The 142,705-nt window shown below is 48.8% G+C and overlaps 5 protein-coding genes across 8 annotated transcripts; 1 reads left to right on the top strand and 4 right to left on the bottom strand.

Annotated features, from left to right (window-relative positions):
* Positions 1-9,186: 9,186 nt before the first annotated feature.
* On the bottom strand, positions 9,187-12,538 carry LOC142245680 (apoptosis-associated speck-like protein containing a CARD). Its single transcript, XM_075318605.1, has 4 exons — positions 12,110-12,538; positions 11,423-11,470; positions 9,657-9,695; positions 9,187-9,530 (listed from the first exon to the last, which is right to left on the bottom strand). The coding sequence occupies exons 1-4, from the start codon at positions 12,384-12,386 to the stop codon at positions 9,205-9,207; spliced, it is 690 nt and encodes a 229-aa protein (XP_075174720.1). The 5' UTR covers positions 12,387-12,538; the 3' UTR covers positions 9,187-9,204.
* A 16,268-nt stretch (positions 12,539-28,806) lies between these two features.
* On the bottom strand, positions 28,807-88,577 carry LOC142246786 (apoptosis-associated speck-like protein containing a CARD). Its single transcript, XM_075319836.1, has 4 exons — positions 88,301-88,577; positions 83,470-83,517; positions 29,268-29,333; positions 28,807-29,163 (listed from the first exon to the last, which is right to left on the bottom strand). The coding sequence occupies exons 1-4, from the start codon at positions 88,575-88,577 to the stop codon at positions 28,841-28,843; spliced, it is 714 nt and encodes a 237-aa protein (XP_075175951.1). The 3' UTR covers positions 28,807-28,840.
* An 8,438-nt stretch (positions 88,578-97,015) lies between these two features.
* LOC142246547 (apoptosis-associated speck-like protein containing a CARD) lies at positions 97,016-99,260 on the bottom strand. 2 transcript variants are annotated; one of them, XM_075319615.1, is made up of 5 exons: positions 99,203-99,260; positions 98,770-99,123; positions 98,079-98,126; positions 97,489-97,527; positions 97,016-97,362 (listed from the first exon to the last, which is right to left on the bottom strand). In XM_075319615.1, exons 2-5 carry the CDS (start codon positions 99,044-99,046, stop codon positions 97,037-97,039), a joined length of 690 nt encoding a protein of 229 aa, XP_075175730.1. In that variant the 5' UTR covers positions 99,047-99,123; positions 99,203-99,260; the 3' UTR covers positions 97,016-97,036. The 2 variants fall into 2 exon arrangements, with proteins under 2 accessions (XP_075175730.1, XP_075175729.1); XM_075319614.1 differs by having other exon boundaries at positions 98,770-99,250.
* Positions 99,261-103,379: 4,119 nt separating this feature from the next.
* LOC142245679 (apoptosis-associated speck-like protein containing a CARD) lies at positions 103,380-119,269 on the bottom strand. 2 transcript variants are annotated; one of them, XM_075318604.1, is made up of 5 exons: positions 119,175-119,269; positions 108,921-109,394; positions 104,633-104,680; positions 103,864-103,902; positions 103,380-103,737 (listed from the first exon to the last, which is right to left on the bottom strand). In XM_075318604.1, exons 2-5 carry the CDS (start codon positions 109,195-109,197, stop codon positions 103,481-103,483), a joined length of 621 nt encoding a protein of 206 aa, XP_075174719.1. In that variant the 5' UTR covers positions 109,198-109,394; positions 119,175-119,269; the 3' UTR covers positions 103,380-103,480. The 2 variants fall into 2 exon arrangements, with proteins under 2 accessions (XP_075174719.1, XP_075174718.1); XM_075318603.1 differs by lacking the exon at positions 119,175-119,269 and having other exon boundaries at positions 108,921-109,432.
* A 95-nt stretch (positions 119,270-119,364) lies between these two features.
* TRIM72 (tripartite motif containing 72) lies at positions 119,365-139,276 on the top strand. Of its 2 annotated transcripts, none has more exons than XM_075318601.1 (8): positions 119,365-119,494; positions 120,470-120,503; positions 131,766-132,162; positions 133,026-133,121; positions 133,300-133,530; positions 134,135-134,157; positions 134,238-134,356; positions 138,214-139,276. In XM_075318601.1, the coding sequence occupies exons 3-8, from the start codon at positions 131,767-131,769 to the stop codon at positions 138,777-138,779; spliced, it is 1,431 nt and encodes a 476-aa protein (XP_075174716.1). In that variant the 5' UTR covers positions 119,365-119,494; positions 120,470-120,503; position 131,766; the 3' UTR covers positions 138,780-139,276. The 2 variants fall into 2 exon arrangements, with proteins under 2 accessions (XP_075174716.1, XP_075174717.1); XM_075318602.1 differs by lacking the exon at positions 119,365-119,494 and adding an exon at positions 119,615-119,696.
* The last annotated feature ends 3,429 nt before the right edge of the window (positions 139,277-142,705 follow it).

The raw sequence follows: 142,705 nt of genomic DNA, 5'->3' as shown, positions 1-142,705 counted from the left end.
GGCATTTTTGTGGGACGAGTTGTAGTTCTGAATGTCGCCATTTCTTTTACCGCGGAATGAAATTGTGAAAACAAAAACTGATTTCTGCCGTTGTGTGGTTTGGTTTTTCCATTCATTTTGTGGTATAATTAATTTGGCAACATCATTTCCCAGGGACCCATGATGACGGCGATAACAAACTTGTTACATTTTCATTATTATTTAAATCTTGAAAAAAATTCTGAAATTTATAAACAAAAAAACTTTTATTTTCTTTTTTGTAAATCAAATTTTATTAATTTGAAAAGGCATCTCCAAATCGTGAAACCCTTATAGATTTCTATGAACAATTAACAAGTAGGGAAACAAAACTCCCCTTCTATAAAAATTTCAACAGATTACTCGCACAGAATAATCATATCCAAATATTAGACGACTTCCACATAAACAGTTTTGTGCTAAATTTGCAGAGCTTTATACAAATCCACATTATTAGACAAATAGTATAAGCAAAAACAAATAAAAGGGAAGGGAAAGAAAAGAAAAATGGAAGGGGAAGTATAGATAGGGAGGTAAAGGGAAAGAAGTAGAGTCTCGTCTGGATGACCACCCCAATTAAAGACAAGACAAGACCTTCAGAAAAGGAGTTCTACTAACAAGAGGAGAGTCAAGCTTTCCGACCGCTATAGAGTTCATCCATTCAGCCATGTCCGGGGAGTCCCAAAACATAATCCAGGGCGACCACGTATCAAACGCCTTGTCAGACCTAGCAGAGGTCTGGCCTATCAAATCTTCCATCCTGAATATGTTGTTGATTTCCAACACCAGTTAAGCACGTGACAGAGACTTCTGTCTCCAGTACCTCGGGATCAGCCTCTGAGCCGCGGACAATATATGTCTAAGTAAGACGTTCTTGTACCTGGAGACAGAGAACTCCCCTAGGGATAGCATTGCCAGCTCCGGTGTCGGCACCATAGGAAACACAGATAGTTTGTTGGCTAGATTAATGGCGCCATTTCAAAAAAACTATCATTTTCTGAGACCTGTAACTTTCTTATTTTTATGTAAGATTTTTATTTTGTGCCATGAGTTGATTTTTTTTTTTTTTGGTACCATTTTTGGGTGCATGTGACGTTTTTGACCATTTTTTATTGTATTTTTATTTGGGGGGGGGAGTGCAGCTACTGAAAAATGGCAATTCTGGCATCTCAACTTTTTATTTCTTTCTTCTCAATGTTCTACATATGGATTAAATAATTTAATATTTTGATTGGACTTTTATAGACAAATTAATAACGTTTTTTGTTTTATTTGATTTTTTTTTTTTTTAAATGGGGAAAATGTGGGTGATTTAGAATATTATATATACATATTTAAAACGTTTTTCTTTTTATTAGAAGTCTTGAACCTGCGATTGTTCTATTTCTTGTACTATATACCGCAGTATCACAATATGGCAGTATATAGAAACATCACACTTCTATGAAGCCCAGCTTGTGGATTGTGTGGTTTGCCATAATACTGTAACTAGATGACACGCCTCGTTTACTTATTGACCTATATATCCAGACATAGGAGTGTGCAGCTTATTTAGTTTAGATTGTGCAATATGTATAATGATCAGGCTGAAAATGGGATATTGACAACTATTAAATTGGATGAATGGCCGTTATAGCGTGTGCTTTGCCTTCCAGTTCCGTTCACTTACTGCACCACCAGGTAACAGGTTGGGGACTGTTAGGTGTCATAACTCAAGATGGGAGAATTGATTCACATAACTGCTCAATCGCTCAGGTTAGTATTCTGACCACTAGACAGGAGACCCACAAATCCCCGCTTATCTCCCAGCATTCCCAGCTCCTCTTTTGATTAGCTGGGCTAGTGCAAGTTCATCATTGCGATGTGACACACACGTGACATTGCACGAGCCCGGCTAATCAACAGAAAAAATGGGAATAGCTGGGAGGTAAGAGGATATTCACTAACATGGTCACTGGACCATAATCTGGCAAATTGATTCTCCCATCTCTACTCATAACCTCAGCAATCTGATATGCATGATCTATCCTAAGGCTAGGCCATCTGTATCTCAGTTGCAGACAACCCTTTAATGCGCGTGTAGTAGTAGTAGTAGTATTATTATTTATTATTATAGCAGCATTTATTCCATGGCGCTTTACATGTGAAAGGGGTATACATAGTAGGGACAAGTACAATAATCATAAACAATACAAGGCACAGACAGGTACAGGAGGAGAGTGGTCCCTGCCCGTGAGGGCTCACAGTCTACAAGGGAGAGGTGAGGATACAGTAGGTGAGGGTAGAGCTGATTGTGCGACGCTGTATCAGACTGAGGGTTACGGCAGGTTGTAGGATTGTCGGATGAGGTGGGTCTTCAGGTTTCTTTTGAAGCTTGTTAAGGTAGGCGAGAGTCTGATGTGTTGTGGCAGAGCGTTCCAGAGTATGGGGAAGGCACGGGAGAAATCTTGGATGCGATGGTGGGAAGAGGAGATGAGGGGGGAGTAGAGAAGGAGATCTTGTGAGGATCTGAGGTTGTGTGCAGGTAAGTACCGGGAGACTAGGTCACAGATGTAGGGAGGAGACAGGTTGTGGATGGCTTTATATGTCATGGTTAATGTTTTGAACTGGAGTCGTTGGGCAATGGGAAGCCAGTGAAGGGATTGGCAGAGAGGAGAGGTCGGGAAGTAGCAGGGGGACAAGTGGATTAGCCGGGCAGCGTAGTTTAGAATAGATTGTAAGGGTGCGAGACTGTTAGAAGGGAGGCCACAGAGCAGGAGGTTGCAATAATCCAGGCAGGAGATAATAAGGGCATGTACTAGGGTTTTTGCAGATTCTTGGCAAAGGAATGTACGGATCCGGGAAATATTTTTGAGTTGGAGGCGGCAGGAGGTGAAGAGGGCTTGGATGTGTGGCTTGAAAGAGAGATCAGAGTCTAGAGTTACTCCCAGGCAGCGAGCACGTGGCACTGGGGAAAGTGAGCAGCCATTGACATTGATGGATATGTCAGGTGGGGGGGTTGAATGAGGAGGAGGAAAGATGATGAATTCTGTTTTGTCCATGTTCAGTTTTTAGGAATCGAGCAGAGAAAAAGGATGAAATAGCAGACAGACATTGTAGGATTCTGGTTAGCAGGGAGGTGATGTCAGGTCCAGAAAGGTAGATCTGCGTATCATCAGCGTAGAGATGATACTGAAAGCCATGGGACTCTATGAGCTGTCCCATTGTATAAGGTTCATCAATTGTCATCAATTTATTACAGCACTAAGACTAAGCTCCTAACCTAAATATGGCACTAACACCGAGAGCATAACATAAATACAGCCCCAGAACCAAGCTCAGCACAAGGACCAAGCTAAGAACCTAAATATAGCACTAACGCCAAGAGCATAACATAAATATAGCCCCAGAAGCAAGCTCAAGATAAAGACCAAGCTCATAACCTAAATATGGCACTAACATCAAGAGCATAACATAAATACAGCCCCACAACCAAGCTCAGCATGAGGACCAAGCTCATAACCTAAATATGGCACTAACACAGCATTATATAAATACAGCCTCAGAACCAAGCTTAGGTCGAAGTCCATGCTCATAATCTAAATATGGTTCCAACACCAAGATCAAAACAAATACAGCCCCAGAACCAAGCTCAGCATGAGGGCCAAGCTCATAATCTAAATATAGGTCCAACACCAAGATCATAACATAAATACATTTGCACAACCATGCCCATAATTTAGATATAGCATGGGGACCAAGTTCATATCATAATTACAGTACCAGAACTAAGCTCGTAACAATAATACAGCACCAGAACCAAGCTCAAAACATAAATACAGCACCAAAACCAGGTTCATAGCATAGATACAGCTCCAGAAACCACACTAATTTAAATACAGCACGGAGACCAAGCTCATATCATAAATACAGCACCAGAACTGAGCTCGTAATGGTATTAGTAGAGCACCAGAACCAAGCTCATGGTATAAATACTGCAATAGAGCCAAGCTAAAAACAAAGCATTAAAGCTAAACTGAAGGTTTTTTTGCTACCATTTTTTTGAGGTGTGCAGTGACTGAACATTGGTAATTCTGATGATTCAATTATTATTTTTTTCTTTTTAACTTTAGTCTTTATTTTGAAAGGACAATTTTGAACTTTACAATACTAAATATGTTCATTCTTTTAGTTTTTTTTAATTTTGAAGGAGGAAAACTTAACTTAAAATTATATATAAAATAATTTTTTTTTTACATTACTTTTTAGTCCCCTTAGGGGATTTGAACCTATCATCTTGTTAACACTGTCTTAAACAATATACTGCATTGCCATATTCAGAGATTGACAGCTGCATTTAAAGGGCATCTGTCAGTAGGATCAACCCTCCTGAGGTGTCTATATGGGCATGTAGGTCACAGGAAGCTGAAGAGAAATCAATATTTTTCTTATATGCAAATGAGCCAAAAAGATCTGATTCATAGTCACACCCCAGCCTGTAAATTGTTTCCCTCTCCTAATGTGGCTATAATGTGTGTGCTCCTAGTAGGGTGCATGGTAGAATGAGCTTTAAATCACTCACTACATAACATTTCTAAGAAATTATCTATAGAAAAAGCCATTTTGTGGACTACCAGTGATTGTTTTTAATAATTGCTACTTGATTAAATTTCCGAGTGATTGTAAGTTGTCATCTTCCCAGAATAATAAGAATATACAGTGCCTACAAGTAGTATTCAACCCCCTGCAGATTTAGCAGGTTTGATAAGATGCAAATAAGTTAGAGCAAACTTCAAACAAGAGCAGGATTTATTAACAGATGCATAAATCTTACAAACCAACAAGTTATGTTGCTCAGTTAAATTTTAATAAATTTTCAACATAAAAGTGTGGGTCAATTATTATTCAACCCCTAGGTTTAATATTTTGTGGAATAACCCTTGTTTGCAATTACAGCTAATAATCGTCTTTTATAAGACCTGATCAGGCCGGCACAGGTCTCTGGAGTTATCTTGGCCCACTCCTCCATGCAGATCTTCTCCAAGTTATCTAGGTTCTTTGGGTGTCTCATGTGGACTTTAATCTTGAGCTCCTTCCACAAGTTTTCAATTGGGTTAAGGTCAGGAGACTGACTAGGCCACTGCAACACCTTGATTTTTTCCCTCTTAAACCAGGCCTTGGTTTTCTTGGCTGTGTGCTATGGGTCGTTGTCTTGTTGGAAGATGAAATGACGACCCATCTTAAGATCCTTGATGGAGGAGCGGAGGTTCTTGGCCAAAATCTCCAGGTAGGCCGTGCTATCCATCTTCCCATGGATGCGGACCAGATGGCCAGGCCCCTTGGCTGAGAAACAGCCCCACAGCTTGATGCTGCCACCACCATGCTTGACTGTAGGGATGGTATTCTTGGGGTCGTATGCAGTGCCATCCAGTCTCCAAACGTCACGTGTGTGGTTGGCACCAAAGATCTCGATCTTGGTCTCATCAGACCAGAGAACCTTGACCCAGTCTGTCTCAGAGTCCTCCAAGTGATCATGAGCAAACTAGACGAGCCTTGACATGACGCTTTGAAAGTAAAGGTACCTTATGGGCTCGTCTGGAACGGAGACCATTGCGGTGGAGTACGTTACTTATGGTATTGACTGAAACCAATGTCCCCACTGCCATGAGATCTTCCCGGAGCTCCTTCCCTGTTGTCCTTGGGTTAGCCTTGACTCTTCGGACAAGCCTGGCCTCGGCACGGGTGGAAACTTTCAAAGGCTGTCCAGGCTGTGGAAGGCTAACAGTAGTTCCATAAGCCTTCCACTTCCGGATGATGCTCCCAACAGTGGAGACAGGTAGGCCCAACTCCTTGGAAAGGGTTTTGTACCCCTTGCCAGCCTTGTGACCCTCCACGATCTTGTCTCTGATGGCCTTGGAATGCTCCTTTGTCTTTCCCATGTTGACCAAGTTTGAATGCTGTTCACAAGTTTGGGGAGGGTCTTAATTAGTCAGAAAAGGCTGGAAAAATAGATAATTAATCCAAACATGTGAATCTCATTGTTCTTTGTGCCTGAAATACTTCTTAATACTTTAGGGGAACCAAACAGAATTCTGGTGGATTGAGGGGTTGAATAATAAATGACCCTCTGAATAAACTTTTCACAATTAAAAAAAAAAAAAAAAAGAAATAACATTCTTTTTTGCTGCAGTGCATTTCACACTTCCAGGCTGATCTACAGTCCAAATGTCACAATGCCAAGTTCATTCCGAATGTGTAAACCTGCTAAATCTGCAGGGGGTTGAATACTACTTGTAGGCACTGTATCATTACACTGACGAGCAAAAGGGTAACAATGTTTTGCACTTTTGACTTTCAGGCTCCATATCTCACCATCCATTGCACCTTGCAGCGTGAGACGACCTTCATTTTATAGACCATCATCTTTGCTATCTCATTCATATGCATATTCTTCTCATGTCTCTGCATTATTACTGTTTTGGTCCTAAAAATCTATTTATTTATTTTTATTTTGATAGTTTTTGGAAATCTACTTTTTGGCTATCAGCACTGCCTGAATCCTTCTGGGCTCTCCATCAGATTCCAGCATGTCTCCACCGAAATCTGATCCCAGGTTTCTTCTCCACGTTCCCAGTGTTGGTGTATACTGGTCAGATCTCTTCTCCACGTTCCCAGTGTTGGTGTATACTGGTCAGGACTCTTCTCCACGTTCCCAGTGTTGGTGTATACTGGTCAGGACTCTTCTCCACGTTCCCAGTGTTGGTGTATACTGGTCGGGTCTCTTCTCCACGTTCCCAGTGTTGGTGTATACTGGTCAGGTCTCTTCTCCACGTTCCCAGTGTTGGTGTATACTGGTCAGGTCTCTTCTCCATGTTCCCAGTGTTGGTGTATACTGGTCAGGTCTGTTCACCACGTTCCCAGTGTTGGTGTATACTGGTCAGGTCTCTTCTCCATGTTCCCAGTGTTGGTGTATACTGGTCAGGTTTCTTCTCCACGTTCCCAGTGTTGGTGTATACTGGTCAGTTCTCTTCTCCATGTTCCCAGTGTTGGTGTATACTGGTCAGGTCTCTTCTCCATGATCCCAGTGTTGGTGTATACTGGTCAGGTCTCTTCTCCACGTTTCCAGTGTTGGTGTATACTGGTCAGGTCTCTTCTCCACGTTCCTAGTGTTGGTGTATACTGGTCAGGTCTCTTCTACATGTTTCCACTGTAGGTGTATACTGTTCGCTCACTTGGGGATGTATACAACTTTTGTTTCACCCAGAAGTGTTGGATTGGTTTGAGGTCTGTGGACTTTGAGGTCAATCCAGTTCCCCTACTTCACTGTCATTGACCCATGTCTTCCCCAATCTCGCCGTATTCTTTGGGTCATTCTCCTGCTGGAGACTATGTCGTTCTTTTCATACATGTAGTACTTGAGTGTATGAAGTAACTCGTCTTGAAGGATCCTCACATATAGCTCCGCATTGAGACCACCATCCATCCCGGTCAAGTATCCAATGATGTCATGCAATGTTCGGCTCTGTACGCAGTTTGTGGCACAGTGGCGTGTATAGAGTCTGACAAGCAACCTAGGGCTTCAGAATTGTTCAGCCAGAGCTGGGCATTGGTTGCTTCAGGTCCACTGGTCTTCAGCTCTGCAGGAGTTCATTCCTGCAGACTGGAGAGCAGGAACTACGAGCTCAGGTTGCTATTTGCCACGTGTAGCTGCCTCCTTCCTATTTAAGGCACGGTTTTCATCCAGTATGTACCGATTTTCGCTTCAGCATAGGCTCCAGCAATCCCCGTCCTGTTGGTGAACTTGTTTATGGTGATCTGTAAAGTGATCTTTGAGTAATTGTTCTACTGTTGTGTGGTTATTTCCTTACATTTTCTTCCCCTGTACACATATTGTCTCTCCTTTGTGTTTGAGTGTAGGGTATACGAGTTTTTGTTCTGCCCTGTCCATGTTGTTTCTGTGGGGTTTCGTTATTGTATTTACCAGTGCGCCCAAGGGTGGAGGATGGGGGATAGGGGGAGTAAGATCAGGGCTTGGTCAGGAGTCAGGTTAATGCGTGGGGCTCAGACCTGGCTACCATAAAGCCTACCTCTGAGATAAGTGACAGAGCATGGTCTCGAGTCTGAGGGCCAGCTTAGGGGCCCCTGTCCTGTCATTACATACCCCGTGACAAATGCCTTTGACTGTGAAACAACCCCATATCTTCAGGCTTCTTCCATTGAAATTGATTGTTCCTTCAATTTTAGTTAACCCCTTTTTTCCCTTGTTTCTTCCAGACCCATTTGCCCCCATCAGTGCCGTCTATTAAATTTTATCTCTTAGCTCCCAATCACCTGTTTCCAATCTTCCACCTTTCATACTTTTTTGTAAACTCGAGCTGACGCTTCTTATGATGATATTGAAGTTGAGGCTTCTCCACCTTTTTTCGGGCCACTATTCCAGACTTGTGTAACGTGCGTCGCTTGGTGCTTCATGGACGTCTGTGATGTCACTATTATGGCATATGAGCCGCCTCCACTGCCGGGTGTCACCAGAACTGATAGACCTTGTGATGAGCGACTTGATGACTCCGGTATTTTGTCTGGACGTCACCTCTTGGCTTTTGAATGGTTGGATGGACTTCATTGCTTTTTCTTCCACCTGTCATGGCCTCACATGATACAGTTTGGCAATTTTCTTGGTTGGTAGACCGCTATCGATGAGCTGGATGATGCTGGTTCTCTTTTCTTGGGAAATCTTCTTCATGGAGGCTCCTCGATTCGAACCAATGGCCAGTCACTTGGGAATCAACCTAATAACACACTGAGCTATTACGGAATGTGTGAACAGGTTGTAATTTGTATTATACAAGAAGAAAAAGGAGCAAAACGGTAACGATGCAGAGACTGACGAGAATCTGCAGAACTGATCATATGCTAAATATCTGCAAGTCACATTTATGTATGAGAAGCCAAGATGATTGTCTATAAGATGAAGGCCGTCTCACGCTCAAAGCTGTAGAGGATGGTCACATATGAAGCCTGAAAATGAGAATTGCAAAACATTGTTACCCTTTTGCTCATCATGTATTTCTCATAGCCTCGGACTATTTTCCCATAGTCTCTATTTTTTCGTAGCCTCATACTATTTTATGCTTTACTGTTTCTATTTCCATAAAGTGAGACAACACCAACAATAAATTTGATGCAGTAATTTTTATTTCTTTGCTTTTATATATGAAAGAATGAGCGGTGCAGGACTGATCCCCGGAGCTGATGTTCGGCACGGATCCATTCTGCCTCCTCCAGATGCTTGATGATCAGCCCGTTGTGCCTTTTCAGAGATTGCAGGAACTTATCCTTGTCTTCATTCCTGAAGGATTGCACATATTGGTAGAGCTCCTGCATCCGATCTGAGGAGGTCGTCTTGCTGAGCACCCTGACATATTGTTCCCTCAATATCAGCTTCTTCTGAAGGAGATCATCCAGGATTGAGGTCATACCAAACGCCCATTGTATCAGCTGTGCGCGTTGTCTGTCCACAAAATGCTCCTGATCTGTAATGAGAACAGAAGATATCAGATTTCCGATCATCCTCCATCCCTCGCAGTAACTTATACGAGTGACTTCACTATTACATGAGATTGGTAAGATTTATAAGGAGCCCCTCGTCTTCCTCTCACCTCCTGGTGTCGTTCCCAGAGATCTTTCTTGAGTCGGTGCTGACAAAAGATAAAAAAAAAGAAAAGTGGTAAGTTCGGACGTCGACTGTGATGAGTGCAGTATCTAAAGTTATGTTCGTTTTGAGTGAAGATTTAGTGAAATATAGTGAAATTCTATCTATTTTGTATTTTTTGAGTTTATGGGTTGTCTGAGCAGTCCTCATCATCGGAGGCGCAGCTCCCAGGTCACCACCCCAGTCAGAGGACTCTCACCCCACGAAATCAGATCTCCTGCTTTGCACTGAGGAGGAGTGTGCCGCCCTGGCGAGGTCAGGTAGTCACTAAATTGGCCCCCACACTACACTGTTCCCTCACAGGCAACAGCAGCTAACCTAAAACCTTAGTCACCTCCCCCGGGCTAGACAGACACACCAGGGGGCGGAACCAGGCGGTTGGAAGATGCCCACCGAGGAGTCTAGACAGCCCAGGGCGGGAAAAGTTCAGTTCAAGTCTAGCTGTGTCAAGTTCAAGTTGGAGAGAGGTGTGGGCTGGAGCTGTGTGCAGCTCCAGCAGAGGCGAGAACCCCAATTTGAGCGGCGCCAGGGTAGGAGCCCTGGTGCCTTTGGCTAAGTGGCAGACGGTGGTCTCCGTCTGCAGGAGCCGGGAAGATGGCTCGGTGGAACCGAGGTGGACCGGGACAGGGTAGTGGCCCGCCGGCACCGACCCGGGGAACCGAATCGGAAACTGGAGCACAAGAGGGGGTACTCGGACCCTGAAACTGGGACTAGAAACAACTGTCATCAGTTAATTCACCGATTAAGGCCAGGACTAGAGGTCCTGTCCCACCCAAAGTCCCGATAGAAGACAACAGCCCAACGAGGGGGATAAAAGGCCACCGCCAGGGCTCAGAGATCCCACGGGCCAGCGTCTGCGGCCAAGGGCTCCTTAGGCCACATCCAGCCAGGAGCGGACTCCTGGAGTTTCAGACACAGGTAGTCCACAATCACAGAGTGCAGGATAAAGGCAGAGACCACCAGCTGGGTGGGGAACCAGAACGCAGCCGGCTGCGGGCACCGACCACCATCACCTTGGTTTACCAGAGACTCGTGTCCTTTCTTCTCAGCAGTGAGTACACGAGCACCCTGCGGCCGCCCATCTCACTGCACCAAAAACACCCCAACGGGTCCCGGGGCCACCATCCCTGCCCACGGAGGGGATAATAACTTGCTGCCTAACATCTCCCCCGGGTGCCCCAAAACTGCAGCGGTGGTGTCCAGCCTCACCACGCACCGTGGGTGGCGTCACGAACGCTCTACGGCTTAGCCCGTACAAATACGTCCTACATCCACCATCATAACCCCCTTTTCAGTTGAAGTGACCGCGAGACCCCCGGGTCCGGAGAACCTCGAGCAACCCACAGAAGGACCGGATCCGAGCAGCTCGGCTGCTGAGAGCGGGGCGGTGCAGGAGCAATACGCTGAAACATGTGTCTGTACATGGAGTGTCTAGTTTGAAGTCATGTCGTGAGTTTCGTTAAATGGTTGATATTGACTTGTAGGATGCTATCCCCATCCAGAGATGGAGTCGTCATCCTTCTGAAGAGACTATTTCCACAATAGTCGGGTGTCATTTATAGAACCGCTGTCCTATAATGTCACCACAGATGGGAAAGTCATCGTCCTCTGCACACATTATTACTCCAGTTCTCTGCTCCGTGACTTCAGAGCCTTAGTGGGTTATACTGAGGGATCGGACATATTATGCGGACACTCCAGTCCTCTGCTCACCTCTTGATGTTGCTCCTTGATCTGCCCCTGTGGTTATACGATCAGTCACTGAAAAACACAAAGAACAGAAGCCTAAGATCAGTCCAGGGCCGGTCACTGCTCACTACTATGGAGGAAGCCATCCTCATACACCAGCACTATGATCTCTGTTGGGAATACATTTCCCCTATCCTAGGACTGCAGATATTGGGGGAATCTAGCTTTTCTTAAAGAGATAAAACTATGCAAATCAGCTCTCTTCCAGAAGGAAGAAACCTGTTGTGCAGTGCCACCTATATAGGCAGCTTCCCTGTAAGTCCATGTTTAACCCATTAAGAGTTTTCACACTTTTCCCCACTAATTTTGTACAAATATAACCCATCTCTATGAGCGCACCGACTAGCCAAGGGAGCTAACGCCCTTGTGACAAGTCCCTGGCCTCATTAGCATATCATAAAGGATTTTTAGAGATACTTTTTCTAAAGATCCCTTTTATCTATGCTACTATAGGCTGGGACTTTTAGGCAGGGATTAGAAATATGCTCCCAGAGCTGCTCTTGGTTCTGGGTGTATAATACAGGACCAGACAGGTTTCCTTTAAATTCTGTCTCCTGCCATATCCGCAGCCATCCCTCCCTCCCTCCGAGGATCCTCCTGATTACTATTCCTCTCTTATTGTATCGTCTTACCAGATTTCCCAACTCTTACCCGCCTGTAAGGCTTTCTGGAGCTCCTCCGCCTCCTGGTTCTCATTGATGGCTTCTAGCACAGCCACGGTCACTTTAATGCCATAGGAATCCTTGTAATGCCTTCTGATCAGATCAGCCACGTCTTCGGGGTCTGCATCCTCCAGCTTTCCTCTCGGGATCTTGTTGTATTCCTCCTCGATATCCCAGTCATTTAACTTGTTCTTAAACTTTTTAAAGGATTTTTTTTCTAAGTTCTCCAGCGCTTGGAGGAGGACGTCCCTCACCGTCTTCCCCATTCCCTCCTAATTATTAGTGCACAAATTACTTTTAGTTTCTCTGCGGTACTTCCTGTTCTTTTCCTCCTTCTGGTCAATTTCTAGGATCGAGAGGAAGATGAGCTGTAAGGGTTAATATACAGGAGGTTGTTCTGAACCCGGTGAGGCTGTTGTACTGACCGACCCGGTCTTCAGACTTCAGTAAGTGAATTTTTGGTCTGGAGCCAGTAATGCAACACTTACTTCCGCCTTTATGCACCTTTCTCTAGAGAAGACTCATATCCAGATGTTGCAACATATAGTGCTTTGAAAAAGTAATACTCCATGAATTTTCCCACATTTTTATCATGTTGTACCCACAAACTTACATCTACTTTATTGGGATTTTATGAGATACCAACACTGTTAGAAAGTATTTGTGAAGTATAAAAGAAATGACACCTGGTTTTCTAAATGTTTTCAAATTATAAATCTAAAAATTGTGACATGCATATGTATTCAGCCCCTTGTAGCTTATACCCAGAAATAAAATGCTGAGTGACCAATTGTCTCCAGAAATCCCCTAATTCTAATTAGTAAATTTAATTCATTTGTGTGTAATTTCCCCTCAGTAGAACTACAGCTGTTCCGTGAAACCTCAGAGGTTTGTGTGAGAATATTAGAGATCAAACAGCATCAAGAAAACCAAGGAGCCCACCAGACAGGTCAAAGATAAAACAGCATAAAAAAAAACAAGGAGTACACCAGACAGGTCAAAGATAAAATAGCATCATGAAAACCAAGGAACACACCGCACATGTCAGGGATAGAGAGAAGAGTAAAGCAGGGTAAGGTTATAAAATACAGCCCAAGCTCTGAACATCTCATGGAGCACTGATCAATCCATCATCCAAAAATGTAAGGAGTAAGACACAACTGCAAACCCACCAAGCCATGGCTTCCACTGAAATTGACATCCCAAGAAGAAGAGCATTAATGAAAGAAGCAGCAGACATGTCCATGGTCACTAGAGGAGCCGCAGAGATCACCACTCCGGAGGAGAATCTGTTCACAGGACGACTATTAGACATAGACTCCACAAATCTGCCCTGTATGGAAGAGTGGCAAGAAGAAAGACAGTTTTGAAAGCCATAAGGTCTGTTTGTAGTTTGCAAAAAGCTGTGTAGAGGCCACTGATCATGTGGAAGAAGGGTCTCTGATCGGATGAGACCAAAGTAAAACTTTTTGGGCTAAATGGAAAATGTTATGTGTGGCAGTAAACTAACTAAACATCACCCTGAAAACGCCTTCCTCACCGTCACACATGGTGGAGGCTGCATCCTGCTGTGGAGAGGCTTTTCTTCAGCAGAGGCAGGGAAGCCGGTCAAAGGTGATGGGAAGATGGATAATGCTAAATACAAAGTATCCTGGAGAAAACCTGGTAAAAGTTGCATAAGACGTGAGACCAGGGCGTAGGTTCACCTTTCAGTGGGACAACGACCCTCAATATACTGCGGAGCTACAATGGATGGTTCAGATCAGAGCATATTCCTGTGTGTGAGCGGCCGAGTCACAGTCCAGAAACAAATACACTGAGAATCCATGACAAGACGGCAAAATCACCGATGACAAACGTCTCCATCCAATCTCACCGAGCAAGAGAAGAGGAAAATGTCTCCTCTAGAAGAGCAAAGCTGGAGAGACCCCAAAAAAACAGAGAGGCTAGACTAGAGTGTGGGTAGCAAAAGATGGTATAAAGCTAACCAGAGGCGAAAGCAAGGAAACAACAGTGTTTTGTAATATCTTGTATATTTTTATAAACACTGCCTACACGTTTGGATTACATATATAAAATTTTATAGCTTTGTTCCTCTTGCTCTATAAATTGTAACCCCGAAATCAGACGATGTCTGATAAACAATTGGTGGTGGCAGCAATTAATTTTTCTTGTAGATCTCCGAAGTGACTGTACTGGGGTGTATATATATTCCATGCGTTGAAGTTGGTTGTATTTGTATCATGCGCTCACTCTCAGGTTCCCAATAATCAAAAGTGGAAACAGCCGCGGCCTCCTTCATTAACTGTTAGTCAATTGTGTAACTGTCCTGATGATAGAGGGCTGTTTGTTATAAATTGGTGGCAGAGGTTGGATATCTCTGTGACCCGTTCCAACTGTTTGTGACAGTTCTCTTTCATGATCTCTCCCAATCCACAGGTTTAGAGGTGAACAAAAATATTCAGAGGACTTTAGTCCAGCGGCAACACAAGTTATCCGTAAGTGCCAGACCAGATTTTTGCAAACCTTCCACTCGCCAGCATGTCCGCACCTATTCTGATTAGTACGCCCAGTGCAACGTCCTACTTACTGCACTGTAAGACCCCAGAATGGGTGATAACATTAATTTTTGTGTTTATATATAGTTGAATAAATGCACTGTTTTCAAATGAGTTATGTAGCATACATACAAAGAGTTCATCACTTAGCTGCTAGATGTTAAAGGGGTACTGCAGAGAGTAATAGAGGAAGGCTCTTAATTTTGCGCCAAAGACTCAATGAATCCAGGAAGAGATTTATGCTTCTTTTAATATCATGCACAGGTCAACGCGTTTCAGGAGTCACAGCTCCCTTCATCAGGACAACAGGCAAGAGAACATCAAATCTGTTACAAGGGAGAGATTGTGCAGTTTAAATACATGCATACATTGACGTCATGGAACCACCCATTACAAAAAAAAAAACACTAAATTGGCGGGCGGGATCAGGATCATTCTAAAGACCTGTATATTTCAACAATCACTGGAACATCAAAATATCAAAAAACATGAACTTCGATTCAGATTATATGTAACAGACATGGGTTATTGTCACAGAAAAAAAGAGAATATACAAAAAATAAAAAAGGAAGAGAAAAATCTAAAATTATCTAAAATTACATCCCTTGGATTAGAACCTGATAAAAAAAGCACACCAGCACGATGCCATAGAAGAGAGGAGAAATCAACCACAAGGCTACCGCCCCGTGTCATAATTTACAATGGTACTTGAGTTGCTCACTATAGAAGCAGATAGCCTGTGGTTTCAATGATAGGACTCACAGTGCTGTCGAGGAATCACTAAAAGATCAAAAACTGTATATTCAATTGAGGAACCATTTACTCAAGTGGAAAATGGTCACAAAATCAACTCCACAATAAAAAAAAATATTAAATAAAGCGGGTTTTTTAATATGTATGTGGACGAGAAAAAAGTGTGTCCAATGTACTAATCTGTAAGGGGCTCCTGCATATATCTAGATCTTGTAACTATTTTATCATACGTTAGGGAAAAGAAACAACATGGCAGGGGACAGAAACCGCATCCAAGCGGCATCCAAGCAAAGTCACTGAAATCTAATCAGGAGCTGGTGCAAAGAGGGTAAAAAAGTTCAATAGCGTGGGAAAAAAAACCCTGCACCTGCGCAGTTCACAATTTCAGGAAAAAAGGGGTTGACTATGTGTAATTCCCAAGGATTCTGAAAAAAGGGGTATTGAGGTGCTAATACCATCGCTAAAATGATAATAATAATAATAATAATAATAATGTTGAACCTGGCAGGGGAAGTGTCTATATGAAATAGGAAAAAGGGGGGGTGCTAAAATATTCCTCAATTGAATATACAGTTTTTGATCTTTTCACATGAATTGCATACTTCTGATATTTGCCTAGAATCAAACACCGTGGTGGTGTAGGCGTACCGATTTTTTCCCACGCCTATGAACTTTGTTCACCTCCCTGGCACTAGCTCCGCACTGAACCTTATTGAACTTTCTTGATCGCAGTTTGGCACTAGCCCTCTGCCACCCGCTTCTCTCTAGTGATTCCTCGACAGCACTGTGAGTCCTATCATTGAAACCACAGGCTATCTGCTTCTATAGTGAGCAACTCAAGTACCATTGTAAATTATGACACGGGGCGGTAGCCTTGTGATTGATTTCTCCTCTCTTCTATGGCATCGTGCTGGTGTGCTTTTTTTATCAGGTTCTAATCCAAGGGATGTAATTTTAGATAATTTTAGATTTTTCTCTTCCTTTTTTATTTTTTGTATATTCCCTTTTTTTCTGTGACAATAACCCATGTCTGTTACATATAATCTGAATCAAAGTTCATGTTTTTTTATGATATTTTGATGTTCCAGTGATTGTTGAAATATACAGGTCTTTAGAATGATCCTGATCCCGCCCGCCAATTTAGTGGGGTTTTTTTGTGATGGGTGGTTCTATGACGTCAATGTATGCATGTATTTAAATTGCACAATCTCCCCCTTGTAACAGATTTGATGTTCTCTTGCCTGTTGTTCTGATGAAGGGAGCTGTGACTCCTGAAACGCGTTGACCTGTGCATGATATTAAAAGAAGCATAAATCTATTCCTGGATTCATTGAGTCCTTGGCGCGGAATTAAGACCCTTCCTCTATTACTCTCTGTTTTCAGCCATCGCTTGGAGCTGCTGCCTGGACTTGGATTCTCTAATGCCTGCATAGTGGTTGTGACTGGCACAACCATCAAAGGTTAGTGTGATTCACCACTCCATTACATTACCCCTTCTCTATTGGGGTAAGACCCTATTGCGTTTCTTTTTCCACAGTTTTCTAATCAAAGGGGTACTCCAAGCAGATAAAAAATAATTGTAATGGCCATTCACTCGTAAATTAACTATAAAGAGAAAATATATTGTGCTGTTCCCCACCCTCACAATACCTGCAATTCGGAGTAACGCTGGATCTGCAGAACCAAGGCAGATATTATCAGGAGGCAGGCTGTTACTACCCAACAGGAGCAGGCCACACCCGCTCTTCTTGGGCTGCAGGGAAGCAGATATCAGAGAGTTGGAACTTACTAGACACCAGGAGCAGGCCACACCCCCTGATGTGTGATGTAACGTCCCAGAAGGGAGGGGAAGCACCAAGGAGCAGCTCCAGCATTACCCTGAATTAAATGTACTGTGTGGATGTGTGATGTCTGCCCAATACCATAGACTCAGGATGGCTGTCATGGACAGACTAGAGGCTAGCCGTCCACTCAGCAGGATCTTGAGAACCCCAAAACCCTTTAACCCCCGTACAGGCATGTGGAATTACTACAGGATCCAGTAGATCGCTGCCTATGGAAGGATGCAATCGTCATCACGCAGGGTAAAAAAATCAGGAGGTACAACAAAGGGACAAAATTGACAGGCAAGAGAGTAGTCAGGAAATCAGGCTGAGGTCAAACCAGAGATGGCAGCAAAGTGCAAAATGGCGGGCAGGAGAGTCATCAGAGAGCAGACAGAGGTCAAACTATGGGGACAATAGTATAAGAGGAGGGTGCAAACCAGGGCCGCGGCAGAAGAACTACAAGACTATATCTGGCGGCGACCAGCAGACTGGAGAGTAAGAAGGGTGTGGTGCATTCCCATTGGCTGTGACTAAAAGATGGTAACCTCAGCTGGTAGGCACACACCACCACAGTCATCCAGTGATACTGCACATCCTAGGAAACCCAGCCTAGTGGATGGGCAGAGCCTGCACCCACCAGAGGCACTGGTACTGACTCCTCCCCTATCACCAGCACTGTCCACAGTGGGAATATGGTGGCGACTGGTCATCGAAGCAGAAGTTGCAGGCGTGGACTCCAGTGTGACAGGATGGAAATCAGGACAATGGATCTCATCTTTATAGTTTGAGGGCATGGCCATTAGAATTTTTTTTATCTCTCTGGAGTACCCCTTTAAGTGGCTGGAGTGTTGTTCAGAGACAAGATGTGAGTAGATTTATTATCTCCCTCTGTTCCAGCAGGCCGGCACAGCAGCTCCGTCCGAAAACATGTAGTTCATCATGAAAAAGTTTTAAAGAAGAGGAGGATTAAGGGCCAAACCTCCTGCTGCACCCGGCTGTAGTGGATGTCCGCCCCTGATGGAAAGTTGCCCCAGTCACCTAGACCTAGGAAGTAAGTTGCTCATGCGCAGTATGAAGCCGGGTGTAAACGTACTGGCTTCAAACTTATATAGTGCGTATGACCAAAAGTCTGGGATCATGCGCACTGAACCAAAATCCAGGAGTCGGACGCGATGGCAGCAGAGAGGTGAGCGCGACCATCCTCTGACGCTGCGCATTCATTAACATGTTAGTATGCACACAGAGGCATGCTTACATGCTAAGGGGGCCGACTAGGCAAGGGACCTAACGCCCTTGCGACTAGTCCCTGTACTCATTACCATATCATATGGGATCTTTAGTAATACTATTTCTAAAGATCTCTTTATCTATGCTAGTGTATACAGGGACGGTTAGGCAGGGGTTATAGATAAGCACCCAGAACTGCTCATGGTTCTGGCTGCATATTGCGCCTGACTGGTTCCCTTCAAGGCTGTCACGCTCCCGGTGTCCCAGCAGCCCTCCTTACCCACTGAGCCGGTTCCTGCATCGCACCACCGCTCCATACCCACTGATCCAGTCGTAGCTGCATTGCACCACCGCTCTGTACCCACTGATCCAGTCGCACCTGCATCGCACCACCGCTCCGTACCCACTGATCCGGCCTCACCGTCATTGCACTGCTCCTTACCCACTGATCCACTCCACGTGTCCACCGGTCATGGCTGTCGCTCCCGCTCGTGCTCTCCTGTGTTCTGCTCCTGGTCTCATGAGTCTGACTCTGAGTATTAGCCTCATGCCTCTGTATAGGACCAGGCCGCGCCCACTCTCCTGGTTTTATGGACCCAGCACACCTGAAGCAGGATGTGACATACGGCTGTGCTGGATATATAAGACTGGCCTTTCCATAGGGGCGTTGCCTGATCAACGTGTCTAGAAGCTTTGTCTTTTGTGCTAGGTGCTCAGGCCCCCTGGTGCCGTGTCCTGTAGACTTCTTGTCTTTGCTCCCTGGTACCTGTGCCTGTTTTCCTTACCGTCCTGAAGAACTTTGTGACTCTGCTGACCTGGTTATACCTGTCCCGGCCACGCCAGTGCTCCGGCTGCCGTGTACCCTGCCCCCCGGTGGGATACTCGGTCCAGTGGATCCACCTCCTGGGCCCATCAGTCCTCCCGGTCCTGACAGTTTGATCAGGCCATGGATCCCGCTGGAGCACAAACATCTGAGCTGGCCGAACTACGCCAGGAACTGGTGCAACAGCGTGACACCTTACACCGGATGCTGAAATTCCTGGCGTCCATGGACCACCGGTTATATACGCTGCAGACCGCTGCCTCGTCTGAGTCCACGCAGCAACCAGTCTCCGGCTCCGAACCAGTTTCCGCCACGGCCTCGCAACTTCGCCTCGCTGCTCCGCCTCGCTATGCAGGGGATCCCAAGTCCTGCCGCGGCTTCTTGAACCAGTGCTCCCTGCATTTCAAGTTGCTTCCTCATTTGTTTGTCTCAGACCAGGCTAAAGTGGCGTTCCTGATGTCGCACTTGGAAGGCGAAGCTCTAGCCTGGATTAACCCCCTGTGGGAGAATGAGGATCCAATGACCACTAACATCCGGGAATTCCTGCACGCTTTCCGAAGTACATTCGATGAACCCGGACGTACCACCACAGTGACCTCTTCGCTCCTCCGGCTACGCCAAGGGACCCTGACCGTCGGCCAATACGCCATCCAGTTCCGCACGCTCGCCTCTGAGCTGGGCTGGAACAATGAGGCCTTGACGGCGGCCTTTTGGGAAGGACTCTCTGGCCGCGTCAAAGACGAGCTTGCTGGCCGTGACGTTCCACGCACCTTGGACGCTTTAATATCCTTAGCCACCCGGATCGACCTCCGTTTCCAGGAGCGAACCAAAGAGGTATTCCGGGAGAAGCTACCACCCCGTCACGCCTTGTCCCCGCAGAGGCCTACCGCTCCTTTGCCCCTGCCTTCCTGTGACATGTTTCCGGAACCCATGCAAATTGACCGACTGAACCAAGCCAAGCAACGCCGTGCAGAACGGCTCGCCCTGGGCCTGTGCTTCTATTGTGGAGACGGGTCACACATGCTTCGGACATGCCCTGAGAAACCTGGTAGACCCCAGGCCCAAGGGATGGTGGGAACCGCTACCCTTGGCACCGGAATCCCCTCCGTTCCACTTACACAGACTGTCCAGGTGACGACGAAGAAGACCAGGTTCACAGCAGAGGCCCACATCGATTCTGGGGCGGCGGGTAATTTCATACGCCAGTCTGCAGTGGACCGATACCAAGTACCTGTGATCCCGCTTGCCAAGCCCCTCTGGTTCGCCTCCGTGGACGGCAAACTGCTATACGAACCTGTCCGATATACCACTGAACCAGTAAGACTCCAGGTTGGCACTTTGCATACTGAGACCATCACCTTCTTTGTGATCCCGAAGATGGCTCCTGAGCTCCTGTTGGGCCTGCCCTGGCTTCAACTTCATGACCCTGCCATTAGTTGGCACTCTGGCGCTATTAACCGCTGGGGGTCCTCGTGTCATGACCACTGCCTACAGCCCGTTCCTCGGCCCCTGTCACCCGAGCCTGCTATGCCGCAGGAAGAAGAGGCGATGACTCAGTCCAGCGGTGTACCACAGCTCCTGGCACTTGTGCCTGTGGTGCCACCGGACCCAGAAGCAGAGTCGACGCAGTCCAGCGTCGTTCCACCATCCCTGGCACTTGAGACTTTGATGCCCCCTGCTACTGAGGATGACACACTTTCCTGTACCCGGTCCGAGACGCCCGAACCGGTCGCCCACGACTCCAGTCCTGCTTCTGACAGTCTTCCCTTATCCGTTGCCTCCGTTGCCGCTGACTTGGGTTCTCCGATACGGGACATAGTGGCCATGAAAACGGTCCGGGGTAGGCAGTCCTTCCTGGTCGATTGGGTGGATTGCGGCCCCGAGGCTCGGTCCTGGTTGTCCCGGAAGTACGTTGCTTCCCCTCTTCGGCGCGCCTACATGTCCCGGCCGCGGGGAGGGAGGCTTCAAGGGGGGGGTACTGTCACGCTCCCGGTGTCCCAGCAGCCCTCCTTACCCACTGAGCCGGTTCCTGCATCGCACCACCGCTCCATACCCACTGATCCAGTCGTACCTGCATTGCACCACCGCTCTGTACCCACTGATCCAGTCGCACCTGCATCGCACCACCGCTCCGTACCCACTGATCCGGCCTCACCGTCATTGCACTGCTCCTTACCCACTGATCCACTCCACGTGTCCACCGGTCATGGCTGTCGCTCCCGCTCGTGCTCTCCTGTGTCCTGCTCCTGGTCTCATGAGTCTGACTCTGAGTATTAGCCTCATGCCTCTGTATAGGACCAGGCCGCGCCCACTCTCCTGGTTTTATGGACCCAGCACACCTGAAGCAGGATGTGACATACGGCTGTGCTGGATATATAAGACTGGCCTTTCCATAGGGGCGTTGCCTGATCAACGTGTCTAGAAGCTTTGTCTTTTGTGCTAGGTGCTCAGGCCCCCTGGTGCCGTGTCCTGTAGACTTCTTGTCTTTGCTCCCTGGTACCTGTGCCTGTTTTCCTTACCGTCCTGAAGAACTTTGTGACTCTGCTGACCTGGTTATACCTGTCCCGGCCACGCCAGTGCTCCGGCTGCCGTGTACCCTGCCCCCCGGTGGGATACTCGGTCCAGTGGATCCACCTCCTGGGCCCATCAGTCCTCCCGGTCCTGACAAAGGCATTTAGGATTACAGTTTATGACATTTCCTAAAATGCTGTGGTAGCGTTTTTAATGTTGTAATGTCAGCCACGGTCTTGGCCGCCCAATGTCCCTCACATGTTCCTTAATTCTAAAGGCCCCGTTACACGCAACGACATCGCTAACGAGATATCGCTGGGGTCACGGAAATCGTGACACACATCCGGTGTCGTTAGCGACGTTGTTGCGTGTGACACTTACAAACGACCACTAACGATCTCACTTACCTCAAATATCGTTGATCATTGACACATCATTCCTTTCCCAAATGTCGTTGAACTTCTGGGACGCAGGTTGTTCGTCGTTCCTGAGGCAGCACACATCGCTACGTGTGACACCCGGGGAACGACGAACAACAGCTTTCCTGCATCCTCCGGCAACAAGGTGGGCGTGTTGATAATGCGGCTACTCTCCGCCCCTCCGCTTCTATTGGTGGGCCGCTGTGTGACGTTGCTGTGACTCTGCATGAACCTCCCCCTTAGAAAAGAGTTTGTTCGCTGCCCACAGCGATGTTGCTAGTAAGGTAAGTATAGTGTGACGTGCACTACCGATATTGTCCGCCACGGGCAGCGATCGCTAGCGATGTTGCAGCGTGGAAAGCGGCCTTTACTCTCATCTCCTTCGTGCTTCAACCAATGTAAACCATTGTAATAACATTAGACGTACCACATGAAATGTATTTTTATCTCAAAAGTGCAGCTGTTATCAACGGATGAGAAGTAGAAGTTCTTAGTGCGAGTGACATTGGGGCAGGCAAGACAGTGGCCGAAAGAATAACAACCCCGTAACAGAGTGGTAGGGCTGAAAGGGTTGGGCATTGAGGGCACCAAGTGGATGAGAAGATCATGAAGATTTTTACATATGCGAGGAGTCATAAGGGGATAATCAGAAAATAAAGGGCCCAATGTTGTATCCGTTTTAAGCACTGACCGATATTTTTTAAGGATCTCCTTCATAGTATGCCAGTCCTGATTATGACTAGCAATAAAACGAGTTTGACCATCCTCCCCTTCCTCTCAGTAAGACCAGACCACTGCAATAGTGCATTTCTATCATTTTTTTTATTGGCTCAATTGAGGCCATATTTAATAGATTTATGGCTATGGCCACGCTGGAGAAGGTGCGACGCCAAGTCCTCTGCCTGCCGGTTATAATTCTCAGGAGTGGAGCAGATCCGCCTCATCCTAAGAAACTGACCAACTGGCATGGCTTTAACAGTACTATGATGATGCGCCGATGAGGCCTGAAGTAATGCATTGACGGACATTGATTTCTTGAAAACATCCGTCTGGAGGCAACCAGTATGGTCAACCTCCATCAGATGTCCACAAATTCCTTTTTCTATAGCTCAATTTTTTTTTTTTTTATTGTTGCTGTTTAATTGATCCATGACCAATTTTTGAGCTGCTCCGCCATGCCCTGCCAACAAATTAACAAATCATCTATGTACCTGAGCCAGCACTGCACATGGGCAATGGCCTGGGCACCCTCGTCTCGACAATGAAGTAGAGGAGCTGGATTGTCTCCAGAGTCCTCAGAAATTAACCGAATCAGCACTTGTAGGTGAAGAAAAAGCTGTATACATTCCCACATGAGCCAACCAGTATACACCAACACTGGGAACGTGGAGAATTGACCTGACCAGTATACACGAACACTAGGAACTTGGAGAAGAGACCTGACCAGTATACACCAACATTGGGAACATGGAGAAGAGACAAGAAAAGTATACACCAACACTGGGAACGTGGAGAAGAGACCTGACCAGTATACACCAACACTGGGAACGTGGAGAAGAGACCTGACCAGTATACACCAACACTGGGAACGTGGAGAAGAGACCTGACCAGTATACACCAACACTGGGAACGTGGAGAAGAGACCTGACCAGTATACACCAACACTGGGAACATGGAGAAGAGACCTGACCAGTATACACCAACACTGGGAACATGGAGAAGAGACCTGACCAGTATACACCAACACTGGGAACGTGGAGAAGAGACCTGACCAGTATACACCAACACTGGGAACGTGGAGAAGAGACCTGACCAGTATACACCAACACTGGGAACGTGGAGAAGAGACCTGACCAGTATACACCAACACTGGGACATGGAGAAGAGACCTGACCAGTATACACCAACATTGGGAACATGGAGAAGAGACAAGAAAAGTATACACCAACACTGGGAACGTGGAGAAGAGACCTGACCAGTATACACCAACACTGGGAACGTGGAGAAGAGACCTGACCAGTATACACCAACACTGGGAACGTGGAGAAGAGACCTGACCAGTATACACCAACACTGGGAACGTGGAGAAGAGACCTGACCAGTATACACCAACACTGGGAACGTGGAGAAGAGACCTGACCAGTATACACCAACACTGGGACATGGAGAAGAGACCTGACCAGTATACACCAACACTGGGAACGTGGAGAAGAGACCTGACCAGTATACACCAACACTGGGAACGTGGAGAAGAGACCTGACCAGTATACACCAACACTGGGAACGTGGAGAAGAGACCTGACCAGTATACACCAGCACTGGGAACGTGGAGAAGAGACCTGACCAGTATACACCAACACTGGGACATGGAGAAGAGCCCTGACCAGTATACACCAACACTGGGAACGTGGAGAAGAGACCTGACCAGTGTACACCAACACTGGGAACATGGAGAAGAGACCTGACCAGTATACACCAACACTGGGAACGTGGAGAAGAGACCTGACCAGTATACACCAACACTGGGAACGTGGAGAAGAGACCTGACCAGTATACACCAACACTGGGACATGGAGAAGAGCCCTGACCAGTATACACCAACACTGGGAACGTGGAGAAATGACCTGACCAGTGTACACCAACACTGGGAACAGGGAGAAGAGACCTGACCAGTATACACCAACACTGGGAACGTGGAGAAGAGACCTGACCAGTAAACACCAACACTGGGAACGTGGAGAAGAGACCTGACCAGTATACACCAACACTGGGACATGGAGAAGAGACCTGACCAGTATACACCAACACTGGGAACGTGGAGAAGAGACCTGACCAGTATACACCAACACTAGGAATGTGGAGAAGAGACCTGACCAGTATACACCAACACTGGGAACATGGAGAAGAGACCTGACCAGTATACACCAACACTAGGAATGTGGAGAAGAGACCTGACCAGTATACACCAACATTGGGAACGTGGAGAAGAGACCTGACCAGTATACACCAACACTGGGAACGTGGAGAAGAGACCTGACCAGTATACACCAGCACTGGGAACGTGGAGAAGAGACCTGACCAGTATACACCAACACTGGGACATGGAGAAGAGCCCTGACCAGTATACACCAACACTGGGAACGTGGAGAAGAGACCTGACCAGTGTACACCAACACTGGGAACATGGAGAAGAGACCTGACCAGTATACACCAACACTGGGAACGTGGAGAAGAGACCTGACCAGTATACACCAACACTGGGAACAGGGAGAAGAGACCTGACCAGTATACACCAACACTGGGAACATATAGAAGAGACCTGACCAGTATACACCAACACTGGGAACATGGAGAAGAGACCTGACCAGTATACACAAACACTGGGAACGTGGAGAAGAGACCTGACCAGTATACACCAACACTGGGAACAGGGAGAAGAGATCTGACCAGTATACACCAACACTGGGAACGTGGAGAAGAGACCTGACCAGTATACACCAACACTGGGAACGTGGAGAAGAGACCTGACCAGTATACACCAACATTGGGAACATGGAGAAGAGACAAGAAAAGTATACACTAACACTGGGAACGTGGAGAAGAGATCTGGGATCAGATTTTGGTGGAAACATGCTTGCATCTGATGGAGAGTCCAGAAGAAGTCAGACAGTGCTGAGAGCCAAAGGTGGATCTACAAAATACTAACAAAATAACACAAATTTAAATTTGGATTTTTAGGAGCAAAACAGTGACAATGCAGTGACATAAGAATTTGAAGAACTAATCATATGGTAAATATCTGCAGTCACATTTATGTATGAGAAGCCAAGATGATTCTCTATAAAATGAAGGTCGTCTCACACTCAAAGCTGTAGAGGACGGTGAGCTATGGAACCTGGAAGTCACAAGTGCAAACATTATTACCCTTTTGCTCGTCAGTGTATTTCTCATTGGCGGGAAACACACTTATGCGTGTTAAATCGGTCCGAGTCTCATGCTAGAAAGTAGCATGAGCTCTGTTCACGTTATGATCAGTGTGCAATGCAACAGCAATGCGAATCTGTGATTTTTCATTTGATTGTAGTCCGTGTGTGATCCGTATGGGATCCGTTTTTATTCTCAGCAGCTTTGTCATCTGCCATTTAGCTCTGCTACATGGCCGCTGACAGCAGACAGACAAAGCCATGTAGCAGAGCTGAATGGCTGCTAACAGCAGACACAGACAGAGCCGCGGCATCAGAATGAAGTCGGATGAACTTCACCCGACTTCATTGTCATCCTGCGGCTCTGTCTGTGTGTCATGGCCAGATTTTCGATCACCGGTGAAGGTCTCACCGGTGACCGCAAATCCCCTGAGTGACTTAAGTGATCTGCGCTATCAGAGGTGCCTTCACTGAGGTTACCCGCGGCCACAGCTGAAATCCTCCCGCTGAGATCTGTGGCCGCGGGTAACCTGAGTGACGTCATCGCTGATAGTGCGACTCACTTCAGTCGCTGCGGGGAGCTCACAGAGAGCGGTCATGGTCTGTGACCGCTCTCTGTCAGCTTCCGATGTAACAGAGCTGAAAGCGTCGTGGGATCTCTGTGGATTACGTCAGACCTGGAGGGGTATTTGGGGGCTTAAAAAAAATGGTGAAAGAGGTTGTTGTTTTTGTCATTTATTACAAATAAAGGATTTTTTTTGGATGTGTGTGTTTATTTTCTTTAACTAAAAGGTTAATCATGGAAGGTTCTTGCAAAGACATCTGCCATGATTAACCTAGAACTTAGTGGCAGCTATGGGCTGCTGCCATTAACTCCTTATTACCTCGATTGCCACCGCACCAGGGCAATTAGGGATGAGCCGGGTACAGTCCCGGGACTGTCGCATCTAATGGATGCGGCAATTCCGGGCATGCTGCAGGCTGATATTTTTAGGGTGGGGGGGCTCCCCATAACGTTGAGCTCCCCATCCTAATACCAGCCTTCAGCCGTGTGGCTTTACCCTGGCTGGTATCAAAATTGAGGGGACCGCACACCGTGTTTTTTTTTTTTTTAAATTATTTATTTATTTAATTTACTTCCTGATATAGACCCACCCACCGGCAGCTGTGATTGGTTGCAGTGAGACAGCTGTCACTCATCGTGTGGGCATGTCTGACTGCAACCAATTATAGGCGCCGGTGGGTGGGGAAAGCAGGGAATACGAGATTGAATATTGAGCGGACGGCTTTTTCAAAAGAAAAGTCGCCGGAGCAGTGTGACAGCCGTGCAGAGCCGCGCTGATGATCGGGGATCAGTGAGTATGAGAGAGGGGGGGGAAGAGGGATAGACCAACATGGACAGAGAGAGAGACCGACAGAGAAAGAGACCGACTGAAAGAGAAAAAGATTGACCGACATTGTGAGACCTCACTCATTTCCAGTGTTTTCTGAAACATGCTATAAATGTATTTAGAAAAACGGATGTCACTAGGATGGTGTGAGTGCCGTCCGTGTGACATCCGTTTATTTACCCGCTCCCATAGAGTTGCATTAGCGAGACTCGTGCGAGAAACTCACCAAAACGCAGCATGCTGCAATTTGTTTCTCAGTCCGATTTGGACTGAGAAAAAAATAGCAGATGGGAGCTGCCTCATTGATTAACATGTGTCCGAGTGCAATGCGAGAATTTCTCGCATTGCACTCGTGCGAGTAAATCGCAAGTGTGAAGCCGGCCATAGCCTCAGATTGTTTTCTCCTAACCTTGAGCTTTTTTCTTGTGGCCTCCAACTATTTTCTTGTAGCCATTATTTTCTAGTAACCTTGGACTATTTTCTCATAGCCTTGGATTGTTTTCTCATAACCTTGAGCTTTTTTTCTTGTGGCCTCCAACTATTTTCTTGTAGCCTTTATTTTCTAGTAACCTTGGACTATTTTCTCATAACCTTAGACTATTTTCTCGTAGCCTCTCACTTTTTTTTCTTGTCTCAGACTATTTTCTCGCAGCATCTATTTTCTAGTAGAGTCAGACTTTTAGGGCTAAGCCACACGGCGAGAAAATCGGTGCGAGTGGAGTGCGATTAAACATCGCATTCCCCTCGGACCAATTCTAGCCTGTGTGTCAGCACACATGGGCGATTATTTTCTCAGCCCTAATCGGACTGAGAAAACAATCGCAGCATGCTACGATTGTAAGCTGAGTCTCTTTCTCTCGCACCCATTCAAGTGAATGGGGCGAGAGAAAAATCGCACTGCACTCGCGGTACACCGGTGTACTGCTAGTGCAGTGCGAGAATGGCAATACCCGGCTACACAGGAGAGAGGGAGAGAAATCCCTCCCTCCTCTCCTGAGTGCCGGCCCGCCCCCCGCAGCTGAGGTCTGCTCGCACGAACGGACCTCAGTTGCAAGGACACAGGCATGACACTCGGCTCTGCTGTACTGCCAGCACGAGCCGAGTCTCATGCAAGTGGATCGCAGTAGTGCCCGTGTGGCCCCAGCCTTACTCTCATAGCGTCTCACTTTTTTCTTGAAGCCTCTATTTTCTCGTAGCCTCGGACTATGTTATGCTTTAGTGTTTCTATTTGGATAAAGTGAGACAACACGGGCAATAAATTTGATGCAGGAACTTTTATTTCATTAGTTTTACATATGAAAGAATGAGCAGTGCAGGACTGATCCCCGGAGCTGACGTCTGGCGCTATTTTCGGTCTCCTCCAGGTTCTTGATGAGCGGCCCATTATGTTTTTTCAGAGATTGCAGGAGCTTATTCTTGTCTTCATTCCCGAAGGATCGCACATATTGGTAGAGCTCTCGCATCTGTTCCTGGTGGGTCGTCTTGCTGCGCACCGTGTCGTATTGTTCCTGCGATATGAGCTTCTTCTGAAGGAGATCATCCAGGACTGGGGCCACAGGAGACATCCGTTGTATCAGCTGAGTGCGATGTCTGTCCACAAAATGCTCCAGATCTGTAATGAGAACAGAAGATATCAGATTTCCGATCATCCTCCGTCCCTCGCAGTAACGTAGACGTGTTACTTCACTATTACATGAGATGAGAGTGATGAGATTTATAAGGAGCCCCTCGTCTTCCTCTCACCGCCTGGTGTCGCTTCCGGAGAGGTTTCCTGAATCGGTGCTGAAAAAAGATAAAAAAGTTAAAAAAAAAAGGTCAGTCCAGACGTCAATTGTGATGAATATAGTATCTAATGTTATGTTCGTTTTCAGTGAAATTTTTATGAAATTCTATCTATATATAATAAATAATATACAGTTAGGTCCAGAAATATTTGGACAGTGACACAAGTTTTGTTATTTTAGCTGTTTACAAAAACATGTTCAGAAATACAATTCTATATATAATATGGGCTGAAAGTGCACACTCCCAGCTGCAATATGAGAGTTTTCACATCCAAATCGGAGAAAGGGTTTAGGAATCATAGCTCTGTAATGCATAGCCTCCTCTTTTTCAAGGGACCAAAAGTAATTGGACAAGGGACTCTAAGGGCTGCAATTAACTCTGAAGGCGTCTCCCTTGTTAACCTGTAATCAATGAAGTAGTTAAAAGGTCTGGGGTTGATTACAGGTGTGTGGTTTTGCATTTGGAAGCTGTTGCTGTGACCAGACAACATGCCGTCTAAGGAACTCTCAATTGAGGTGAAGCAGAACATCCTGAGGCTGAAAAAAAAGAAAAAATCCATCAGAGAGATAGCAGACATGCTTGGAGTAGCAAAATCAACAGTCGGGTGCATTCTGAGGAAAAAGGAATTGACTGGTGAGCTTGGGAACTCAAAAAGGCCTGGTCGTCCACGGATGACAACAGTGGTGGATGATCGCCGCATACTTTCTTTGGTGAAGAAGAACCCGTTCACAACATCAACTGAAGTCCAGAACACTCTCAGTGAAGTAGGTGTATCTGTCTCTAAGTCAACAGTAAAGAGAAGACTCCATGAAAGTAAATACAAAGGGTTCACATCTAGATGCAAACCATTCATCAATTCCAAAAATAGACAGGCCAGAGTTAAATTTGCTGAAAAACACCTCATGAAGCCAGCTCAGTTCTGGAAAAGTATTCTATGGACAGATGAGACCAAGATCAACCTGTACCAGAATGATGGGAAGAAAAAAGTTTGGAGAAGAAAGGGAACGGCACATGATCCAAGGCACACCACATCCTCTGTAAAACATGGTGGAGGCAACGTGATGGCATGGGCATGTGTCGCGGGCGGGGAGGAGGGTGTCGGCACACCGCGCTCACCCCTTCTGCTCGGGTCCGGCTGCTCAGTGGTGGCTCGAGCCGTAGGCCGGATCCCGGGGGTTTCTTCGAGCGGCGCTCCTCGCCCGTGAGTGAAAGGGGGTTTTTGGGATGTTGGGATAATGTCCGTGACGCCACCCACGGTTGTGGTGATGTGTAGCACCACCGCTGCTCTATGCGGGGATCCCGGGGATGGTGATGGGGAGCAGCCAGGTGTTGTGTTGCCCCTCCGTGGGTAGGGGTTGGTGATCCCGGGACCCGGTGATGGCTTGTGAGGTGCAGGGCCTGGTGGGCGCAGGGACGCGGGGGCAGCGCTGTGCCTTGCGGCACGGTGGTACTCACTCAGCCTGAGACACGGACACAGTTTGTACGGTAAACCAACGGCTGGTAGGACGGTCCCACAGACGGCTGCTTTGCTTTCCCGGTAGGTGACGGTGATGTCCCTCTTCCTTGCACCTGTATGTACGGTTGGTTGCGATGGGTCCCCACCGGTAACCCGCTCCCCGGCTTCAAGCTGGGCCGGAGGAGCACTACACTTTGCCCGCAGGCGCTGGCCCTCAGAGACTGGTGCCCTGGCGGTGGCGGTGCCTCTGCTGTACAGGTTGGACTGTTTGCTTCAATCGGGACTTGGTTGTTGGGGGAATCTACGTCCCCTTCACTGACGGATTCGGCAAATTTGGCGACTCCTAGCCTTGCCAGGGTCCGAGAGGCCCCTGCCCTGGTGCTGACTGTCCTTCGGAACACTGCTCCAGACCACCGGGCACACAGCCAACGGGGTCCTTCCAGGAACTTCCAAACGGTCCCCCTCCGGACAGTCACCGCCGTCGCTGACCTTGCTGTACTGGCCCTACACAAAGCTGGGCTCTAAGGCTTTCCTTTCTTCTTGTCACCTCACTTGCTTTCCTCCTTTACCACCTCTCTCTCTTTACTCTCACTTGGTTGTTTACACTTGCCCTCCCTGGGCTAATCTCGATGTTTACTCAAGCCCTGCCTGGGCTAATCTGCCTGACACTTCCTGCCTCCAGAGCTGTGAGCTCCTTGATGGGCGGAGCCAACCGCCTGGCCCACCCCCTGGTGTGCATCATCAGACTCCTGGAGGAAGGCAACAAGGATTTTTGGTTCAGCTTAGGTGTGCCTACCTGGGATGTGGGGTGTGGTGGTGTTGTGACCTGTGTCCCCTGGCTTGCCCAGGGCGACACATTCCCCCCTTAGCAAAACGCAGACCGTCCACGGGCTGCCGTCCTACACCGGTTTTATTTTCTGTAAAAAGGGGATAACAGGGTTAAACAAACATGCATAACATTTTTAATTAACTCTTCCCAAACGGGAGGCACATTTACTTTTAACGTTTCAACGGTATACGGTCACGGTTTCCGCTCTCTCCCACCCAAGTAACCTGGCCCTGATGCTGCCCCTAAAACCCAGGCAGCACCCCTTGACCCACAGTCCAGTACACGGTACCCGAGCGGGATCTGTCCTTCCCTCCAGAGGGTAGCCACCGGTTCCTTTGGTGGCTGGGCCCTGGCCTGCTCTGCTCAGGGCCCTCCCTCCAACCTGCCTCTCCGGAGGCGGCCTGCGGAAACGGTAACGGTACCCAACATATTTACAAGCCACTAACGTTTGTGGTTGCCCTGCAAAGTTCACGGGCTTGTCCATGGATAGTTCCCATGCATTTTTAAACGGTCCCCACGGGGACAACGGTGCCGGCTCCAGCCGGTTGCTAATCACAAAAACAAATCTGGTTACTGTTCGGTAATCATTTTTCTTCTTATCATTTAACTTTTAAACTTTTCAACAAACAACCACTCCTTCACATTTGCGGACCCCTTTTACTCATAGAACGGTCTCCCTGTACCTAAGTGGGGGTCTACCTAGGTTGGAACGGGTGGACCTTCGGGGCCCGGTGTCAGTGTTGATAGACAGTGGGGTAGAGGGAACAATCGGTTCCTCCTCCCTGCTATAGTGTGGAGCAGGCGGAGGTGTAGGGGGGCTGGGTACAGGTTCATCCCTGGGCACTGGCACTGGTTCTGGCTCACGGTTAACCGCTTCCACTACTTCTTCATCCACGGGTTGTGGGAACAGTATCACTGGAAGTATCACCGCGCCGTTCTGTGTAGGCCAGTTTGCTGGGAAGTCACTCATTACAGTGTGGATTACCTCTGCTGCCTTCTCCACGGGTGGAGGAACCGGTACTTCAGCCTCTGCCTTCAACGCTGGGGGGCATTTTTTTAGATGGTCCCGGGAAACTGTGGCCAGGGTGCCCCCTTGGTCACGACTGATCTGGTAGGTCTTCCCATCTCCCCATTCTGTGGGTTGTATGACGTAAGGGACTTGCTCCCACTGATCATCCAGCTTGTGGGCTTTTCTCTTCCGTTTCAGCACCACATCTCCTGGCTGGAAAGGACCTGCGGGCGCCTTCTGATTGAACCGGTGCTCTTGCTGTTCTCGACTTCGACTGAGGTTTTTCTCCACATACTCCTGGATTTGCCGGTACTGTGACCTCCTCCGACTTTCCCACTCTGCCGTTGAAGGGAGTGCTTCCGGGGCCTCCAACCCCATCTCCAGATCCACCGGCAGGCGGCCAGGCCGAGCCCTCATCAGATACGCTGGGGTGCACTTTGTCGAGCTGGACGGGATATTATTGTACATGTCGACCAAGTCGGGCAACTTTTCCGGCCACATGTTCCGTTCTTCCAGCGGCAGCGTCTTGAGGAGCCCCAGGACCAAGTGATTCATTTTCTCGCACATGCCGTTGGTTTGGGCGTGGTATGGAGTGGTCCGGATCTTCTTGCAGCCGTACAACTGACAGAATTCGTGAAACACTTCTGCTTCAAAAGCCGGGCCTTGGTCAGTCAGCACCTTCGCGGGGTACCCATGGGGTCGGCAAAAATAAGCCTGGAACGCTCGAGCAGCGGTTCGACCAGTCAGGTCCTTAACAGGGACTACCACCATAAATCTTGAGTAGTGGTCTACCATGGTCAATGCGTAGGTGTACCCACTTCGGCTAGGGGTGAGCTTGACATGGTCTAGGGCGACCAGCTCCAGCGGCTGATGGGTGACTATGGGATGTAACGGTGCCCTCTGGCTAGTCTCGTCCTTTCTCCTCAGCGTACAAGGACCGCACTCTCGGCACCAGGCTTCCACCGATTCACGCATCCCACTCCAATAGAACCGCTCCCTCAACAGCATCTCCAGCTTCTTCCACCCGAAGTGGCCAGCACCATCATGGTATGCCCGCAGTACAGTAGCGACATCAGCTTGAGGAACGATTAACTGGCATATTTTCTCATGGGTCTTCGGGTTGATCAGCTCACGGTACAGCCTCCCTTGGTGTAGGTAAAGCCGTTTCCGTTCCTTCCACAAGCGTTGGGCTTCGGCTGGAGCGGCAGGGTCTATTCCCATAGCACTTTGTTCCACCAGAGTCTTGACAAGGCGGACAGCCGGTGCTTGGTCCTGGGCGTCCTGCCACTCTTGACTGGGCCGCGGGTCCAGATCCACCCTTTGCTGACATACTTGTACCCTCTCAGTAGGCGGCTGGTGAAACGCAGGCAACTCGATCTCCTCGAGGTCGTCATCCTCGCACCCCTCTTCTGACAAATGGGGCATCCGGGAGAGTGCATCAGCATTTATGTTGACACGACCAGCTCGGTACTTTATGGTGAAATCATAGTTGGCTAGCCGGGCTACCCACCGCTGCTCCAGCGCGCCCAACTTGGCCGTGTTCAGGTGAGTCAGCGGATTGTTGCCCGTAAACGCGGTGAATTTTGCCGCCGCCAAGTAGTGGCGGAACCGCTCCGTGATAGCCCACACCAACGCCAATAGCTCGAGCTTGAAGGAGCTATAGTTCTCAGGGTTCCGTTCAGTCGGCCGGAGTTTTCGGCTGGCGTAGGCAATCACCTTCTCCTTTCCATCCTGGACCTGGGATAGGACCGCTCCTAACCCCACGTTACTGGCGTCCGTGTGGAGGATGAACGGGCGCCCATAGTCAGGGTACGCCAGGACCTCTTCTCCGGTCAAGGCCGCCTTCAACTGGCAAAAGGACTCCTCATGCTTGTCCTCCCACGACAGTGGGGCTCCGATGGATCTACCACCTTTGGTCTGTCCCACGAGGAGATCTTGCATGGGGGCAGCCATCTTCGTGTACCCCTTTATAAAGCGCCGATAGTACCCCACCAGACCCAGAAACTGCCTTACTTCCCTCACTGTAGTTGGTCTCGGCCAGCTCTGGATGGCAGTGATCTTCTCAGGGTCGGGGGCGACACCATCCGCACTCACCACATGCCCTAGATACTGCACCCTGGGTTTCAGCAGGTGGCATTTTGAGGGCTTCAACTTCATCCCGTACTTGGCAAGGGATGCGAACACCTCGGCCAGGTGCTCCAGATGGGCTTCATACGTCTGGGAATAAACAATCACATCATCCAAATACAGCAGGACGGTCTCGAAGTGTAAATGTCCCAGACAGCACTCCATCAACCGTTGAAAGGTCCCGGGGGCATTGCACAGCCCAAACGGCATGCTATTGAATTCGCAAAGCCCCATCGGGGTGGTGAAGGCGGTCTTCTCCCGGTCCTCTGGGGCCACGGCTACTTGCCAGTATCCGCTGGTGAGGTCAAGGGTCGAGAAGTAGTTTGCAGTTCTCAGTGCAGCCAAAGACTCTTCAATACGAGGTAATGGATAGGCATCTTTATGGGTTATCTGGTTGATCTTCCGGTAGTCCACACACATCCGCATGGTACCATCCTTCTTCTTAACCAGTACCAACGGAGCGGCCCAGGGACTACAGCTGTCCCGAATAACCCCTGCCTCCTTCATATTCCTCAACATATCTTTGGCACACTGGTAATGTGCAGGGGGGATAGGTCTATACCTCTCTTTGATAGGGGGATGTTCACCTGTGGGAATGTGGTGTTGGACCCCCTTGATCTGCCCAAAGTCTAGGGGGTGCTTACTGAAAACCTGTTCGTACTCCTGCACCACCCTGTGTACCCCTGCCCTGTGATGTGTAGGGGTATCATCAGTGCCTACATGTAGCTGTTGATGCCACTCCTTTGTCTCCCCCTGGGGTGGGGAAGTGCTGGTGGTAGGTGGAAGTGTGGATGGACTGGCTTCATGGATAGTGTGAGGGTCCAGGGTGAGCAGCTTGGCAATGGTGGCATACCGGGGAAGCCTGACTTCTTCCTCTCCACAGTTCAGCACTCTCACAGGCACTCTCCCTTTCTTCACATCCACCACCCCTCGGGCGGCCATCACAGTGGGCCAGTGCTCAGAAGGTATGGGCTCCATCATGGCAGGGTAGTCACGCCCCTGAGGCCCTACCGCTGCCCTACACCAGATCATCATCTCACTCCTAGGGGGCACAGTCAATGGAGCAACATCCATCACTCTCACTCCACCAATCTCCCCTCCTGTTGAGCTTACATGCTGGCGGTACATCAGGGCACGGATTTCACGCTGCACAGCCCTCTGCCGGCTCCCTGCCGCTATGGCGGCCAGCTGTTGCAATAGGGTCAACACATCAGCCATGCAGTGTTCCATCACATTGGTTCCCAGCACTATCTTCGGGTTATGATCACTGGGTTCATTCATGATCACAATCATACCCTGGTGTTGCAGTTCAGCTTGCCCCACTGTCATAGCCACTTGTTTATACCCCACCTGGGTCAATGGAAGTCCATTAGCGGCTATCAACGTTATGCTATTGTCTGGGGGCGCCAGCTCGTCTACGGCCCAATACCGCTGGTACAACGTGTACGGTATGGTAGTTACCTGTGATCCAGTGTCCAAGAGAGCCATCACTGGTATGCCGTCCACAGCCACGGGGATGATAGGGCGGGCCCCGATATATCGGTCTCGCCAGTCCGGGGGGGGCCACGATGTTCTACTCCTGAGGATTGGCCCGGGGCCCCAGGGGTTGCTCGTTTAACGGGCACTGTCGGTAGTAATGGCCCGGCTTACGGCACTTGTAGCAGATTGGAGGTCTGCTCCGCGGGTTGTTAGCACTTCTCCGCTGCATCCAGGGAACATCCTCGGGACTGTCAGCAAGCTGTATCTGCGCTGGAGGCTGAGATCTGGTCAAAGGTTGCAGTGCAGCAAGGATTTTGGCAAGGTCTCCGTCCATGCGACGGACCTGGGCTGCCAACTCTTCGACTGTGCTGCTTGGGGCTGCAGGCATTACAGAGGTTGGTTTGGCTGAGGCCGCCACAACAGGAGCCGTCTCGACGGGCCACGGGACGGGTTCCAGAACTTCAGCAGCTGGGGGCTGGAGTGCTTTGATAGCCCGCTCTTTTAACACAGCAAAGTCCACATCAGGGTGTTCCAGAGCCCACAGCCGGAGTTGTTTACGATCCTCAGGGGACCTCATCCCCTGCGCGAATTGCTCCACCAGCATCTTGTTGCTATCCGCCTCATTAATAGAGCTCACCCGCTTCAGCGTGCGGAGGGCGGTCTGCAGACGTAGAGCATAGTCCCGAATGCTATCCCCGGCTCGTTGCCGGCACTGGTAAAACTGCATCCTCAGCTCAGCTTCAGTCCGGGTCTCGAAGGCAGTCTGTAGCTTCTCAAAGATGGTGGCTACAGAGAGCCGGTCCCCCTCGGCCCAGGTCTCCGCTTCCTGCTCCGCCGCACCGGTTAGCTGGCCTAGCACTATCGCTGCACGTTGCTTATCAGTCAGGGGGTACAGCTCTAGCAACGGGTTAAGCTTTTTCCGGAAGGCCTGTAGGGCATCCGGTTTCCCATCATACTGCGGTAGCCAGGCAGCTCCGGGCGCATAGGGCAAGGAAAACGGCATGACCTGAGCGAGCGCGGGGGCCGCGGCACCTCCCGCTGGTACAACCGGGGCTTGGGCAGGCCCATTCCCATCCGCGGGTGCCGCTGCGGCTGCGACCACCGCTCCTCCAGCGGCTCCGTCGGGCGCAGACATCTTGTTTTCGTCCCCCTTAGCTCTTTCCGGCCCCTCCTCTCTCGGGGCGGGGTTTTGGCCTTCGCGCCTCTACTGCTCGAGAAGACGCTCGAGCGGGAACTTTTCGCGCCAAAGATGGCGGCTTCTGAAATTTTTCTGCCGGATACCTCCGGCGGTAACAAGGCGCACCTCTACCAGACGGCAGAGCGGTAAGATCCTGTTCGTGACGCCAAGTTGTCGCGGGCGGGGAGGAGGGTGTCGGCACACCGCGCTCACCCCTTCTGCTCGGGTCCGGCTGCTCAGTGGTGGCTCGAGCCGTAGGCCGGATCCCGGGGGTTTCTTCGAGCGGCGCTCCTCGCCCGTGAGTGAAAGGGGGTTTTTGGGATGTTGGGATAATGTCCGTGACGCCACCCACGGTTGTGGTGATGTGTAGCACCACCGCTGCTCTATGCGGGGATCCCGGGGATGGTGATGGGGAGCAGCCAGGTGTTGTGTTGCCCCTCCGTGGGTAGGGGTTGGTGATCCCGGGACCCGGTGATGGCTTGTGAGGTGCAGGGCCTGGTGGGCGCAGGGACGCGGGGGCAGCGCTGTGCCTTGCGGCACGGTGGTACTCACTCAGCCTGAGACACGGACACAGTTTGTACGGTAAACCAACGGCTGGTAGGACGGTCCCACAGACGGCTGCTTTGCTTTCCCGGTAGGTGACGGTGATGTCCCTCTTCCTTGCACCTGTATGTACGGTTGGTTGTGATGGGTCCCCACCGGTAACCCGCTCCCCGGCTTCAAGCTGGGCCGGAGGAGCACTACACTTTGCCCGCAGGCGCTGGCCCTCAGAGACTGGTGCCCTGGCGGTGGCGGTGCCTCTGCTGTACAGGTTGGACTGTTGCCTTCAATCGGGACTTGGTTGTTGGGGGAATCTACGTCCCCTTCACTGACGGATTCGGCAAATTTGGCGACTCCTAGCCTTGCCGGGGTCCGAGAGGCCCCTGCCCTGGTGCTGACTGTCCTTCGGAACACTGCTCCAGACCACCGGGCACACAGCCAACGGGGTCCTTCCAGGAACTTCCAAACGGTCCCCCTCCGGACAGTCACCGCCGTCGCTGACCTTGCTGTACTGGCCCTACACAAAGCTGGGCTCTCAGGCTTTCCTTTCTTCTTGTCACCTCACTTGCTTTCCTCCTTTACCACCTCTCTCTCTTTACTCTCACTTGGTTGTTTACACTTGCCCTCCCTGGGCTAATCTCGATGTTTACTCAAGCCCTGCCTGGGCTAATCTGCCTGACACTTCCTGCCTCCAGAGCTGTGAGCTCCTTGGTGGGCGGAGCCAACCGCCTGGCCCACCCCCTGGTGTGCATCATCAGACTCCTGGAGGAAGGCAACAAGGATTTTTGGTTCAGCTTAGGTGTGCGGTGCTACCTGGGATGTGGGGTGTGGTGGTGTTGTGACCTGTGTCCCCTGGCTTGCCCAGGGCGACACACATGCATGGCTTTCAATGGCACTGGGTCACTTGTGTTTATTGATGACATAACAGCAGACAAGAGTAGCCGGATGAATTCTGAAGTGTACCGGGATATACTTTCAGCCCAGATTCAGCCAAATGCCGCAAAGTTGATCGGACGGCGCTTCATAGTACAGATGGACAATGACCCCAAGCATACAGCCAAAGCTACCCAGGAGTTCATGAGTGCAAAAAAGTGGAACATTCTGCAATGGCCAAGTCAATCACCAGATCTTAACCCAATTGAGCATGCATTTCACTTGCTCAAATCCAGACTTAAGACGGAAAGACCCACAAACAAGCAAGACCTGAAGGCTGCGGCTGTAAAGGCCTGGCAAAGCATTAAGAAGGAGGAAACCCAGCGTTTGGTGATGTCCATGGGTTCCAGACTTAAGGCAGTGATTGCCTCCAAAGGATTCGCAACAAAATATTGAAAATAAAATATTTTTTTTGGGTTTGGTTTATTTGTCCAATTACTTTTGACCTCCTAAAATGTGGAGTGTTTGTAAAGAAATGTGAACAATTCCTACAATTTCTATCAGATATTTTTGTTCAAACCTTCAAATTAAACGTTACAATCTGCACTTGAATTCTGTTGTAGAGGTTTCATTTCAAATCCAATGTGGTGGCATGCAGAGCCCAACTCGCCAAAATTGTGTCACTGTCCAAATATTTCTGGACCTAACTGTATATATGTATATATCTATATCAGGAGGAGGTGTTGGTCTGCTCCTCTCATCCCAGTGTGCCTTCCAGGTCATCCCCTCAGTTCCCTCACTCATGTTTCCTTCTTTTGAAGTCCACACCATTAGACTCTTCAAACCATTCTCCCTGCGAGTGGCAGTTGTGTATCGCCCTCCAGGCTCCTCCCATCAGTTCAGGCGCAGTTGTGTATCACCCTCCAGGCTCCTCCTATCAATTCAGGGGCAGTTGGGGATTGCCCTCCAGGCTCCTCCCATCAGTTCAGGGGCAGTTGTGTATCACCCTCCAGGCTCCTCCCATCAGTTCCTTGATCATTTTGCCACTTGGCTTCCACACTTTTTATCCTGTGACCTTCCCACTCTCATTCAACATCCCTATTGCATACCTCCCAACATTTAAAGATGAAAAAGAGGGACAAAGTATGTGGCAATTTTAAACCACGCCCCCTTACCACACCCATTTTGCAATCTGTCACGCCCACATCCAATCCTTTTCAGCACTGCTGATCACATTGTTTAAGGCTGCGTGCCCACGATCAGTAGCTGCAGCATTTTGGATGTAGCGTGTTTTTGCTGTGTCTAAAACGCTGCATTGCACTGTACAAGCACAGTGGAGGGATTTCTAGAAATCCCGTGCCCACTGTGCTTGTTTTTTCTGCAGCAAACACTGACCTGCGGAGCGTCTTTCCAGACTGCAGCATATCAATTGTTTGCTGCAGTTGCATGCGTCCTCCGTAGGGAGAACACAGCAGGAGACCGCAGTTCACTGAACCCTGATCGTGGCCCAGGCAGCTGCGTTCTCCTGTGGAGGAGACGTGCAGCCCCGCAGGTCAGGACCCGCTGCCTCCAGGACACAGCGAGTCCTGATCATGGGCACAGGCAGCTGTGGTCTCCTGCAGAGAAGACGTGCTGCCCCGCAGGTCAGGACGCGCTGCCTCCAGGACACAGTGAGTCCTGATCGTGGGCACAGGCAGCTGTGGTCTCCTGCGTTCTCCTGCGGAGGAGACGTCTAGCACCGCAGGTCAGGACCCGCTGCCTCCAGGACACAGCGAGTCCTGATCATGGGCACAGGCAGCTGTGGTCTCCTGCAGAGGAGACGTGCAGCCCCACAGGTCAGGACCCGCTGCCTCCAGGACACAGCGAGTCCTGATCATGGGCACAGGCAGCTGTGGTCTCCTGCAGAGGAGATGTGCTGCCCCGCAGGTCAGGACGCGCTGCCTCCAGGACACAGTGAGTCCTGATCGTGGGCACAGGCAGCTGCAATCTCCTGTGTTCTCCTGCAGAGGAGACGTGCAGCCCCACAGGTCAGGACCCGCTGCCTCCAGGATACAGCGAGTCCTGATCATGGGCACAGGCAGCTGTGGTCTCCTGCAGAGGAGACGTGCTGCCCCGCAGGTCAGGACGCGCTGCCTCCAGGACACAGTGAGCCCTGATCGTGGGCACAGGCAGCTGTGGTCTCTTGCGGAGGAGACGTGTAGCCCCGCAGGTCAGGACGCGCTGCCTCCAGGACACAGTGAGTCCTGATCATGGGCACAGGCATACGCATATATACGGTACATATTTGAAGACAAATTCCCTAAAATACATATAAACAGACAAATCTATACAGTCATCTGCACTGACATACATAGATATATACTGTACATCATACATATACACACATTGGAGGTAATAATATTGGGAAGCCGGCAGCAGCCGCACTCACCTACCCCTCTTGTCTCTATCCAGCTCCTCCTCGGCATGTGATCACTTGGCAACACCTTAACAGACCTAGCCACGCACAGTGCACACTGACACCACTGTGTATGTATCACAAGGGAGGATGGGGGTTTTATATACTATATATATATATATGTATTGTGAGATAGTGGGGACATTCATATGTGTCGGATGGTACGTATCTCCCAGAATGCGTACAGAAACATATTAGAGCCCTACATAGTGGTCAGTCCACTAACCTCCAGGCCGGGTTATGCAGGTGGCTCATGGCCACAGTTCTCATTTAAAAGCTCCTTGTAAAGGCCTGGGTGGGGCAGAGTTTGCTTTGTAATCTGCAGAGCAAGAAGCTGAGAGGAGTTCAGACCTGTGTGGTGTGATAACACAGGTCTGTGGGCCCCCTGAAAAGCAGTACGGGGTACAGTAAGACCGTCTTCTACGGCAGCGGGTACCTGTGTGACGTGGTAACCTATGGACTGTATATAGCCTGGCTGTATCCCGGAGGACGTATATCCTGTGCAGCAGCGGTAAATAAACTTATGTTGATTGGACTTTTTGGGTCACTGCCTCTTTGTCGTCCTGGGGGACCCCCACCCCGCTACATTATGGTGGAGAATGCGGGCATACCCCACCGCTGCATGTCAATAATCAAGCCTGCTACGCTACGGTATAAACCCGCTGACAACATGGAGGAGCTTCTGCGGCAGCTGGTACTCACTCAGCAGAAACAGGAGCAACTGGGTCTGTTCCAGCAGCAACACCAGGAATCCCAGCGGCAGCACCAGGAATTCCAGCGGCAGCACCACAAGGAATCCCAGCGGCAGCATCAGGAGACACAGCAGCAGCACCAGGAATTCCAGCGGCAGCATCAGGAAACCCAACGACAACAACAAGAGGCGAACACATTGCTACGGCAGCAGATTGCGGCCCTGCGTGAGACACCGCCAGCAACTGCCTCCGACCGACGGGTACCCCGGGACAGGGTTTGCTCTGCCCTGCGGAAGCTAAGCCCGGAGGATGACGTGGAGGTCTTCCTTATGGTATTCGAGCGCACAGCGGAGCGGGAAAAACTGCCGGCAGACCAGTGGGCGGAAGTGGTGACTCCGTTCCTGATAGGGGACGCCCAGAAAGCCTGCTTTGATCTCAGCCGGGAGGATGCCCTGGACTACGAGAAACTGAAAGGTGAGATCCTTGCCCGTCTGGGGGTCAATACCTACGTGAGGGCTCAGCGGGTATTTTACTGGACCTATGTGGAGACCTGTCCTGCCAAGTCTCAGGCATATGACCTACTTCAATTGGTGAAAAAGTGGTTACAGCCGGAGATGTTGTCTCCAGCCCAGATGGTGGAAAGTGTGGTGGTCGACCGGTTGGTGCGGACTCTGCCAGTCGCTATACAACGCTGGGTGGGGCAAGGGGACCCGGGTAACCTGGATCAGGTGGTGAGTCTAGTTGAGCGATATACCGCCACCCAGGACTTTATACGAGACTCTGCCCCAGGGCGTCAGGCCCAGCGGCCACAGGACCCTGGCCGAGAGACACGTACGGCGCAGGTGAACAACAAAAACCAAGCCCATACTGAGGGGGTAACCCGCACTGAGAGTGGCAAAAGACTAGTCCCGCCAAGAATGGTAACAAAAACTGGTGGGGCCACCGCTATGAAGTGCTGGAGATGTCAAGGGCCCGGCCATATCGCCGCTTATTGCCCTTTGATTACGGAGTCCATGGATTGTGGATACACACGCCGAATGTCTATGTATGCTAATACGGTGTATGCTGCACGCCCTATTCTTGAACCTCCTCTCTGTCATGTGTATATAAATGGACATCGGGCAGAGGCCCTGTTGGACTCGGGCAGTATAGTGACCCTCGTACATGGGTCACTGGTATCGGGGTTGGAGTCCACGAAGAGGGAGGTTGGGATTGTATGTATACATGGTGAGCTCCGCAAATATCCAACAGCAGAGGTATGCCTCTCAACTCCGTGCGGAGACGTGACGCATGTGGTATGAGTGGTGAAAACTCTACCATACGGGGTAGTGCTGGGAAGGGATTTTCCGTTGTTCTGGTGCTTGTGGGAGAGAAATGGCACGTCTTCCCAAGCAAGAATGGGTTCGGGTGCAGAGCCCGATGATCCCGAGGCGGGAATACCTGCTGTAGGGATCACCGACCTGGGGACAAGGGGAGAACCTGACAGGGGTCCCCTAGAAGTATTGGCGGGAGACAGCGAAGAGACCTTAGCGATCCCGGAGCTGGACACGTCCCGGGAGGTCTTCGGGACGGCACAGCTGAGGGATCCTACCCTTTCCCAGGCGTGGGGTAACGTAAAAGAGGTGAATGGGGTGGCCCAACAACCAGAGGTAGAAGTTGTCTTTCCCCGTATGGCGGTTTATAATGATTTACTCTACCAAATAGACAAAATCAGGGAAGAGATAGAACAACTGGTAGTGCCCCAATCCCACCGTCGGGCAGTGCTTAACATGGCTCACTCACACCCCCTGGGGGGCACTTAGGGGTTACCAAGACACAAGAGCGCATTTTACAGAGGTTCTTTTGGCCGGGAGTGTACGCAGATGTACGGAAATTCTGTGAATCCTGCCCGGACTGCCAGCTGACCTCGCCCATTGCAAGTTTCCGGAGTCCATTGGTGCCTCTCCCTATTATAGAGGAACCTTTTGAACGAATTGCAATGGATCTGGTAGGACCCCTGGTAAAATCCGCGCGCGGTCACCAACACATTTTGGTGGTTGTAGATTACGCCACACGCTATCCAGAGGCCATTCCGCTGCGCCATACCTCTGCTAAGCTTATTGCCCGGGAGTTGTTTTCCATGTTTTGTCATCTTGGGCTACCAAAGGAGATCCTTACTGACCAGGGGACCCCGTTTATGTCCAAGGTGACAAAGGAATTATGTAAATTGTTGAAAATAAAGCACCTGCGCACATCGGTGTATCATCCGCAAACCGATGGGCTGGTCGAGCAGTGCAACAAAACCCTTAAGTCCATGCTTAAAAAAGTGGTTGCCACGGACGGGAGGGATTGGGACATGCTGTTGCCCTATCTTATGTTTGCGCTCCGAGAGGTGCTGCAGGCGTCCACGGGGTTTTCACCATTCGAGTTGCTTTATGGTAGACACCCTAGGGACTTGCTGGACGTAGCCAAGGAGACATGGGAACAGGAGTCCACCCCATATAAAAGTGTGATTGAACATGTGGCTCAAATGCAGGACCGCATCACAGCGGTTTTGCCTATCGTAAAAGAACATTTAACAAGGGCACAAGGGGCACAAAGGCGCACTTATAACACACGGGCCACCATCAGATCCTTTAATGTAGGGGATCGGGTCTTGGTTTTGGTGCCCACGGCCGAGAGTAAATTGTTGGCCAATTGGCAGGGGCCGTATGAGGTTCGGGAAAAGGTGAGAGAGGTGAACTACTGAGTACACCAGCCGGGAAGGAGGAAGCCGGAACAATTGTATCATGTTAACTTGCTTAAAGCCTGGAAAGACCGGGACTGTATGGTTACGGGAATAACGCCGGTGGGGCCCTGTGGGGATCCGGTAGTGCCGCCCATCCTGGGAACCGAAGGGGGGGTACACCTAGGCGACACGCTCACTAAACCGCAGCGTCGTGAAGTTGGGAAGTTAGTACAGCAGAACTCGGATGTGTTTTCCGAGTTACCTGGCCGTACTTCGGTTATCCAACATGATATCGTCACCGAGCCTCGGGTAAAGGTGCGTATGAAACCATACCGGGTGCCCAAGGCCCGGAGACAAGCCATTGCAGCAGAGGTGAAACAGATGCTTACCCTAGGGGTAATCGAGGAATCAAAGAGTGACTGGGCTAGTCCCATTGTGCTAATTCCAAAACCCGATGGGTTGCTACGTTTCTGCAATGATTTTAGGCGATTGAATGAGGTTTCCAAGTTTGACCTGTACCCTATGCCCCGGGTGGACGAACTTATTGAACGGTTGGGAAAGGCTCAATATTTCACGACGCTGGACCTTACTAAAGGCTATTGGCAGGTGCCACTGACAGAGTCAGCCAAGGAAAAAACAGCCTTTATCACACCAGATGGGCTCTACCACTATGTTGCCTTGCCTTTTGGTTTACATGGAGCCCCGGCTACGTTCCAAAGACTGATGGACATAGTGTTGGAACCCCATCAGAGGTACGCATCCGCCTATTTAGATGACCTCATCATATTCAGTACCAATTGGCAGACCCACTTGTCCCAGGTCCAGGCCGTCGTTAACTCCCTGCGGGCGGCAGGATTGACCGCCAACCCAAAAAAATGTGCAATCGGTCAGGAGGAAGCCCGCTATTTGGGGTACGTGATTGGCCGCGGGGTGATCAAACCTCAAGTAAATAAAATAGAGGCCATCCAAAAGTGGCCCAGACCAGTGTCCATTAAACAGGTGAGAGCGTTCCTCGGCATTGTCGGGTATTACCGGCGGTTTATACCGGACTTTGCTGGAAGAACGGCGGCTTTGACCGATCTGTTGAAGGGTAAAAAGGCGGCCATGGTACGCTGGACCCCTCAGGCTGAGGAAGTGTTTCAGTCCATGAAGACTGCCTTGTGTGGACAACCGGTCCTCATTAGCTCCGATTTCGGTAACACCTTCCTTGTGCAAACGGATGCCTCCAAGGTGGGTCTGGGTGCCGTACTCTCGCAAGAGGTGAACGGAACTGAGCATCCAGTTACCTACTTGAGCCGGAAAAATTATAGCGTAGTGGAGTGCTTGGCTATTAAATGGGCCTTGGAGTCCCTGCGCTATTATTTTGCTCGGGCGACAGTTTTGGTTGGTGACGGACCACGCGCCCCTCGTCTGGATGAGAAATGCGAAGGAACGGAATGTCCGGGTCACCCGCTGGTTCCTGTCCCTTCAGAATTTTAGTTTTACGGTGGAACATCGGGCCGGTTCGTCCCAGGGCAATGCCAATGCCCTGTCTCGGGCGGCCTGTTTGGGAGCGTCCGTTCATCCCCCCGGGTATGTGAGATAGTGGGGACATTCATATGTGATGGACGGTACGTATCTCCCAGAATGCGTACAGAAACATATTAGAGCCCTACATAGTGGTCAGTCCACTAACCTCCAGGCCGGGTTATGCAGGTGGCTCATGGCCACAGTTCTCAAGCTCTCAAGTTCTCAAGCTCCTTGTAAAGGCCTGGGTGGGGCAGAGTTTGCTTTGTAATCTGCAGAGCAAGAAGCTGAGAGGAGTTCAGACCTGTGTGGTGTGATAACACAGGTCTGTGGGCCCCCTGAAAAGCAGTACGGGGTACAGTAAGACCGTCTTCTACGGCAGCGGGTACCTGTGTGACGTGGTAACCTATGGACTGTATATAGCCTGGCTGTATCCCGGAGGACGTATATCCTGTGCAGCAGCGGTAAATAAACTTATGTTGATTGGACTTTTTGGGTCACTGCCTCTTTGTCGTCCTGGGGGACCCCCACCCCGCTACAATATATATATATATATATATATATATATATACTGTGTGTGTGTATATACAGCACAGGAGGGGCTGGGGGCTACAGTATATACAGCACAGGAGGGGCTGGGGGCTACAGTATATACAGCACAGGAGGGGCTGGGGGCTACAGTATATACAGCACAGGAGGGGCTGGGGGCTACAGTATATACAGCACAGGAGGGGCTGGGGGCTACAGTATATACAGCACAGGAGGGTCTTGGGGCATAGACAGTTCTTGAGGGGCATACATATTAGGCCTGTTTCAGATGTCAGTGATTCTGGTATGTTTGTGCTAGTTTTTATACGTACCAGAATCACTGACCTATCCAGACCCATCTCAATCAATGGGTCTGCACACACATCAGTGATTTTTCACTGACCGTTTCTCGGTTCGGCGTGCATGCGTATCCGTGATTGCCGCACAGAAACATGTCTGTTTTTTTTCTGGCATCACTGATGTCCCACAGACCACACTATGGTGTGATCCGTGAAACACGTACCAGAAAACATTTAAAATAAAAAGCTTTGTTAACTCCCCTTCTCCAGCGATGCTGAATTCGGCAGCTGCTCTGTGCTTCTACCTGCCTGGTTCATTATGGCATGCATATTCATTTATGCAGCCAGAGCCGACCCGGAAGTAGCTGCAGAGGTGAGAGAGCGGTGGCTGGATGCTGAATCGCGGGACTCTTCAGCACCACGGATAGCAGGAGCGGGGGCAGGTGAGTATATGTCCATGTGCAATCACGGAGTACGGATCACGTATCATGGATTGCACATGGACAACCACTGTGTGCCGTGAATCACGGAGTATGAAGGGACATATGCGTGTTTAACACATCAGTGAAGAACGTCTGTGTTTTTCACTGAGGGGCATACACGTTACTAAGGGGTATACAGATTACTGGGGGAAATACACTTTACTGTGGGGCATACAAATTACTGGTAGCATAGATATTACTAAGGGGCATATAGCTCTGGTGTTGGGGCTTATACAGCTCTGGGGGCACATACAGCTCCATTGGGGGGGATGGGGGCATACAAATCTGGTGTGGGGGCTGGGGGGTACACAGATCTGGTGGAGGGGGTGGCTGGAGGCATATAGCTCTAGTGAGGAGAGGGCTGCTGGGGCATACAAATCTGGTGAGGGGGGCTGGGATACATATCTGGTGGGAGCGGGCTGGAGGCATACAGAGCTGGAGGGTGCTGGGGGGCATATAGATCTGGTGGGGGGCTTGGGGGCCTACAAATCTGGTGTGGGGGCTGGGGGGTATACAAATCTGGTGTGGGGGTTGGAGGGCCTACAAATCTGGTGAGGGGGTTGGCTGGAGGCATATAGCTCTGGTGAGGGGGGTGGCTGTGTGGAGGTGGCACTGAGCTATAGCTTGTCTGTTCAAATGTAATAGGAATATCTGTGTGTGAGGTAAATCCGGAGATATGACGATAAATCATGATATTCAAGTCACGTCAGGAAGCCCTCTCCTGGTGTCCCCCCCCCTTTTCCTTCACACAACTCCTTCAATCAGAAAATTTACCACAGGGATAAACGGTTTGTTTAGCAGATAGGTGTCAAAGGAACTGGTCTGTGTTCCACTTACACCTCCAACAGCCATCTCCTCTGATATGGAGATTAGTGTTCTCTCAGGCCTCTAAAACAAAGAGAGAGAGGAAGAGCCCCTGGGAGCTGTGTCCGCTCATCAAAGAAAGTGGACAGTGACCTGGCAAAACCAAAAGGGAGCTAGTCACCACAGGAGAGCATACTGCTGGCTCCGTAATATCATACCCAGTTATGATATTACCGTGCGTCTCAGCCATACACCCCCTACATCGTTAGAATCGGGACTTCGAGCCGAATCTGTGCATATCCTCGGAGTGTATATGGCACCCTGGGGCGGCGAGATATAGAGAACTGCTAGTAGGAGTCCGGTAAATGAGTCGTGCTTGGACTCAAAATGCAGAGGGGACCCGGGCGGATCTGATGGCACCAGAACCGTCCCGATCGGACCTCCCAGTCCGGAGTTGCAGGTAATAGCCCCTTCTGGGATATTACTCTGACTCCATGCAGGGGGAGTGGCAGTGCTTCCCTGTGAGGTCACTAAGGTAGGAGGGGACCTGGATTTGCCCAGGTTGATAACCCTACTTCGGCCATTTTCCAGTGTTCTTTTGCTCGGGGGCCTGGTTGGGAAAGACCTGTGAGGGAGATCCTGGAAACCTGGTCCACGGCGCCCCCCTGTGGCCAGACGCACAAGGTAACTGCTGGAACTGTGTATGCCTGTTTGTAAACCATGCTTTATCTGTAACTGTACTCTGACATAACTGTATATTCTGTAGATTCCCTATTGTATATATTGTAGTTTCTAGTGTGGCTTCGGCCGATTAAATTATATAATTAATCTTGGGCTGTTCTGTTATCTCGATCTTGAATCCCACGTCTGTGTGTTCGGCTAATAGTTACCGTAAATCGGTTGGTGGCAGCGAGTTGTGCCAAGGATTATTGTGGGGAGGCCAGTGAGATTCGGGAAGATTTTATATATTCCGCCCGCGGAGGTCGGGGGAATATATACCCTACTCTCACCGGGGACCCTTCAATAATCGGCATAAGTAGTATAGCGGCCTCCTTGCTTATTGTCAGGCAATTCCATAATTGGCCTGACTATAAGAGGGGCGCTAGAGAGCGCGTCACGTGCTCTTTCTGTCGGTCGGGAGGTATAAAGGAGGGGTGACCCCCACTTGTTACCCCCCGATCGTGACATTGGTGGCCAGCACGGGGGATTTCTGAGTGACCCCCCCGGTGGTTCGTGACATATTGGTGGCATAGCGGTGGGATCGAGATAATAGTGTGTGTGAGTGTGAGACCCATACTCCCAGACACTAAAGACTGCCTGCAGCAGCTGTGGCTGCCGGGGTCTTCAGACCAGACCAACACTAGAGTGTCAGAGTGCAGATACTGTAAGGTGTGTGGGTGCATCAGGTGGCAGTTCTGTGTCAGTGACCAAAGTCTGCAAGAATGGCTGATGGCACCAGGAGCAAAGCCAAAGGAATGGCCGATGCTCAGGCCAGAGACGATGAGGAGGTTGTCCACGAGCCCTCCAAGAGCCCGACGCCAGAGAACAGCTCTGCAGAGGACATTGCACAACCTGGCAATTATGGACAAGATGAGGAGCAGCTCACCCAAGGGTCCTCAACGAGCCAGATGCCAGTCCTCCGCTCTGAAATGGACAGTGAATCGCCTGGCTCTGCAGTGTGCCGCAAATCACCACGTGCCATTCCACCGAGCCTGGGAGGCTCGGATAGCCTTCTTCAAATGGCTGTGGCCCTACTCCAGGCTGGAGACCGGGAGGGCTACAAGGAACTCATGGCAGAGCGCAGGGCAGAACGTGAAGCTGCGGAGCGCAGGGCAGCGTGTGAGGCAGAGGCTGCGGAGCGGCAGGCAGCGCGTAAAGAGCGAGAGCGCCAGGCAGAGCGTGAGGCTGCGGAGCGACAGCAACAGGCAGAGCGTGACTACCAGCTGCAGCTAGCTCAGCTCCGGCCCTCATCAGCCACATGTGACCTTCAAGACACCAAACTTCCAAAGGTCCGTGTTGAGGACTTCCCAGTGCTGGAGAAGGATGGAGACTTGGACTCTTTCTTGACTGCTTTTGAACGGACTTGCCTGCAGCACCATCTGGACAAGGACCAGTGGGCCAAATACCTGACCCCCCGTTTAAGGGGTAAGGCCCTGGAAATCCTTGGGGACTTGCCTACTGAGGCAGATCAGGGCTACGACACCATCAAGCGGGCCCTGATCCAACAGTACAACCTCACTCCAGAGTCCTACCGCAAGAAGTTCCGGACCCTGCAGAAGGGACCAAAGGACTCCTGGGCTGACCACCGGCGGGCACTTGCCCGAGCTGCCGACCACTGGACCCAAGGCCTGCAGCTTACCACCGGACCAGAGATCCTAGACTTGGTCATCACAGAGCAACTCTTGTGGAACTGCCCTGAGGATCTCCGCCAGTTCATCCGAGACCAGAAGCCAAAGGGGTCCACGGCTACAGCTGCCCTGGCCGATGACTACACCAACAATCGGGCTCCTGAGGCCAGGAGAGCAGTCACCAGCAGCACCTGGAGAGGGGGTAAGATGAATTCTGCGACTGCCCCACCTGCCCCTAGACTGCAGGGGGTGTTCTCCTCAACTCCCCTCTCCAGGCCCGTGGCAGAACCAAGACGGTGCCACCAGTGCAACCTACCTGGACACTTCAAGGCCATGTGCCCTCAGCGTCCCAAGGCCCCGGCTCCGTCCCCGTCCCAAGGGCTTCCCAAGGTGTATTGTGTGGGTGGGGGTGGTGGTAGGTCCCTGGACAGCTTCCAACCTGTCACCGTCGGCCGGTCTGTGACCATAGGACTGCGAGACAGCGCCTCGGAGGTGACTCTGGTGCGGCCTGAGATGGTGTCCCCCCAAGACTTGATACCTGGAAAAACCCTCGCTGTCTCCGGGATTGGAGGCATTGACCCGGCGCTGCCTGTTGCTGGCATTTATGTGGACTGGGGCGCAAGGCGAGGGGTGAGAGAGGTGGGGGTAACTGATCGGATCCCCGCAAACGTGCTACTTGGGACAGATTTGGGGCAGATAACCTCCCAGTTTGGGCCCCCCCCAAGGGCTGAACCTTCAGCCAGTACTGACGTGCCTCCGGACAATGTTAATGTGTTATCTATGAATGATGTGAGGGAGGGGGGAGTGAACTCTGATATTTCTGCTTGCATAGACACCATAGACACACACTCAGCTGCAGCTGTGACAGGGGAGGGGCTTGGAGGAAGGTGTGACCATGCCTCTACAAGTGATCAGCCAGTGAGCTGGGATCTGTTGCCCTCTGCAGGGATAAGCAGAGAGCAGGGTGCTGCAGGGGGAGGACCAGTGTGTGGGGTGGGGGCTACCACAGCAAATGTGGGGTCCCCAGAGATTTCACAGCGGGGTTCTGTTGCTGCAGGAGGGGAACAGGCAGGTGAGATTGGGGCCGGTCCAGGAGCGGAAGTGCTCCCAGGTAAGATCTCGGTACATGGTTCCCCCACAACCGGGGTGTCAGGAAGCCAGGTAGGTCTGCCTGAACCGGCGACTTGGTCAGAAACGGAGGAGGAGCAGGCACGACCCACGGTCGCAGCAGCTGTGGCCGCTGTCACCCGCAGTGGGAGTGCTGGAAGCCAAGGGGCCTCCCGGAGGTCCGATAGCTCTTCCCCTTCTGACCAAGTGGCAGCCGAGTCAGGTGGAGGCCAAGACACAGGTCCCGGGGTACTGACTGAAGATGTGACAGTCTCGTCGATTCTGGCCACATCTAGTCAGGGGTTTCAGGCAGCGTTAGAAGCTCACGACAGCCTGAAAGCTCTTAAGGAGCAGGCGGCACAGCCTCCCTCGGACTCGGACCCGGAGCGAGTGGTCTGGGACCAAGGACGGCTGTACCGGGTCACGGTCCAGCAGGGTTCACCGGAGGCGTGGCCCAGGGACCGACAGTTGGTGGTACCCTATCCGTTCCGGACGGAGTTGTTGCGGATCGCACATGAGATTCCGATGGCCGGACACCTAGGGATCGCTAAGACCAAGGCCAGGTTAAACCAGCATTTCTACTGGCCAAAAATGGGGGCCGATGTGGCTGCCTACTGCCGTTCGTGTGAAACCTGTCAGAGAGTGGGGAAGGCGGGGCCACTCCCCAAAGCCCCACTGGTATCTCTGCCCATCATCGATGAGCCTTTCAGGAGGGTGGCTGTGGATCTGGTCGACCCGCTGGCCATCCCCAGTAGCTCCGGGAAACGCTTCATACTGACGGTAGTGGACTATGCCACCCGGTACCCAGAAGCAGTGGCCTTGTCGTCCATTCGGGCTGACAAGGTGGCCACCGCATTGCTGGAGATTTTCTCCCGAGTGGGTTTTCCCCAGGAAATGCTCACTGACCGGGGGACCCAATTCATGTCCCAGCTGATGGAGGCCCTCTGTAAGCAAGTCCAGGTGCGACATCTGGTGGCCAGCCCGTACCATCCACAGACTAATGGCCTGTGCGAGCGGTTCAATGGCACCTTAAAGCAGATGCTTAAGATGTTGGTCGACTCCCACGGGCGTGACTGGGAGCGGTATCTCCCACACCTGTTATTTGCTTACCGGGAGGTTCCACAGGCCTCAACGGGATTCTCACCGTTTGAGCTCCTGTACGGGCGACGTGTGCGGGGCCCCCTGGCTCTGGTGAAAGAGGCTTGGGAAGGGGATTTGGCCACCCCTGGAGTGTCGGTTATCGAGTATGTCATGCGCTTCCGGGACAAAATGCAGGCCTTGACGCAACTGGTACACGACAATATGGCTCAAGCCCAGGCCGATCAGAAGCATTGGTACGACCAGAACGCTTGTGAGAGGACCTACCAAGTGGGTCAAAAGGTGTGGGTACTGGTCCCCGTACCACAGGACAAGCTTCAGGCAGCCTGGGAAGGCCCATACCTCGTGTACCAGCAGCTCAACCCTGTAACGTACCTGGTCACCCTGGACCCTGCTCGTGGAAGGCGGAAGCCCTTCCATGTGAACATGATGAAGGCACATCATGAGCGGGAGGCATGTGCGCTCCCCGTGTGCAACCTGCCCGAGGAGGGAGAAGCGGAAACCCTCTTGGATATGCTAGCCCAGGTTAGGGCAGGCGGATCCATTGAGGATGTGGAGGTTGGCCACCAGCTCTTGGAGGACCAACGGTCCCAGCTGTGGGCCACCCTACACCCCTTCCGGGGGTTGTTTACCAACCAGCCCGGAAGGACTGACTTGGCTGTCCATCACGTGGACACTGGGGATCATCCCCCGATCCGGCGTTCAGCATATCGGGTCTCCCTGGAGGTGCAGCAACACATGCGCCAGGAGATTGACGAGATGCTGAAGCTGGGGGTGATCCAGGCATCCAACAGCGCTTGGGCCTCGCCTGTAGTCCTCGTCCCTAAGAAGGACCGAACCACTCGGTTCTGCGTGGACTACAGGGGGCTCAATGCTGTCACGGTCGCCGATGCGTACCCAATGCCACGCATCGATGACCTGCTCGATCAGTTGGCCGGGGCTCAGTACCTGACCATCATGGATCTGAGCCGTGGATATTGGCAGATCCCCCTGACTCGCAAGGCCAGGGAACGCTCTGCCTTTATTACCCCATTTGGACTGTACGAGTCCACGGTGATGCCATTCGGGATGAGGAATGCCCCTGCCACTTTCCAGCGGATGGTCAACACCCTGTTCAAGGGACTTGAAGGGTACGCGGCCGCGTACCTGGATGACATTGCCGTCTTCAGTCCCACCTGGGAAGATCACCTAGAGCATCTAGCACAGGTGCTCAGGCGGATCCACCAGGCAGGTTTGACCATCAAGCCGGGAAAGTGTCAGCTGGCCATGAGCGAGGTCCAGTACCTCGGTCACCGGGTAGGCGGGAGAACACTGAAGCCCGAGCCTGAGAAAGTGGAAGCCATCGCATCCTGGCCCACCCCCAGGACCAAGAAGCAGGTGATGTCCTTCTTGGGGACCGCTGGGTACTATAGGAGGTTTGTTCCATGCTATAGTAGCCTGGCAAAGCCCTTGACGGACCTCACCAAGAAGAAGCTGCCCTCTGCAGTCGATTGGACAATGGACTGCGAGACAGCCTTCCGGGCCCTAAAGGACGCCCTGTCCAGCCCGCCCGTGCTACAGGCAGCCGACTTCACGCGGCCGTTTGTAGTACAGACCGACGCCAGTGACTTCGGCCTCGGTGCGGTGCTCAGCCAGGTGGACTCTGCGAGCCAAGAGCACCCAGTCTTGTACCTGAGCAGGAAGCTGTTACCAAGGGAAGTGGCCTACTCCACAATGGAGAAGGAATGCCTAGCCATAGTGTGGGCTCTGCAGCGTCTGCAACCCTATCTATACGGGCGCCACTTCATCGTGGAGACGGACCACAATCCCCTCAGCTGGTTACACACTGTCTCCGGGACGAATGGCAGGTTGTTGCGATGGAGCCTGGCGCTCCAGCAATACAACTTCACCATTCGACACAAAAAGGGCCGTGACCACGGTAACGCAGACGGGCTGTCCCGACAAGGAGAGGTCGCGGACGGGCGCACGGGGGAACACCGGAGTGTGCTGCCCCCTAGCGCCCTCAAAAGGGGGGAGGTGTGAGGTAAATCCGGAGATATGACGATAAATCATGATATTCAAGTCACGTCAGGAAGCCCTCTCCTGGTGTCCCCCCCCCCCTTTTCCTTCACACAACTCCTTCAATCAGAAAATTTACCACAGGGATAAACGGTTTGTTTAGCAGATAGGTGTCAAAGGAACTGGTCTGTGTTCCACTTACACCTCCAACAGCCATCTCCTCTGATATGGAGATTAGTGTTCTCTCAGGCCTCTAAAACAAAGAGAGAGAGGAAGAGCCCCTGGGAGCTGTGTCCGCTCATCAAAGAAAGTGGACAGTGACCTGGCAAAACCAAAAGGGAGCTAGTCACCACAGGAGAGCATACTGCTGGCTCCGTAATATCATACCCAGTTATGATATTACCGTGCGTCTCAGCCATACACCCCCTACATCGTTAGAATCGGGACTTCGAGCCGAATCTGTGCATATCCTCGGAGTGTATATGGCACCCTGGGGCGGCGAGATATAGAGAACTGCTAGTAGGAGTCCGGTAAATGAGTCGTGCTTGGACTCAAAATGCAGAGGGGACCCGGGCGGATCTGATGGCACCAGAACCGTCCCGATCGGACCTCCCAGTCCGGAGTTGCAGGTAATAGCCCCTTCTGGGATATTACTCTGACTCCATGCAGGGGGAGTGGCAGTGCTTCCCTGTGAGGTCACTAAGGTAGGAGGGGACCTGGATTTGCCCAGGTTGATAACCCTACTTCGGCCATTTTCCAGTGTTCTTTTGCTCGGGGGCCTGGTTGGGAAAGACCTGTGAGGGAGATCCTGGAAACCTGGTCCACGGCGCCCCCCTGTGGCCAGACGCACAAGGTAACTGCTGGAACTGTGTATGCCTGTTTGTAAACCATGCTTTATCTGTAACTGTACTCTGACATAACTGTATATTCTGTAGATTCCCTATTGTATATATTGTAGTTTCTAGTGTGGCTTCGGCCGATTAAATTATATAATTAATCTTGGGCTGTTCTGTTATCTCGATCTTGAATCCCACGTCTGTGTGTTCAGCTAATAGTTACCGTAAATCGGTTGGTGGCAGCGAGTTGTGCCAAGGATTATTGTGGGGAGGCCAGTGAGATTCGGGAAGATTTTATATATTCCGCCCGCGGAGGTCGGGGGAATATATACCCTACTCTCACCGGGGACCCTTCAATAATCGGCATAAGTAGTATAGCGGCCTCCTTGCTTATTGTCAGGCAATTCCATAATTGGCCTGACTATAAGAGGGGCGCTAGAGAGCGCGTCACGTGCTCTTTCTGTCGGTCGGGAGGTATAAAGGAGGGGTGACCCCCACTTGTTACCCCCCGATCGTGACATTGGTGGCCAGCACGGGGGATTTCTGAGTGACCCTCCCTGGTGGTTCGTGACACTGTGTATATAAATAATCAAAATATAAATGTAGTTGCATAATTATCTGTCTGTCTATGTAGCAATTGCACAGATCTATAGTATAATTCAAAGTTGTATAATCATGAAGGAGTTAACTAAAGATGATGAAGCCAATATGTGAAGCTACAAAGTCTTATCAGTAATGTTCACATAGAAAGAATGTTTTAATGAACATCTGCTGGGAGAAATAGGGGAGTGACACTCCCATAAACTCTGTGTATCATTTTCAAGGCCGAAGGTGCCTTCTGTAATAATTAAGTTTCTTTCAATATAATAATGAGCTCAGTGGGTATTGCTGACTCAAGGAGAGAGCATGTTGTCTGTGTGTTCTTTGTCTTATATACATTGATATATATCGGCACTAATATACAGTTAATGTGGCACCGTCTCTGGTTATCCCAAACAAAGACTCCATTAGCAGTCTTGACCTAAAATTCCTTCCTTGACAGTTTGGCGCCCATCAGCGTGGGGCTCTACGGACGCACTGCTGACCTGGAAATACCGATGCTTTGGACGTCGCGGACTGAGATCTCCCTCTGCTCCAATTAGACTGATTATCTCCAACTCGAACTCGGTAAGTGTTACATACTGTGTATTCACTGCCGTTGTGGTTGGTTTGGAGAGGAGGGAGTGACGGGCTGCGTGTCCGAATCGGTGTTGAAAGGTACCTGATTGTGACTCAGGGGTAGTGCCCGCTGGAGCTCAGAGCACGATCCCAGCCCTGAGGTGTGGATCGAGTGTCACACGGGATCCAGAGGATGGTTGTTAGGGCAGGAAAGACGGTGGTGGCTGGATATAGCTAGTTAGACTGACCGGTCTGTAATTATAGACGCGGGGGGGTTCCCATGACTGAAGATAGGGATTAGGACATTAAATTTGATACAGTTGACCAAGTCCGGAGGTCGGAACATTCTTGTATATGCATGTACATTTTTGTACGTCCTCCTCCTTTCATGAGACAGATCCTCAATGAAAGAAGATAGGGATTAGTACACTAAAAAATATTGGTGCAGCTGATCAAGTCCGGAGGGAATACATTTTGTACCCCTCCTCCAAGCACGGGATACCCTTATTACTATATAGCTGAGGAGTTGCCAGCTAGTATAGAGGTGTAGCCTTGAGTTCCGGCAGGGCTCTAACGCACACACCGCATAGTCATAAATCAGTGTAATCCAGACACCACCAAGATAGAAAAAATGTTCAGACGGAGGAGACAGAAAGCTGAAAGGCCTGAAGGTTCACAGACTGTGTTAGAGCTAGTTGCAGAGAGAGAAGGGAAGAAAGCTGTACGTCATGCCCCGGAGATTTTTAAAATGTTAGAATTACCAAAAGGAGGTCGGTTACAACCGTCACTATGGGCAACAGCATTGAAAGTAAAAAAGGGCAAGTTAAAAGACAGCAGATTGTTGAATGATGCAGAATTGTTTGGCAGAATATCGCAGGCATTGCTGTTGGAAGGATATATTGAGGTTGAAGAAGAGGATGAGCAAGGGGATGTTGTGTTTTATTATATGTTACCCAAGTCTGAGGAAAGATCTGAGGGTCCTCCGGCAGGTTGTTTTGTTGCTGCCCCACAACATGATCCCCATTCTATTCCCCCTGTCCCGGAACTGCTCATAGATTCTGCGATCCCACCTACTAGCTGGAATTCCTTAACTCTTCCTGTACTGCCCACACCGGCATTAGTCCCCTCTGTTCCAGCATCCACCTCACAGTTAGTAGAGCTATCCCCCACAACCCCCACATTGACTCTGCCCGCTCCTGCCCCCCGTCTATCCAGAAGTACCAATTGAGAAACCGCCCCCATACGACCCAGCCAGCTGCACATGTTACCAGTGTGGCTACCAAAACACAGACTGGAGAGATGGTTGTAAGAATTGTGCAGCTCACCTCCCACACCTGAATTACGGCCATAAGCCTGTCCCAATCCTCCCTGTTTGAACTCCCGGAGGAGGTTATTATGTGCCTCCTGTACACCAGAGAACAACCGAACAGACTCAGGAGCTGTTATCCACACCCATACCCCTGGTCCCTCCTGTCCCTGCAATGCTGTCTCTCCCTCCACCGGCCAGTCTGACGCCACGCTCCAGTGAGCCGTATTCCGAACGATCACGGACCCGTCCAGAGTTGTTTAACCCACGATATGTTCAGATGCTTGCTACGCCCGGAGGGGCTCAGATTTTGTTTAGGATAGGAACAGGAGATTTGTTGACACAGGAGACAGGGGTGTATGTGAATCCGGCTAATTCAAATTTGCATCATGCTGGGGGCGTGGCCCGGCAAATGGTTTTGCAGGGTGGTCAGATAATCCAGGCAGAATCGGATGAATATGTGAGACAGCATGGTTGTGTTGAACCTGGTCATATTGGTGTAACTCGAGGAGGTGCCCTTCCAGCAGTCTATATTGTTCATGCTGTAGGCCCCCGGTTTGATCCCATGCATCCCCGGGATTCTGAAAATGTTCTCAGGGACTGTGTAAACCGTTCAATTGTTTATGTCTCTGATCTGGATGTTACCTTGCTGACCCGTAGAAGTGTTTCACTGCCCTTGATATCTGCTGGTTCATTTGGATTTCCTGTGGAGAGGGCTGCAAGGGTGATTGTTGAAAGCATCATGTCTACAATCAGAGGATGTAATCTGCATCTGGAGGAGGTCAGGTTAGTGTTAAGGTACTGTCACACATAACGAGATCGCTAACGAGATCGCAGCTGAGTCACCGTTTGGTGACGCAGTAGCGATCCCGTTGGCGATCTCGTTATGTGTGACACTTACCAGCGATCAGGCCCCTGCTGTGAGATCGCTAATTGTTGCAGAATGGTCCAGGCCATTTTCTTCAAAGGCGATGTCCTGCTGGGCAGGACACATCGCTGTGTTTGACACTGTGTGACAGGGTCACAATGACTGCTGAGATCGTTATACAGGTCGCTACTGCGACCTGTATTGTTCCTGCATCGCTGGTAAATCTGACCGTGTGACATCTCACCTGCGACCTCCCAGCGACTTACCTGCGATCCCTATCAGGTCGCATCGTTTTCGGGATCGCTGGTAAGTCGTTGTGTGTGACTGGGCCTTTAGATGGAGAACTTGCTGTCTATCATGCAGTAGCAGCAGCTCAACGGGAGGACTCGGTTCCCTTGCCAACAGCACCTCATGTGTCGGTCAAGACTGACACAGAAAGTCGTTCAGAGTATTCAGTAGACTCCGAACCTGACGAGGAACAGCCCACACCCAAATATGTCCCCTTCAACCCCACCCAGTCAGCGGCATTAATCCACCGCCTTCCAGATCCCGAAATTAACCCTATGCAATTTTATAGGGAAATACTACAGGTCCACCAGTTGTATTCAGCTGCCCGGAAGGACCTTGTTAATCTCACCAAAGTAAAAGCAGGAGACAGTTTTTGGCCCTTAACGGAACCCCATCTCACAATGTCCCCAGGCACTGATGACACCACTTTCCAAAGTGGAGAACAGTATTGTGCCGCTTTAAAAAGATGGGCCCAAGATCAATTGGTGGAACAAGCAACTAATCTGAAGGACGTTGTGCAGGAGGAAGGGGAATCTGCTGAAAAATATTATGCCAGGCTCCAACAAGTCTTTCTAGATCTCGGGTTCACTGCAACTAATAAGTCACAAGCCACCCTCTTAACCACCTGCTTTATTGAAGGTCTGCAAACAGATCTTAAGGACATGGTGATGTCCACTCGACCCGAGATCATAAATCTTCCTGCCAAAGATGCTATCCTGGTTGTTAAAAGTTTTCAGAAAAACCTGGTAAAGCATCCAGCCCCAAAATCTGAAAAGAATACCCCAGCATTGGTGTATACTAACACAACAAAGCCCAAATCCTGTATATATATCTCCAAACCAACAGTGGCAGCAGGAATACTGCCCTATGCAGCAGCAGCCACAATTCTTTCAGCCACAGCATATGCAACAGCAACCAAACCCTATTGTGAATCCGTACCGGTCCAACAATAGATCCAATCAGCGTTTTGGCAATAATCAACAGGGCCAGCAAATAATCTGTTGGCGTTGTGGCCAGCTCGGTCACCTCCAAAGAAACTGTTGTACCCCCCAATCCCAGTGTCTGGCTGGGCACCCTCAAAACCATAACCAAAACCTGCAGCACATAAATCCACAATGAAGGTGTGGCCAACCAGATTCTACCGTGATGGTCAGTTCAAACCAGGGGTTTTCTACATCTGTAATTCTAGATGTCGCAGGGGCCTCTATTAAATTCATGGTGGACACTGAGGCGGCCAATTCTATTGTTAAAATATCTGATATACCACCAGATCACACCCTGCCTTTTTCTGATGATGTCCTTACCCTGGTGGGCGTAGATGGATTACCCACTACGCATACTCTGACCATTCCTCTACCGGTAGGACCTTTCCCAGAAATTTACAACCAGTTTGTGTTGTCAAAAACCTGTCCAGTCAATTTATTGGGATCTGATTTGTTGAATAAATTAAAGGCCGCCATAAATTATGATGGAGTATCACTCTCACCCTGACAAAACCAAATTCCCCAGAAGGGTGTGAAGAGACTTGCCTCCTACGGGCACTCCCCACTGTGATGCTCTCTATGCCATGCGCTGATGAATCTGATGTAGACCATTCGGAGCTTTTAACAGTTCCTGATAAACTATAGTCGAAGGGGCCAGATGATGTGGGTAAACTCCCTGTAGATCCAGTAAGGATCTACCTGAAGCCAGGTGTGCCTCTTCACAGAGTATCACAGTATCCCTTGAAATCAGCCCAAGAAGTAGGTCTCCAGGCCCAAATTGACAGTTTGTTACAAAGCGGAGCACTAATACGCTGTGTTTCCCCTTGCAATTCACCCCTTTATCCGGTCAAAAAGAAATCAGCCCCAGGAGATCCCCCAAGATACCGCCTAGTTCAAGATCTCAGAGCTGTTAATGCTGCCACAGAGTTAGAGACACCTGTTGTACCCAACCCACATACTCTGTTGTCTAATATTCCCAATGAGACAGGGTGGTTTACTGTTGTCGATTTGACAAATGCATTTTTCAGTGTACCTCTGCACCCAGACTGTCAGTATTTATTTGCGTTCACTTTTAGGGGTGCCCAATATACTTGGACGGTTATGCCACAAGGTGCTCAGAATAGCCCCAATCAGTTTACACGTTGTCTTACGATGTGCCTTTTACCTTGGATTGTTGCAAATTCTGATGTGACCCTTTTGCAGTATGTGAATGATTTATTACTCTGTGCTGTAACTGAGGATCAGTGCCGTGCCTTCTCTGTGTCACTTCTCAAGCATCTATCAGAATTGGATTGTAGAGTTTCCCGCTCTAAACTACAATTCTGCCGGTCACAGGTCATCTTTCTTGGCCATTGTATCTCTAAGGGTGCCAGACATCTCACAGAAGACCGGAAGACTGCTATACAACAGATGCCATTTCCCAAGACGTTCACAGATCTTCAGAAGTTTCTGGGACTAATTACTTACTGCAGACAATGGATACCTGATGCTTCAAGGACTATGCAACCCCTTTATGATGGACTTAAACACGGGACTTCCTTTTATCAATGTGACAATCCAGATCAGTTCAAGTACATGAGACTGTCTTTTAAAATGCTTAAAGACCAAATTGCCTCAGCCCCTGCGTTGGGCATCCCGGACTACACAAAGCATTTTATCTCTATGTATCAGAGAATGCTGGACACGCGGCTGGAGTTCTTACCCAGAGGCATGGTACAAGGCAACGCCCTGTTGGCTATTATTCAGCAAGACTGGATCCTGTGGCCCGCGCATCTCCCACTTGTCTTAGGGCTGTACACGCTACACAGTTACTTCTTGACAAGACTGCTGACATTGTCCTGGGTCATGAAACCAAAGTCTTTGCACCCCATGACATAGCAGCCATACTCAAGCTTTCTCAACCAAAGCACCTCTCTCACCAACGTCACCTGCGTCTCCAGTGCTCACTCCTGATGCCTGACAATGTGACTCTTCACAGATGTACTACCCTCAACCCAGCTACGCTTCTTCCACTTTCAAGGGGGGATAGTGAAGAAAATGAAGTTGCATATCATGACTGCTTTCAGCAGATGGAGAAAGAAACTGTCACGCCGGATAATGTCTCTGAACACCCGCTTGAAAGTCCAGACTACACCCTGTTTACAGACGGCTCACGATTTGCTGATGAAAAGGGTACCTTTCATACAGGCTATGCTGTAACCACTTCTATGTCGGTGATCAAAGCTGCAGCACTCCCAGCCTGAATATCCGCCCAAGAAGCAGAACTTGTAGCATTGGCTGAAGCCTGTACCTACGCCGAGGACGCTACAGCGGACGTATACCCAGACTCTCGATATGCTTACGGCATCGCTCACGATTTCGGGGTCATATGGGCAAACAGAGGGTTCATCACTGCAGCAGGAACTCCAGTAAAAAATGCAGAATGTGTCCGCAGACTGATGTTTGCCCTGTCCAGGCCAAGACAAGTTGCTATCTTGAAGGTCCAAGCTCATGGACCCCAGACCACAGAAATTGCCAGAGGAAATGCCTATGCTGACAAGAAAGCTAAAGAAGCTGCTTTGATGAGAGTGGAAGAATCTGAATACCATATGGCTATGGTCACGACCAGAGCACAGAGGAAAAAGATTCTACAAGATCTCTCTTTAGCTGTATCAGAGGATCCCAGAGACGGTATAAATATTGGTACAACACCAATGGATCGGCTCAAGGCAGAACAAAGACTAGTCACAAGAGAAGAACTGCAGACATGGAAGAAAGAAGGAGCCAAGCTGGAAGGTGACATCTGGAGGGTTAACAGTCTACCATGCCTTCCTAGAAGGATGTATGCCGCCATAGCTGCCTGGGGACATGGTCCCACCCACAGGGGGAAAAACCAGAGCCTGGAGGTGATACGCAAGTTCTTTCATGCTCCAGGCATATCTACCATGCTTGCTGCCTACAACAAGAGCTGCCATGTTTGTCAAACTTGCAACCCCGGGAGGACAGAAGAAGTTCCACCTAAACATCTAGCAAAGCCCCTGTACCCGTTCCAGAGGATCCAAATTGATCACATTCAACTGCCCAAGTGTGGAAGATATGAATACTGCCTAGTAGCAGTGGACGTTTTCTCCAGTTGGCCGGAAGCCTTTCCAGTGACCAATATGACGGCTAAAACGACAGTAAAGAGACTAATCAGTGAAGTTGTATGCAGATATGGAGTACCTGAAGTAATTGAAAGTGATCAAGGACCTGCTTTTGCAGCAACTGTCTATCAAGAACTATTGGCTGTGGTTGGATCACAAGTTGCCCTACATACCCCGTATCATCCTCAATCCAATGCGAAGGTGGAAAGGATGAATGGTACCCTTAAGAGAAAACTGACTAAAATGATGCCGGAGTCGGCTGAAGGCTGGCCAGATCTTCTCCGAATTGCTTTGTATCATGTAAGAACCACTCCGTTAGCAAAACACAAGTTGTCTCCTTATGAGATTTTGTTTGGGTCAATTCCTCCTATTGCAGGGTTTAGCCCCCAGGAATTGTCAGAATCAAATGATAAAATTGTGCAGTTTGTGATTAATCTTGCTAAAGAATTAACTAATACATATGCAATAGTGTCTTCCTCTCTCCCAGATTCTACAGGTGATGAGGCCTGCCACCGTCTGAAACCAGGAGATTCGGTGTTGGTCAAAAGACACGTTAAGAGACATTGCCTGGAACCATTGTATGACGGCCCGTACCAAGTGCTGTTGGTGACCCCCACATCTGTAAAGCTTGAAGGAAGGGGGACTTGGATTCACGCATCTCACTGCAAACTTGTTCCAGTTGAGAGATAAGATGAGATTTCTAAGCTTTATTCTCCTTTTGAACTATGTCTTGATAATTGCAACACTGGAAGTCAGGAATCCTGGAAAGAAGCCCTATGAACTTTGGGTCAATCACAATTTATCAGTGAACACCTTTTTCTTTGATTTCTGCCAAGTGGTAGAATGCGGAGGGATGTACTGGAAGTCAGGGTCTATATTTAATTTTTACCTATGTAAAACAGTGGGTAGACTTCCGGCTCCTGCGCTGATCATGTAGGACACAGGACGCCTGAGCTCTGTCATTCCCTGCAGCTCTGACATATTTACCGGACATCCCACCAGCCTCCCCCGCTCCATACCATCGGTGAGTGAAGTTGCTGAATGCAGGGATGTTCATGGGGAGCCGTGGAGATAATCACTTGAAACAGCGCGGTGAACTTCGCTCTCCCCCTCCCTCTCAAGATCTGGCAGCATGATAAAGATGGCGCCGGAGCCTGCCCTGCACTAACATCAGATCTGTACACAGAGAGCAGGACACAGCTTACCTTGCACTCACTCCCCCAGCACTAAACAGTTAACCGGCAGCAGAATAATAAATCTCCTGGAGTCCTGATAAGATATCAGCTGCAAACAAGTTCTGCAAAGAGCAGAGTTAAAACGCCGGGAATCCCTGGGCCCTTCCCCCATCTTGTCCAGACCTGTGCTTAACAAGCAGGTGCTGAATCTCTAGGCATACAGAATCAGTGCAAAGCTCTGGAGAAAGTGAAAGAAGCTGAAGGAGGGAAGTTTAAACATACATCCCTGCAAAGTTTCAGGACAGTGAGAATTCATATAACTCTGGCAGGGGGGAGAAAGGGGTGAAAGTAAGAATAAACAAAAGGGGGAGCAGAATCAAGATTTGTCTGACAACCCACACTAAATCAGTGTCAAAACTTGCGTCCCTTCATTCACTATTTGATGGAAAGATACCTGCTGCGTAGCAGCTCCAAAACACAAAATCCTCATACATCCAGCGTACAGTGTGAAAAAAAGATTGTGACTGCCCATACAGAATTAAGTGTCCCTCGGTCACCTGAGAATACTCATCAGATGGAGATGGAGGATTCCACGGGGACCCCGGATGTATTCAAAACAGTGGAGGGTATGGATTATAAGCGTCTGGCTGATGAAGTCGCCAATCGTTTGCTACCTGACATCTCCGCTACAATTAAAGCATCAATAGCAAAAGCTCTCAGTGCCATACAGAACCAACTTGATGAGACGGTGGAACAGGTTGCGGCTATGGAAACCAAAATGTCGACGTTAGAGGAGGACTTCAGCTCTGACCACACTACAGTCATGCGTCTGGCCAAGGAGAATCTGATCCTGAGGGACCGTGTGGACGATCTGGAGAACCGCTCCAGAAGAAGCAATTTGCGCATTGTCGGCCTGCCTGAAACATACCCGGTTGGTGAGCTACGTACATTGTGTGAATCCACTATTCCTACAACCCTGGGAGTAGCAGGAAGGAGAAAAGTGGAAAGGGTGCACCGCATTGGTCCGCCAAGGAGAGGTGATGAGAGTGAAAATAACAGACGCCCAAGACAAGTCATAATGAAATACTTGGACTTCTCCGATAAACAGGAAATATTACAGGCATACAAGAAATTGAAACATCCCTTGGAGGTGAAAGGCTCGCGCATCTTGCTCTTCGAGGATTTTTCTGCGGAGGTCACACGGCAGCGGAGGGCATTCTCATACATATGCTCTGCCTTATTTAAGAGAAATATACGTTTCCAGTTAAAGTACCCGGCAACGTTGATTATCAGACATCAGGATGGATCCTACAATTCTTTCTCAAGTCCAAAGGAGGCAGAGGCCTTTATTGAGCGGATCAACAGTCCTCGTGACCTCAGGAATTCTCCAGGACAAGGGCGCAACGACTCACCGAACCAGAGAGTGACCAAAGGGAGCTCTGTGAAGCTCGCTACAGCTTCCCCGAAGGACCGGAGACAACAAAACAAGGAACTTAAGGGAACCTGAGACAAATAGACAAATGTCGGATGTATGAAGTTCAAGGTGGGACACCTGTTTTTGATTTAGGCTGGAGAAGCCGCAGTGGAAAAAGTTCAAGAAATCTGAGGCGGAGGAAAGGAAAGAGAACCTTTTTTTTTTTTTTTTTTTTTTTTTTTTTTCTTCCTTCTCTCTTTCTTTGTAGGTGGGACACTCCTTTATATTGGTGAAATGCTATACAAGTATAAGGTTGACTGAGCTTGGAAGATGATCAGAAAAAAGTGAAGTCTGAGTATTATGGTATAGTTGGGGGGGGGAGGGGAGGGAGATGTTTGAAATGTTTGGGGATTTTGGATTCAAGTGAAGTAGCAAAGATTTTACACAGAGTTATTATTATTACTACTACTCTCGTTATTGCAAGTGAGCACTATGTTCAATTGTCTAATTGGTTGAATTTTTTTTTGGCAAAGGAGGGCAGCAAAAACATGGTAAACGAAAGGCAGGATTTCCATTTATTACATGCACTTTATGAGAATAGTCACCTGGAATGTTAAGGGGTTACGTTCCCCCCAAAAAAGAATTAAGATATTACGCCACCTTAATCGCCTCAAACCGGACATTGCGCTCCTTCAGGAAACTCATCTGGAAGGTTCAGACATGCAGAGGATGGGGAAATTGTGGGTTGGAGGAGTCTATGGGTCATCTTCAGTTAAAAGGAAAGCAGGGGTTATTACATTAGTAAGTAGGAGATTACAACATCAAGTCCTGGAAACATATGCGGACACGGAAGGTAGGGTTCAGATGGTCTCAGTGGAGATACCTGGAGGAATTTATAAAATCTTTAATATTTATGCCCCGAACGAAAACAACAAATCATTCTTTCAACGACTTGAGGCCAAAATTTTAGAACATGCCCATTTTAATCTAATAATTGGGGGGGATTTCAACTCGGTGGTATCTGTGCTAGAGGACAGGAAAAATGCTAAAGGCCCCCCAAATGTACCGCGCGGCCATGATAAAGTTATGCGTCCTCTGTTAAATGCCACGGCCTTATGGGATGCGTGGAGACTACTGCACCCTCAGGATAGGGAATTTACGCACTATTCACATGCTAATAGCTCCTGGTCTCGCATTGACTACTTCCTTATTTCAGGGAACCTGGTACGTGCGCTCCACTCAGCTACTATCCAGGATTTGGTGATTTCTGACCATGCCCCGGTGGTGCTAGACCTAGCAAACATTTATCCCAGAGGAACGGACTATCTGTGGCGATATCCTTCCTTCCTTAAAGATAACGAAGATTTTTCCTTGAAATTAACCCCTTCACCCCCGGCCACTAAAACACCCTAATGACCGGGCCATTTTTTGCAATTCTGACCAGTGTCACTTTGACAGGTTATAACTCTGGAACGCTTCAACGGATCCTGGCGATTCTGAGATTGTTTTTTCGTGACATATTGTGCTTCATGTCAGTGGTAAATTTAGGCCGATATTTTTTGCGTTTATTTGTGAAAATTTAGGAAATTTGGCGAAAATTTTGAAAATTTCGCAATTTTCAAACTTTGAAAATTTATGCCCATAAATCTGTGAGATATGTCACACAAAATAGTTACTAAATAACATTTCCCACTTGTGTACTTTACATCAGCGCAATTTTCGAAACAAATTTTTTTTCCGTTAGGAAGTTAGAAGGGGTCAAAGGTCATCAGCAAATTCTCATTTTTCCAACAAAATTTACAAAATAATTTTTTTAGGGACCACATTACATTTGAGGTGACTTTGAGAGGCCTAGGTGACAGAAAATACCCAAAAGTGACCCCATTCTAAAAACTGCACCCCTCACTCTGCTCAAAACCACATCCAATAAGTTTATTAACCCTTTAGGTGCTTCACAGGAACCAAAGCAATGTGGAAGGAAAAAATGAAAATTTTACTTTTTAACACAAAAATGTTACTTTAGCCATAAAATTTTCATTTTTACAAGGGAGAAAAGAGAAAGTACACAATACAATTTATTGTGCATGTTCTCCTGAGTACGCTGATACCCCATATGTGGTAAAAATCAATTGTTTGGGCGCACGGCAGAGCTCGGAAGGGAAGGAGTGCCATTTGAATTTTTGAACGCAAAATTAGCTGCACTCATTAGCAGACGCCATGTCGGGTTTGAAGACCCCCTGAGGTGCCTAACCAATGGAGCTCCCCCACAAGTGACCCCATTTTGGAAACTAGAGCCCTCAAATAATTTTTCTAGATGTTTGGTGAGCACTTTGAACCCCTGGGGGCTTCACATAAGTTTATAGCGTTGAGCCGTGAAAATAAAAAAAAATTTTTTTACCACAAAACGGTTGCTTCAACTAGGTAGCTTTTTTTTTCACAAGGGTAACAGGAAAAAATGCACCATAAAATGTATTGTGCATTTTCTCCTGAGTACGCAGATACCTCATATGTGGTGGAAATCAAATGTTTGGACACACAGCAGTGCTCGGAAGGCAAGGAGCGCCATTTGAATTTTTGAGTGCAAAATTAGCTGCACCTGTTAGCGGACGCCATGTCGGGTTTGAAGACCCCCTGAGGTGCCTAAACAATGGAGCTCCCCCACAAGTGACCCCATTTTGGAAACTAGAGCCCTCAAATAATTGTTCTAGATGTTTGATGAGCACTTTGAACACCTGGGGGCTTCACAGAAGTTTATAGCGTTGAGCCGTGAAAAGAAAAAAAATTTTTTTTACAACAAAACGGTTGCTTCAACTAGGTAGCTTTTTTTTTCACAAGGGTAACAGGAAAAAATGCACCATAAAATGTATTGTGCATTTTCTCCTGAATACGCAGATACCTCATATGTGGTGGAAATCAAATCTTTGGACACACGGCAGTGCTCGGAAGGCAAGGAGCGCCATTTGAATTTTTGAATGCAAAATTAGCTGCACTCATTAGCGGACGCCATGTGGGGTATGAAGACCCCCTGAGGTGCCTAAACAATGGAGCTCCCCCACAAGTCACCCCATTTTGGAAACTAGAGCCCTCAAATAATTTTTCTAGATGTTTGGTGAGCACTTTGAACACTTGGGGGCTTCACAGAAGTTTATAGCGTTGAGCCGTGAAAAGAAAAAAAATTTTTTTTACCACAAAACGGTTGCTTCAACTAGGTAGCTTTTTTTTTCACAAGGCTATCAGGAAAAAATGCACCATAAAATGTATTGTGCATTTTCTCCTGAGTACGCAGATACCTCATATGTGGTGGAAAGTAATTGTTTGGGCGCATGGCGGGGCTCAGAAGAGAAGGAGCGCCATTTGACAGCAAAATTGGTTGGAATCATTAGCGGACGCCATGTCACGTTTGGAGACCCCCTATGGTGCCTAAACAGTGGAGCTCCCCCACAAGTGACACCATTTTGGAAACTAGAGCCCTCAAATAATTTTTCTAGATGTTTGGTGAGCACTTTGAACACCTGGGGGCTTCACAGAAGTTTATAGCGTTGAGCCGTGAAAAGAAAATTTTTTTTTTTACCACAAAACAGTTGCTTCAACTAGGTAGCTTTTTTTTTCACAAGGGTAACAGGAAAAAATGCACCATAAAATGTATTGTGCAATTTCTCCTGAGTACGCAGATACCTCATATGTGGTGGAAAGTAATTGTTTGGGCGCATGGCGGGGCTCAGAAGAGAAGGAGCGCCATTTGACAGCAAAATTGGTTTGAATCATTAGCGGACGCCATGTCACGTTTGGAGACCCCCTATGGTGCCTAAACAGTGGAGCTCCCCCACAAGTGACACCATTTTGGAAACTAGAGCCCTCAAATAATTTTTCTAGATGTTTGATGTGCACTTTGAACACCTGGGGGCTTCACAGAAGTTTATAGCGTTGAGCCGTGAAAAGAAAATTTTTTTTTTTTACCACAAAACGGTTGCTTCAACTAGGTAGCTTTTTTTTTCACAAGGGTAACAGGAAAAAATGCACCATAAAATGTATTGTGCATTTTCTCCTGAGTACGCAGATACCTCATATGTGGTGGAAATAAATTGTTTGAGCGCATGGCGGGGCTCAGAAGAGAAGGAGCGCCATTTGACTTTTCAAACGCACAGACGCAGTGCACTGATCGGCCGCTGCAGGACGCACGGTCGGATGCGATAAAAAAAAGCGTCGGGGATACGTAAAAAAAAAAAAAGTCACGCCAAAAATTGACCATGGATGCAGATCCGTTATGTGCATCCCTGATCAGCGCTTGGTGGGACGCACGGACGGATGCGATACAAAAAGCGTCGCAAATATGGAAAAAAGTCACGCCAAAAATTGACCATGGATGCCGATCCGTTATGTGCATCCCTGATCAGCGCTTGGCGGGACGCACGGATGGATGTGATACAAAAAGCGTCGGGGATACGGAAAAAAAAAAGTCACGCCAAAAATTGAGCAGGGATGCCGATCCGTTATCTGCATCCCTGATCAGCGCTTGGCGGGACGCACAGACGGATGCGATACAAAAAGCGTCGGGGATACGGAAAAAAAAGTCACGCCAAAAATTGAGCAGGGATGCCGATCCGTTATCTGCATCCCTGTTCAGCGCTTGGCGGGACGCACGGACGGATGCGATACAAAAAGCGTCGGGGATACGGAAAAAAAAAAAAAAAGTCACGCCAAAAATTGAGCAGGGATGCCGATCCGTTATCTGCATCCCTGATCAGCGCTTGGCGGGACGCACGGACAGATGAGGTGTAAAAATGGACAGGGGATACGGAAAAAAAAAAAAAAGTTATACTCACAGTACCCAGAGGACTAGCAGGAGGATCACTGACCAGAAGAGCTGCAGAGGAACAGATGGCAGAGAGATGGACAGCTTTACAGGAGCAGCAGGCAGATCAGCAGAATGCCCAGGAAGGACCCAGCGATGGACGCAGATGTGATCAGGCCGGTGAAGACAGGTAAGAGGACGTCGGGGGAGAGCAGAGGGGGAGAGGGGGGGGGAGTGAGAGCAGAGAGGGGGGGGGGAAGCAGAGGGGGAGGGGGTAGAGCAGAGGGGGAGACCGGAGAGGGAGCTGCAGAACAGAGATAATGGGGGAGGCAGTCAGATCGCGGGGGGAGCAGATCGGGATGTCGGGGGGGGGGGGGGGGGTTGGGGGGAGCAGATCGCGGGGGGGCACGGCAGGGGCTACCATGGCAGCGCGCAGGGGCACCACGGGAGCGCGCAGGGGCACCACGGGAGCGCGCACGGGCTGGCTGCAAAGTGAGCACAGTACTCACGTGCAGCAGCGGTGACAGCTAGGGCGGCGGCGGCGGCAGCAGCGGCGGTGGCGTGGTACCACAAGTACCAGCCACTGCACGCTGCAGCCATGTTGGGGGAGGGTCCCCAGAGCAGCACAGGCCTGGGGAGGGCGGCCACCGGCAGATCACACCGCCCCACTGCACACTGATTGGAGCGATTGCGCGTCATAGCACGATCGCTCCAATCAGTGCTGCAGGGGCTGGGGGCGGCATGTTTGAGGTCCACCTATGATATGCTGCAGCAGCTGCGGCATCTCATAGCTGGATCTCACAGGATCGCACTAATTCGGGCATTATTTTTGCCGAAATTAGTGCGATCGATGTGGTTGGCGGTTCAGATTTGAACAGCCAATCACATCGATCGTCGATAGGGGGTGGCGATGCCGCCCCCCCTAGGGTCAAGCAAAGGTCCCCTGCTGTAAGAAACAGCAGGGGACATCATTTGAAAGCCGTTGCTATGGCCACGGCAATCAAATGAAGTTTAGGCAGTAAAATTACGTCCCTGGTCGTTAAGTCACGTTAAAATAGGACGTAATTTTACTGCCCGCGGTCGTGAAGGGGTTAAAGGGATGGTGGACGGAATTTATGGTACATAATGATCAACATAAAGACACACCTATGTTATTATGGGACACGGCGAAGGCAGTATTACGGGGCAGAACGATAGCACATGTTTCCTATTTGAAGAAAAAGGCTCATCTTAAATTTACTGAAACCTCCCATAAATTGAGGGAAGCATATACTTCTTTTCAAAAGCATCCTGATAGGGACCATAGAGATAGATGGGTAATAGCCCAAAGAGCTTTTAATGAGTGGGCGGAAAAACGGGAACAAATGGCTAGGTCCATGCAAGAAGCTACATTACATCGCTTTGGAAATAAAGCAGGGAAAATACTGGCCAACTTAGCGAAAAATAGGACTATAACTCAGGGACCCATGCAAATAAAAAATCAAAAGGGGGAGATACACAAAAACCCTAAGACAATAATTGAGACTTTAGGCACGTATTATAGAAACCTTTATTCGTCGGAAAAGGGAGACAAATTTCCTGATAATAATCTTTTATCTAAAGTGACACTACCTCGACTCACAGAAGAGCATCGCACTTTTCTGAATGCTAAAATTACGGGGGAAGAAGTATTGGGGACAATCAACTCCATGCATAATTATAAAGCCCCTGGCCCTGACGGATTTACGGGAGAATTCTATAAAACAGTAAAGGAAGAGATCTTACCTACATTACTAGAACTGTATAATAGCATACTAGACGGTAATGCGTCTTTCCAAAATAATAATCGGGCATATATAAAATTGATCCCTAAACAGGGGAAGGACCCGAAGGATCCGGGTTCGTATAGGCCCATATCACTTATCAACCTAGATATGAAGATAATGTCAAAGATTATGGCGAATCGTCTAGCTATAATTCTTCCCCAACTGATTTCCCCAGCACAGGCCGGTTTCATTCAGAAAAGGTCAGGGACACTAAATATTAGAAAAGTTCTTCTTGTCCTGGATAGGGTTAACCTTCGGCCTCTGAAAGGAGAATCTCCCGCTTTGCTTACAATAGATGCCGAGAAAGCCTTTGACAATATTGAGTGGTCATGGCTTTATAGAGTTCTAGATGAAATGCGTTTTTCGGGGTCATTTTATACCTACATTAGAGAAATTTACACAAATCCGAAGGCTCAAGTTTACATTCCAGGATATCTGTCAGCCCCTTTTCCGTTACTGAAAGGAACCAGACAGGGTTGCCCCCTTTCCCCATTACTTTTTAATCTGGCTCTGGAACCATTGGTACGATTGTTATCTACACATAGCACCTTCCAGGGTATTTCTGTAAATAATAGACAAATTCAGTCAGCTTTTTTTGCAGATGACATTTTGCTTTTCCTTTCGAATCCAGCTCAGCAGGTCCCCGAGATTTTACAAATTTTGCGAGAGTTTGGAGCGTATTCAGGCTTCAAGATTAATGCGTCAAAGTGCGAGCTCCTATACCTGGGAGGGACAAATGTTCAAACACGGGAGCAGAACCCTTTTGAAGGAATTACAGTGGCTAAGTCATATATCACATACCTGGGAGTTAAAATAGGTAAGGTTCCGGCAACCCTTTATAGTCTAAACTATCCACCCCTTCTGAGCCAAATAGAGCAAGATCTTAAAAGATGGCACGACCTTCCATTGAACATAATTGGTAGAGTCCACCTAATTAAGATGATGTCGATATCAAAATTAATGTATCATCTTCAAACACTTCCCCTGCTTCTCAAGCATAAAGATATTGTCCAGCTAAATAGAGCTTTTTCACACTTCATTTGGAGGGGGAAACGCCCTCGTATAGGGCTTAAGAAGTTGATGGCATCTAAGGTTCATGGAGGTCTGAGTTTGCCGAACATTCGGGGTTACAATATAGCCTGTTTGACTAGATATATACTGGATTGGATTAAAGGCTCTAGGCATTATTCAGCGTTGGAGCTTGAGAGAGACTATGCACAACCTTGGGATCTGGTGGCATTGCTTCATACTAGGCAGGCTAATCTCCCAGTGAAAATCAAGCACTCTTCCTTATTTAAAGACACGATTGCAGCGTGGAAGGCGTTGAGGAAAAACTACAAACTTCCCCATAAAATATCCAAATACTTGCCTATATGGGGGAATCCAGAGTTTGTGCAGGGGACAAGCAATAAGCTGTTTGAAGAGTGGAAGGTGAGGGTGTGAGGTAAATCCGGAGATATGACGATAAATCATGATATTCAAGTTATGTCAGGAAGCCCTCTCCTGGTGTCACCCCCCCTTTCCTTCACACAACTTGTTTAGCAACCCATCCCATGGCCATCTCCTGTGATATGGAAATTAGGTGATGTGGGAACAAAGGACACAGGATGACTCCCTGCCGTCACCCTGTAACCAGAGTTGTATCTCATTATAAGGCTCTGGAACTAGCCAGACAGAACGACTCCAGTAAAAAATGGTTCATATCTCGCAAGCCATATTTCCGATAAATATGGCAACCATAAAAATGGTGTCTCCGCATGCGGACGATGCTGGCACACCCTTTTTATGGGAGCGGGAGCTTGGGAAATACCCCAGGCGTGATATCAGCCAATGTGGAACTAGTAGACGAGTCATGAGTCCTCTCGTTCTGTAGCTAAATTCATAGCTGTCACAATGAGAGCGTCGGCGTCCGCCTACGACGCTCCCAGGCAAAGTTATGGCCCATATTCCATGTTGTGGATTGTCCATAACTCCAGCCAGGGGTGGAGCAGTGCTCCCTCTGAGGTCACTAAGGTAGGAGGGGACCTGGATTTGCCCAGGTTGATAACCCTACTTCGGCCATTTTCCAGGGTTCTTTCGCTGGGGGTCACGTGCAGGAAACATCTGTGGGAGTTCCTGGAAACCTGGTCTACAGCGCCCCCCTGTGGCCAGACGCACAAGGTAACTGATTGAATTGCATACCTGTTTGTAAACCATGCTTTATCTGTAACTGTACTCTGACATATGTATATTCTGTAGATTCCCTATTGTATATATTGTAGTTTCTAGTGTGCTTTAGGCTGATTAAATTATATAATTAATCTTGGGCTGTTCTGTTATCTCGATCTTGAATCCCACGTCTGTGTGTTCGGCTAATAGTTACCGTGAATCGGTTGGTGGCAGCGAGTTGTGCCAAGGATTATTGTGGGGAGGCCAGTGAGATTCGGGGAGGTTTTATATATTCCGCCCGCGGAGGTCGGGGGAATATATACCCTACTCTCACCGGGGACCCTTCAATAATCGGCATAAGTAGTATAGCGGCCTCCTTGCTTATTGTCGGGCAATTCCATAATTGGCCTGACTATAAGAGGGGCGCTAGAGAGCGCGTCACGTGCTCTGTCTGTCGGTCGGGAGGTATAAAGGAGGGGTGACCCCCCACTTGTTACCCCCCGATTGTGACGTACTGGTAGCCAGCGCGGGGGATTTCTGAGTGACCCCCCCGGTGGTTTGTGACAGAGGGGTATAAGGACTGTTGCTCATCTCTTGCACACCTCAGAACCTAGATGGTTGAGTAGAGATGAAATTATAGCGCAGTATGGCCTGGGGCCTAACCAAGTAATCCAATATGACCAAGTGAGATATAGTATTATGACTCAGTTGCATGATGTGACCCAGGAGGTAGTATTTAACTCTTTTGATTGTCTGGTAAAGAACTCAATAACTTCATCATCTATCTCTTTTCTTTATGGAGCCATGCGTGATCTATTAATAGGACAGCACCCGGAAGGTTTATTTAAATCTTGGGAGAAACAATTTGAGGACCCGTCTATGGGGGTAAAAATTAGGGGAGGGTGGAATGCTCTTCGTAAATCAATTTTAAATGAGAATTGGCGAGAAACCCAATTTAGAATTATGCACAAGGCAATTTATGGTTTTAATCTCCCTCCATCAGCAACAAAGCCAGACAGGATTACGTATTGCCCTAAGTGTAAGAGTAGTGGAACTGATCTCCTTCACGGGTTGTGGTCCTGCCCCCATTTGAGTCCATTATGGTCACAGATCAAAAGTTGTATACAAAAGGTGTGGGGTCTTGAAGTTCGGCTCTCACCTGGGTTCGCTATTTTTCACCATTGGGAGGAGGGGAACGATACCAAAGGGAAGATGACTAACCCACCCAGACTTATACATGTGATACTTCTGGCAGCCAAGAGAGCGATACTAAAAAATTGGTTGGAGTCTAGGGTCCCCGCGATTGAAGAGATCTTGGGTCAGCTCATGCATCTTCTTGAAATAGAAGGATTGGATGCAGAAAGGAGGGCGGATAGAATACGACAGCACTTTAACAAATGGAAGAAATTCATACTGGCCTATTGTACTCGGGAGGAGATAGTCAGGATTATGTCACCTTTCAAAGACACAGTCTGGTATCATACTGAAAAATTGAAGGATACATTGGATGGCTTGGAGGTGGGGGAGGAAAGGCCGAAAGCTGACTAAAAGGAGAGGGGGAAATAACCGATTTGAGTGGGACTTCTTTATTATATGTCATTACCATGTTCACAAGGGTTCAATGGGGGGAATGATAAGAATGATGGGTTAAGGGGTCGCTGCTTTCCTTTGCTTTATCTTGCCATGTTACGGTTATTGATTTTAAAAATTGGTATGGAATTTGGGATGATCAAATATGACAATGTAATGTTGAATTTACAATGCTGAATTCGCTTATGCCAGTGTTATGTTATTGAAAAATTTGAATAAAAATATAGTTAAAAAAAAAAAAAAAACAGTGGGTAATATGAACTGTAGATCATGGAGTAATGTAGGTTGGACTACAGGAAGAGACTGGAAATATAATCCGGGTGATATTCTCCACTGTAAAAGTCCTCCGCCTGATGGCCGGACCTTAAAAACTTGCCTGACTCTATCTAATCCCAAATTGTGTTTGAAAGGCAATATCTGTGATACCGGAAATCGGGGAAACAGCTGTTCTTCACTTGTTTTAAATCTTGAAAATTTTCAATCCTGTGATCTGGGGATATATGTTCTGGGGGTGTGGCAATCGCGGGGGTCTTCAACTTTATACTTGGGACATGTAATGTTGAGAGATAATCATGATCATCCTCAAGGACCCCAAACTAACCCTTTGATATCTGGGAAAATTTTGGGAAAACCAATCCCGGTGGGAACAGCTGTTCAATTATCCACCACTGAGTCCTTTATTGTAGAAACAGGATTTACAGATGCGAATATGTGGCTTCAGTGGACTCAATATACTGCAAAGTCCAGTAATATATCTGATTGCTATGTGTGTGCTTCTGCCCGCCCACATCTTGGATCAGTGCCCATAAATATTGGAAATAAAATACTTAATTGTTTCCTCAGTCTGTATTCTAATACCACTGAGGGGGGAGATGACTGTCAAAAATGGAAGGATAAATATCCTATTGTAACTACAGCTCCCCAGCCCGGACAGGGAATTACTGTCTACCCTGGTAATTATACATGTATAACCATAGAGAATCACCAAGCCCAGAGAAAATATGGGTACTTTCCGCCGGGATATTGTTCCTAAAATATAACTGAAGCTGATGATGGTAATGTGACCATGCTTGCTCAGAATCATACTCAATCTGTAGCAGATGTTTTTTGGTTATGTGCTGATCTCAACATAAGAACCAGACTTAATTCTCCTTGGTCAGGACAGTGTGCCCTAATGAAGGCGATAATGCTAATAATAATCCTAATAGCCCCTGTAAATCATGGAGTTACTCTTGAGCAGCTAGAACAAGTGTCCAAGGGTAAAGCCAGAGCCCGTAGAGCGGTGTCAAACAACGATCTGATGGAGGACCCCCATGTATATATAGATGTAATTGGAGTCCCAAGGGGGGTCCCAGATAAATATAAGGCCAGAGATGAAGTAGCATCGGGATTTGAGTCCTTACTCCCTATCATCTCTGTGAACAAGAATGTCGCATGGATTAATTACCTCTACTATAATCAACAGAGATTTGTTAATTATTCCAGGGATGCTTTGACTGGGTTAGCTACTCAGTTGGGTCAGACTACTCTGCTGGCCGACCAGAACCGGATGGCTCTGGATATGCTGTTAGCAGAAAAAGGAGGTGTCTATGCAATGATAGGAGAGGCCTGTTGTACTTATGTCCCAGACGAAACAGGTCCAAATGGTAAAGTGACACAGGCCCTAAAGCAACTAAATTCCCTTTCCAAAGAGTTGAAGGAAAATTCTGGGGTGACCGACCCATGGAGTGACTGGTTCTCATGGATGACTTCTCTGAAGGGTATTTTCATTCAGTTAGGTATAGTGATATTACTAGTACTGCTAATCGCTATTATAATTGTTTACTGTATTTTGCCTTGCTGTAAGAAGATTTGTAACAAAGGGACGGATGAGGCTATGGCCATGGCCACCTTCCCCTCAGTTCTGTATACATCACAGAGCAGACACAGATTGGTTCTATGGTAACTGTCAAAAATCTATTCTACAAGCCCATACAAAGAAGACTGATGTAAGGGAGTACTATAGTACTCATGAACTGCACTGTGGGAACTGAGGCAAAGAAGTTAGGAGGGGTCCAAAGGTGTCACTAGCACATATACAACATACTGTAGAGCAAAGTAAACTTAGGAAAATTTAAAATTAGAATAATATTCACAGATATTTTATTAAGGGGGGACTGTGGAGGTGGCACTGAGCTATAGCTTGTCTGTTCAAATGTAATAAGAATATCTGTGTATATAAATAATCAAAATATAAATGTAGTTGCATAATTATCTGTCTGTCTATGTAGCAATTGCACAGATCTATAGTATAATTCAAAGTTGTATAATCATGAAGGAGTTAACTAAAGATGCTGAAGCCAAAATGTGAAGCTACAAAGTCTTATCAGTAATGTTCACATAGAAAGAATGTTTTAATGAACATCTGCTGGGAGAAATAGGGGAGTGACACTCCCATAAACTCTGTGTATCATTTTCAAGGCCGAAGGTGCCTTCTGTAATAATTAAGTTTCTTTCAATATAATAATGAGCTCAGTGGGTATTGCTGACTCAAGGCGAGAGCATGTTGTCTGTGTGTTCTTTGTCTTATATACATTGATATATATCGGCACTAATATACAGTTAATGTGGCACCGTCTCTGGTTATCCCAAACAAAGACTCCATTAGCAGTCTTGACCTAAAATTCCTTCCTTGACAGCTGGAGGCATATAGCTCTGGAGAGGAGAGGGCTGGGGCATACAGATCTGGTGAGGGGGGGGGTGGCTGGAGGCAAACAGCTCTGGTGAGGAGAGGGCTGGGGCATACAGATCTGGCGAGGGGGGGTGGCTGGAGGCATATAGCTCTGGTGAGGAGAGGGCTGGGGCATACAGATCTGGTGAGGGGGGGGTGGCTGGAGGCATATAGCTCTGGTGAGGAGAGGGCTGGGGCATACAGATCTGGTGAGGGGGGGGTGGCTGGAGGCATATAGCTCTGGTGAGGAGAGGGCTGGGCATACAGATCTGGTGAGAGGGGGCTGTGGGATACAGATCTGGTGGGAGGGGGCTGGAGGCATACAGAGCTGGGGGGTGCTGGGGGGCATATAGATCTGGTGGGGTGGCTGGGAGGAATACAAATCTGGTGTGGGGGCTGGGGGGCATACAAATCTGGTGCGGGGGCTGGGGGGTATACAAATCTGGTGTGGGGGTTGGGGGGCATACAAATCTGGTGAGGGGGGGTGGCTGGAGGCATATAGCTCTGGTGAGGAGAGGGCTGGGGCATACAGATCTGGTGAGAGAGGGCTGGGGAATACAGATCTGGTGGGAGGGGGCTGGAGGCATACAGAGCTGGGGGGCATATAGATCTGGTGGGGGGGCTGGGGGGCATACAAATTTGGTGAGGGGGCCATACAGATGTGGTGAGTGGGGTGACTGAAGGCATATAGCTCTGGTGAGGAGAGGGCTGGGGCATACAGCTTTGGGTAGGTGGGGGGGGTCACATACAGCGTTCCTTGGTGTTCAGCTCCTCTTCCTCCAGTCTCTTTATCTGTGGACAAAGCTCAGCATGTTGCTCGATACCTCCGCCCACAGATGAACTTCCTTCCCTACACAAGCAGCCCAGCTGAGAGCAGTGCACGCTGAGCTGCAGGTGCCGATTTAAAGTGACGGCAGCCAGGTAAGTGCTGCTGCTGCTGCCCACTAATAACAGCGGCAGTACAGAGCCAGAGCAGTGAAGCAGCGCTCGACTCTGCTCATGTGCATTAGGAGGGGGAGAAAGTCAGACGGGGAGAGAGGGGGTGGGCGGAGCCACGGGACAAAAGCCTCACGATCGTGACACCGGGACACCCGCTGAAATCCGGTACAGTCCCACTGTATCCGGGACGGTTGGGAGGAATGCTATTGACAACCCACTCTCCCCATCTCCCCCCCATTTTTTTTCTCTAACCTCATCCTTCGGCCTCTCACAGCTCACCAAAAGTCTCCTACACATGAGGACGGGAATACGTTGGACCTGGTCTTCTCCCGCCTATGCACTCTTCATGATTTCACCAATTCCCCTCTCCCACTCTCTGACCACAACCTTCTCTCCTTTTCCATCACAAACTGTCTTCAAACCCGGGACGCCCCTACTTATCACCCATACAGAAATCTAAGCGCCATCAATACCCAGCTGCTATTGAACAATTTGAAGTCATCCTTGGCTCCCATCTCCTCCCTCTCCTGTGCAGACTCTGCAGTGTCACATTATAATAAGACATTGCAGAGTGCCCTGGATGAAGCTACACCAGCTACGTGCAGAAATAAACCACACCGGCAGCGGCAGCCCTGGCACATGCTTCACACACGTGTCCTCCAGCGCTGTTCTAGGTGTGCTGAGCGTCGTGGAGAAAATCCTTCTCAGCTGAAGACTTCATCCACTATAAGTCCATGCTCAAAACCTATAACTCTGCTCTCCATCTGGCTAAACAAGTATACTTTACCACTCTCATCACTTCACTAGCCAACAATCCTAAACGACTCTTTGAAACCTTCCACTCCCTCCTGAGCCCTAAAGCACAGATCCTGGTCACCAACCTAAGCTCTGATGATCTGGCCACTTTCTTCTTACAAAAGATCAACGACATTCGCAAAGAAATCTTTGAAAAATCCCCTCAGAGCCTGGATCCGCTCATCTCCCGCACCTCAAGTTCACTATCAATATTCGACCTTATCACAGAAGAAGTGACGCGTCTCCTTGCCTCTTCCCGCCCAACAACCTGCACCAGTGACCCTCTTCCCTCACATCTCCTTCAGGTGCTCTCCCCAGCTGTCACTACCTATCTAACCAAAATGTTTCACCTCTCTCTTTCATCAGGTATCCTTCCTTCATCATTTAAACATGCCATCATAACCCCTCTACTTAAAAACCTTCCCTCAATCAGAACTGTGCCGCTAACTACAGACCAGTCTCTGACCTTCCCTTTATCTCTAAGCTCCTGAAACGCTTGGTCCACTCCCGGCTAATCCGCTATTTATCTGAAAACTCACTTCTTGATCCCTCTCAATCTGGTTTCCGCTCTTTACACTCCACCGAAACAGCCCTCACCAAAGTCTCAAATGATCTATTAACAGCAAAATCTAAAGGCCACTATTCCCTATTGTTTCTCTTGGATCTCTCAGCTGCTTTTGACACTGTGGATCACCAACTTCTCCTCACCATGCTCCGCTCTATTGGCCTCAAGGACACTGCTCTCGCCTGGTTCTCCTCCTATCTCTCCGACCCTGCCTTCACTGTTTCCTTTGCTGGCTCTTACTCCACTCCTCTCCCCCTCACCTTCGGGTTTCCTCAAGGCTCAAGTCTTGGGCCGTCTACTTTTCTCTCTATACACTGCCGCTATTGGACAAGCCATCAGCAGATTCGGTTTCCAATACCATTTCTATGCTGATGACACCCAATTATATACATCATCTCCAATCATCACCCCTGCTTTGTTACAAAATACCAGAGATTGTCTGTCTCCTGTCTCTCATGTCCTCCCTCTATCTGAAACAGAATCTCTCCAAAACTGAGTTTCTTGTGTTTCCTCCCTCTACCAACCAATCTACACCCGACATCTCAATTACCTTCGATGATTTAATCATTATTCCCAAGCAGCACGCTCGCTGTCTTGGGGTCATATTTGACTTAGAACTCTCCTTCATTCCCCATATACAATTACTCACTCGCACATGTCACCTACATCTCAAAAACATCTCCAGAATCCGACCATTTCTTACTTTCGAAACTGCAAAAACCCCTTACTGTCGCTCTTATTCATTCCCGCCTGGATTACTGCAACTCTTTATTGATTGGTCTCCCTCGGACCAAACTCTCCCCTCTCCAATCCATCCTGAATGCAGCAGCCAGGGTCATATTCCTGTCCAGCCGCTTCACCGATGCCTCCACCTTGTGCCAGTCACTACACTGGCTACCTATCAGCTACAGAATACAATACAAACTCCTATCCCTCACCCACAAAGCTCTCCACAACTCTGCACCACCATATATCTCATCCCTCATCTCTGTCTATCATCCTACCCGCCCCCTTCGTTCTTCAAATGATCTTAGACTAGCATCCTCCATAATACGAACCTCACACCTCCGTCTCCAAGACTTTTCTCGTGCCGCGCCAGTTTTCTGGAATGCACTACCCCAAAGAATGCGACTAATATCCAGCCCCCAAGATTTAAGTGCACATTAAAAACACATCTCTTCAGACAAGCTTATCATAATAACTTACTAACCTAACTCTCCCCTGTCCCACCTTCTAAATGCTACTCATAACCTTCTCTCTCCTACTTCTGTCCTCACATCCTACATACAACCAATAGCACGTAAGGGCACACAAAAGGTTACTGTCTAATGACCAGATCATTCATCTTTATATGTAACCAATAAACTAGCATAACGATGGCCGGCCAGATCTACAAGTGTGCTTCACCTCTTGTGTCCCCCTTGTTCCCCATAGATTGTAAGCTTTCCAGCAGGGCCCTCATTCCTACTGGAGCTGTTGAATTATGTACTATTTTGTTTTGTTTTTGTCTATACAACCCCCCACCAGATTGTAAAGTGCTGCGGAATATGTTGGCGCTATATAAATAAACATTATTATTTTATATATAAATATATGTATATGTATTTATGTATTGGAATTGTATTTAATATCTCCACATTATTCTGAAGCATTTGTTTTTATTTTTGCTCTTATGGGTTGTCTGGGCAGTTCTCACCCTCATCATCGGAGGCGCAGAGCTCCCAGGTCACCACCCCAGTCAGAGGTGGGTCAGTCTCACCCCACAAAATCAGATCTCCTGCTTTGCACTGAGGAGGTGCAACACCCTTAAACATGTCTGCAAATGGAGTGTCTGGTTCGGCTTCTTAAGTCATATCACGAGCCTTGTTAAATGGTGGATATTGACTGGTAAGATGCTACCCCCAATATGGGGTGGCAGCAGAGATGGAGTCCTTTTCCTTCTGGAGAAACTATTTCCACAGCAGTCGGGTGTCATTTATAGAACCATTGTCCTATAATGTCACTACAGCCGGGAAAGCCGTCGTCCTCTGCACCCATTATTGCTCCAGCTCTCAGACTTTATATCCCTACTGGGTTATACCGAGGGCTTGGACATATTATGCGGACACTCCAGTCCTCTGCTCACCTCTTGATGTTGCTCCTTGATCTGCCCCTGTGGTTGTACAATCATTCACTGAAAAAGAAAGAACAGAAGCCTAAGATCAGTCCAGGGCCGGTCACTGCTAACTACTATTTAATCATACACCAGGGCTGTGATCTCTATTGGGAATAATAATAATAATAATAATAATAATCTTTATTTCTATAGCGCCAACATATTCCGTAGCGCTTTACAATTCAGGAGGATCATATACAAACAAGTAACAGTTATAGAAATACAATATTTAGAGGGGAAAAAAAAATAGTGTATACAAAATACAGTGTATACAAAATACAAAAAAATACAACCCTGCTCGTGAGAGCTTACAATCTACAATGAGATGGGGGGAGAGGCAAGGTTCAAGTGCTTATTTACAATGACAATCCAACCATCTCACGGAAATGGGGCTGGATAATGGTTTCCTGGACCAGTGGGCCCGAGAGCCTTGAGATGCCTTTGGGTGCCATGGAGTTTGATGTGGAGCTATGTTGTGAGAGGTTGTAGAGGGACTATGTGAATCGAATCTGATTAGGGAGTGTGATAGGCCGCCCTAAAAAGATGCGTCTTTAGGGTGCGTCTTTAGGATGCGTCTGAAGCTGAATAGCGGAATACATTTCCCCTATCATAGGACTGCATATATTGGGGGAATCTAGGTTTTCTTGAAGAGATAATAATAATTAGCTCTCCTCCAGAAGGAAGAAACCTGCTCTACAGCGCCACCCATAGGTAGCTTCCTTGTAAGTCCATGTTCAACCCATTAAAAGTTTTCCCACTTTTTCCCCGTATTTGGTACAAATATAAAACCTCTCCGAGTGCACCTTGTTTGTTTCTTGTTTTTTGACCCCTGCTGTTTCTCTTTTTCCTCCAGAACTTGTCACGTGAGTCTCCTTCCTACTTCATTACCTGTGAGTGCTCTTTAAGATTGTAAAAAATTAATTTCCTACCTTCTCATTTATTAGAAGGATCAAAAGGTGCAATGTTTCTGAAAGCGTTTATTGAATAAGAAAAATGGTAAGAGCCAGTGGAGAGGAAAAGTGGAGCGATTTGGAGATCAAGAGCGCGACTGGCAGATTGTGGTCTCAATGCTACAGCTAGAGGGATATTCATCGTTGCGGTTGCATCCGACATGTTGGTACACTTGAAATTGGGATCTCAATCACATTGAACACTTGTGGCAAGATCTTAAAATTGATGTTGGGAGAAGACACCTTCAAATATGAGAGACCTGGGGCTGGTTATAAAGAAGAGTCCTCTCCACCTAGATAGGTCCATCAGGGTCTTCTCTAGGTCCATCAAGGTCTTCGCCATTTTCTTCATAGTATCAAGCCATCGGGTTGCTGGTCTTTCTCTTCTGCTTTTTCCTACTATACTTCCAATCATGATGTCCATCTCCAATGATTGCTCTCTTCTTGTGATGTGGCCAAAGTAGGTTTGGTGATTCTTGCTTCGAGTGACATGTCTGGCTTGATTTATTTGTTCTTCTTGCCATCCATGGTATTGATAACCTCCTTCTCCAGCACCACATTGAAAAGGCGTTGGTTCTTCTTCTGTCTTGTTTCTTCATCATCCTGGTTTCGCATCTAGATGTGACTACAATTTTGGAATACCTCTTTACAAAAGCCTCAAAAGATAACTGGAGACATTAGCCAAGCCAGAGACGCCAATCTGTAAAAGGTTGTTTCTGGGTTATTGAGAGGGGATCACAGGCCCAAAGCTTTACTGAGGAAAGACATACAAAGGGAAGAAGGGTATTAACCCTCCTCATTATCATCAATATTCGGACTGCTCATTAGTAGTGTCCCTTCATGACCAGTCATTTTCTAGAAAGCCACATGGTTCATAAGGTGCCAGATCTCCTGTATGGCCTCAACCCCCTGGTACACGCCTATAAAGAGCCAATCGACACTGTATGCTTCTCCGTGCAATGGCCATACAAATTTTTGTTTTGAGGGTATCAAACAGGAATCTGTTACCAGGCATTGAAAAAATTGGTGAAAGGGTGTTTACTCAAAGAATGGGCTACTTGGACAGTACCACATCTCGCATACTCTACGGGCATGAAACTTCTTGGGGGCAGCTCATACTACATGAACATCTCTGTTAGGTCTTTGTTTATGCTGGTCAACTTCTTAGAAGCCATGTTCTTCTAAATAGTCTCAACGGGGAGTCTTCAAATTGACTCCATTATGTCCAGCGCTCTACATGAGTGTTTTAAGTCAAAACACACGTGTGTTTGGTATACCTAAGTCAGGCCGGAGCCCCTGATACATTCTGGCAGTACCAGGGGAGTTCCGGGGGGGGGTGGGAATTTGGAGAGCTTCTACTTGACTTAGCCTCCTCCAGATCCAAAGGGAATAAGAAGACAGAGAAGGACGCCGAGCCGCACTGCTGGGGTTCTTCATGAAGACTTGGGCCATTAATGTGTGCCATGCCCTTGATACTTATTGTAGTTCAGCCTTGGCTATGTCACAGTATACGGTTAATATTTTTATAGACCCGAAAATCTGCAGGTTGAAGTCCCCTAGGGGGACAAAATTAATAAAAAAAAGTTTTGAAAATGTAAATTTTGTTTTAAAAAAAAAAATAATATATTTGTTATATTCAAATCTGTGAAAGTCCATTCTATCGACACCAAAATAGTATCAATAAAGTCTGATCGGGTCACAAAAAGTCCTCACAAAGTCCCACCAGCTGAAAAGGGGAAACATTTTTTTTTTTTTGTTTTCCTTTTACATTGTTTTCATTTGGGGGAAAAAGGAAAGGTATTAAACTTTATATTCAGTTATCTAACTAATATTTAATAAGATGTTTAATTTATTTTCATTTCTTCTTATGGATCTTGAGCCTGTGATCACTGGATTAAAGTGGGTAAACGGGTGCGATCAGATCTAGCTCTTATCGCAGCCGATACGCTCAGGTCCTGGCAGCTGCTGAGCCGCTCCATGTAGTGATGGCGCACGTCTCACTGTGGTTGCCACCAACACAAGATGTAAACAATATTTATTTTTTTTCAACATTCAACTCAGTAAAAAAAAAAATGTGACTTAAAACAATACTAAAAACTGGACTATCCGCAGGAGTCCGGTGCTAATTCCTAAGCTGTGTGATCCTGGGATCTGCACTAGTTTTAGTAAAGTCTTGGTACTAAAATGGGCTCTCTACTGCTTTATCTGCTTTAAAGGGGTTGTCCACTTTGTACAAATTTCTGCCCTCAAAATCCTTTATTGTAAAAACAAAATAAATAAAACCAGCGCTTTACCCTACTCATGTCACAAAGCCACTCTCTTTTGTTTGGCTGCAGTGGTGACCTCATGTCAGCACCACTGCAGCCAATTACTGAGCTGAGCACCTATGCTGCTGCACTCAGTGATTGGCTGCAGCCCAACAGAGACCTGTGCAGTGGCGGAGCAGCACTGCTGAATCAGAGGAAAGCTCAGTTTGGGTTTTTTTCTAGACGTATCTGTGCCTGCGGGAACTGGTCCAAAGTGGGCAACCGCTGTTACTATCAACATATATATGATATAATGCATATACACTGATAACATCAAAGCGAGTAGTGATAAGCGAGCACTGCCATGCACGGGTGCTGAGTACTCGTTGGACGCTTGGATGGGCGAGACACCTGAGTATCATGGAAGTCAATGGAGCACTTCGTCCAGAAAAATGGTTGAGTTCCCCATTGTCTTACATTCTACTCTGTACACGAGTCGTGAGTCTGACCAAGGAAGTTTCTAACTGCTCGATATGAGTACTGAGCACCCGCGCATGGTTGTGCTTGATCATCACTAGTTACGAGTAGCGAGCACCTGCGCCTGGTAGTGCCCGCTCATAACTAATAACGAGTACTGAGCACCCGAGCATGGTAGTGCCTGCTCATCACTACTCACAAGGTCTCGTTTGGTGGCCATGCCAGGATCATACAAAGTGAAAGCTTAGACCATACCGGAGGGCGGTCAATTACCTGCTTGTTATATTTAGAAGACTTTTGATTTTTTATAAATCTGATTTTGTTTCTGATTCTTGTTCCTTGAACTTGGACTTACAGGGTCACTACTTTTAGGAGCTTCTAGAGAGAAAGTTCTCTTCCTTCTGGAGCCGAATGAATGTGAGAGTAACTCCTCCTACATGATCTTCATGTAGTTTTGCAGTCCCAAAGTGTTAAATCCCGCCTCTGCTCTGCCATATCCGCAGCCCTCCCTCCCTCCGCAGATCCCGTTATACTATTCCTCTCTTATTGTATCGTCTTACCAGATTTCCCGATTCTTACCCGCCTGAGAGGCTTTCAGGAGCTCCTCCGCCACCTGGTTCTCATTGCTTGCTCTTAGCACAGCCACGGTCACTTCAATGGCATTGGAATCCGTGTAATTCCTTATGATCAGATCAGCCACGTCTTCGGGGTCTTTATCCTCCAGATCTCCTCTTGGGATCTTGCGTCTCTCCTTGGTATCCCAGTCATTTAACTTGTTCTTAAACTTTTTAAAGGATTTTTTTTCCAATTTCTCCAGCGCTTCGAGCAGAAGGTCCCTCACCGTCTTCCCCATTCTGTCCTAAGTACACGAATTCCCTCCTTACTGCACAAATTACTTTCTGTTTCAGCACTGTGCGCTACTATAGGCTGGGACTTTTCGGCAGGGATTAGAAATATGCTCCCAGAGCTGCTCTTGGTTCTGGGTGTATAATACAGGACCAGACAGGTTTCCTTGAAATCCTGTCTCTGCTCTGCCATATCCACAGCCATCCCTCCCTCCCCTCCGGGGATCTTCATTATACTATTCCTCTCTTATTGTATCGTCTTACCAGATTTCCCGACTCGTACCCGCCTGTAAGGCTTTCTGGAGCTCCTCCGCCTCCTGGTTCTCATTGATGGCTTCTAGCACAGCCAGGGTCACTTTAATGCCATAGGAATCCTTGTAATGCCTTCTGATCAGATCAGCCACGTCTTCGGGGTCTGCATCCTCCAGCTTTCCTCTCGGGATCTTGTTATATCCCTCCTCGATATCCCAGTCATTTAACTTGTTCTTAAACTTTTTAAAGGATTTTTTTTCCAAGTTCTCCAGCGCTTGGAGGAGGACGTCCCTCACCGTCTTCCCCATTCCCTCCTAATCATTAGTGTAAGGGGTGGGCAGACCCCTTACAAAGAAGCACAGTTACCCGGAATGTTGATTTTATGTAATAAAAATGTTTTTATTGTTAATGCACTGTTTTAGTGGGTTCCCCTAGTGGCCGGGTGGGACGGCTGTCTCATAGATACAGTGGGAGGAGGAGCCGGCATGTAAAAGGGGAGGGAGAAAAGATGTAGAGGAAAAAGTAGGAGCAAGGGCAGTTGTCTCTGGGACGGGAGAAAGGAAACAGAGAAGGGGCAGAGTGTGGTATCTGGATCAATAGGGACGCCGGAGAGAAAAGGAGTGGACGGAACCTCAAAGTGCGAAGCAGTACCGGTGTGGGTCCGGTCTGTGGGTAGCCGTAGTGGGAGCCAGGTGAAGCAGATTAGCCGGGCACATCCCCACTGGAGGAGACGTCAGGACAGGTTGTTCCCCAGCTCAAGGAAGTGTACAAGTCATCTGTAACTGCCGGTTGTGTGAAGAGCCGTGTAATAAAGAATGTCTTTTATTTGCACCGAATCATGCCTGGAGAGTGTTTGTACGCCGGACGACAATTGCACCACCGCACTCTGCCCCACCAAGACATCTCCTGTCCCGATAGTGACGGTGGAGCCAGGGGTAAGCCTGCCAGACAGAGGGGCCACGACTACAAACCCCGAGGCACCCCTGGCACCCCGTTACAATTAGTGCACGAATTACTTTCAGTTTCACTGCGATACTTCCTGTTCTTTTCCTCCTTCTGGTCAATTTCTAGGAACGAGAGGAAATGAGCTGTAAGGGTTAATATACAGGAGGTTGTTCTGAACCCGGTGAGGCTGTTGTACTGACCGGCCCAGTCTTCAGGCTTTAGTTCCTGGAAACAGTTCAGTTCAGTTCAGTGAGAGTATTCTTGGTCTGCAGCCAGTAATACAACACTTACTTCCGCCTCCCTGCACCTTCCATTATGGAAGCCTCACATCCAGATGTTGCCACATATAGTGCTTTGAACAAGTATTCATACCCCATGAACTTTCCCACATTTTGTTTGTATTGCACCCACAAACTTAAATCTATTTTATGTGATATAACAACACACAGTACAAGTATATGTGAAGTGAAGGGAATGACACCTGGTCTTCTAAATACAGTGGAACCTTGGTTTAAGAGTAACTTGGTTTGAGGGCGTTTTGCAAGACAAGCAAAGCTTATTACAAATGTGTAACTTGGTTTATAGCAATGCTTTGCAAGAAGAGCAAATACTCACCGTGTACACGTCTGGTTCTGTCCTTTCACCGCGCTCTGACCCGCTCTGGAGGTGACGTTCTGTGCATATTTACTGCACACTGTATACATTATAGCATTGTACAGTGCAGTATATACTGTATAGCATGTCTATCAATTGGCATTTGTGGATATTGTATTGTACTTTTATTCTGCTAGCCAGTGCAGCACATTGCTTATACTGTACCTCCCGCACACCAACAATTTTATTGTAAGCCAAAGTGCAGTTTAATGTTTTACTGTACAGCATTTTGTATTGGTGCATTGAAATAATTTTATATATTTTGTATTACTGTAGTAAGTTTGTATAAATACAGCAAATATTTTTGGGTTGTGGAACGAATTGTCTGTTTTTCAATTATTTCCTATGGGAAAATTCGCTTTGATATGACTTGGTTTAAGAGCACCGGAATGAATTATGCTCGTAATCCAAGGTTCCACTGTACTTAAAAGATATAAAGCTAAAAATTGTGACATGCATTTATATTCAGCCTTCTGTAATCTTATACCCCTAAATAAAATCCTGACCAACCAACTGCCTCCAAAAGTCACATAATTAGTAAATTGCCTTCACCTGTGTGTAATTTCCTCTCAGTATAACTACAGCTGTTCTGTGATGGCCTCAGAGTATTGCGTGAGAACATTAGGGATCAAACAGGATCATGAAAACCAAAGAACCCACCAGACAGGTCAAAGATAAAGTTGTGGAGAAGATTAAAGCAGATTTACATTATAAGGGGGTGACTTGTGAACACAGGAGAGCTGGGCACCCACCACAGTTGTAACACTCACCGCCAATGTTGTTGCTGGGACGGCAAGCAACAATGAACCCACTAGACCACAGGTGGGACCTGTGCTTACCCTTCAGTGGGAGAGGCTTAACTAAGTGCCTGCCGAGAAGCAGACGCCAGGTACTACTCCCAGGACAGTGACCGGCACTGTGGCAGCTGACCCCCAGGACAGGAGACGGACACAGGTATGGACACAGGTACAGGCAGGATGACTGAGACAGACAGGACAGGCAGGTATGGTGGGCACGGCAGGGACAAACAGGTATGGAAAAGCAGACTCAGGATCAGGTAACGGGACAAGAGCTTGGGAATCTGACAACTAGCTAGCAGACAGAAGACAGACTAACTAAAGGCGTTGCACAGGCACCTCCCATAATGGGAGGGTGCCTGAAATACGTAGTGCTTCTCACCCGTAAGCTGAGGCATTTCTGGGAAATGGCGCTCTGGCCCTTTAAGATGAGGGCGGGTGTGCGCAAATGCGCCTTAAACGCATTTCTGGCAAACCTGTTTGGGGAGGAGAGAGCAGGAGCACATGTGGACGGCAGCGGGGGAGGATGCAACTCGGCTGGGGCAGTGAGTAAGTCGATGTACCTGCAACAGTGGAGTTACAGTTACGTTGTGACTCTATCTGTGAGTTTGGAGCACATCCCAAAATCATCCCCCACATGTGGTCACCAGAGGGGAGGTGACTGGTTTTAATAAAAGGTACACACAACATTTTTACTCTGTACATGCCCGGTGGAGACATTGATGTAGGATTGTTCCATACAGTACCTCCCTCCATCTGAGCTATTTTAGTGAACCAGGTGTAGTATTTTTTCTTTTATCCCTTTTATTTTATGTAATTGTCTATATTGTATTGTCTCCTTGTGAACTGCATATCCTCTTTCTATCATTTCTTGTTACATATACATATATATTTTTTCTAGCATTTGTCCCTGGGATTCAGAACTATAAGTGACAGGTAGTAGTATACCTGGTTTAATTTACTCTAACACTTTATCCGTTTACAGCTGTACCACCATCTTTCTCTTCTCTTCCTTGTAATGCTGATACCAGTTGCTCTACCCCCCTATTTCCACTCTCCATTGCCTTTTGTTCCCATTTCTATATACCTATTGACTCGCCTTTGGCGAACATTACTGTGAATTCTCAACTTGTTAACTCTAGACATGTTCTACCCATATATATATATTTATACATTTTTTCAAAAAAATTTTTCCCTCTGATATGTATGATATCTTTGTTCACCCTTGTATAATTTTTTTGTCAAAACTATTGTAAAAAACTATTTGTCTGAACAAACTTTGCAATCTTTATTTTTGTTGTTTGTACTCCATTTCACAGCAGACTCTGTGAACAAGGCCAGTGGCCGCAACGTCAGAGTAATTTTCTGCCTCTTAGTTCATTTTCCTTTGCATGGCTTTTTGAACCTTTAATAAATAGACACATTATTCATATGCAACTGAGTGTGCAGTGTATTTTTATGCTTACAGTATTGGGGTTCCCCCATTCACTAGCACCTCACCCTCAAATAAAGTGTGCACGCCCCTTTTTTCTATCTTCTAGTCTTTGTCTTTTCTCTGGATGTTCTGTCTCTTCTAGTCTTTGTTTCTTCTTTGGATGTTCTGTCTCTTCTTGTCTTTTCTCTGGATGTTCTGTCTCTTCTTGTCTTTGTCTTTTCTCTGGATGTTCTGTCTCTTCTAGTCTTTGTTTCTTCTTTGGATGTTCTGTCTCTTCTTGTCTTTTCTCTGGATGTTCTGTCTCTTCTTGTCTTTTCTCTGGATGTTCTGTCTCTTCTAGTCTTTGTCTTGTCTTTGGACGTTCTGTCTCCTCCTGGTCTGTCAGTCTGTTCAGATTAATGTCTGTCTCATCTGAGGCCTATCTGTCTCTATTAGTGTGTGTAGGTCAGTGTTGTCTGTTTTTCATCTCCCTGTCAGTCTGTTGACGTCTCTTCTGGTTGCTGTTGGTCTTTCCTGGTCAGTGTCTCCATTAGTCTGCGGTCCCTGCCTCCTCATGGATCTTCTGTCTCCTCATTGATTCCCAATACCTTCTCTCTCTTACAGTGTGATCTGCTGTGAGGTCTCGGACTGTTTGCAGGTTGGTATTTCTTCATTAACCTCTGTGAGACTTCCAGTCATTTTCAGTTTTACATCAGTCTCTGTATTTTATGTCTTATGTCGTTATCCTACTTGATCTGAAGATGAGCACTGAGCGATGAAATACACTGATGAGTAAAAGGGTAACAATGTTTTGCTCTTTTGGCTTTCAGGCTCCATATCTCTCTATCCTCTACAGCTTTGAGTGTGAGACGACCTTCATTTTATAGATAGTCGTCTTGGCTTCTCATACATAAATGTGACTTGCAGATATTTACCATATGATTAGTTCTGCTGATTATTCTCATGTTGCTGCATTGTTACTGTTTTGTTAGTATTTTGTAAATTCACCTTTGACTTTCAGCACTGCCTCAATCCTTCTGAGCTCCATCAGATTTAAGCATGTCTCCACCACAATCTGATCCCAGATCTCTTCTCCATGTTCCCAGTGTTGGTGTATACTGGTCAGGTCTCTTCTCCATGTTCCCAGTGTTGGTGTATACTGGTCAGGTCTCTTCTCCATGTTCCCAGTGTTGGTGTATACTGGTCAGGTCTCTTCTCCACGTTCCCAGTGTTGGTGTATACTGGTCAGGTCTCTTCTCCACGTTCCCAGTGTTGGTGTATACTGGTCAGGTCTCTTCTCCACGTTCCCAGTGTTGGTATATACTGGTCAGGTCTCTTCTCCACGTTCCCAGTGTTGGTGTATACTGGTCAGGTCTCTTCTCCATGTTCCCAGTGTTGGTGTGTACTGGTCAGGTCTCTTCTCCACGTTCCCAGTGTTGGTGTGTACTGGTCAGGTCTCTTCTCCACGTTCCCAGTGTTGGTGTGTACTGGTCAGGTCTCTTCTCCACGTTCCCAGTGTTGGTGTGTACTGGTCAGGTCTCTTCTCCATGTTCCCAGTGTTGGTGTATACTGGTCAGGTCTCTTCTCCACGTTCCCAGTGTTGGTGTGTACTGGTCAGGTCTCTTCTCCACGTTCCCAGTGTTGGTGTGTACTGGTCAGGTCTCTTCTCCACGTTCCCAGTGTTGGTGTGTACTGGTCAGGTCTCTTCTCCATGTTCCCAGTGTTGGTGTATACTGGTCAGGTCTCTTCTCCACGTTCCCAGTGTTGGTGTGTACTGGTCAGGTCTCTTCTCCATGTTCCCAGTGTTGGTGTATACTGGTCAGGTCTCTTCTCCACGTTCCCAGTGTTGGTGTATACTGGTCAGGTCTCTTCTCCACGTTCCCAGTGTTGGTGTATACTGGTCAGGTCTCTTCTCCACGTTCCCAGTGTTGGTGTATACTGGTCAGGCCTCTTCTCCACGTTCCCAGTGTTGGTGTATACTGGTCAGGTCTCTTCTCCATGTTCCCAGTGTTGGTGTATACTGGTCAGGTCTCTTCTACATGTTCCCAGTGTTGGTGTATACTGGTCAGGTCTCTTCTCCATGTTCCCAGTGTTGGTGTATACTGGTCAGGTCTCTTCTCCACGTTCCCAGTGTTAGTGTATACTGGTCAGGCCTCTTCTCCACGTTCCCAGTGTTGGTGTATACTGGTCAGGTCTCTTCTCCATGTTCCCAGTGTTGGTGTATACTGGTCAGGTCTCTTCTCCATGTTCCCAGTGTTGGTGTATACTGGTCAGGTCTCTTCTCCACGCTCCCAGTGTTGGTGTATACTGGCCAGGTCTCTTCTACATGTTCCCAGTGTTGGTGTATACTGGTCAGGTCTCTTCTCCATGTTCCCAGTGTTGGTGTATACTGGTCAGGTCTCTTCTCCATGTTCCCAGTGTTGGTGTATACTGGTCAGGTCTCTTCTCCACGTTCCCAGTGTTGGTGTATACTGGTCAGGTCTCTTCTCCACGTTCCCAGTGTCGGTGTATACTGGTCAGGTCTCTTCTCCACGTTCCCAGTGTTGGTGTATACTGGTCAGGTCTCTTCTCCATGTTCCCAGTGTTGGTGTATACTGGTCAGGTCTCTTCTCCACGTTCCCAGTGTTAGTGTATGCTGGTCAGGTCTCTTCTCCACATTCCCAGTGTTGGTGTATACTGGTCAGGTCTCTTCTCTATGTTCCCAGTGTTGGTGTATACTGGTCAGGCCTCTTCTCCATGTTTCCAGTGTTGGTGTATACTGGTCAGGTCTCTTCTCCACGTTCCCAGTGTTGGTGTATACTGGTCAGGTCTCTTCTCCACGTTCCCAGTGTTGGTGTATACTGGTCAGGTCTCTTCTCCACGTTCCCAGTGTTGGTGTATACTGGTCAGGTCTCTTCTCCACCTTCCCAGTGTTGGTGTATACTGGTCAGGCCTCTTCTCCATGTTTCCACTGTAGGTGTATACTGTTCGCTCACTTGGGGATGTATACAGCTTTTTCTTCACCCACAAGTGTTGGATTGGGTTGATGTCTGTGGACTTTGAGAACAATCCAGCTCCTCTACTTCACTGTCATTGACCCATGTCTTCCCCAATCTCGCCGTATGCTTTGGGTCATTCTCCTGCTGGACACTGTCATCCTTTTTATACATATAATACTTGAATGTATGAAGTAACTCGTCTTGAAGGATCCTCACATATAGCTCCACATTGAGACCACCATCCATCCTGGTCAAGTATCCAATGATGTCATGCGATGTTCGGCTCTGTACGCAGTTTGTGGCACAGTGGCGTGTATAGATTCTGACAAGCATCCTAGGGCTTCAGAATTGTTCAGCCAGAGCTGGGCATTGGCTGCTTCAGGTCCACTAGTCTTCAGCTCTGCAGGAGTTAATTCCTGCAGACTGGAGAGCAGGAACTAGGAGCTCAGGTTGCTATTTGCCACGTGTAGCTGCCTCCTTATTATTTAAGGCACGGTTTTCATCCAGTATGTACCGATGATCGCTTCAGCATAGGCTCCAGCAATCCCCGTCCTTTATGTGAACATGTTTATGGTGATCTGTAAAGTGATCTTTGAGTGATTGTTCTCCTGTTGTGTAGTTATTTTCTTCCCTTTTCTTTATTCTCCTGTACACATTTTCTCTCTCCTTTGTGTTTGAGTGTAGTGTATACGAGTTTTCGTTCTGCCCTGTCCATATTGTTTCTGTGGGGTTTTGTTATTGTGTTTACCGGTACGCCCAAGGGTGTAATAGTGGGAGTAAGATCAGGGCTTGGTCAGAAGTCAGGGTCACGCTGGGGGCTCAGACCTGGCTATAATAATGCCTACCTCCGAGATAAGGGACAGAGCATGGTCTCGAGTCTGAGGGCCAGCTTAGGGGCCCCTGTCCTATCATTACATGCCCCGTGACAAATGCCTTTTTACTGTGAAACAACCCCATATCTTCAGGCTTCTTACATTGAAATTGATAGTTCCTTCAATTTTAGTTAGCCCCTTTTTCCCTTGTTTCTTCCAGACCCATTTGCTCCCATCACTCCCATCAGTGCCATCTATTAACTTCTATTTCTTCACTCCCAATCACCTGTTTCCAATCTCCCAGTTTTCATACTTTTTTGTAAACTCGAGCCGACGCTTCTTATGATGATATTGAAGTTGAGGCTTCTTCACCTTGTTTCGGGGCCACCATTCCAGACTTGTGTAACACGCGTCGCTTGGTGCTTCATGGACGTCTGTGATGTCACTATTATGGAGCAGATGAGCCGCCTCCACTGCCGGGTGTCACCAGAACTGATAGACCTTGTGATGAGTGACTTGGTGATTCCGGTATTCTGTCTGGGCGTCACCTCTTGGCTTTTGAATGGTTGGATGGACTTCATTTCTTTTTCTTCCCCCTGTCATGGCCTCACATGATGCAGTTTGGCAATTTTCTTGGTTGAGAGACCGCTATCGCTGAGCTGGATGATGCTGGCTCTCTTTTCTTGGGAAATTTTCTTTATAGAGGGTCCTCGATTCGAACCAATGACCAGGCACTTGGGAATCAACCTAATAACACACTGAGCTATTAGGGAATGTGAGAACAGGTTGTAATTTGTAGTATACAGGAAGAAAAAGGAGCAAAACAGTAACAATGCAGCGACTTGACAAGAATCTGCTGCACTAATCATATCCTAAATAGCTGCTAGTCACATTTATGTATGATACAGCCAAGATGATTGTCTATAAAATGAAGGTCGTCTCACGCTCGGAGCTGTAGAGGATGAAGAGATATGGAGCCTGAAAGGCAAAGGTGTAAAATATTGTTACCCTTTTGCTCATCATGTATTTCCCATAGCCTACGACTATTTTCCCGTAGTCTCTATTTTCTCGTAGCCTCAGACTATTTTATGCTTTACTGTTTCTATTTGCATAAAGTGAGACAACACCAACAATAAATTTGATGCAGGAATTTTTATTTCTTTGCTTTTATATATGAAAGAATGAGCGGTGCAGGACTGATCCCCGGAGCTGATGTTCGGCACGCATCCGTTCTTCCTCCTCCAGATGCTTGATGAGCATCCCATTGTGCCTTTTTAGAGATTGCAGGAACGTATCCTTGTCTTCATTCCCGAAGGATCGCACATATTCGTAGAGCTCTTGCATTCGATCTGAGGAGGTCATCTTGCTGAGCACCCTGACATATTGTTCCCTCAATATCAGCTTCTTCTGAAGGAGATCATCCAGGAGTGGGGTCATATCAGATGCCCATTGTATCAGCTGAGTGCGATGTCTGTCCACAAAATGCTCCTGATCTGTAATGAGAACAGAAGACCTCAGATTTCCGATCATCCTCCATCCCTCGCAGTAACTTATACGAGTGACTTCACTATTACATGAGATTGGTAAGATTTATAAGGAGCCCCTCATCTTCCTCTCACCTCCTGGTGTTGCTCCCCGAAATCTTTCCTGAATCGGTGCTGAAAAAAAGATAAAAAAGAAGAAAAGCAGTCAGTCTAGACATCGAATGTGATGAATACAGTATCTAACGTTATGTTCGTTTTGAGTGAAGTTTTAGTGAAATGTTATCTATTTATTGAGTTTATGGGTTGTCTGGGCAGTTCTCACCCTCCCCACCACCGGAAGCGCAGCTCCCAGGTCACCACCCCAATCAGAGGACTCTCACCCCACAAAATCAGATCTCCTGCTTTGCACTGAGGAGGAGCCATACCCTGAAACATGTGTCTGTAAAGGAGTGTCTGGTCCGGCTTTTTAAGTCATGTCGTGAAGTTCATTAAATGGTTGATATTGACTTGTAGGATGCTGCCCCATCCAGAGATGGAGTCGTCTATTTCCACAATAGTCGGGTGTCTTTTATAGAACCGCTGTCCTATAATGTCACCACAGATGGGAAAGTCATCGTCCTCTGCACCCATTATTACTCCAGTTCTCTGCTCCGTGACTTCATAGCTCTAGTGGGTTATACTGAGGGATCGGACATATTGTGCGGACGCTCCAGTCCTCTACTCACCTCTTGATGTTGCTCCTTGATCTGCCCCTGTGGTTGTACGATCAGTCACTGAAAACACAAAGAACAGAAGCCTGAGATCAGTCCAGGGCGGTCACTGCTCACTACTATGGAGGAAGCCATCCTCATACACCAGCACTATGATCTCTGTTGGGAATACATTTCCCCTATCCTAGGACTGCAGATATTGGGGGAATCTAGCTTTTCTTAAAGAGATAAAACTATGCAAATCAGCTCTCTTCCAGAAGGAAAAAACCTGTTCTGCAGTGCCACCTATATAGGCAGCTTCCATGTAAGTCCATGTTCAACCCATTAAGAGTTTTCACACTTTTCCCCACTAATTTTGTACAAATATAACCCATCTCTATGAGCGCACGGACTAGCCAAGGGAGCGAACACCCTTTTCGACTAGACCCTGGCCTCATTAGCATATCATAAAGGATCTTTAGAGATACTTTTTCTAAAGATCCCTTTATCTATGCTACTATAGGCTGGGACTTTTAGGCAGGGATTAGAAATATGTTCCCAGAGCTGCTCTTGGTTCTGGGTGTATAATACAGGACCAGACAGGTTTCCTTTAAATCCCGTCTCTGCTCTGCCATATCCGCAGCCATCCCTCCCTCCCTCCGGGGATCCTCCTGATACTATTCCTCTCTTATTGTAAGATTGTCTTACCAGATTTCCCGACTCTTACCCGCCTGTAAGGCTTTCTGGAGCTTCTCCGACTCCTGGTTCTCATTGATGGCTTCTAGCACAGCCAGGGTCACTTTAATGCCATAGGAATCCTTGTAATACCTTCTGATCAGATCAGCCACGTCTTCGGGGTCTGCATCCTCCAGCTTTCCTCTCGGGATCTTGTTATATCCCTCCTCGATATTCCAATCATTTAACTTGTTCTTAAACTTTTTAAAGGATTTTTTTTCTAAGTTCTCCAGCGCTTGGAGGAGAACGTCCCTCACCGTCTTCCCCATTCCCTCCTAATTATTAGTGCACAAATTACTTTTAGTTTCTCTGCGGTACTTCCTGTTTTCCTCCTTCTGTTCAATTTCTAGGAACGAGAGGAAAATGAGCTGTAAAGATTAATATACAGGAGGTTGTTCTGAACCCGGTGAGGCTGTTGTACTGACCGGCCCGGTCTTCAGACTTCAGTAAGCGTATTTTTGGTCTTCAGCCAGTAATAGAACACTTCCGCCTTTCTGCACCTTCCTCTAGAGAAGACTCACATCCAGATGTTGCAACATATAGTGCTTTGAAAAAGTATTCATACTCCATGAACTTTCCCACATTTTTATCATGTTGTACCCACAAACTTACATCTACTTTATTGGGATTTTATGAAATACCTACACTGTTAGCAAGTATTTGTGAAGTGTAAAAGGAATGACACCTGGTTTTCTAAATGTTTTAAAATTATAAATCTAAAAATTGTGACCTGCATATATATTCAGCCCCTTGTAGCTTATACCCATGAATAAAATGCAGTGTGACCAATTGTCTCCAGAAATACCCTAATTCTAATTAGTAAATTGAGTCCATTTGTGTGTAATTTCCTCTCAGTAGAACTACAGCTGTTCTGTGAAACCTCAGAGGTTTGTGTGAGAATATTAGAGATCAAACAGCATCAAGAAAACCAAGGAGCCCACCAGACAGGTCAGAGATAAAACAGCATCATGAAAACCAAGGAGCACCCCAGACAGGTTAGAGATAAAACAGCATCATGAAAACCAAGGAGAACCCCAGACAGGTTAGAGATGAAACAGCATCATGAAAACCAAGGAACACAGCACACTTCAGGGATAAAGAGAAGAGTAAAGCAGGGTTAGGTTATAAAATACAGCCCAAGCTCTGAACATCTCATGGAGCACTGATCAATCCATCATCCACAAATGTAAGGAGTAAAGCGGGCTTTACATGCTACGAGATCGCTACAGCGATCTCGTTGGGGTCACGGAATTGGTGACGCACATCCGACCGCTGTAGCGATGCCGTTGCGTGTGACATCTATGAGCGATTTTGCATCGTCGCAAAAAACGTGCAAAATCGCTCATCGGCGACATGGGGGTCCATTCTCAAATATCGTTACTGCAGCAGTAACGAAGTTGTTCCTCGTTCCTGCGGCAGCACACATCGCTCCGTGTGACACCGCAGGAACAAGGAACCTCTCCTTACCTGCCTCCCGGCCACAATGCGGAAGGAACGAGGTGGGTGGGATGTTTGTCCCGCTCATCTCCGCCCCTCCGCTTCTATTGGGCGGCGGTTCAGTGACACTGCTGTGACGCTGAACGAACCGCCCCCTTAGAAAGGAGGCGGTTCACTGGTCACAGCGACGTTGCAGGGAAGGCAAGTCCGTGTGACGGGTCCAGGCGATGTTGTGCGACACGGGCAGAGATTTACCTGTGTCGCACAACCGATGGGGGCGGGTACGCACGATGGCGATATCGGTACCGATATCGCAGTGTGTAAAGCGGCCTTAAGACACAACTTCAAACCCACCAAGCCATGGCATCCACCGAAATTGACATCCCAAGAATAAGAGCACTAATGAAAGAAGCAGCCGACAGGTCCATGGTCACTAGAGGAGTCGCAGAGATCCCAGCTCAGGAGGAGAATCTGTCCACAGGACAACTATTAGTCATAGACTCCACAAATCTGCCCTGTATGGAAGAGTGGCAAGAAGAAAGACCGTTTTGAAAGCCATAAGGTCTGTTTGTAGTTTGCATAAAACTGTGTAGAGGCCACTGAGCATGTGGAAGAAGGGTCTCTGATTGGATGAGACCAAAGTAAAACTTTTTGGGCTAAATGCAAAATGTTATGTGTGGCAAAAAACTAAATAAACATCACCCTGAAAACACCCTCCCCACCGTCACACATGGGGGAGTCTGCATCCTGCTGTGGGGAAGCTTTTCTTCAGCAGAGGCAGGGAAACTGGTCAAAGGTGATGGGAAGATGGATAGTGCTAAATACAAAGCAATCCTGGAAGAAACCTGGTAAAAGATGCAGAAGACGTGAGACTGGGGCATAGGTTCACCTTCCAGCAGGACAACGACCCTAAACATCCTGCAGAGCTACAATGGAGGGTTCAGATCAGAGCATATTCCTGTGTGTGAGCGGCCGAGTCACAGTCCAGACCCAAATCCACTGAGTATCTGTGACAAGACGGGAAAATTGCTGATCAGATGTCTCCAAGAGCAAGTGTGCAATGAAGAAGGGGAAAATGTCACCTCTACATGTGCAAAGCTGTAGAGACCCCAAAAGACAGAGAGGCTAGACTAGAGTGTGGGTAGCAAAAGATGGTATAAAGGTAACCAGAGGCAAAAGCAAGGAAACGACAGAGTGTCCAAAGTTACAGAGGCACAGAAGGCATAGCCTGGGTGTAAGGCAATCAATGGGTAAAGGCTACTTTACACACTGCGATATCGGTCCCGATATCACTAGTGTGGGTACCCGCCCCCATCTGCGCGACACGGGCAAATCGCTGCCCGTGCCGCACAACAGCCGTCACACATACATACCTGTCCGGCGACGTCGCTGTGACGGGTGAACCGCCTCCTTTCTAAGGGGGCGGTCCGTGCGGCGTCACAGCGACGTCACTGAACCACCGCCCAATAGCGGCGGAGCTGAGCGGGACGTAACATCCCGCCCACCTCCTTCCCTTCGCATAGCGGCCGGGAGGCAGGTAAGGGGAGCTTCCTCGTTCCTGCGGCGTCACATGCAGCGATGTGTGCTGCCGCAGGAACGAGGAACAACCTCGTTACTGCTGCAGTAACGAGATTTGAGAATGGACCCCCATGTCGCTGATTAGCGATTTTGCACGTTTTTGCAACGATGCAAAATCGCTTATCAGTGTCACACGCAACGGCATCGCTAATGCGGCCGGATGTGCGTCACGAATTCCGTGACCCCAACGACTCCGCATTAGCGATGTCGCAGCGTGTAAAGCCCGCTTAACTCCACTGTGGTAACCCAATATAGTAGAGGCGTAGTCCTCTAAAATACTGTAATAGCTAGTGGAGAGACAGCAAACAGTATAGCACAACATGCGTACATCAAGTCAAAGATATAGATGAGAGTAAGGGTGGCTTTACATGCTATGATATCAGTACCGATATCGCTAGCATGCGACCCGCCCCCATCTTTTGTGCGAAACGGGCACATCGCTGCCCGTCGCACACAAAATCGCGCACCCGCGTCACACTACTTACCTGCATAGCGACGTCGTTGTGACCGGCGTACCGCCTCCTTTCTAAGCAGGCGGTCCGTTTGGCGTCACAGCGACGTCACTAAGCGGCCGCCCAATGAAAGCGGAGGGGCGGAGATGAGCGGGACGAACATCCCGCCCATCTCCTTCCTTCCGCATTGTGGCCGGCGGTAGGTAAGGAGATGTTCCTCGTTCCTACGGGGATCACACACAGCAATGTGCACTGCCGTGTCTCGCGGTCCGTTTTTCGGGTCAGTGTTCCGTTTTGGATGTTCGTTTCTCCGGTACGTGTGACATGAGTGTGATGGCGTATGCTTGCCGTGTGTGCGTGTTGAATGTACGTGTATACGTGAGATACGTACGTGTCATGTCCGTGTGCAGTCCGTGTACAGTCTGTGTGTCTTGAGCAGTTTCACCATTTTTAAAAAAAGAAGAAACACACGGACTGTACGGAAAACATGTCCGTGTCACGTACGTGCAGACACGGCCCCATTGACGGCGTGTCCGTGTCTGCATGATTCCGGTGAAACACGGACATGTCATCCGTGTTAAAACAACGCACACACGTACAAACCACACGGACACACGTTCCATGTGGCTTTACGTGTGTGCGCCTGTTACCATAGGGTAACATTGGTGCACGTGTGTTCGTGCCGCCGGTACGTGTCAAAAGGTCCCAAACACGTACTGGCGGCATGGATGTGTTGCAGGCCTAAGATGAAGGTCGTCTCCTGCTCAAAGCTGTAGAGGATAATGAAATATGGAGCCTGAATGTCACAAGAGCAAAACATTGTTACCCTTTTGTGCCTTAGATTGTTTTCTCGTTACCTTGAACTTTTTTTCTTGTAGCCTCCAACTATTTTCTTGTAGCCATTATTTTCTAGTAACCTTGGACTATTTTTTCATAACCTTAGACTATTTTCTCGCAGCCTCTCACTTTTTTTTCTTGTCTCAGACTACTTTCTCGCAGCATCTATTTTCTAGTAGAGTCAGACTTTTACTCTCATAGCTTCTCACTTTTTTCTTGAAGCCTCTATTTTCTCGTAGCCTCGGACTATGTTATGCTTTAGTGTTTCTATTTGGATAAAGTTAGACAACACCAGCAATAAATTTGATGCAGGAACCTTTATTTGATTGGTTTTACGTATGAAAGAATGAGCGGTGCAGGACTGATCCCCGGAGCTGACGTCTGGCGCAGTTTTCTGTCCTACTCCAGGTTCTTGATGAGCGGCCCGTTACATGTTTTCAAAGATTGCAGGAGCTTATTCTTGTCTTCATTCCCGAAGGATCGCACATATTGGTAGAGCTCTCGCATCTGTTCCTGGTGGGTCGTCTTGCTGCGCACCGTGTCGTATTGTTCCTGCGATATGAGCTTCTTCTGAAGGAGATCATCCAGGACTGGGGCCACAGGAGACACCCGTTGTATCAGCTGAGTGCGATGTCTGTCCACAAAATGCTCCTGATCTGTAATGAGAACAGAAGATATCAGATTTCCGATCATCCTCCGTCCCTCGCAGTAACATAGACGTGTGACTTCACTATTCCATGAGAGTGATGAGATTTATAAGGAGCCCCTCGTCTTCCTCTCACCTCCTGGTGTCGCTTCTGGAGATGTTTCCTGAATCGGTGCTGAAAAAAGATAAATAAAGAAAAGCGGTCAGTCCAGACATCGAATGTGATGAATACAGTATCTAATGTTATGTTCGTTTTGAGTGAAGTTTTAGTGAAATTTTATCTATTTATTGAGTTTATGGGTTGTCTGGGCAGTTCTCACCCTCCCCACCACCGGAAGTGCAGCTCCCAGGTTACTTTTCAGTGAAAATTTTTGTGAAATTTTTATATATATAATACATGTGTTTTGGAATTGTATTTAATATCCCCACATTATTCTGAAGGATTTGTTTTATGGATTGTCGGGCAGGTCTCACCCTCACCACCACCGGAGGCGCAGCTCCCAGGTCACCACCCCAGTCAGAGGACTCTCACCCCACGAAATCAGATCTCCTGCTTTGCACTGAGGAGGAGCAACACCCTGAAACATGTGTCTGCAAATGGAGTGTCTGGTTCAGCTTCTTAAGTCATATCGCGAGCCTTATTAAGTGGTGGATATTGACACGTAAGATGCTACCCCCAATAAAGGGCGGCACCAGAGATGTAGTCCTTTTCCTTCTGGAGAAACTATTTCCACACCAGTTGGGTGTCATTTATAGAACCGCTGTCCTATAATGTCACTACAGCCGGGAAAGCCGTCGTCCTTTGCACACATTATTACTCCAGCTCTCTGCTCTCGCTTTATATCCCTACTGGGTCATACCGAGGGCTCGAACATATTATGCGGACACTCCAGTCCTCTGCTCACCTCTTGATGTTGCTCCTTGATCTGCCCCTGTGGTTGTACAATCATTCACTGAAAAAGAAAGAACAGAAGCCTAAGATCAGTCCAGGGCCGGTCACCGCTCACTACTATTTAATCATACACCAGGGCTGTGATCTCTATTGGGAATACATTTCCCCTATCATAGGACTGCAGATATTGGGGGAATCTAGTTTTTTTTTTTTTTTTAAGAGATAATAATAATTATCTCTCCTCCAGAAGGAAGAAACCTGCTCTACAGCGCCACCCATAGGTAGCTTCCCTGTAAGTCCATGTTCAACCTATTAAGGCTAGGTTCGCACACTGCGTCTTTTTGACGCTGCGTTTTTGTGCGTTTTTGGCCGCTAAAAACGCACAAAAACGCACCTGCGTCGAAAAAACGCATCAAAAAACGAATGCGTTTTTGCCGCGATTTGGTGCGTTTTTGGCTGCGTTTTGCTGCGTTTTTGATCTCTGCGTTTTGCTGCGTTTTTCCAATGCATTGCATGGGCGGAAAACGCAGAAAAACGCAGGAAAGAACTGACATGTCCATTTTTTTTTTTTAACTCAAAAACGCAGGTACAAAAAACAGATGTGTGCGGACAGCAAAAATGAAAACTCATAGACTTTGCTGGGGAAGTAAAGTCCTGCAGTTTTAAGGCCAAAAACGCACCCGAAAAACGCGCAAAAACGCACTGTGCGCACATAGCCTTAAAGAGTTTTCCCACTTTTTTCCCCTAATTTGGTACAAATATAAACCTCTCTGAGTGCACCATGTTTATGTTTCTTCCTTGTTTTTATACCCCTCCAGTTTCTTTTTCCTCCAGAACTTGTCACGTGAGTCTCCTTCCAACTTTTATTACCTGTGAGTGCTCTTTAAGATTGTAAAAAATTAATTTCCTACCTTCTCATTTATTACAAGGATCAAAAGGTGCAATGTTTCTGAAAGCATTTATTGAATAAGAAAAATGGTAAGAGCCAATGGAGAGGAAAAGTGGAGCAATTTGGAAATCAAGAGCGCGGCCGGCAGATTGTGGTCTCAATGCTACAGATAGATGGACATTCATCGTTGTGGTTGCATCCAACACGTTGGTACCCTTGAAATTGGGATCTCAATCACATTGAACACTTGAGGAAAGATCTTAAAATTGATGTTGGGAGAAGACACCTTCAAATATGAGAAACCTGAAGCTGGTTATAAAGAAGAGTCCAAAATTGATCTTGTGCAGCCTTGATAGGTCCACCAGGGTCTTCTCCTCCTAGATAGGTCCACGAAGGTCTTCGCCGTTTTCTTGATAGTCTCAAGCCATCGGGTTGCTGGTCTTCCTCTTATGCTTTTTCCTTCTATTTTTCCAATCATGATGTCCTTCTCCAGTGATTTCTCTCCTTCTATGATGTGTCCAAAGTAGGTTGGTGAGCCTTGCTTCGAGTGACATGTCTGGCTTGATTTGTGTGTTCTTCTTGCCATCCCTGGTATTGATAACCTCCTTCTCCGGCACCACATTGCAAAGGCATTGGTTCTACTACTTGGTTCTTGATCGTCCTGGTTTCGCATCCATATGTGACTACAATTTTGGATTATCTCTTTACAAAAGCCTCAAAAGACAACTGGAGACATCAGCCAAGCCAGAGACGCCAATCTGTAAAAGGCTGTTTCCGGGTTATTGAGAGAGGATCACAAGCCCAAAACTTTACTGAGGGAAGACATACAAAGGGGAGAAGAGTATTAAACCTCCTCATTATCATCAATATTCGGACTGCTCATTAGTAGTGTCCCTTCATGACCAGTCATTTTCTGGAAAGCCACAAGGTTCTTAAGGTGTCAGATCTCCTGTATGGCCTCAACTCCCTGGGATACGTCCATAAAGAGCAAATCGGCACTGTATGCTTCTCAAGGCAATGGCCATACAAATTTTTTGTTTTGAGGGTATCAGACAGGAATCTGTAACCAGGTACTGGAAAAAAATAGTGAAAGGTTGTTTGCTCAAAGAATGGGCTTCTTGGACAGTAGTACCACATCTCGCATACTCTACGGTCATGAAACTTCTTGGGGGCAGCTCATACTACATGGATATCTCCATTAGGTCTTTGTTTATGCTGGTCAACTTCTTAGAAGTCATGTTCTTCCAAATAGTCTCAACGGGAGGTCTTCAAATTGACTTCATTATGTCCAGCGCTATACATGAGTGTTTCAAGTATAGAAAACACACGTGTTGTGTTTGGCATCCACAAGTTAGGCCGGAGCCCCTAATACATTCTGGTAGCACCAGGAGAGTTACTAGGGGGGAATTTGGAGAGCTTCTACTTGACTCAGCCTCCTCCGGATCCAAAGGGAATAAGAAGACCGGAAGACAGAGAAGGATGCCGAGCCGCACTGCTGGGGCTCCGTTCTTCATGAAACTTTGGGCCACTGTGTGCCATGCCCTTGATACTTGAGCCTTGGCTATGTAACAGTATACTAGGTATACTGGCTATATATATAGTATGACAAAGTTAATAAGAAAAAAAAGTTTTCAAAAATGTAAATTTTGTTTAAAAAATTAATATATTTGTTATATCCAAATCTGTGAAAGTCCATTCTATCTATACCAAAATGGTATCAATAAAGTCTGATCGGGTCACAAAATTTCTTCACAAAGTCCCACCGGCCGAAAAGGGGGAAACATTTTTTTTTTGTTTTTCCTTTTTACATTTTTCTGTTTTTCATTTAGGTGAAAAAAAGGAAGTGATTAAACTTTATATTCAGTTATCTATCTGATATTTAATAAGATGTTAATTTATTTTCAATTCTTCTGAGGGACCTTGAGCCTGTGATCACTGGATTAAAGTGGGTAAACGGGTGCGATCAGATCTAGCTCTGATCGCAGCAGTTACTCTCAGGTCCTGGCAGCTGCTGAGCCCCTCCATGTAGTGATGGCGCACGTCTCACTGTGGTTGCCACCAACACAAGATGTAAAAAATAATTTTTTCAACACTCAACTCCGTAAAAAAAAACGAAACAAGAAATGTGACATAAAACAATACAAAAAACTGGACTTTCTGCAGAAGTCCGGTGCTAATTCCTAAGTTGTGTGATCCTGGGATCTGCACTAGTTTTAGTAAAGTCTTACTACTAAAATGGGCTCTCTACTGCTTTAACTGCTTTAAAGGGGTTGTCCACTTTGTACAAATTTCTGCCCTCAAAGTCCTTTATTTGTAAAAACAAAATATTAAACAAACCCAGAGCTTTACCCTCCTCATGTCACAAAGCCACTCTCTTTTGTTTGGCTGCAGCGATGACATCATGTCAGCACCACTGCAGCCAATTACTGAGCTGAGCACCTATGCTGCTGCACTCAGTGATTGGCTGCAGCCCAACAGAGACCTGTGCAGTGGCGGAGACGCACTGCTCAGTCAGAGGAAAGCTCAGGTTTTTTTTTTTTTGTAGACTTATCTGAGCCTGCGGGAACTGGTCCAAAGTGGACAACCGCTGTTACTATCAACATATATATGATATAATGCATATACACTGATGACATCAAAGCGAGTAGTGATAAGTGAGCACTGCCATGCACGGATGTTGAGTACTCGTTGGACGCTCGGACGGGCGAGACTCGAGCACAGGAGTATAATGAAGTCAATGGGACACTTCTTCCAGAAAAAAGGTTGAGTTCCCCATTGTCTTACATTCTACTCTGTACACAAGTCGCGGCCAAGCAAGTTTCCAACTGCTCGATACAAGTACAGAGCACCCGTACATGGTAGTGCTCGCTCATCATTAGTTACCAACACCCTTGCATGGTAGTGCTCGCTCATCACGAGTTACGAGTACTGATCATTCGTGCATGGCAGTGCCTGCTCATCACTACTCACGAGGTCTTATTTGGTGGCCATGCCAAGATCATATGAAGCCTGGTCATCACTACTCACAAGGTCTCGTTTGGTGGCCATGCCAAGATCATACGAAGTGAAAGCTTAGACCCTACCGGAGGGCGGTCAATCACCTGCTTGTTATATTTAGAAGACTATTGATTTTTTTATAAATATATCTGATTTTGTTTCCGATTCTTGTTCGTTGAACTTGGACTTACAGGGTCACTACTTTTAGGAGCTTCTAGAGAGAAAGTTCTCTTCCTTCTGGAGCTGAATGAATATGAGAGTAACTTGTCCTACATGATCTTCATGTAGTTTTACAGTCCCAAAGTGTTAAATCCCGTCTCTGCTCTGCAATATCCGCAGCCCTCCCTCCCTCCGCGGATCCCGTTATACTATTGTTCTCTTATAGTAGGATCTTACCAGATTTCCCGACTCTTACCCGCCTGTAAGGCTTTCTGGAGCTCCTCCGCCTCCTGGTTCTCATTGATGGCTTCTAGCACAGCCAGGGTCACTTTAATGCCATAGGAATCCTTGTAGTGCCTTCTGATCAGATCAGCCACGTCTTCGGGGTCTGCATCCTCCAGCTTTCCTCTCGGGATCTTGTTATATCCCTCCTCGATATCCCAATCATTTAACTTGTTCTTAAACTTTTTAAAGGATTTTTTTTCCAAGTTCTCCAGCGCTTGGAGGAGGACGTCCCTCACCGTCTTCCCCATTCCCTCCTAAGTACACGAATTCCCTCCTTACTGCACAAATTACTTTCAGTTTCACTGCGATACTTCCTGTTCTTTTCCTCCTTCAGGTCAATTTCCAAGAACGAGAGGAAATGAGCTGTAAGGGTTAATATACAGGAGGTTGTTCTGAACCCGGTGAGGCTGTTGTACTGACCGACCCGGTCTTCAGGCTTCAGTTCCTGGAAACATTTCAGTTCAGTGAGAGTATTCTTGGTCTGCAGCCAGCAATACAACACTTACTTCCGCCTCCCTGCACCTTCCACTACGGAAGCCTCACATCCAGATGTTGCCACATATAGTGCTTTGAACAAGTATTCATACCCCATGAACTTTCCCACATTTTTTTTGTGTTTTACCCACAAACTTAAATCTATTTTATGTGATATAACAACACAAAGTCCAAGTATATGTGAAGTGAAGGGAATGACACCTGGTCTTCTAAATACAGTGGAACCTTTGGTTTAACAGTAACTTGGTTTGAGAGCGTTTTGAAAGACAAGCAAAGCTTATTACAAATGTGCAACTTGGTTTAAGAGCAATGCTTTGCAAGAAGAGCAAATACTCACCGTCTACAAGCCCAGTTATGTCCTTTCACCGTGTTCTGACCGCTCTGGAGGTAACTTTCTGTACATATGTACTGTATACCATCTACCATTGTATAGTACAGTATATACTATATAGCATGTCTATCAATTTGCATTTGTGGATATAGTATTGTACTTTCATTCTGCTAGCCAGTGCAGCACATTGCTTGTACTGTACCTCCCGCACACCAACAATTTTATTGTAAGCCAAAGTGCAGTTTAATGTTTTACTGTACAGCATTTTGTATTAGTGCATTGTAATAATTTTATATATTTTGTATTACTGTAATAAGTTTGTATAAATACAGCAAATATTTTTGGGCTGTGGAATGAATTGTCTTGTGTTTCAATTATTTCCTATGGGAAAATTCGCTTTGATATAAGAGTAACTTGGTTCAAAAGCACAGTCCCAGAATGAATTATGCTCCTAATCCAAGGTTCCACTGTACTTTAAAAAAAAAAAATATAAAGCTAAAAATGGTGACATGCATTTATATTCATCCCTCTGTAATCTTATACCCCTAAATAAAATCCTGACCAACCAACTGCCTCCAGAAGTCACATAATTAGTAAATTGCCTTCTCCACTACATCTGTTCTGTGACGGCCTCAGAGGTTTGTGTACGAACATCTGGGATCAAACAGCATCATGAAAACAATGGAACCCACCAGACAGGTCATAAAGAAAGAGGAGTAGAGTAAAGCAGGGTTACATTATAAGGGGGTGGCTTGCAGACACAGGAGAGCTGGGCACCCACCACAGTTGTAACGCTCACCGCCAATGTTGTAGCTGGGGCAGCGAGCAAGAATGGACCCACTTACCGTTTAGTGATAGGGGCTTATCTAAGCACCAGCCGAGAGGCAGACGCCATGTACCACTCACAGGACCATGATCGGGACTGTGGCTGCTGACCCCCAGGACAGGAGACAGACGCAAGTATGGACACAGGTACAGATGGGATGACTGAGGCAGACAGGACAGGCAGGTATGGTGAGCACGGCAGGGACAGACAGGTATGGGAAGGCAGACTCCGGATCAGGTAATGGGACAGGAGCTTGGGAACCTTACAACTAGCTAGCAGAGAGAAGACAGACTAACTAAAGGTGTTGTGCAGGCACCTCCCCTAATGGGAGGGTGCTTTAAATACATAGTGCCTCTCAGACGTAGGCTGAGAGGCATTTCTGGGAAATGGCGCTTTGGCCCTTTAAGAGGAGGGCGGGTGTGCGTGCGCGTAAGATTGCTACTTCCAATAAGTGGCGCTAGAGTTTGTCTCCTTCCTCCCTGAAGAGACAATTTTGAATATTTCCCGGAGGAGCATTGCAGCTATAAGTCTCCTCACCGACAGTCAGATCAGTTTGTCAGTCTCCGCAAGGAGAAAGGTTTTCCTCTTAGACCCGGCTGTTTGTGACAATTCTCTTCCATGATCTCTCCAAATCCACAGGTTTCAAACTGAACAAAACGGCAACACATGTTATCCGAAAATTGGTGGCAGCGGTAAATTCTGTGACCCCCCCCCCCTTCAACTGTTTTGTGACAATTCTCTTTCGTGATCCCTCCAAATACCCAGGTTTATAACTGAACAAAAATATTCATAGGGTTTTAGTTCAGCGGCAACACAAGTTATTCGTCAGCGATAAACCAGATTTTTGCAACCCTCCCACCTGCCGACATGTCGAGCACCTATTCGGATTAGTACCCCTAGTGCAGTGTCATAGTTGCTGCACTGTAAGACCCCAGAATGGGGATCACATTAATGTTTTTATTGTGTTATTAACACCTGAATACCTGTGATGTTTTCAAATGAGTTATGAAGCATACATACAAAGAGTTAATCAATTAGCTGCCTGATGTTAAAGGGGTATGCCATGGAGATAAAAAATAATTCAAATGGCCATTCCCTCATAAACTAACTATAAAGATAAGATCTATTGTGCTGTTCCCCACAATCACAATACCTGTAATTCAGGGTAACACTGGAGCTGCAGAACCAAAGCAGATGATATCAGGGGACTGGCTGTTACTGGACACCAAGAGCAGATCACTGGATGTATGATACAACGTCCCAGAAGGTAGGGGGAGCACCAAGGAGCAGATCCAGTGTTACCCTGAATTAAAGGTACTGTGAGGATGGGAATCAGGACTATGGATCTCCTCTTTGTAGTTTGAGGGCATGGTCATTACAATATTTTTTTTTATCTCCCTGGAGTACCCTTTTAAGTAGGTGGAAACAAGATGTGAGTAGATTTAGCTCTCTATTCCAGCAGGCCAGCACAGCAGCTCTATCCGAATAAATGTAGTTCATCATGAAAAACAGTTTTAAAGAAGAGGAGGATTCAGGGCCATATTCCCTGCTGCACCCGGCTGTAGTGAATGTCCACCCATGATGGAAAGTCGCCCCAGTCTACCAGAGCACATACTTGGCCGTGGACGCAGGTGCAATCTCGGAAGTAAGTATCTTATTGTAAAGATGGGAATTCCCATCAACCTACATGTAATGAAGACTGGCAGGGTACTGGAATATGGAGGTCTCCTCCTGGTACATGGCCTTTTGTAGGGTTGGAAGAAATGGAGTGTCAGTATAAGACTCCTGCAGGCTCCCTGGATGGACGTACTGTGGAGCACTCCACGTATTCCAAGTTTGCCTGTATCTGTTGCTGTTCGCTTCTGCTGCCTCGCCTGTTTCCTCCCTTCACCAACATCATGGGGTACACCACCAACCATCCAGCCATGAGCGAACTTTAGTTGCCGGCATCTTCCCCACATAATCACAACCATGTGCCCATCATTGCACTGGTGCACCAGACTTTGGACACGGCCACCACCACTGATCCAACCCATGCCCCATGTACTGGGTTCTCCTGTGCACTGCAGTACCATGAATGTGCCGCTCCAGTGCCAGCAGCCTGTCGCTGCTCGGGTCCGGTGGGTGGCTTGAGGGTCTCCAAACCTGGGGGATCCCACGGACAATAGGGTTTGGGGGTGGTGGATGTAGGACGTATATGTACGGGCTGGGCCGTACTAGGTTCTTGACGCCACCCACGGTATGCGGTTGTTTTGGACACCACCGCTGCAGTTACGGGGCACCCGGGGGAGATGTTGTACAGCAAGTTGTTAACCCCTCCGTGGGCAGGGATGGTGGCCCCGGGACCCGTTGGATTCGCTGGTGCAGGGAGATGGGCGACCGCAGGGTACTGGTGTACTCACAAGTGAAGGAAACACATGAGTCTCTGGTAAACCAAGGTGATGGTGGTCGGTGCCCGCAGCCGGCTGCATTCTGGTCCCCCCACCCAACTGGTGGTCTCTGTCTTTCTCCTGCACTTTTGTGTAATGGTGGACTGCCTGTGCTTGCAACTTCAGAAGTCCGCTCCCTGCTGGATGTGGCCTAAGGAGCCCTTGCCTGCAGATGCTGGCTCGTGGGATCTCTGAGCCCTGGCGGTGGCCTGTTTTCCCCCTCGGTGGGCTGTTGCCTTCAATCGGGACTTTGGGTGGGACAGGACCTCTAGTCCTGGCCTCAATCAGTTAATTAACCAGTTCCAGTCGCTTCTGGACCTAGCTTCAGGGTCTGAGTACCCCCCTGTGTGCTGCGGTTTCCGGGTCGGTACCGGCGGGCTACAACCCTGTCCCGGTCCACCTCGGTTCCACCGAGCCGTCTTCCTGACTCCTGCAGACGGAGACCGCCGTCTGCCTCCTAGCCAAAGGCACCAGGGTTCCTACCCTGGTACCAGTCAGTTTGCTTCAGGCCTGACACACAGGCCTGACCTCCACTCTCCTTGAGCTCTCAAACTGATCTGTTGTTTTCCCCGCCCCGGGCTGTTTAGACTCCTTGGTGGGCGTCTTCCAACCGCCTGGTTCCACCCCCTGGTGTGTCCATCTAGCCCTCAGGGGGTGACTAGGGTGTTAAGGTTGGCTGATGTCACCTGTGAGGGACGGGTGTTGTGTGGGGCCCTATTTGTGACTACCTGGCCCGGCCAGGGCGTCACATGAACACATGAGGTTATACTGCGCCTAATCAGACGAGGCATCAGGGATGTCGGCAGATAAGAGGAGGTTTGCTGGACTGGTCCAGTGCCCACAAACCTCTGAAATGACCACTGCTCTTCAAAAATTTCTCCTCTCCTCTACACAGGTGTCTACAAATGCACACCGGGCCGTAAATGTCTCCTTTTCTGGATCTTGCCTGCTCACTGTTGTCTTCGGGATCTCCATACTGCTTTTTTCCGCGGGGGCACATTCCTCGGGGGCTGGCTTAGGTTTAGGCCTCTGCGTGCTCACACAGGAGGTCTCTCTATTTTTAGTCGTTGCAGGAGGATTTGATGAGCTGCCATAGAGATTCTGGCTCTGTGACAAGGGAGTAGGGCGGTCCGCAGTGTTTTGTGCAGGATGCCTCTGAATCGGGATAGGCTGAGTAGACTGTCGCTTTGGTGGGATTAGATCTGGCAGAGTCTGCTGTGACCAGAAAGATCATTTTAGCCTCCATGGAACCTACGAGGGACCAGCGGTGCTGAGTGCAACCCCAAATGAGTATTTAGTCAGGGCCACGATGAATGATAGTCCTGTGTGGACCAACATGGAGGCAAGGACATCTGAGGTGTGATTTGATTAGTTCCTTTGTAAGGTTTAATAGAAAATATGTATTTGTCTCTCAAGGGGGTAATGTTCAACAGGCCTGTGGACGAAGCCTGATAAATAGAGCCTGGACCAGGAGGAATATTCACCCAGAAATCAGTAGAAGGTAAACAGGACCGTCGGCCTGTGTAGTAACAGGATCCTGGGCTCATGTGAAGTGACCAAAGGCCTGAGGTGGAGGGTCACACAGAGTCGTCCGCACTACATGTATGGGCGACACGGTGGCTCAGTGGTTGGCACTGCAGTCTTGCAGCGCTGGGGTCCTGGGTTCAAGTCCCATCAAGGACACCATCTGCAAGGAGTTTGTATGTTCTCCCCGTGTTTGTGTGGGTTTCCTCCCGGGTACTCCGGTTTCCTCCCACACTCCAAAGACATACAGATTGTGAGCCCCAATGGGGACAGTATTACCAATGTATGTAAAGCGCTGTGGAATTAATATCGCTATATAAATGAATAAAATTATTAATTATTAAAGGGGTTTCCAGGCTGCTCAAAAAGTCTGCATTCCCTCTACGTGAATCCTCACATGTTGCACAGCTTTTATCACCGTCCTCTGATGATGTCCTGTTCCAGAGAAACAAGCCGCTAGCCGGCGGTGACAGGTGAGGTGTGTCGGCGGTGACAGATGAGGTGGGCCAACGGAGACAGAAGAGGTGGGCCGGCGGTGACAGAAGAGGTGGGTCAACAGTGACAGGAGAGATGGGTTAACAGTGACAGAAGAGGTGGTCCGGCGGTGACAGAAGAGGTGGGACAGCGGTGACAGAAGAGATGGGCCGACGGTGACAGAAGAGGTGGGTCAACAGTGACAGGAGAGGTGGGCCAACGGTGACAGATGAGTTGCGCTGGCAATGACAGATGAAGTGTGCCGGCACTGCACTTACCTCTCCCACAGCTGGATGTCATCAGAAGACATAAATGACATTTTTGGTATCCACCTACCCCTTTAAAAACTCAGTTTGGGGTGAAATGTGTTTTTACTGTTATGTTCTAAGATATCGTCCATTATCATTTTGAAATACTTAAAGAAAGAGGTAAGTGTTAAGCCTGCTTTACACACTTCAATAGATCTTTCAATCCGTCGTCGGGGTCAAGTTGTAAGTGACGCACATCCGGCATCGTTCGTGATGTATTTGCGTGTGAAACCTACATGCGATCGATATTGAACGAAAATACGGTGATCGCATACACGTCGTTTATTCCTCATACATTGGACGTTTGGTAGTACGAAACTAGTGAATTGTAACGTGTGACTTCCCTCATACGATTGTGATGTCTGATGCTATGTGCGCAGGTGTGCGCTCTGCACCGCAGCTTAACAAAGGTCTGCTTCAGAGCGCAGCTGAAAAGCTGCGTTCTGAAGCGCCTCACAATGTCTGTCATGCACTAATCTCTGTCAGTCGGTCACTATCTCTGTCCCTCACTCTCTGTCCATGTCAGTCTATCCCCCTCTCTCATATACTCACCGATCCCCGATCCCCGGCGCTGCACGGCATTCACACTGCACCGGCGGCTTTTACTGTTTTGAAAAAGCCGGCCGCCCATTAAACAATCTCGTATTCCCTGCTTTCCCCGCCCACCGGCGCCTATGATTGGTTACAGTGAGACACGCCCCCACGCTGAGTGACAGGTGTCACACTGCACCCAATCACAGCAGCCGGTGGGCGTGTCTATACTGTGTAGTGAAATAAATAATTAAATAATTAAAAAAAACGGCGTGCGGTCCCCCCCAATTTTAAAACTAGCCAGATAAAGCCATACGGCTGAAGGCTGGTATTCTCAGGATGGGGAGCTCCACGTTATGGGGAGCCCCCCACCCTAACAATATCAGCCAACAGCCGCCCAGAATTGCCGCATACATTATATGCGACAGTTCTGGGACTGTACCCGGCTCTTCCCGATTTACCCTGGTGCGTTGGCAAATCGGGGTAATAAGGAGTTATTGGCAGCCCATAGCTGCCAATAAGTCCTAGAATAATCATGTCAGGCGTCTCCCCGAGATTCCTTCCATGATTAATCTGTAAATTACAGTAAATAAACACACACACCCGAAAAAATCCTTTATTAGAAATAAAACACACAAACACATACCCTGGTTCACTATTTTAATCAGCCCCAAAAAGCCCTCCATGTCCGGCGTAATCCAGGATGATGCAGCGTCGCATCCAGCGCTGCTGCATGGAGGTGACCGGAGCTGCAGAATACACCGCCGCTCCGGTCACCTCCACGCAGGTAATGAAGACAGCCGGCGATCAGCTGAGCTGTCACTGAGGTTACCCGCTGTCACTGGATCCAGCGGTGGATGCAGCGGTGGCCGCGGGTAACCTCAGTGACAGCTCAGCTGATCGCGCTACTCACCTCAGTTGCTGACCGGAGCGGCGGTGAGTAGCGCGATCAGGTGATCTGTCACTGAGGTTACCCGCGGCCACCGCTGCATCCACCGCTGGATCCAGTGACAGCGGGTAACCTCACTGACAGCTCAGCCGATAGCGCGGCTGTCTTCATTAGCTGCGTGGAGGTGACCGGAACGGCTGTGTCTGCTGCAGCTCCTGTCACCTCCATGCAGCAGCGCTGGATGCGACGCTGGAGGACTGTGGATTACGCCGGACAAGGAGGGCTTTTTGGGGCAGATTAAAGTGGTGAACCAGGGAATGTGTTTGTGTTTTTTATTTCTAATAAAGGATTTTTTCGGGCGTGTGTGTTTATTTACTGTAATTTACAGATTAATCATGGAGGGTGTCTCATAGACGCCTGACATGATTAATCTAGGACTTATTGGCAGCTATGGGCTGCCAATAACTCCTTATTACCCCGATTTGCCAACGCACCAGGGTAAATCGGGAAGAGCCGGGTACAGTCCCAGAACTGTCGCATATAATGTATGCGGCAATTCTGGGCGGCTGTTGGCTGATATTGTTAGGGTGGGGGGCTCCCCATAACGTGGAGCTCCCCATCCTGAGAATACCAGCCTTCAGCCGTATGGCTTTATCTGGCTGGTTTTAAAATTGGGGGGGACCGCACGCTGTTTTTTTTAATTATTTAATTATTTATTTCACTACACAGTATAGACACGCCCACCGGCTGCTGTGATTGGGTGCAGTGTGACACCTGTCACTCAGCGTGGGGGCGTGTCTCACTGTAACCAATCATAGGCGCCGGTGGGCGGGTAAAGCAGGGAATACGAGATTGTTTAATGGGCGGCCGGCTTTTTCAAAACAGTAAAAGCCGCCGCAGCAGTGTGAATGCCGTGCAGAGCCGGGGATCGGGGATTGGTGAGTATATGAGAGAGGGCTGCTCAATTCACTTACTCAGTAGATTAGCGGTCACCGGTGAGCCCTTCACAGGTGACCGCTAATCAGGACACGACACAGACAGAGCCGCAGCATGACCATGAAGTCGGGTGAGGTTCACCCGAGTTCATTCTGACAGTGCGGCTTTGTCTGTGTCTGCTGTGAACTACCATTCAGCGCTGCTACATGGCTGTCTGTGTCTGCTGTCATCTGCCATTCAGCTCTGCTGCATGGCTGTCTGTGTCTGCTGTCAGCGGCCATGTAGCAGAGCTGAATGGCAGATGACATAGTAAAAACGCATCCCTACACATTACACACGCTTGTCAAGACAATAAATAAAAAAAAAAAGGGTGCCCAATGCATACGTCACAGAACACATGATCTGAAGGATCGCACACAAAATTGACCAATTTAACATAGACTACTAACGCTCGTGTGACAGCAAATGAACGACCTACGTGCAATCTCATTAGATCGCATATGCGACCTGGGCGTGTCACATCGCATACGAGATCGCATACCTAATTGTAAGGTGTAAAGCTGGCTTTAGTGAGGTGTGAGACCCGCAAACATGGATGGCGCACGCTATTCATTCATTTTGCACAAAGACCAAAATTGTCCTTTTTTTTTGTTTCTACTTTTTAGCGGGAAAAGTAGCATGTTTTGCAAAATGTCACAACAATTCACCCGTATAACCTGCCCACAGGATCGCTCCGGAGGTGGAGGCGTGGAGTGCAGCTGCACCAAATTTGTGATTTAAAAAAAAAAGTTGCATTTCATGAATGTAAAACGTCTTGAAAAGCCACAAGGATGTAAAAATGAGAAGACTGCGAAGCCACAAAAGACAATCTGAAGAAAGGCGCAAATGGTCGGATTAATTTTTTGCAGATAAGTGACTAATTGAGAGGTGGAAAAGCGATGATGACTCGAGACCTCAGAATCTGTACATGGACCTGGACTCTAGGGAAAATGATTCCTGTTTGCCATATGTAATTCTACAAACTGACCACTAGAAGGTGCTGCATTCGGTTTACCAAGGCGCTGATGACACTTGTATTCTAGTACTCTATGTGGCGGAATTCCCATTAACCCTTATGTGACCCAACTATTTTATAAGCTTAATGAGAGAACTAGAATAGATGGGGGTCTTCAACAGACAACACAGCGGCATTCCTCGATTATGTCATGGGCCCAATGAGCCCCTGAAATGGCCGTCACCTGGATTCTGTGCCTTAAATTGCACTGCCACAGACAAAAAGCAGTGATCAGTCCTAGCTCCAATCATTGGTGTTGGAGGTGGATACACCGCTCCTGAGGCCAAAACCTACACCTGCAATCTACATGTGACCTACATAGAGGGGTTAAAGTACCTTCTTGTCTATAGTGACAACCACCATGATTAGCTGAAAGTCTATGGAGAACTAGTTCGACACAGAAGCTAGAGTGGGCACTGGGAAGTTACCTGATGGTCCAAGGTAGCGCATTCCACAGAACCGGTGCAGCATGAGAAGAGTCTGCAGGCAGTGTGGGATATTAGTGACATCACACTTTATCTGGGTATGTCCCAGACCCGACACCACGTAACGTGACATCTGTCTTTACGCCTCCTGGCTTTCTTTAACTCTCAGCTGTTCTGAGGCAGATAACTGAGTCAGAAATAACCGGCTGTGGGTGGAGGGGCCAGGATATATCTTCTGGACTCTCAGGACTGGCAGTTGCCTCCTCCCGCTCCTGGACATTGTATAGCGGCCCCTAATCCTGGTCGACTTCTACAACTTTCTGGTGCGTCTCCAGCTGTTGCTGGTTGTATTTGGCCATTGTCCATCTCTGGTGGTTGGTATTTATCGTGTGTGATCATCGTCATCGTCGTCTTCTGCTCTGTGGCCATCTCTGTAGCCCACTACTATTCCTCCTGGGCAGCAGCTTGTGTGCCCACCACCCCCGGTCAGTGTCTGCTGGTGTCTCAGTCTCCATCTCCGCTCTGGTCAGTCTATTTCTTTTTTTTTTTTTTTTTTTTCTTTGGATGTTCTGTCTCTTCTAGTCTTTTTCTCTTGTATGGATGTTCTTTCTCTTCTACCGTAGTTTGGACGTTCTGTCTCTTCTAGTCTTTCTCTTCTTTGGACGTTCTGTCTCTTCTAGTCTTTGTCTTTTCTTTGGACGTTCTGTCTCTTCTAGTCTTTCTCTTCTTTGGACGTTCTGTCTCTTCTAGTCTTTGTCTTTTCTTTGGACGTTCTGTCTCTTCTAGTCTTTCTCTTCTTTGGACGTTCTGTCTCTTCTAGTCTTTCTCTTCTTTGGACGTTCTGTCTCCTCTAGTCTTTCTCTTCTTTGGACGTTCTGTCTCCTCTAGTCTTTCTCTTCTTTGGACGTTCTGTCTCTTCTAGTCTTTGTCTCTTCTTTGGACGTTTTCTCTCTTCTAGTCTTTGTTTCTTCTCTGGTTGTTCTGTCTCTTCTAGTCTTTGTCTTTTCTTTGGACATTCTATTTCTTTTAGTCTTTGTCTTTTCTTTGGACGTTCTGTCTCTTCTATGCTTTGTCCCTTCTTTTAACTTACTGTCTCCTCCTGGTCTGTCAGTCTCTGTTAGTGTGTGTAGGTCAGTGTTGTCTGTTTTGTGTGTCTTTCATCTCCCTGTTGGTCTGTTGATGTCTCTTCTGGTTGCTGTTGGTCTTTCCTGGTCAGTGCCTCCAGTAGTCTGCGGTCCCTGCCTCTTCATGGATCTTCTGTCTCCTCATTGATTCCCAATACCTTCTCTCTCTTACAGTGTGATCTGCTGTGAGGTCTCTGACTGTTTGCAGGTTGGTATTTCTTCATTAACCTCTGTGAGACTTCCAGTCATTTTCAGTTTTACATCAGTCTCTGTATTTTATGTCATTATCCTACACAATCTGAAGACGAGCACTGAGCGATGAAATACACTGACGAGTAAAAGGGTAACAATGTTTTGCACTTTTGGCTTTCAGTCTCCATATCTCTCCATTCTCTACAGCTTTGAGCGTGAGACAACCTTCACTTTATAGACAGTCATCTTGGCTTCTCATACATAAATGTGACTGCAGCTGCTTAGCATATGATTAGTTCTTCAGATTCTCATCACTGCATTGTTACTGTTTTGTAAATCCACCTTTTGGCTTTCAGCACTGCCTCAATCCTTCCGGTCTCTCCATCAGATTTAAGCATGTCTCCACCAAAATCTGATCCCAGGTCTCTTCTCCACCTTCCCAGTGTTGGTGTATACTGGTCAGGTCTCTTCTCCACATTCCTAGTGTTGGTGTATACTGGTCGGGTCTCTTCTCCACGTTCCCAGTGTTGGTGTATACTGGTCAGGTCTCTTCTCCACTTTCCCAGTGTTGGTGTATACTGGTCAGGTCTCTTCTCCACGTTCCCAGTGTTGATGTATACTGGTCAAGTCTCTTCTCCAGGTTCCCAGTGTTGGTGTATACTGGTCAGGTCTCTTCTCCACCTTCCCAGTGTTGGTGTATACTGGTCAGGTCTCTTCTCCATGTTCCCAGTGTTGGTGAATACTGGTCAGGTCTCTTCTCCACGTTCTCAGTGTTGGTGTACACTGGTCAGGTCTCTTCTCCACGTTCCCAGTGTTGGTGTATACTGGTCAGGTCTCTTCTCCACGTTCCCAGTGTTGGTGTATACTGGTCAGATCTCTTCTCCACGTTCCCAGTGTTGGTGTATACTGGTCAGGTCTCTTCTCCACGTTCCCAGTGTTGGTGTATACTGGTCAGGTCTCTTCTCCACGTCCCCAGTGTTGGTGTATACTGGTCAGGTCTCTTCTCCACGTTCCCAGTGTTGGTGTATACTGGTCAGGTCTCTTCTCCACGTTCCCAGTGTTGGTGTATACTGGTCAGGTCTCTTCTCCATGTTCCCAGTGTTGGTGTATACTGGTCAGGTCTCTTCTCCACGTTCCCAGTGTTGGTGTATACTGGTCAGGTCTCTTCTCCACGTTCCCAGTGTTGGTGTATATTGGTCAGGTCTCTTCTCCACCTTCCCAGTGTTGGTGTATACTGGTCAGGTCTCTTCTCCACCTTCCCAGTGTTGGTGTGTACTGGTCAGGTCTCTTCTCCACCTTCCCAGTGTTGGTGTATACTGGTCAGGTCTCTTCTCCACCTTCCCAGTGTTGGTGTATACTGGTCAGGTCTCTTCTCCACCTTCCCAGTGTTGGTGTATACTGGTCAGGTCTCTTCTCCACCTTCCCAGTGTTGGTGTATACTGGTCAGGTCTCTTCTCCACGTTCCCAGTGTTGGTGTATACTGGTCAGGTCTCTTCTCCACATTCCTAGTGTTGGTGTATACTGGTCGGGTCTCTTCTCCACGTTCCCAGTGTTGGTGTATACTGGTCAGGTCTCTTCTCCACCTTCCCAGTGTTGGTGTGTACTGGTCAGGACTCTTCTCCACCTTCCCAGTGTTGGTGTATACTGATCAGGTCTCTTCTCCATGTTACCAGTGTTGGTGTATACTGGTCAAGTCTCTTCTCCAGGTTCCCAGTGTTGGTGTATACTGGTCAGGTCTCTTCTCCATGTTCCCAGTGTTGGTGTATACTGGTCAGGTCTCTTCTCCATGTTCCCAGTGTTGGTGTATACTGGTCAGGTCTCTTCTCCACGTTCCCAGTGTTGGTGTATACTGGTCAGGTCTCTTCTCCATGTTCCCAGTGTTGGTGTATACTGGTCAGGTCTCTTCTCCAGGTTCCCAGTGTTGGTGTATTCTGGTCAGGTCTCTTCTCCATGTTCCCAGTGTTGGTGTATACTGGTCAGGTCTCTTCTCCACGTTCCCAGTGTTGGTGTATACTGGTCAGGTCTCTTCTCCATGTTCCCAGTGTTGGTGTATTCTGGTCAGGTCTCTTCTCCATGTTCCCAGTGTTGGTGTATTCTGGTCAGGTTTCTTCTCCATGTTCCCAGTGTTGGTGTATACTGGTCAGGTCTCTTCTCCACGTTCCCAGTGTTGGTGTATGCTGGTCAGGTCTCTTCTCCACATTCCCAGTGTTGGTGTATACTGGTCAGGTCTCTTCTCCAGGTTCCCAGTGTTGGTGTATTCTGGTCAGGTCTCTTCTCCATGTTCCCAGTGTTGGTGTATACTGGTCAGGTCTCTTCTCCACGTTCCCAGTGTTGATGTATACTGGTCAGGTCTCTTCTCCATGTTCCCAGTGTTGGTGTATTCTGGTCAGGTCTCTTCTCCATGTTCCCAGTGTTGGTGTATTCTGGTCAGGTCTCTTCTCCACCTTCCCAGTGTTGGTGTATACTGATCAGGTCTCTTCTCCACCTTCCCAGTGTTGGTGTATACTGGTCAGGTCTCTTCTCCACGTTCCCAGTGTTGGTGTATACTGGTCAAGTCTCTTCTCCACGTTCCCAGTGTTGGTGTATACTGGTCAGGTCTCTTCTCCGCGTTCCCAGTGTTTGTGTATACTGGTCAGGTCTCTTCTCCACATTCCCAGTGTTGGTGTATATTGGTCAGGTCTCTTCTCCTCCACGTTCCCAGTGTTGGTGTATACTGGTCAGGTTTCTTCTCCACGTTCCCAGTGTTGGTGTATACTGGTCAGGTCTCTTCTCCACGTTCCCAGTGTTGGTGTATACTGGTCAGGTCTCTTCTCCATGTTCCCAGTGTTGGTGTATACTGGTCAGGTCTCTTCTCCACGTTTCCAGTGTTGGTGTATACTGGTCAGGTCTCTTCTCCACGTTCCCAGTGTTGGTGTATACTGGTCAGGTCTCTTCTCCACGTTCCCAGTGTTGGTGTATACTGGTCAGGTCTTTTCTCCACGTTCCCAGTGTTGGTATATACTGGTCAGGTCTCTTCTCCAGGTTCCCAGTGTTGGTGTATACTGGTCAGGTCTCTGCTCCATGTTCCCAGTGTTGGTGTATACTGGTCAGGTCTCTTCTCCACGTTCCCAGTGTTGGTGTATACTGGTCAGGTCTCTGCTCCATGTTCCCAGTGTTGGTGTATACTGGTCAGGTCTCTTCTCCACGTTCCCAGTGTTGGTGTATACTGGTCAGGTCTCTTCTCCACCTTCCCAGTGTTGGTGTGTACTGGTCAGGTCTCTTCTCCACCTCTCCAGTGTAGGTGTATACTGGTCAGGTCTCTTCTCCATGTTCCTAGTGTTGGTGTATACTGGTCAGGTCTCTTCTCCACCTTCCCAGTGTTGGTGTATACTGATCAGGTCTCTTCTCCACCTTCCCAGTGTTGGTGTATACTGGTCAGGTCTCTTCTCCACCTTCCCAGTGTTGGTGTATGCTGGTCAGGTCTCTTCTCCACGTTCCCAGTGTTGGTGTATACTGATCAGGTCTCTTCTCCACGTTCCCAGTGTTGGTGTATACTGGTCAGGTCTCTTCTCCACGTTCCCAGTGTTGGTGTATACTGGTCAGGTCTCTTCTCCACGTTCCCAGTGTTGGTGTATACTGGTCAGGTCTCTTCTCCACGTTCCCAGTGTTGGTGTATACTGGTCAGGTCTCTTCTCCACGTTCCCAGTGTTGGTATATACTGGTCAGGTCTCTTCTCCAGGTTCCCAGTGTTGGTGTATACTGGTCAGGTCTCTGCTCCATGTTCCCAGTGTTGGTGTATACTGGTCAGGTCTCTTCTCCACGTTCCCAGTGTTGGTATATACTGGTCAGGTCTCTGCTCCATGTTCCCAGTGTTGGTGTATACTGGTCAGGTCTCTTCTCCACGTTCCCAGTGTTGGTGTATACTGGTCAGGTCTCTTCTCCACCTTCCCAGTGTTGGTGTGTACTGGTCAGGTCTCTTCTCCACCTCTCCAGTGTAGGTGTATACTGGTCAGGTCTCTTCTCCATGTTCCTAGTGTTGGTGTATACTGGTCAGGTCTCTTCTCCACCTTCCCAGTGTTGGTGTATACTGATCAGGTCTCTTCTCCACCTTCCCAGTGTTGGTGTATACTGGTCAGGTCTCTTCTCCACCTTCCCAGTGTTGGTGTATGCTGGTCAGGTCTCTTCTCCACGTTCCCAGTGTTGGTGTATACTGATCAGGTCTCTTCTCCACGTTCCCAGTGTTGGTGTATACTGGTCAGGTCTCTTCTCCACGTTCCCAGTGTTGGTGTATACTGGTCAGGTCTCTTCTCCACGTTCCCAGTGTTGGTATATACTGGTCAGGTCTCTTCTCCAGGTTCCCAGTGTTGGTGTATACTGGTCAGGTCTCTGCTCCATGTTCCCAGTGTTGGTGTATACTGGTCAGGTCTCTTCTCCACGTTCCCAGTGTTGGTATATACTGGTCAGGTCTCTGCTCCATGTTCCCAGTGTTGGTGTATACTGGTCAGGTCTCTTCTCCACGTTCCCAGTGTTGGTGTATACTGGTCAGGTCTCTTCTCCACCTTCCCAGTGTTGGTGTGTACTGGTCAGGTCTCTTCTCCACCTCTCCAGTGTAGGTGTATACTGGTCAGGTCTCTTCTCCATGTTCCTAGTGTTGGTGTATACTGGTCAGGTCTCTTCTCCACCTTCCCAGTGTTGGTGTATACTGATCAGGTCTCTTCTCCACCTTCCCAGTGTTGGTGTATACTGGTCAGGTCTCTTCTCCACCTTCCCAGTGTTGGTGTATGCTGGTCAGGTCTCTTCTCCACGTTCCCAGTGTTGGTGTATACTGATCAGGTCTCTTCTCCACGTTCCCAGTGTTGGTGTATACTGGTCAGGTCTCTTCTCCACGTTCCCAGTGTTGGTGTATACTGGTCAGGTCTCTTCTCCACGTTCCCAGTGTTGGTGTATACTGGTCAGGTCTCTTCTCCACGTTCCCAGTGTTGGTGTATACTGGTCAGGTCTCTTCTCCACGTTCCCAGTGTTGGTATATACTGGTCAGGTCTCTTCTCCAGGTTCCCAGTGTTGGTGTATACTGGTCAGGTCTCTGCTCCATGTTCCCAGTGTTGGTGTATACTGGTCAGGTCTCTTCTCCACGTTCCCAGTGTTGGTATATACTGGTCAGGTCTCTGCTCCATGTTCCCAGTGTTGGTGTATACTGGTCAGGTCTCTTCTCCACGTTCCCAGTGTTGGTGTATACTGGTCAGGTCTCTTCTCCACCTTCCCAGTGTTGGTGTGTACTGGTCAGGTCTCTTCTCCACCTCTCCAGTGTAGGTGTATACTGGTCAGGTCTCTTCTCCATGTTCCTAGTGTTGGTGTATACTGGTCGGGTCTCTTCTCCACGTTCCCAGTGTTGGTGTATACTGGTCGGGTCTCTTCTCCACCTTCCCAGTGTTGGTGTATACTGATCAGGTCTCTTCTCCACCTTCCCAGTGTTGGTGTATACTGGTCAGGTCTCTTCTCCACGTTCCCAGTGTTGGTGTATACTGATCAGGTCTCTTCTCCACGTTCCCAGTGTTGGTGTATACTGGTCAGGTCTCTTCTCCACGTTCCCAGTGTTGGTGTATACTGGTCAGGTCTCTTCTCCACGTTCCCAGTGTTGGTGTATACTGGTCAGGTCTCTTCTCCACGTTCCCAGTGTTGGTGTATACTGGTCAGGTCTCTTCTCCACGTTCCCAGTGTTGGTGTATACTGGTCAGGTCTCTTCTCCACGTTCCCAGTGTTGGTGTATACTGGTCAGGTCTCTTCTCCACGTTCCCAGTGTTGGTGTATACTGGTCAGGTCTCTTCTCCATGTTCCCAGTGTTGGTGTATACTGGTCAGGTCTCTTCTCCACGTTCCCAGTGTTGGTGTATACTGGTCAGGTCTCTTCTCCATGTTCCCAGTGTTGGTGTATACTGGTCAGGTCTCTTCTCCACGTTCCCAGTGTTGGTGTATACTGGTCAGGTTTCTTCTCCACGTTCCCAGTGTTGGTGTATACTGGTCAGGTTTCTTCTCCACGTTCCCAGTGTTGGTGTGTACTGGTCAGGTCTCTTCTCCATGTTCCCAGTGTTGGTGTATACTGGTCAGGTCTCTTCTCCATGTTCCCAGTGCTGGTGTATACTGGTCAGGTCTCTTCTCCATGTTCCCAGTGCTGGTGTATACTGGTCAGGTCTCTTCTCCACGTTCCCAGTGTTGGTGTATACTGGTCAAGTCTCTTCTCCACGTTCCCAGTGTTGGTGTATACTGGTCAGGTCTCTTCTCCACGTTCCCAGTGTTTGTGTATACTGGTCAGGTCTCTTCTCCACATTCCCAGTGTTGGTGTATATTGGTCAGGTCTCTTCTCCTCCACGTTCCCAGTGTTGGTGTATACTGGTCAGGTTTCTTCTCCACGTTCCCAGTGTTGGTGTATACTGGTCAGGTCTCTTCTCCACGTTCCCAGTGTTGGTGTATACTGGTCAGGTCTCTTCTCCATGTTCCCAGTGTTGGTGTATACTGGTCAGGTCTCTTCTCCACGTTTCCAGTGTTGGTGTATACTGGTCAGGTCTCTTCTCCACGTTCCCAGTGTTGGTGTATACTGGTCAGGTCTCTTCTCCACGTTCCCAGTGTTGGTGTATACTGGTCAGGTCTCTTCTCCACGTTCCCAGTGTTGGTATATACTGGTCAGGTCTCTTCTCCAGGTTCCCAGTGTTGGTGTATACTGGTCAGGTCTCTGCTCCATGTTCCCAGTGTTGGTGTATACTGGTCAGGTCTCTGCTCCATGTTCCCAGTGTTGGTGTATACTGGTCAGGTCTCTTCTCCACGTTCCCAGTGTTGGTGTATACTGGTCAGGTCTCTTCTCCACGTTCCCAGTGTTGGTGTATACTGGTCAGGTCTCTTCTCCACGTTCCCAGTGTTGGTATATACTGGTCAGGTCTCTTCTCCAGGTTCCCAGTGTTGGTGTATACTGGTCAGGTCTCTGCTCCATGTTCCCAGTGTTGGTGTATACTGGTCAGGTCTCTTCTCCACGTTCCCAGTGTTGGTATATACTGGTCAGGTCTCTGCTCCATGTTCCCAGTGTTGGTGTATACTGGTCATGTCTCTTCTCCACGTTCCCAGTGTTGGTGTATACTGGTCAGGTCTCTTCTCCACCTTCCCAGTGTTGGTGTGTACTGGTCAGGTCTCTTCTCCACCTCTCCAGTGTAGGTGTATACTGGTCAGGTCTCTTCTCCATGTTCCTAGTGTTGGTGTATACTGGTCGGGTCTCTTCTCCACGTTCCCAGTGTTGGTGTATACTGGTCGGGTCTCTTCTCCACCTTCCCAGTGTTGGTGTATACTGATCAGGTCTCTTCTCCACCTTCCCAGTGTTGGTGTATACTGGTCAGGTCTCTTCTCCACGTTCCCAGTGTTGGTGTATACTGATCAGGTCTCTTCTCCACCTCTCCAGTGTAGGTGTATACTGGTCAGGTCTCTTCTCCATGTTCCTAGTGTTGGTGTATACTGGTCGGGTCTCTTCTCCACGTTCCCAGTGTTGGTGTATACTGGTCGGGTCTCTTCTCCACCTTCCCAGTGTTGGTGTATACTGATCAGGTCTCTTCTCCACCTTCCCAGTGTTGGTGTATACTGGTCAGGTCTCTTCTCCACGTTCCCAGTGTTGGTGTATACTGATCAGGTCTCTTCTCCACGTTCCCAGTGTTGGTGTATACTGGTCAGGTCTCTTCTCCACGTTCCCAGTGTTGGTGTATACTGGTCAGGTCTCTTCTCCACGTTCCCAGTGTTGGTGTATACTGGTCAGGTCTCTTCTCCATGTTCCCAGTGTTGGTGTATACTGGTCAGGTCTCTTCTCCACGTTCCCAGTGTTGGTGTATACTGGTCAGGTCTCTTCTCCACGTTCCCAGTGTTGGTGTATACTGGTCAGGTCTCTTCTCCACGTTCCCAGTGTTGGTGTATACTGGTCAGGTTTCTTCTCCACGTTCCCAGTGTTGGTGTGTACTGGTCAGGTCTCTTCTCCATGTTCCCAGTGTTGGTGTATACTGGTCAGGTCTCTTCTCCATGTTCCCAGTGCTGGTGCATACTGGTCAGGTCTCTTCTCCATGTTCCCAGTGCTGGTGTATACTGGTCAGGTCTCTTCTCCATGTTCCCAGTGCTGGTGTATACTGGTCAGGTCTCTTCTCCATGTTCCCAGTGCTGGTGTATACTGGTCAGGTCTCTTCTCCATGTTCCCAGTGCTGGTGTATACTGGTCAGGTCTCTTCTCCACGTTCCCAGTGTTGGTGTGTACTGGTCAGGTCTCTTCTCCATGTTCCCAGTGTTGGTGTATACTGGTCAGGTCTCTTCTCCATGTTCCCAGTGCTGGTGTATACTGGTCAGGTCTCTTCTCCACGTTCCCAGTGCTGGTGTATACTGGTCAGGTCTCTTCTCCATGTTCCCAGTGTTGGTGTGTACTGGTCAGGTCTCTTCTCCATGTTCCCAGTGCTGGTGTATACTGGTCAGGTCTCTTCTCCATGTTCCCAGTGCTGGTGTATACTGGTCAGGTCTCTTCTCCATGTTCCCAGTGCTGGTGTATACTGGTCAGGTCTCTTCTCCATGTTCCCAGTGCTGGTGTATACTGGTCAGGTCTCTTCTCCATGTTCCCAGTGCTGGTGTATACTGGCCAGGTCTCTTCTCCACATTCCTAGTGTTGGTGTATACTGGTCAGGTTTCTTCTCCACGTTCCCAGTGCTGGTGTATACTGATCAGGTCTCTTCTCCATGTTCCCAGTGCTGGTGTATACTGGTCAGGTCTCTTCTCCATGTTCCCAGTGCTGGTGTATACTGGTCAGGTCTCTTCTCCATGTTCCCAGTGCTGGTGTATACTGGTCAGGTCTCTTCTCCATGTTCCCAGTGCTGGTGTATACTGGTCAGGTCTCTTCTCCATGTTCCCAGTGTTGGTGTGTACTGGTCAGGTCTCTTCTCCATGTTCCCAGTGTTGGTGTATACTGGTCAGGTCTCTTCTCCACGTTCCCAGTGTTGGTGTGTACTGGTCAGGTCTCTTCTCCATGTTCCCAGTGTTGGTGTATACTGGTCAGGTCTCTTCTCCATGTTCCCAGTGTTGGTGTATACTGGTCGCCTCATTTGGGGATGTATGCAGCTTTTTCTTCCCCCACAAGTGTTAGATTGGGTTGAGGTCTGGGGGCTGTGGGGACAATCCAGCTCCTCTACTTCATTGTCATTGACCCAGTTCTTCCCCAATCTCGCTGTATGCTTGGGGTCATTGTTCTGCTGGAACACTATGTCGTTTTTTTCATACCCATAGTACTCGAGTGCATGAAGTAACTCGTCTTGTAGGATCCTCACATATATCTCAGCATTGAGGCCACCATCCATCACCTTTGGCTGTAAACACCCCCATATCATCAGGCTTCCTCCACCGAACGTATCCGTTCCCTCCATTTCTCGATCCGTTTTCCCCTTTTTTCCCTTGTTTCTTTCGGACCCATTTTCCCCCATCAGAGCTGTCTATTGACTTTCATCTCATTGTTCCAAATCCTCCGTTTCCAACCTTCCACTTTTCGTAATCTCAAGCAGACGCTTCTTATGATATTGCAGTCGCGGCTTCTTCCCCTTTTTTCGGGCCACCATTCCAGACTTGTGTAACGCGCGTCGCTTGGTGCTTCATGGACGTGTGTGATGTCACTATTATGGAGCAGGCGAGCCGTCTCCACTGCCGGGTGTCACCAGATCTGATAGACCTTGATGACTCCGGTATTTTGCCTGGACATCACCTCTTGGCTTTTGAATGGATGGACTTCTTCATTTTTTTATTCTTCCCCCTGTCATGGCCTCACATGGTGCAGTTTGGCAATTTTCTTGACCGAGAGACCGCTATCGATGAGCTGGATGATGCTGTGTCTCTTTTCATGGGAAATCTTCTTCATGGAGGCTCCTCGATTCGAACCAGTGACCTTTCCCTTGGGAATCAACCTAATAGCACATTGAGCTATTCAGGAATGTGAGAACAGGTTGTGATTTGTAGTGTACAGGAACCAGGAGCAAAACAGTAACAATGTAGTGATGAGAAACTGCAGAACTAATCATATACTAAATATCTGCAGTCACATTTATGTATGAGAAGCCGAGATGATTGTCTATAAGATGAGGGTCGTCTCACGCTCAGAGCTGTAGAGGATGGAGAGATATGGAGCCTGAAAGGCAAAAGTGCAAAACATTGTTACCCTTTTGCTTGTCAGTGTATGAAGCAATCTGCTGATCACTGCCCCACGTAAAAATGACTGATCACAGAGAGTAATACATTGTAGTCACCTGTCCTACAGCCAACTCCCCCCAGTAATGGCTGATAACAGGGAGTAATAGCTTGTACCCCTGTCCTGCAGTCGCCGCCCCCACTAATGGCTGATAACATGGAGTAATAGCTTGTACCCCTGTCCTACAGTCACCACTCCCCAGTAATGGCTGATAACAGAGAGTAATACATTGTAGGTCCCCTCCCCCTGTAATGGCTGATAACAGGGAGTAATAGATTGTAGTCTCCTCTCACTAGTAATGGCTGATTACAGGGAGTAATAGCTTGCACCCCCATCCTACAGTCGCCTCTCCTCAGTAATGGCTGATAACAGGGAGTACATTGTAATCACCTGTCCTACAGTCCCCTCCCCCAGTAATGGCTGATAACAGGGAGTAATAGATTGTAGTCTCCTCTCACTAGTAATGGCTGATAACAGGCAGTAATAGCTTGTACCCCCGTCCTACAGTCGCCTTCACCTCAGTTGTATTATGTTGTTGGTACGTTGCATTAATATTCGGTCAGTTGGCTGCAGCCTGCAGTGTAAAGAATGGAGGTTTTATACATGTGCTGATTGCGGTCACACATGGAGGACTGTGTTACTATATGGCGGTCGGTGTATACTGTGTGGCCGGAGCGCAGTGCTCCTCCTTACGCTGATTCCTCCGGGGTAACTCTACCTCTCCGGCCTTTCCCAATATTCTATTTAAAGTGCCGGCCGCCCCTCCCGGAATTCCTGTCATTTCCAGCCTTGTCCTGGCAGCTCCTGATTAAACAATCCAGGCCTCATCTTAAAGGGATGGTACAGGATTTGGACACATTGCTGCTTTCAAGCGGGTGGTGCCACCACTGTCCACAGGTCATGTACGGTATTGCATTCATCACATCACTCCCCAGTGATCAGTGCATGTTTATGCTGACATAATGCCACAGCCCTTACGTACTAGGAAGCCGTGGGGGCCCCTAACCTGAGACCCCCCAAAGCTCAGTAATGAACATCGCTAATTGCTGCTTCTTTGCCCCCAGAATGGCGAACCCCCAGCTAGTGCAGGGCATGCAGAACGACCTCACCTGCCAGCTCTGCCTCGAGCTCTTCCGATCCCCCGTCACCCCGGAATGTGGGCACACGTTCTGCCAGAACTGCCTGATCGGGGCCCCCAAGGGCCAGGACCCAAGTGGCTCCACCCTCTGCCCTATCTGCCAAGCCCCATCCCGACCGGAGACCCTCCACATCAACCGGCAGCTGGAACATCTGGTCCAAAGCTTCAAGCAGGTGCCGCAGGGTCACTGCCTGGAGCATCTGGACCCGCTGAGCGTCTTCTGCGAGCAGGACAAGGAGCTGATCTGCGGGGTGTGCGCCTCCCTGGGGAAACACAAGGGCCACAACATCATCACCGCCACCGAGGCACACGCCAAGATGAAGGTGAGCTCACCAGCAGAACAGCGAGTTCAGCTCTGGAGTATAATACAGGATCAGTAATGTATGTACACAGTGACCGTTCCATCAGAACAGTGAGTGCAGCTCTGGAGTAGAATACAGGATCAGTAATGTATGTACACAGTGACTGCACCAGCAAAATAGTGAGTGCAGCTCTGGAGTATAATACAGGAGGTAACTCAGGATCAGTAATGTAATGTATGTACACAGTGACTGCACCAGCAGAATAGTGAGTGCAGCTCTGGAGTATAATACAGGAGGTAACTCAGGATCAGTAATGTATGTACACAGTGACTGCACCAGCAGAATAGTGAGTGCAGCTCTGGAGTATAATACAGGAGGTAACTCAGGATCAGTAATGTATGTACACAGTGACTGCACCAGCAGAATAGTGAGTGTAGCTCTGGGGTATAATACAGGAGGTAACTCAGGATCAGTAATGTAATGTATGTACACAGTGACTGCACCAGCAGAATAGTGAGTGCAGCTCTGGAGTATAATACAGGGGGTAACTCAGGATCAGTAATGTAATGTATGTACACAGTGACTGCACCAGCAGAATAGTGAGTGCAGCTCTGGAGTATAATACAGGAGGTAACTCAGGATCAGTAATGTATGTACACAGTGACTGCACCAGCAGAATAGTGAGTGCAGCTCTGGAGTATAATACAGGAGGTAACTCAGGATCAGTAATGTAATGTATGTACACAGTGACTGCACCAGCAGAATAGTGAGTGCAGCTCTGGAGTATAATACTTTTTTATTATTATTTATTATTATATAGTGAGTGCAGCTCTGGAGGATAATACAGGATGGTATGAGGTTCTGACGTCTTGCTCCCATTACAGAGGCAGCTTCCTCAGCAGCAGGTTCTCCTGCAGGAAGCACGACTACGGAAGGAGAAGACGGTGGCGCTGCTGGACAGACAGGTGTCTGAAGTGAAGGTGAGCGCTGCTCCGGCCATCGCCTGCACTATACACCTCTTCTCACATCTTGTGTATGGGGTGCTCATACATCCAGTATCTCTGTATTTGCGGCTGATTTTGCCCCGGACCCGTCCATGTATCGCCCCTCCCCCATCAGATGCCCCCTGTTCTATCTGACGTATATTTCCCATTACAGGACACCGTCTCCCGCTTTAAGTCCAGTGTGCGGGATCAGCTGAACACCATGCGCTCCTATCTGGACATCATGGAGGCCTCGCTATTCCGAGAAGCCGACAAAGCCGAGATAAACGCCTCCGGAGCGCTGCTGGGGGAGCGGAAGAGTCTGGCCCATTATGTGGAGCAGCTGGGTCAGATGGAAGGGGTCCTGAAAGACGTGGAGGAGCAGGAGCAGACCGAGTTCCTGAGGGTAATAGGGGGTGATAGGGTGCGGGGGCAGACATGCCAGTGCTGTGCGGCCACCCAGGGGCCCAAGAGCTATGGGGGCCACATCTACCTCCATAGCAGGTGACGAGCCCTTGGGCTGCAAAGGGCCCATATACTGCTCTTGCACAGGGGCCCTTTTCTGTCTGTGACTGGCAGTGGTAGGGAGCGATGTCAGCATTACAGCTAGATATCAGTAGGGGTGAGGAAGAGGGGAAAACTGGGTGTACAGGTAAGAAGCCGCTGACCGACCCCGGAGTGCTCTGTACATCCCTAGATCCCCTCCAGACCGCTCCGGCAGCGGCTTGTCCTGCTCTCCTGGGGGGCTCAGGAGACCACCATAGACTTGGTCGGTGGATGGAGAGGCTGGAGGTCCTTTTAGCCTTAGCAACGGGTGTAGGGGTTGGGGTCAGTGTTGGGGTGGGATGGATTAGGATTGGGGTTAGATGTCAGGCTCCTGGATTTGGGTGCTCGTACCCCGTGAGGCGAGATCTGGCAGCGCATGTGGTGGACGGTTACATGGCCGATGCCTTTCTATGAGCAGAGATAAGATTTTGCTCCGCTGATCTTTTTTTTTTCCCTTTTTCTAGAAATTCTGTGTGGTGACGGCCAGGTAAGTCCCTCGTGTCTCTATATGTCACCCTCCCACAGTGAGACGCAGCCGGATTTATTATTACCACCTCCCGTGTACAGGCTCGGGAAGATCCTATCCGAGTCTCCGCTCCCCGGACGCCTGGACATCCAGCTGCCCATCATCTCCGACGAGTTCAAGTTCCAGGTGTGGAGGAAGATGTTCCGGGCACTGATGCCAGGTGAGAACAGTGCAAAGCCGAAATCAGGGGCGGTGACCTCTGACATACAACATGTGCATTACTGGCCGTGACCACCAGGCGGCAGCCAATCACATTCTGAGAAATACATCAGACGCAGTACCGGCCGTGACCACCAGGCGGCAGCACAGTCACATTCTGAGAAATACATCAGGCGCAGTACTGGCTGTGACCACCAGGTGGAGCACAGTCACATTCTGAGAAATCCATCAGGTGCAGTACCGGCCGTGACCACCAGGCGGCAGCACAGTCACATTCTGAGAAATACATCAGGTGCAGTACCGGCCGTGACCACCAGGCGGCAGCACAGTCACATTCTGAGAAATACATCAGGTGCAGTACTGGCCGTGACCACCAGGTGGAGCACAGTCACATTCTGAGAAATACATCAGGCGCAGTACCGGCCGTGACCACCAGGCGGCAGCACAGTCACATTCTGAGAAATACATCAGGTGCAGTACCGGCCGTGACCACCAGGCGGCAGCACAGTCACATTCTGAGAAATACATCAGACGCAGTACCGGCCGTGACCACCAGGCGGCAGCACAGTCACATTCTGAGAAATACATCAGGTGCAGTACCGGCCATGACCACCAGGTGGAGCACAGTCACATTCTGAGAAATACATCAGGCGCAGTACCGGCCATGACCACCAGGTGACAGCCAATCACATTCTGAGAAATACATCAGGTGCAGTACCGGCCGTGACCACCAGGTGGAGCACAGTCACATTCTGAGAAATACATCAGGCGCAGTACCGGCCGTGACCACCAGGCGGCAGCACAGTCACATTCTGAGAAATACATCAGGTGCAGTACCGGCCGTGACCACCAGGCGGCAGCACAGTCACATTCTGAGAAATACATCAGGTGCAGTACTGGCCGTGACCACCAGGTGGAGCACAGTCACATTCTGAGAAATGCATCAGGCGCAGTACTGGCCGTGACCACCAGGCGGCAGCAGATCACATTCTGAGAAATCCATCAGGCGCAGTACCGGCCATGACCACCAGGCGGCAGCACAGTCACATTCTGAGAAATACATCAGGTGCAGTACTGGCCGTGACCACCAGGCGGCAGCACAGTCACATTCTGAGAAATCCATCAGGCGCAGTACTGGCCATGACCACCAGGTGGAGCACAGTCACATTCTGAGAAATACATCAGGCGCAGTACTGGCCGTGACCACCAGGCGGCAGCACAGTCACATTCTGAGAAATCCATTAGGCGCAGTACTGGCCGTGACCACCAGGCGGCAGCACAGTCACATTCTGAGAAATACATCAGGCGCAGTACTGGCCGTGACCACCTGGCGGCAGCACAGTCACATTCTGAGAAATACATCAGGCGCAGTACTGGCCGTGACCACCTGGCGGCAGCACAGTCACATTCTGAGAAATACATCAGGCGCAGTACTGGCCGTGACCACCAGGCGGCAGCACAGTCACATTCTGAGAAATCCATCAGGCGCAGTACTGGCCGTGACCACCAGGTGGAGCACAGTCACATTCTGAGAAATCCATCAGGCGCAGTACTGGCCGTGACCACCAGGTGGCAGCACAGTCACATTCTGAGAAATCCATCAGGCGCAGTACTGGCCGTGACCACCAGGCGGCAGCACAGTCACATTCTGAGAAATCCATCAGGCGCAGTACTGGCCGTGACCACCAGGCGGCAGCACAGTCACATTCTGAGAAATCCATCAGGCGCAGTACCGGCCGTGACCACCAGGCGGCAGCACAGTCACATTCTGAGAAATCCATCAGGCGCAGTACTGGCCGTGACCACCAGGTGGCAGCACAGTCACATTCTGAGAAATCCATCAGGCGCAGTACTGGCCGTGACCACCAGGTGGCAGCACAGTCACATTCTGAGAAATCCATCAGGCGCAGTACTGGCCGTGACCACCTGGCGGCAGCAGTCACATTCTGAGAAATCCATCAGGTGCAGTACTGGCCGTGACCACCAGGCGGCAGCACAGTCACATTCTGAGAAATCCATCAGGCGCAGTACCGGCCGTGACAACCTGGTGGCAGCACAGTCACTCAATACCTTTCACCACAAGCCTCTCCTCCTCCAGTTGTGGCCAGAAGGGTTTGTGTTTTTTTTCCTCCTCAGAATCTTTGTTTTAGGCCCCCAACACACATCCGTGCCTCCGGTACGTGTTTGGTACGTTTTTATCACGTACCGGAGACACGTTGACCAATGTTACTCTATGGTAGATGGCACACACATGTAAAATCGCACGGAACGTGTGTCCGTGTGGTTAGTACGTGTGTGCGTTTTCCCACACGGACGACATGTCTGTTTTTGGCGGTCAGCACGCAGGCACAGACCCGCTAAAGTCAATGGGTCTGTGCCTGCAAGGACGGCACACGTAGCATTTCCGTGTTCAGCACGTACCGTCCGTGTGCATTTTTAAACGAATGATGTCGTTTGTTTTTTTATTAAATTCAGTATACTTACCTTTTTCCTGCTGTTCCCAGTCATACTTACATTGGCGCTCGGTCTGTATCTTCCCCTGTCGCATACTCACCGATCCCCGGTGACCAGCGCGGCGAGGAACAGCTGTGCCAAAGATACGAGACTTCAATTAATTTGAAAAAGCCGGCCGCTCATTAATCAATCTCGTATTCCCTGCTTCCCCCGCCCACCGGCGCCTATGATTGGTTGCAGTCAGACACGCCCCCCACGCTGAGTGACAGCTGTCTCACTGCAGCCAATCACAGCCGCCGGTGGGCGTGTCTATACTGTGCAGTAAAATAATTAATTAATTAAAAAAAAACGGCGTGCGGTCCCCCCAATTTTGATACCAGCCAGGGTAAAGCCATACGGCTGAAGGCTGGTATTCTCAGGATGGGGAGCTCCACGTTATGGGGAGCCCCCCAGCCTAACAATATCAGTCAGCAGCCGCCCAGAATTGCCGCATACATTAGATGCGACAGTTCTGAGACTCTACCCGGCTCTTCCCGATTTGCCCTGGTGCGTTGGCAATGGGGGTAATAAGGAGTTAATGGCAGCCCATAGCTGCCAAAAAGTCCTAGATTAATCATGTCAGGCGTCTATGAGACACCCCCAATGATTAACCTGCAAGTTAACGTTAATAAACACACACCCGAAAAATCTTTTATTTGCAATAAAAAACACGAACAAATTCCCTCGTTCACCAATTTCTTATGCCCCAAATACCCCTCCATGTCCGGCGTAATCCACGGAGGTCCCGTGTCACTTCCAGCTCTGCTACATGATGGTGACAGGAGCTGCAGAAGAACACCGCCGCTCCTGACAGCTCCACGCAGCAACTGAGGTGAGTATCGCGATCAGCTGAGCTGTCACTCAGGTTACTCGCGACCACCGCTGGATCCTCCAACTGTGACAGCAAGTCGCCCGAGTGACAGCGATGAAGTCACAGGTGAGTTGCGGTCTCGGGGTGGAGGACTCCAGCTGGCCGCGGGTAACCTGAGTGACAGCAGCGCTAATCGCGCTGCTCACTGCAGTCACTCAGGGGATTAGCGGTCACTGGTGAGCCCTTCACGGGTGACAGCTAATCAGTACGCGACACCCAGACAGAGCCGCGGTATGAGGATGAAGTCGGGTGAAGTTCTGATCGTGCAACTCTGTCTGCCAACCTGTATCAACGACATTGTGCAACACACACGGACATTACACACGGACATTCCACACGCACACGGCTAGTATACGCCGTCACACGGATGTCATACGTACCGGAGAAACGCCCATAAAAAACGGAACACTGACCCGAAAAACGGAACGTGAGACACGTACATTTCTTATGCGGAAGTGTGTTTTAGGCCTTATACATTTTTCCTTTCTTTCCAGCTCTGGAGAACCTGGCGTTTGACCCGGACTCGGCTCAGCAGAACCTGGTGGTTTCGGAAACCGGTAAATCGGTGGAGTGTTCTGACCACAAGCAGCCGGTGTCCGACGATGCCGGACGCTTCGACAAAGGCAACTGTTTGGTCACCAAGCAAAGCTTCACAGAAGGGGAGCACTACTGGGAGGTGCTGGTGGAGGACAAGCCCCGGTGGGCGCTGGGGGTCATCTCCGAAACCGCCAACCGCAAAGGCAAACTTCACGCCAGTCCCTCCAACGGCTTCTGGATCATGGGCTGCAAGGAAGGGAAGGTCTATGAGGCCCACGCCGAGGCCAAAGAGCCGCGTCTGCTCCGCGTGGACGGGCGGCCGGAGAAGATCGGCATCTACCTGAGCTTCTCCGATGGCGTGGTGTCCTTCTTTGACTCCGGGGATGAGGACAATGTGAAGCTCATGTACACCTTCCACGAGCGATTCTCCGGCCGCCTCCATCCCTTCTTCGATGTTTGCTGGCACGACAAAGGCAAGAACGGCCAGCCCCTGAAGTTCTACGTGCCCCCCGGAGGCCAGTGATGGCCCAGGAGATGCCCACGTAGATGTAAGCAATCCCCCACAGATCTCCCCCGCTCCTTGGGATCCCCCTCGGGATCTCCCACAGATCTTCCCTACTCCTCGGGATTCCCCACAGATCTCCCCCGCTCTTCGGGATTCCCCACAGATCTTCCCTACTCCCCGGGATCTCCCCCGCTCCTCGGGATTCCCCACAGATCTCCCCCCCCCTCCTTGAGATCCCCCCGCTCCTCGGGATCCCCCACAGATCTCCCCCGCTCCTCAGGATCCCCCTCGGGATCTCCCACAGATCTTCCTCGCTCCTCGGGATTCCCCACAGATCTTCCCCGCTCCTCGGGATTCCCCACAGATCTCCCCGCTCCTCGGGATTCCCCACAGAACTCCCCCGCTCCTCGGGATCCCGCACAGATCTCCCCCGCTCCTCGGGATCCCCCAGACCCCGATCCTCTCTGTATTGGTGCATGAGGACTTTTACATCAATAAAATGTTTCCCACCAGAACTACTGAGTGATTTATGTAGAATCCATAGCGGTGCAGAGCATGCTGGGACTTGTAGTCACATACTATACCGTAAACAGTAAATCAGCGCCCCCCTGTGCACAGGTTGTGTCTGGTACTGCAGCTCTGGCCCATTCATTCCAATGGAGCCTGAATGCCAAGCACAATCCTCCCTGCAGTGATTGTAGTGACTGTCAGCAGCGCCGATCACCTCCCGATGCGGGGATTAACCCCTTCAGTAGGAGAGCAATATATACATCCCCAGTTGTGATTGAGCCCTCCGCACACCTCACTCCTATATACTATATACCCCTATACAGGGCTGTATTTTGCCTTCATGCTGCCCTAGGCACTTTAAGTGGTCGCGCCCCTTAGTGACAACGTAAAACTGAGTTTTCGCACACGACATCTGTTTAAGGCAGATCTACTCTGTAGCACACTTTAAAAAGTATCAATAAGAAACGAACCCCCCCCAATGGGAATCACCACAGGCACATCAAAACATAGCATGAGTATAAAATATTCCCACCACACCGTCCCCACTTATATACTGTGACTGTGACACTGCCCCTAATAAACACCACACTGCCCTCCCTTATAAACTACTGTATATGCACCACACCTTCCTCGATTATGAAATATGATCTGTACATTGTGAGGAGGGAGCAGCATGATGTGAGGACAATGTCCCATGCATGCTGCCCCCTCCTCACAATGTCCCATGCATGCTGCCCCCTCCTCACAATGTCCCATGCATGCTGCCCCCTCCTCACAATGTCCCATGCATGCTGCCTCCTCCTCACAATGTCCCATGAATGCTGCCCCCTCCTCACAATGTCCCATGCATGCTGCCCCCTCCTCACAATGTCCCTTGCATGCTGCCCCCTCCTCACAATGTCCCATGCATGCTGCCCCCTCCTCACAATGTCCCATGCATGCTGCCCCCTCCTCACAATGTCCCATGCATGCTGTCCCCTCCTCACAATGTCCCATGCATGCTGCTCCCTCGTCACAATGTCCCATGCATGCTGCTCCCTCCTCACAATGTCCCATGCTTGCTGCCCCCTCCTCACAATGTCCCATGCATGCTGCCCCCTCCTCACAATGTCCCATGAATGCTGCCCCCTCCTCACAATGTCCCATGAATGCTACCCCCTCCTCACAATGTCCCATGCATGCTGCCCCCTCCTCACAATGTCCCATGCATGCTGCTCCCTCCTCACAATGTCCCTTGCATGCTGCCCCCTCCTCACAATGTCCCTTGCATGCTTCCCCCTCCTCACAATGTCCCATGCATGCTTCCCCCTCCTCACAATGTCCCATGCATGCTGCCCCCTCCTCACAATGTCCCATGCATGCTGCCCCCTCCTCACAATGTCCCATGCATGCTGCCCCCTCCTCACAATGTCCCATGCATGCTGCCCCCTCCTCACAATGTCCCATGCATGCTGCCCCCTCCTCACAATGTCCCATGCATGCTGCTCTCTCCTCACAATGTCCCATGCATGCTGCCCCCTCTTCACAATGTCCCATGCATGCTGCTCCCTCCTCACAATGTCCCATGCATGCTGCCCCTCCTCACAATGTCCCATGCATGCTGCTCCCTCCTCACAATGTCCCATGAATGCTGCTCCCTCCTCACAATGTCTCATGTATGCTGCTCCCGCCTCACAATGTCCCATGCATGCTGCTCCCTCCTCACAATGTCTCATGTATGCTGCTCCCGCCTCACAATGTCCCATGCATGCTGCTCCCTCCTCACAATGTCCCATGCATGCTGCTCCCTCCTCACAATGTCCCATGCATGCTGCTCCCTCCGCACAATGTCTCATGCTTGATGCTCCCTCCTCACAATGTCCCATGCATGCTGCCCCCTCCTCACAATGTCCCATGCATGCTGCCCCCTCCTCACAGTGTCCCATGCATGCTGCCCCCTCCTCACAATGTCCCATGAATGCTGCTCCCTCCTCACAATGTCTCATGTATGCTGCTCCCGCCTCACAATGTCCCATGCATGCTGCTCCCTCCGCACAATGTCTCATGCTTGATGCTCCCTCCTCACAATGTCCCATGCATGCTGCTCCTTCCTCACAATGTCCCATGCATGCTGCTCCCTCCTCACAATGTCTCATGCATACTGCCCCCTCCTCAGTGTCCCATGCATGCTGCCCCCTTCTCACAATGTCCCATGCATCCTGCCCCCTCCTCACAATGTCTCATGCATGCTGCCCCCTCCTCAGTGTCCCATGCATGCTGCCCCCTTCTCACAATGTCCCATGCATACTGTCCCTCTCCATGAGCTCCTAATGCTGCCTTCCTCTTTTCCATAATGAGACCTTCATGTTGCCCCACTCATGCTAAGACCACCACACTAACGCTTATGCTGAGACCCCCCCCCACACACACTACCCCACTCTTGATATTGACTCCCCTACATTGCTCCACTCCATACTGATCCCACACATGCTGCCCCTTCTTCACAATGAGCTCCCAATGCTGCCCCCTCTTATTCTGAGTCCTTACACTCCCCCCACCCAATCGATTTTGTCATTGCACTATCCCTCATCCCTTGTCCTCTGTCTCTAGCATTAGCCCCTCTCTCCCACTCCCCCAGCATCAGCCTCTCTCCCCCAGCATCAGCCTCTATCTTCCCTCAGCATCAGCCTCTCTTCCCCAGTCTCAGCCTTTGCCTCACCCCAGCCTCAGCCTGCCCCAGTCTCCGCCTCAGCCTCCCTCCAGCCTCCCTCCAGTCTCAGCCTCAGCCTCCCTCAAGTCTCAGCCTCGGCCTCCCTCCAGTCTCAGCCTCAGCCTCCCTCCAGCCTCCTCCCAGTCTCTGCCTCTGCCTCCCTCCAGCCTCCCCCCAGTCTCTGCCTCTGCCTCCCTCCAGCCTCCCCTCAGTCTCAGCCTCAGCCTCCCTCCAGTCTCAGCCTCAGCCTCCCTCCAGCCTCCCCCCAGTCTCAGCCTCAGTCTCCCTCCAGCCTCCCCCCAGTCTCAGCCTCCCTCCAGTCTCAGCCTCTGCCTCCCTCCAGCCTCCCCCCAGTCTCTGCCTCTGCCTCCCTCCAGCCTCCCCCCAGTCTCTGCCTCCGCCTCCCTCCAGCCTCCCCCCCAGTCTCTGCCTCTGCCTCCCTCCAGCCTCCCCCCCAGTCTCTGCCTCTGCCTCCCTCCAGCCTCCCCCCAGTCTCTGCCTCTGCCTCCCTCCAGCCTCCCCCAGTCTCAGCCTCTGCCTCCCTCCAGCCTCCCCCCAGTCTCTGCCTCTGCCTCCCTCCAGCCTCCCCCCAGTCTCTGCCTCTGCCTCCCTCCAGCCTCCCCCAGTCTCAGCCTCTGCCTCCCTCCAGCCTCCCCACAGTCTCAGCCTCTGCCTCCCTCCAGTCTCAGCCTCTGCCTCCCTCCAACCTCCCCCAGTCTCAGCCTCTGCCTCCCTCCAGCCTCCC

This window comes from Anomaloglossus baeobatrachus, chromosome 7, assembly GCF_048569485.1.
Source record: "Anomaloglossus baeobatrachus isolate aAnoBae1 chromosome 7, aAnoBae1.hap1, whole genome shotgun sequence".
Lineage (NCBI taxonomy): Eukaryota > Metazoa > Chordata > Amphibia > Anura > Aromobatidae > Anomaloglossus > Anomaloglossus baeobatrachus.
The sequence above is the reverse complement of the archived record's forward strand: the minus strand, read 5'-3'. Positions and strand labels throughout refer to the sequence as shown.

Coding starts and splice junctions, on each gene's coding strand:
- LOC142246547 (XM_075319615.1), bottom strand. CDS start 99,046: ATGGGGAAGACGGTGAGGGACGTTCTCCTCCAAGCGCTGGAGAACTTA. Junction 98,127..98,769: donor CCAGAAAGCCTTACAGGCGG/GTAAGAGTCGGG, acceptor TTGTGTTTTCAG/TGACTGATCGTACAACCACA. Junction 97,363..97,488: donor TCGGGGAGCAACACCAGGAG/GTGAGAGGAAGA, acceptor TTCTCATTACAG/ATCAGGAGCATTTTGTGGAC.
- LOC142245679 (XM_075318604.1), bottom strand. CDS start 109,197: ATGGGGAAGACGGTGAGGGACGTCCTCCTCCAAGCGCTGGAGAACTTG. Junction 103,903..104,632: donor TCAAGGAGCAACATCAAGAG/GTGAGCAGAGGA, acceptor ATCTTTTTTCAG/CACCGATTCAGGAAACATCT. Junction 103,738..103,863: donor TCCAGAAGCGACACCAGGAG/GTGAGAGGAAGA, acceptor TTCTCATTACAG/ATCAGGAGCATTTTGTGGAC.
- LOC142245680 (XM_075318605.1), bottom strand. CDS start 12,386: ATGGGGAAGACGGTGAGGGACGTCCTCCTCCAAGCGCTGGAGAACTTA. Junction 9,696..11,422: donor TCAAGGAGCAACATCAAGAG/GTGAGCAGAGGA, acceptor ATCTTTTGTCAG/CACCGACTCAAGAAAGATCT. Junction 9,531..9,656: donor TCTGGGAACGACACCAGGAG/GTGAGAGGAAGA, acceptor TTCTCATTACAG/ATCAGGAGCATTTTGTGGAC.
- TRIM72 (XM_075318601.1), top strand. CDS start 131,767: ATGGCGAACCCCCAGCTAGTGCAGGGCATGCAGAACGACCTCACCTGC. Junction 132,163..133,025: donor AGGCACACGCCAAGATGAAG/GTGAGCTCACCA, acceptor CTCCCATTACAG/AGGCAGCTTCCTCAGCAGCA. Junction 133,531..134,134: donor AGCAGACCGAGTTCCTGAGG/GTAATAGGGGGT, acceptor CCCTTTTTCTAG/AAATTCTGTGTGGTGACGGC.
- LOC142246786 (XM_075319836.1), bottom strand. CDS start 88,577: ATGGGGAAGACGGTGAGGGACGTCCTCCTCCAAGCGCTGGAGAACTTG. Junction 83,518..88,300: donor CCAGAAAGCCTTACAGGCGG/GTACGAGTCGGG, acceptor TTTCTTTTTCAG/TGAATGATTGTACAACCACA. Junction 29,164..29,267: donor GAAGACGAGGGGCTCCTTAT/AAATCTCATCAC, acceptor TTCTCATTACAG/ATCTGGAGCATTTTGTGGAC.